This window comes from Delphinapterus leucas, chromosome 1 (genome assembly GCF_059928025.1).
Source record: "Delphinapterus leucas isolate spDelLeu-1000000601 "Yukka" chromosome 1, BTC_Dleu_Yukka2, whole genome shotgun sequence".
Classification (NCBI taxonomy): Eukaryota; Metazoa; Chordata; class Mammalia; order Artiodactyla; family Monodontidae; genus Delphinapterus; species Delphinapterus leucas.
This window is the reverse complement of record NC_143129.1, coordinates 103,620,381-103,764,559: the sequence shown is the minus strand read 5'-3', so window position 1 is coordinate 103,764,559 and position 144,179 is coordinate 103,620,381. Positions and strand designations below refer to the sequence as shown.

General features: G+C 36.3%; 1 protein-coding gene across 7 annotated transcripts; it reads left to right on the top strand.

Annotated features, from left to right (window-relative positions):
* The first annotated feature begins 40,508 nt into the window (after positions 1-40,508).
* On the top strand, positions 40,509-138,678 carry SNX7 (sorting nexin 7). 7 transcript variants are annotated; one of them, XR_002641911.3, is made up of 10 exons: positions 40,509-40,707; positions 65,286-65,468; positions 77,718-77,828; positions 78,168-78,332; positions 80,393-80,591; positions 85,142-85,341; positions 88,113-88,199; positions 118,142-118,294; positions 122,265-122,356; positions 128,822-128,922. XR_002641911.3 is itself a non-coding variant. In XM_022553307.2 (10 exons), the coding sequence occupies exons 1-9, from the start codon at positions 40,528-40,530 to the stop codon at positions 128,876-128,878; spliced, it is 1,335 nt and encodes a 444-aa protein (XP_022409015.1). In that variant the 5' UTR covers positions 40,509-40,527; the 3' UTR covers positions 128,879-128,924; positions 138,259-138,678. The 7 variants fall into 7 exon arrangements, 6 of the variants coding, with proteins under 6 accessions (XP_022409015.1, XP_022409017.1, XP_089775217.1 ...); XM_022553307.2 differs by lacking the exon at positions 122,265-122,356 and adding an exon at positions 138,259-138,678 and having other exon boundaries at positions 128,822-128,924; XM_022553309.2 differs by lacking the exons at positions 122,265-122,356; positions 128,822-128,922 and adding an exon at positions 132,554-134,057.
* The last annotated feature ends 5,501 nt before the right edge of the window (positions 138,679-144,179 follow it).

Here is a 144,179-nt window from a genome sequence, read left to right as displayed (position 1 = left end):
ATCGAAAATTGTGAAGAACTGGGAATGATGAAGAGGAGGTAAAAGAGAGTAACTGAAATTGCTGACATGACCAGTGTGCTTTATAAAACCCACTTACTGAAAGCTTATACTTGCCTATTTTACTTTTGGATGACAATATAAAAGTATGATATATAATAGATCAGGGTGAGTTCATCTGTCACTAAAATACATTAAACTGAAACTAGATTACACTATGAGAAAAAATAATCGATCTTTTGCACTTACCATAGCTTTTTGAATAAGAAAAGATGAGCTTAGATATAATTTAGGTAATTTAAAAAAATCTTATTTTAAGAAGTGCTTTATATGCAACATATCAGTGTTTTTCATTGTGTCTGCCATATATAAAAGATTAATGGAATTCTTCATGGAATATTCAAGACTTGAGGGAACATAGCTTTATAATGAAAGTATAAAGTCAATACTCTTTATGGATTATTTATTGTTTTGAGCTTCTCATAGCATTTATATAATGTAATATATTTAAGGAACTATGCAATTATTTCTAAATTTTGGCTCATCACTTGCCAATAATCTAGCTCAATATTTTCATCTCCTTTTAATAGGAAGAAAATGTGAGGTTGGAGATTAAATGAAGTACTTCTCACACAGAATTAGAAGATGTGATAAGTTTATTATTTTTAGATTTCTTAGGCTAGGCTAAGAACTTCCTTCACTGAAGTATAATTTACTGAAGTATAATGTGCTCTTTCTACTAAAGTCTGAGTGGTTATAACGCTGGTACAGCATGGTCGCAAGAAAAAAAATGTATTTTAGGAGGAAATGTTAATAAGTGAAGGCCAAATTATGCCTTTAAAGTTTTATATTTGTGCATGTGTGTGTTTGTGTATGTGTGTGTTACATCAACCATCCATTCCCAAGGACTCTTCCTCTTATTGCCCCATCAAAGCACTATTCTAATATGACTGCATGTTCCAGAACACAATGCAGAATGTAATGTACAACCTCTCATCTACTATTTTCAGCATTTGCTTCCTGGAAATCGTGCTCTTCTAATATGTGAACAAATGTAGTGGATGCTAGTGCAGTAAGGGATTAAAGGGAAGATATTAGATGTTGATGTGGCAAAGGGGTAAAGGCTAGGGAAGGACACTGACATTTATGCATGAAGTGTCATCTGATGTTCTGATCAGAATGACCTCTGCAACCAAATGTTAAATGCTGTCTCTAGAAGTCATTCAAAGTCTTTATATCTTCTTTTGGCCACTAATACTTTTCTAGTTCAGAATATAGAGCATATATACTACTAGTTTATTCTTACAAAAACAAAATCCCCAATGAAAATGCTGCTAGTAAAAAAATTTCCCAGGAAGGCCTATTTTTACTCTTACTTTTCAAGCACACAGGCAGGGTTTCTCTCTCTTTCTGTGTGTGTGTGTGTGTGTGTGTGTGTGTGTGTGTGTGTGTGTGCGCATCGTTAAGAACATTCCTATGGAAAGTCAAGGAGAGTGTTACAGATCTCCCAGTTTGCTGTTTAAATAGTCCCTGTCCTACATTTTTGGCATTGGAAATTTAGCCAAGGACTGCATATGAATATCCACCTAATTTCTGGGACTAAATCTAAGGTGAAGTGTGAGAGTGAACAAGCAGAATGTAAGGAACTATAAGAAAACTGCATCTACCTTGTCTGACAGCAAATTAAAGACCTGCATAGATCTCTTCTATTTGAAAATGAGTAATGAGGAAACAACAGAAAAACAATAACAATATGGAGTCCTTGAAAAACATTTTGATGCCAAGAGAAAGGAAGAATCACTGAAAACATCCCAACTCTGAAAGTGACTTAACATAGGAAACAGAAGAAAATTTTAGAAACATGCTTCATATCTTCTGTAAACTCAAATAGGCATCTCCACAATGCACCACAAGCAAGGGACAGTTGAAGATAATGGCAGAAATGAAAAGGAATATGACTGAATGAGAAAATAATGCAAGGAAATGAGAATGGGTTAATAGAACTAGGTCTGTACTTTAAAAAGGAAAAAAACAGACACACTATAAAAATAAATAATTGATATTGGGGGAGGTAAGAGAGACCCAGGTAATTGAGAAAATGCAAGGAAGTGCCATGTTCACCAGAAACAGGCTAGCGGAATGGGTAGGAGGAGGTGAAATCATGTGTAGCAAGATGGCTCTCACTGCCTACCCTCGTCTTCTTAAAAGAAACAAAGGTTCAGGACCAAATCGCCTTACACAAAAAATGTTACACCAGACTTACCTGTGAGCTAGAGCTCATCAAATAGGAAGGGAAAACACTTCCTTTTGTTACTGTCCAAACCCAGCTTAATACAGTAAATTTAAGGACCAACAGTACTGTTGTATATCAATGCAAAAAATTCTAAATAGCATTCAAAGTATGTATTTTCTGTGATAAAAAGTTCTTGCTAGGAGTAGATGATTTAATATAAAGCAATCTATTATTATGATCTACCTTTTGGTATGTCCAAGGGGGAGAGAAATGATTATCTTCATGAGACTAAAAGGTATTAGATAAAATTCAAAACATTTATTTGAAAGATTCCCATAAAAATAGGAACAGAGAGATACCTCCTTATTATGGTGAATAAGTGTACATAAGTATTTGTATACATAATATAAAGCATTAACATGAACGTGTGTGTGTATATGCATAAATCCAAAAGCTAACCTCAGACTGAATGTTTCAACAATAGAAACATTCACATTAAAACCAGAAAGAAGAAAAATGCTCATTATTGCTACTATCATTAATTAGTCTGGCAGATCTAGCCAAGATAAAAAGCAAGAAAAAGAAATGTAAGGTATAAACATTAAAAGGAGAATGCAATATTTTCATTAAGGCAGATAACTATTATTATGCAGCTAAAATATTCAAGGGAATAATTTGTCCAACTACTAGACACAGAGAGAGAATCCAGTAAGTATGCTGGATTAACATAGAAATTTATTATATCTATATATAAACAGCAGCCTGTTATGAAATACAATGGAAATAAAAGTCAAATTAAAAAAAAAACCTTCTATATGAGACACTAAAGGAAAAACAATGAGAAAAGCAGTACATTTATATAATGAAAAATTTTTAATGTTACTAAGAGATATCAAAAGGATTTGAATAAATGCCAAGATTTGTTATATTCTTGGATAAGAGAAGTCAATATTGTAAATATGGCATCTTTTTTAAATTTCAAAATTATGCAAGCTAATTCTAAAGTATATATGGAAAAAATAAATTAGTGAGAATAGTCAGCCAACTTTGAAATATCAATGTTTTGAAATAACATTGATTTAATAAATCATAAACCCAAAAAATTTCTAAAATTAAATATAGGAATATTTTTCCCCCATAATCTTAGAATTAGGAATGCTTTAAAGACATAAAACTCAAAAACCATGAGAGAAATTAATAAATTTGACTATTTGAAAATTAAAATATCCACATAAAAGCATAAAGTCGAAAGACAATAAGTTGGAAACAGTGCAACATATTTGACAAATGGCTAATTTCTTTCCTCTTTGTAGAGGTATTTCAAATTAATAAGAAAAACACTGGTAATTTTTAAAAAGGCAGATGACAGTTCTCAGCAAATGAAAAATATCCGGTGTTTAAATATTTTTTAAAAGTTGCTTTATCTTGATTATAAAGACATCCTAAATAAAAATGAGGATATCACTTAGCCTATTATTTTAAGAAATGAAAAAATATTTGAAAACTCACACTTTCAGAGAGGGTATGGAAGAAAAGTCATCCTCAGACACTACCAGCGGGAGCATAAATTACATAAACTTTGTAGAGATTGATTTGGCAATGTCTATCAAAATTACAAAGGCACACACTCCTTTATGAGGTAGTTCAACTGAGTGATACCTGCAGGTATACTGGCAAAATTGCCAAATGACATATGTATAAGTTTATTTATTGAAGCGTTGTTTTTAATAGCAAAACCGTTCATGATTTCTTAGTTCAGGCTTCTATAACTGGAATGCCGTAGATTGGGTGGCTTAAACAACAAACATTTATTTCTCACTGTTCTGGAGGCTAGGAAGTCTGAGATCAGGGTGCCAGCATGGTCGGGTTCTGGGGCTCTCTTCCTGGTTTCCTTGCTTGGCAAAGAGAGCTCCAGAGCTCAGGTCTCTTCATCCCCTTACAAGAGCACCAGTCCCATCATGGGGGCTCTACCTCTACCTTCATGACCTCACTCAAATTTAATTACCTCCCAAAGGCTCTACCTCCAAACACCAGCACACTGGGGATTAAGGCTTCAATCTATAAATTGGTGGAGGGGCACAAACATTCAATCCATAACAATGGTTAAATAAATTATGGTTCACCCATACGATGACATGGTTTGTAGTAATTCAAAATTTCTTTCGACATTTTTATTCAGCATTTTCCTTGACTTACAGAACTCACTTTAGTATCAGTTTTTAGTCAGTTTATGAGAAACAAATTCTCTCAGTTTTTGTTTGTTCAAAGATATCTTAGGGCTTCCCTGGTGGCGCAGTGGTTGAGAGTCCGCCTGCTGATTCAGGGGACACGGGTTCGTGCTCCGGTCCGGGAAGATCCCACATGCCGCGGAGCAGCTGGGCCCATGAGCCATGGCCACTGAGCCTGCGCGTCCAGAGCCTGTGCTCTGCAACGGGAGAGGCCACAGCAGTGAGAGGCCCGTGTACCGCAAAAAAAAAAAAAAAAAAAAATCATAAATTCACTTTCATTTTTTTCTTTTGTTATTGGTTTTTATTTATTTATTAAAAAATTTTTTTAACAACTTTATTGGAGTATAATTGCTTTACAATGGTGTGTTAGTTTCTGCTTTATAACAAAGTGAATCAGCTATATGTATACATATATCCCCATATCTCCTCCCTCTTGCGTCTCCCTCCCACCCTCCTTATCCCACCCCTCTAGGTGGTCACAGAGCACCGAGCTGATCTCCCTGTGCTATGTGGTTGCTTCCAACTAGCTATTTTACATTTTCACCTTCATTTTTGAAAAATAATTTCATTGGTTAGCGGTGGGTTTATTTCAGCACTCTAGTACTCTGCTTCTGGGTTTGGCTTATAATGTTTGTTTTTAAAAGAAGCTGAAGCTCTTATTTTTCTATTTTAAAGTAATGTGCCTGTTTCCTTTAAACAGTTTGTGATATACTCTTTGTCTTATGAGCCTTGGTGTAGTTTCCTTTGTATTTGACATACTGGGGTTTGTAGCAATTTGAATCTATCAGTGAGGACTCCAGTTTTCAATTTCTAAAGTTCTTAGCCATAATCTCTTTCAATATTGCTCCTTTCTCATTCTTTCCTCTATCCTGATATTTTAAGTACAAATATTTTAGTTTTTTTTTTAAATCTTTTCCATATGTCTTTTAGGCTCTTTTCTGAATTTACCATCTTGTTTGTCCTCTCCATGTTTCAGTCCAGATATTTTCTATTGACCTTTCTCCCAGTTCACTAATGTTATCTTCACTGGTCTTTAATCTACTGTTAAATCAATCTATTGATTTCTTAATTTAATTATTTTATTTGTGCATTCTAGGGTATCCATTTTGTTCTTTTTATGGATTTCAGTTCTACTAAAAGTATCTATTTTGTCATCTATTTAAAAATATATTAATCAAAGTTATTTTAAGTCTAAGTCAAATTACTTCAAACTATGTACCACCTGTGGTTCTTTTTATACTGCCTATTTTCTCTTGCTTTCAATTATTTAATACTGCATACTATCTTACAGGAATTTTGTTTTGTTTTGTTTTTAATGCCAATGTGTACACACACATTGAAGCTTACATGAGGTTCTGGATGCATCTTCTTTCTTCAGAGAAGATTTACATTTGTTTCTGGCTGTCAGCCTGCTATGGGATTGGATCACCTTAATCCAGTGTGGACTGAACTGTTGAGAAATTGGGTTTCAACCTTTGTGAGGGATAATCAATTTCCTTTTATCCTTATTCCTTGGATGTGACCCTTCAGGAACACCAACTATAACTTCCAGAGGCGTCACCCTTGGCAGGTCCTGAACTGAATTTTGTCTTCTTCACAACATGAGAGTGTTTGTTGAAAATTCTTCTAGGCTTCTCAGCTTTTTAGTTGCTGCTTTCTGCTTGACTTCTCAGACTCTTAGCTACAATTTACATACAATGAACACTTCAAGGGGAATAGTGACACCAAATGTTAGACCAAGCTCAATGCATTTTTCTTCTCTCAGGGATCCTGATCTCTCAGGTTCTGAACTCCTTGGTCATTCTCTAATGTTTATGAACAGTTTAAATTTTTTATCTATAAAGCTTTTTCATTCACTGTGAGAATATTAATCTGATACAAGTAGGCTCTTAATAGCCAAAAGTAGAAGTCTGAATTAGGTATTTCTGAGGTATTAAAATTTTGAGCAACTTTTTATCTCTGTTATAATCACACACACACACAAACCAATAAATTCAGCTTATTTCATGTATGTCTATTATAGAAAATGCATTTAAAGTTAGATATGGGGGAAATACACTTGCAGGTGACTAAAAAGGAATAGATGGATGGACAGAAGTAAAACCAAGAGAATGTGGAATAATGAAAGTCGAGAAGATTATTCAAAACTGTAGAAAGGACTAACTCATTGGCTGATGCTGTGAGGTTAAAATAAAGAAAAAGGGAAATGGGTAAAGATAGCAATGTTTATTTCAGGTATTGATATTAACCATTAGGTCACAAATATTACAAGTGTGGTACAGGTGTCAGATATATCAGTTGGGTAAAATAAAAAGCTCATAGACAGATACAAGAACTACATTATCTATGAATATAATTATTTTGTCATAAATGTAGTGTTTTGAGTCAGTGGAGAAAGGAAGATTGATTAAATAAATAACATTACAACCCCTAAGTACTCTTAGAAAAGAAAAGTTAGATCCTAATTCACACCGTATATCAAAAAGAATTGCAGATAGATCAAAGACAGAAACCATATAAAATATCATATGGATACAGAGATAAATAGGCTTCAATTATTTTCTTATTTAACAAAGAAAAAATTCATAAATACATATTTAGGAAAACATTAAAAATGGTTTAAACTTTAGGGAAAATAACTTAAAAAATAAATCATTTATAATATACACATTAGAACTAGAAATCAGGAAAATATTGGAATTACTAATTCTAGAAAACCAGTATATTGAAAAAGACTTAAATAGATAAATCTGATTACAAAAAGTGAGAAAAATTAAAAATAATATGAAAAATCAAGTAAGTTAACAATAATTGGTTGTTTTAATTTAAAAGAATGCTATATACAAATCTCAACTAATACATGTCAATGGAATAGATGTTTTTTGTAGAAATATTAAAAGTGCCATAATTGACACTGGAATATATCTACTAGTTAAACAGACTATTTATATAAGATAATTTTGGGAAAAATAACACATAATTATAATTATCACTGCTCGAAAGATTCTGGGCCACAAAGGTTTGTGGATGTGGGCTTTCAATACTTTAAAGAATAGCTATTTCTGATCCTGGCATAGTTTATTCCAGGCCAAGAAAAATGAAAAAGAGCTGTCCAATTAATTTGATGTGTCTAGGATAATTCTAAGCTGAAATCAATAAAGGATGCAGAAAAGAATTATGTAGACAATTTTATTTGCATAAAGATTCAGACATCTTAAATAAATTGTTTTTAAAACAAATTCAGCAATTTATTTTTAAAATAATTTTCTATAATCAATAGCTTTTGCTTAAACAGGTATTCAATACCATTCAAAAGCCATTTCTTATTTTTAAAATGGTTTTAAGAAGTACCAAACATTGGGCTTCCCTGGTGGCGCAGTGGTTAAGAATCTGCCTGCCAATGCAGGGGGACATGGGTTCGAGCCCTGGTCTGGGAAGATCCCACGTGCCATGGAGCAACTAAGTCCATGTGCCACAACTACTGAGCCTGTGCTCTAGAGCCTGTGAGCCACAACTACTGAGCCCACGTGCCACAGCTATTGAAGCCCATGCGCCTAGAGCACGTGCTCCACAATGAGAGAAGCCACCACAATGAGAAGCCTGCGCACCACAATGAAGAGTAGCCCCTGCTCGCCGCAACTAGAGAAAGCCAGCGTGCAGCAACAGACCCAACACAGCCAAAAATAAATAAATTTTAAAAAAAGGTACTAAATATAGTCTTAACATAAGGAAAATCTTGCACCAATGGTAAAATTATGTTTAAGAATAATTTTAATAGTTTCTGCCATTTATTGGGCATTTATTTAAATTAATTATTTCAACAATACTAGAAGGTAAGTTACTGTCCTGATTTTAAAGAAACTTTTATTTTATACAGATAGTAAGTGGAGAAACTAGGATAGAAAGACTCAACTATTATAGTGAAATAGTAGAGGCATTCCCATTCATTGTGGGTATAAAAGAGATTTGCTTCATAAACAATAAAAATCTCATACCAGAGAACACCAAAAACAAAAGTGAAAGGTCAGTGCATTCTGGGAAAAATACTTGCAACTCATCTGATAGAAAATGGGTTAATATCATTAATATAAAGTCAGAAAGTATTTTTTTAATTTAATATATTTTTTAAAAGAGCCATCAACTCACAATTTTACTTTAGATGTTATAACCATTTTCTCCTTGATAACAATTATAGATTTCTCTCCTTTCTTAAGCTTATTGCCTTTTCTGGAAAGGCAGAAAGAATAAGCATTAGAGAAATTCTTCATAAAAATGACTCCATACTTAACTTCTATGAAAATGCATTACCTTTGATAATTCAATCCACTTTGACTTACAACTACTTTAAAAATATTCATGGGATTATAGTAAGACACTATCACATTTGCATGTTTTTGACTCTTCAAAACAAGCAATTAAATTTTCTCACTTTCATATATTGATTTCATTCTTAGCCTGAATATATCCTAATTATGTATTTCAGGAGATTCTGACTTTAGTCACTGAAGAAATTTAATTCTCTTTGATCAGCTAACCAGGTTAAACAGTTTCATCAGGAGACAAAATTTTAATTAACAAGGAAATGCCTTGGAACTAAAAGTAAAAGTTGCTAAAACAAATTGAATTCAAAATGTTATCCATTTTTATTCATTCATGATAAAAATATCAGCTGAGGGCTTCCCTGGTGGCGCAGTGGTTGTGAGTCCGCCTGCCGATGCAGGGGACACGGGTTCGTGCCCTGGTCTGGGAAGATCCCACGTGCCGTGGAGCGGCTGGGCCCGTGAGCCATGGCCGCTGAGCCTGCGCGTCCGGAGCCTGTGCTCCACAACGGGAGAGGCCACAACAGTGAGAGGCCCGCGTACCGCAAAAAGAAAAAAAAAAAAAAAAAAAAAAAAATATCAGCTGACTACTTATGAGGTATGAGACGTTTACTACCTTCTCATTTTTTTTCACTCTTTGTCTGCTTCATTTATTTAACTATTACAAACGGTTGGCCAGAGAATTAAAATACACTTAATTTTTCAAAGACGCATTCCTAAAATTATTTTCATTCTTATTTTTATGGAAGTTACATATGAAATGGCCAATACAGGTAGGTCTCTCTATCAGGGTTTCATGAGGCAGTAGGCCAATTCAACATCTCTGTTTTCTCATCTCTTTAGGTATAATACCCTGTGGTGGGCTGTCAGTCCAAAAGCATTGTCTCCTGCCTCTACCTGCAACCTCAAAGAAACTTGGAGCCAATACCAAAAGAACATTTTCTTACATTCTCTTACAGTTTGCTCTCATGTTTATTCTTCCTATCCTGGCACTTCAATTTAATTTCAAATCACCATCCAGAAATGTTAGTTGACTGTCTGTCTAGAAATTGGTCATAGCCATCTCTCATGCAATTTCATTATGAGAAGAACACCTGTTATTTGAGATCATAAAGTTTATGTTTGGGGTTCCACTACTACATGTTTAGCTGTCTGATATCCTAGGTGTTTAATGGTAAGCTATAATCCTGTAACCTCTCACAGCTTATCACCATCTATATATTATACTATGTTCTGAATTATACCTCATTGATTCCACTGTTCACCAAATATTTATTGTGTGTCCACTGTATGCCTGACATTACACAAATGATTGGAGTTATGTGTAGACATATGGCACAATCCCTTGCCTATATCTCTAGTCTCATCTCTTCTCATTCCTTAGGTCACGCTTTATGCTCTAAAAAAACAAAAAACAAAAAACAAAAAAATACATTGCCCAGGCTGTTCACCTCTGCACCTTTCCTCATCTTTCAAGATTAAGCTCAAGTCCCATTCAAGCATCCCTTTCTCATGTCTTTATATTATTCCTTCCTGCCAGAGGCTTGACTAATTGCTCCTCTTCTGGGTCTCTTAGTAGCCAGGTTATCATTGTGTTTGCTTCATTGTATTGAAAATATCAGGTTATAAGCCAAGATTGTAAGAACAAAATTGCATCATTTTCATCTTTATATCATCGTCATCTAACTGGTTAGAAATAACAGCCACTCTATAAGTGTTCACTGAACTCGTCTCAGCTATACTTAACTGGGTCTAGTGGGTAAATGACATCTCCAAAGAGAGATATAATCTGGCAAAGCAGCAAATATAAACAAGGTAAGACAAAAGAATTGCAGAACTAGAATGGAAAGAGGAAAAAGTAACTAATTCTGTGTGCAAGTTTTTTAGCTATTATCTCTCAGCTCCAGATTCACTTTTTTTTTTTTAACATCTTTATTGGAGTATAATTGCTTTACAATGGTGTGTTAGTTGCTGCTTTATAACAAAGGGAATCAGCTATGCATATACATACATCCCCATATCTCTTCCCTCTTGCATCTCCCTCCCACCCCTCTAGGTGGTCACAAGGAACTGAGCTGATCTCCCTGTGCTTTGAGGCTGCTTCCCACTAGCTATCTATTTTACATTTGGTAGTATATATAAGTCCATGTCACTCTCTCACTTCATCCCAGCTTACCCTCCCCCTTCCCTGGGTCCTCAAGTCCATTCTCTACATCTGTGTCTTTATTCCTGTCCTGTCCCTAGGTTCTTCAGAACTTTTTTTTTTTTTTTTAGATTCTACATATATGTGTTAGCATACAGTATTTGTTTTTCTCTTTCTGACTTACTTCACTCTGTATGACAGACTCTAGGTCCATCCATGTCTCTACAAATGACCCAATTTCATTTCTTTTTATGGCTGAGTAATATTCCATTGTATATATGTACCACAATTCTTTATCCATTCATCTGTCGATGGGCATTTAGGTTGATTCCATGACCTGGCTATTGTGAATAGAGCTGCAATGAACGTTGTGGTACATGACTCTTTTTGAATTATGGTTTTCTCAGGGTATATGCCCAGTAGTGGGATTGCTGGGTCATAGTTCCATTTTTAGTTTTTTAAGGAACCTCTATACTGTTCTCCATAGTGGCTGTATCAATTTACATTCCCACCAACAGTACAAGAGGGTTCCCTTTTCTCCACACTCCAGCATTAATCGTTTGTAGATTTTTTGATTATGGCCATTCTGAAAGAATGAAATTAGAACACTCTCTAACACCATGCACAAGAATAAACTCAAAATGGGTTAAAGACCTAAATGTAAGGCCAGATACTATCAAACTCGTAGAGGAAAACATAGGCAGAACACTCTATGACATAAATCACAACAAGATCCTTTTTGGCCCACCTCTTAGGGAAATGGAAATAAAAACAAAAATAAACAAATGGGACCTAATGAAACTTAAAAGCTTTTGCACAGCAAAGGAAAACATAAACAAGATGAAAAGACAACCCTCAGAATAGGAGAAAATATTTACAAAGGAAGCAAATGACAAAGGATTAATCTCCAAAATTTACAAGCAGCTCATGCAGCTCAATCAAAAAAACAAACAACCCAATCCAAAAATGAGCAGAAGACCTAAATAGACATGTCTCCAAAGAAGATATACAGATGGCCAACAAACACATGATAGGATGCTCAACATCACTAATCATTAGAGAAATGCAGATTCACTCTTTTATACTTTCTCTGTGACTCAGCCTGGGACTGTATTTTGTCCAAAGAAGAAAATAAAAGGAGATTGAGAGGCAAGAGGAGGAGACAAGGGCCTTCCTCCTTTTGTGTTCTCCTTGCTGATCTTGACAGTGTTTCTTAGCAATGGAGTGTGTTGAGAAAGGGGCAGGAGTTGGTTTCAGCTTCAGCTACTTTCAAGACTCCCGAACCATCTTCATCTTGGTCCTTTATAAAAGCCATCAGCAGTCCAGCGTGGCTCCATCCATATTGGACTGAAACTCAGCTCCATAGGATTCTACCTCTGAGCTTTTAGGTTCTGATAACGCCAACCTTTTTTCTTTGTTTCCCCAGCCTTTGTGTGGTAGCTGCTTCCTGCAAGTATTATTTCTTGGTAACTCATGTTCTGTGTTTTCATTTGTTGGCTTTCTAACACCTATGTTCTTTCTGTTAAATTCCCTTTATGAAATATTTTGGTTGGGTGTCTTTTTGTTTTGTTTTTATCCACTGGCCTCTGAGACTAATATATTTTGCCTAGATACATTCTTCTTACAGAAAATATGGTATTGGAGCTAAATTTTAAAGGATATATAAGAAAGAGAAAACTCTGTGGACCTCAAAAAGCAAAAATGAGCTATATCAGCCCACTTTAATCAAATTACTAAAAACTTAGAGTGATCTAAGTCTAGCTGGAGTTTTACAAGATTTCATTTGAATAGGGAATTCCTCAGCTTAAAAAAAAAACAAAGTTTGAGAAATAATGCCCTAATCCAAAGATAAACCTGACTGCAAACAATTATATTCAAACCTATTGACGATTAAAATCCTATCTGGTTCATGTATATGATCCACTTTGATCTTTCCAATAATACTGTAAAGTAACCTGTTTAGCTATTTTAAATAGTTTTTCCAAAGTCATATGGTTTGTAAGAGACAGATTCCAATGTAATATAAAATCCAATGTATTGTTCCCTCTACCACGTGGCCTTTAATTACAGACAAAAGCTGTTTGGATGCAGAGAGGTTCTGTAGCCCTGTCAGATCATAGCGTGTTCCCAGCAGGGCCCTCTAAACATAGGCATGGCATTCTTTCCATTGTAATAACTAGCGCTCATTTGGTACTTACTATTTGCAAGGCATTCTGCTGAGTGTTTCCCATACTAATTCGTTCAATTCTCACAACTATAATTATCTCTACTTTAGAGATGAGAAAACTAGGGCTTGGAGGTGCTAAGGAATTATCACATAGTTGGGAAGGGACAAAGTCAGAATTTTATAGCAGGCATTCTGAATCCAGAGCCCACATGCTTAAACACTACACTCTAATATCCCCTATAAAGAAGTATTTTTAAATATTGTGGGGAAGAGTATTTTCATCCTAAATGTCCAAATGAATAAAAATGTTTTTACATTATAGGTTAAAATGAATTAATATAGTCATTTGTATGTCACTGTAAGTTTGAAACAAAACAAATTTATTATAATAGAACATTTTAAAGTTGGAAGAAACAATTGAATTTTTACACTAAACTGAAATTGCTTGCTTTTTACTGAAGTGTTACCAAAAGTTACTAATGCTGGAAAACTGAAATCACCTATATATTAATTACTGAAGAGAATGCACAAATGTTCATAATTATTCTGAATTATTATTTTTCTTTTGTGAATTTAAAATGTGATACCATGTGAAAAAGTTAATTTTGTTGAAAAGACTGCTATTATTTTTCCAAAAGACTTTGATTTTATTATATATTTATATACTAGAGTTTGTATGACCTTCATAATTCTGCTTTTTTCCATTTATAGATACTTATAAAAGGCAAATGCCACTCACTTTCTCTCACATGATCTGTCCATAATATTTCAATTCCTAAAGCAGTAACATCAATTACTTTTTAAAAATCTACTCAATTGTCAACTGAACTGACAAAATCAAGGTAAAATATGAGTCACTGCTTTTGTAGTTTAAATTGATTTTTTAAAACACTAATAAAAAAAACTTTTATAGAAAATTTCTTTTTGAAATATAAATGAATGCCTAGTAATTGCATCCAATAACAATGTAAGTCATGGAAATGTTTCTGATAAAAGTTTTTTAATAGTCACAATGGAAATTGTCATATTTGGCATATGTTGATGTGAAAAACTTTAAAAATTGGTCTTACAGAGCATGAGGATAAAATGTGTTCATTTTATGTGTCCAGCATGCTGACTTTTAGACCAAACCATATTTAGTGCTATCAACTCTCTTTTCTTCTTCTAAGCTCAGTGGCAGTGCAGCTGCTCAGCCTAGTAGCGTTAGCCCCACAAACCAGCAGGTTTTGGAAACTGTCATCACTGTTTCTGAGCTAGAGTCTAAAGCTCAAGCAGCTAAATCAGGCAGTTCCTTCCCAAATTCCTACAGGACAGCTGGGCTGCTTTGGATTCTTCTGCCCAGGGTTCTTAGATGTCTCATTTTGCCAACTTTCCCGGGACCACAGGAGAGGCCCTGCCTCAGTCTCCAGTTCTCTGGCTTCATTTTCTGCATGCTATGTCTTGCTTCTTCTTTCCTTAGTCTTCTATCAGGACAGAATTTCTAGAACGACATCCCCAGTTCTGTATCTGACACGCTTACAGTCTGTATTCAGCAAATGCAAAGCTGTGTCTTCACCAACTCCCAATCAATTCTCTGCAGATCACTCTGGCCCTTTAGTCCCCCAAATTCAGTTTTTTGTTTTTTTGTTTTTGTTTTTTGCTTTTTTTGCGGTACGCGGGCCTCTCACTGCCCTGGCCTCTCCGGCTGCGGAGCACAGGCCCCGAATGGCGCAGGCTCAGCGGCCATGGCTCACGGGCCCAGCCGCTCCGCGGCATGTGGGATCCTCCCAGACCAGGGCTCGAACCTGCAACCCTTTCATCGGCAGGCAGACTCTCAACCACTGCGGCACCAGGGAAGCCCCAGTTTTGTTTTTTTAAAAAATATTTTTATGTACCCTCTTTCATTGTTGTTGTTTTTAATTTATTTAATTTATTTTATTTTTGGCCGTGTTGGGTCTTCATTGCTGCACGCAGGCTTTCTCTAGTTGTGGTGAGCAGGGGCTACTTTTCATGGTGGTGCACGGGCTTCTCATTGCGGTGGCTTCTCTTGTTGCAGAGTATGGGCTCTGGGCACGTGGGCTTCAGTAGTTGTGGCTCATGGGCTCTAGAGTGCAGGCTCAGTAGTTGTGGCTCACGGGCTTAGTTGCTCCACTGCATGTAGGATCTTCCCGGACCAGGGCTCGAACCCGTGTCCCCTGCATTGGCAGGCGATTCTTAACCACTGCACCACCAGGGAAGCCCCCAAATTGAGTTTTAAACATGTCATGATCAGATGATTGTTTTCTAAACATTTACAATATTAAATATAAAGTATATATAAGTATAGGTTTGTATTAACATTGTTATATAAAGTAAATTATATTTTTTGTCTATAGGCATATGTTTACCTATAGACATAGAAATACTTTGGAAAACTCAGTCAAGTGAACATGTATGGCTGGAATTCATTACTTGTGTTACCTGCATAATATTCTAGAGCATGAATATTTCATAATTTATTCACCCAATCAACTATAGATAGGCATTCAAAACCTTTCCAGTTTTAGCCACTATATACTCTGCTATAATTAAAAATTGTTATAGACTGGTTCTCTTACTTTAAAGGGATAGAAGTCAGTTTATAAATTTTAATAAATATTTTAATAGATATTCTTTATATTTTAGTATATATCATGTGATTGCTTTCCCAAAGTGGGGTAATAATTTATCTGTCCATTGGTGTTTAGAAGAGTAGTTTCTACCTGCATCTGCAAGAGCAGTAGGACTGGTTAATTTCCAGTCTTCTTCTGGGTAGAGGAGAGTAGTCCCCAGGCTCCATGGCAAGGAGAGTCATCTGCACATCTAACTATTCCTCAGCCCACACCTTTGTAGCCATTGGTACTTGAGGCCTCCCATTCCTGAATGTTTATGAAGTGGAAATTAGGTAACTTTTCCCGCTTCCCCGCCGCCCCCCTCCCCCCCCCACCCCCCCCCCGACTCCTGAAGACTTGCTTTCTTTGGTATGTTAAGTCAGGTGCTGCTGGTCCATTTTTTCAGTGCCATCTGGCTTCCTGTCCAATTTTTGATTGTCTGCTCGTCCATTCTCTGTTCTTGCAGGTTTATGCCTTCGAAAAAATTCTTTTATTCTAATTTTCTTGAGGTTTCAGGAATGAGCAGAGTTAAAGAGTGTGTTTTTCCTGTGGGCTTTTTCACTGGTAGCTATTTAGTCAACTTTCAGATTGTATTGACTACTCTAGTGTTTTTAGTCTTTTTGGTTTTCTTTGGCATTCTCTTATAAACATTGATCATTTATATTTTGCCAGGAACTATCTATTTTCTGCAGTTTTTTCAAATGTCTGGCCATAAGTTTATGCAACATTCTTTTATAATTATTTTAATCTCCTTTGTATTTCTGGCTATTACTCTCACTCTTAATCTTGTAGATTTGGTTCTCTCTTCTCTTTTACCATTCAGATGAGGAGTGCATCTATTTTCCTTGGTCTTTTATTACAAAAGTAGCCTTTGTATTTACTTTGACTTTATCCTATTGTTTTGCTTTTATCTACTTCAGATTTTATTATATAATTTCATAATATTATTATCTTTTTATTGTGTACCTAATTTCTTAATATTTGTGTTCAATTATTTTGTTTTGTTCTGTAGTTCATCTCTCTTCTTTAGTGATAAAGGTAAACAAAGCCAAACATTTCCTCATGAATACAGATTTCCCTGGGTCTGTAGACTTTGGTGTGATGTCTTCTTTCATTGTTGTTTTAGTCAGTTTGGGAGGCTATGACAAATATACCATAGAATGGGAGGCTTAAACCACAAACATTTATTCTCACAGCTCTGGATGCTGGGAAGTTGAAGATCAACATATCTGGTGAGAGTCTTCTTCCTGATTTACAGAGGGCTGCCTATTCATTGTATTCTAACCTGGTGGAGAGCAGACAGAGAGCAAGCAAGCTCTTTCATGTCTCTTCTTATGAAGGCACAAATCGCATTTACGAAGGTTCCACCTCCACAACCTAATCACCTCCCAAAGGCCCCATCTCCTATTACCATCAAATTGAGGGTCAGAATTTCAACATATGAATTTTGGGAGTACACAAACATTCAATTCATAGCAATTGTTTTGTAGATAGTTTGCTGTTTTCTTTTGAATTTCTTTTATCAAAATGTTGTAGAGTGTATTTCTAATTTCTAAGCAATTATGGTTTTTGTATACTTCTTTTGTGTTTATATTTAGTTTTATTCATTGAATCAAAAATACTTATTGTGTAGCTATTATATGCCCAGAATGAATTGTGATGCCCGAAATTCATCAGTGAACAGATTCACTGTGCAATCCCACTATGGTTATATCTTATAATCATTTTGAAATCTCCCATACTTTGTTTCTACATTGATTCCAAAATTTGAAGAACAATAAATAATATTCACTTACGAGGGCCATGTAAATGTGATTCAACTCAAGGCAAGCTAGCATGCTGAAACCATCAAAATTCCAATAAAAGAAGACACTCCAGACCAAAAGGATTTTCTTTCCTTATATATTGTTAATCTTCAAACAGTTCACCATATTTTACTTTTCTTCTTATCTGTACCATAAATACCTTATACAATTTTACTTTGGAGATGAAACATATGCCTTACTACTTATAACACCTGTACCTAAAGTTTTACTTATGCTGTATGTTCCTTGTCATCTACTTCATTGTTCTTCCTGATCACACTTTTTTCTTAGAATCCAATGATTTTTTAATCTAATTAGGGTAGGTACTCTTGTAAAACTGCCATCCCTGGGATCCTTTTCACTGGATTCTTGGGTTAGTTTCATCATTTCTGTTGGTAAATATTTTCCTTTTCTTATTTTTCTTCCTCCTTTTGTTCAGAGTAATCCCCAAGTAGGTAATTGATCTTGCATTTCAGGAGACACATAATTTGTCCACCTATTTTATTAACAGTTTGGGTATAGAATTCAAGGTTAAAAATAATTTTAATTAAAAGTTTGGAAGATTTGCTTTTTTGCCTTCTAGAATTTAATTTTGCTGATGTATCAGATACCAGTCTAAATCACATTCTTGTATAGCTGACTTTTTTTCCCTATCTATGTCAGATTTTAACACTATTTCTTCATCCTTGGCATTTTGAAATTTCATGATGATATGTCTATCTCTGGATCTTTCTTCATTTGTTCTGCTCACAGTGAATATTTTAATTTGAAGATCCATGTCTCTTTTCAACCCTGGGAACTTTACTTCCATTTTCTCTGAAAATTTATTCCTCTATATTTTTCCTCTCTCTCTCTTTCTGGAACTTTCAGGATTTAGAACCACCCACATTTATTATCTATATCTGATTACTTCCTCGAACTTTCTTTGTTGTTTTTTCTATTTTAAAGGATAATGCCTTAAAAGCAATTTTAAATGATGCAATTACATGTTTAATTTCCAAGAGCTTTTTTCTTTTTCTCTGATTTGCCTATTTTGAATTTTGTTTGATAAAATATCTTCTCAACTATTTCACAAGTTAATTAGTGTAGTTGTTTTGTTTTTACTTTTATATTCTTATTTTTCTCTGCATTATCTGGATATTTTTCTTGAGTGATTTGCTTTTTTAGTATGTCTTCTACTTCTCTTTTAAGCTATTGTATCAATATTACTTCATTCACTTCAAGTGAATGTATTTTTTAAAGTGGAGGACTTGGTTTTTTTTTTTGAGGTATAATTGACATATAACATTATATTAGTTTCAGGTGTATAACATAGTAATTTAGCATTTGTATATATGGCAAAATTCAGTTGGCTTTTCTGCATAGCTGATGTGGATTATATTTGTAGCCTTGTTCTTTTCTCTTAGGTCCCTGTGTTGAGGGTCCCTAAAACTACACTCAGGTTTGGTGATTCAATAGAGTTATTCACAGAATTCAGCATATAGCCATACACACAGGTACAGTTTACTACAGTAAAAGGATACAAAGCAAAATCAGAAAAGGGAAAAGGCACCGGGGAGAAGTCTAGAGGAAACCAGGCACAAACTTCCAAGAGGAGACTCACAGGACACGTTGAATTTTTCCAAAAATGAGTTGGGACAACATTTTCAAAGTCTCCCGGGGAAGCTCAATAGAAACTTAGCACCTAAGATTTTTATTGGAGTCTGGTCACATAGCATACTCTGCCTTGCTTGTGCCACAATTCCAAACTCTCAGAAAAAAATCAGACGTTTAGCATAAACGATATTGTTCTTAAAGTCTAGGCACAATGAACCATCCTTATCAGGTAACTATTGACTGAGAAAACTCTGAGAGCCAACTTCCCAGATGCCAGCCAAGGGCCACCCCTGCAAACAGGCCTTTCTAATGATAACAGTCCCAGGCCTTCTAAGTGAACTCTTTACTACACATTCTCTCTTGTGAATAGGTTTACTTCGGAGCTCTGTGTTTGTAAGCTGGGCTGTTAACATTCACATTATGATGAGTAGGTTGGGATCTGGCCTTCAGGTCAGGGAAAGTGGATAGACATGCTAGAAAAGGGGGTGGGGTGGTGCAATACCCTAAAGCACCGGCATTCATCCTAGCCCCCCATTTCTCCCTAGCAACTCTTTATATCTTTGGAGAAGAACCCTATGTCAGACCCACAGCTCTCAGGAGGGCTCTGCACTTTCAAACCTCTCTAAGAACATGTTGTCTCTGCTCAGATGCCACAGCCCCCACTTCTCCACTTAGAAAAGTCCTTTAAGTTTAAGAACTAGCTTATACCTCCACTAGAACTTTCTCCATTGCCACCAGGCAATACTTTCTTAAAGCATTCAACAAAAATGTGCTGATCGCCAGGTAGAGTGCGGGAGATGAGAATATCAGCAAAGTTGCTGCACCCATAGAAGTTACAAGTGCTATAATTTTATTACTAATATCACATGTTTACATCATGCTGTAAATCCATATGTCTTTCTCAATAATAGTGATTTCTTTGACATTCCACAATTTATTTATTTTTATGTCTACTCTATTACAGAATGCATTCACACAATAGATAATAAATGAAACACATTTCTGTCAAAGGCAAATACAGGCTTATACAGTTCAATAAGTATCTTGGGACATTTAGAATATTCCAATCTGGTATGTACATATTTGGTTATGTGTACTAACTCTGAAACTGAAAAAAAAAAAAAGAGAATAACACATTGAAAGAACATGAATAGAGCGGATGGCAGTGTATTCACATCCGGGTATATATTACATTAACTCTAAAACTTAAGAGAAGATGAGAATTCTGCCCAGCACTCAAAAAACCTGTTTCTAGCTCTGACATCAAAACACCCCAATTCTACTTTCATTTTCTGGGATGAAATGTTTCTAATGTTTTATCTTTAAATAAAAGACATCTTCGTAAGTGACAATCCAAACCAAATTGGTTTTGTACAAGATTGCAATTATGGTTTCTTTGCTGTTTCCACTATCATTCTGATAATACTTCTAGGTAAAATCAGAATTGAAAAACCTGAGAACCTGGAACTGGTCACATATGTTTCCTCAGTGAATACACTGAGCAGGAAAGTTAGAGAAACTCAAGTTTCCCTCAAGAGACGGAAATGTGGAAGCCCCTGTTAATCTTTATTTTAATACTAGGTTATCTGACTTTTACATTTATTTTATTTTAGACTTCATTTTAGACTTTGAGACTTTTATTTTAAGGTCAGTTTGAAAGACTTATTCAAATTTACCTTAAAACTACTTAGCATATTTAATTAACTTATCCAAAACAATCAGCTTGTTTTTTGCTTTTACAGAAGCAAAGTTACAGATATAGAATAGATGTTTCCTTTTATGAAACTAAAATACTTGTTATTCTACTGATTCTAATATTGCATAATTTCAGCATAGAGATTAGTTATCCTTACAGTGCATATCTATGTTTGAAAAAATTGTAAACCTTTTAAAAACTACTATTTCTAGGGCTTCCCAGGTGGCGCAGTGGTTGAGCGTCTGCCTGTTGATGCAGGCGACGCGGGTTCGTGCGCTGGTCCAGGAAGATCCCACATGCCGCGGAGCGGCTGGGCCCGTGAGCCATGGCCACTGAGCCTGCGCGTCCGGAGCCTGTGCTCCGCAACGGGGGAGGCCACAACAGTGAGAGGCCCACGTACCGCAACAAAACAAAACAAAACAAAAACAAAAAAAACCCCCTACTATTTCTTAAGTCACTGGTTGCTCTTTCTCTATTTGCTGGTCCCCCTTCATCTTCTCAAACTCTAAACATGGGAATACCACAGACTCAATCTTCAGATTTCTTCTGTTTTACACCTTTGGTGCACTCATTAAATCTTAGAGCTTTAAATGCCATCTATATACTCATGACACATTTTTTATTTCCTGACTAGACTTTCCCTGAAACTCCAGTCATAATATCTAACTGCCTACTCAACATTCCCACTGGGATAGCTAATAGTCCTCTCAAATTTAACACATCCAAATTTGAACTCATGATCTCCACCCTTCCTCAGACCTACTCATTACACAATTTTTCTCTTCTCAGTAAATAGAAATGTCATTCCTTCCTTGTATTGCTTATGCCAAAAAGCTTGGAGTCATCCTTGGCCACTCATCTCCTGGAAACTAAATTAAAGGAGACTGGCTTTTCTTATGGCAATCCTGGTTTTTTTATAGCCACCTTTTTCTTAGGTATGAATCCCTGGCCCAATTGATTGTGGTCTGGGAAGCAGGACCACATGACCCAAGTCCTAACACCTAATTGGATGGGAAATCCAGTTGGTTCAATCTTCAGGATTTATCCAGCAGTCCACCACTTCCTTGCTGTTCTGAGCCACCATCATCTGTTTCCTGGATTGTTGTAGTAGTCTTCTTCCTGGTGTTTCAGCTTCCACCTTTGCCCTCCTAAAGTCTGCTCTTCATACAATAGTCAGAGTGATTCTTCAAAAATGTAAGAGAGATTCTTTCGCTCAAATGAGTTTCTCAATGTTTTCCCATCCTCCCCAGATTAAAAGCCAGAGGTCTAGCTGATCTGATCCCTGGCCACTTCCCTAATCTCATGTTTATCACTCTTCCCCTTACTTACCTCCATGACCTCCCCTAGAATTAAACTGCCACAGGGTCTTTGTACTTACTGTTCCTTCCACCGGGAATGCTATTCTCCAAGTGTATCATTTCCTCCCTTCTTTTGGGTCTCTGCTCAAATATTACTTTATCAGAAAGGCCTTCCATGACCATCCTATAAAACAATAACTTCCCCCACACTAATTCCCTTACCCAGCTTCATTTTTCTTCTTGTGCATTTAACCATATAATATACTTTGTATTTATTCTTTCTAATTGTCTGATTCCATCTACTGAAATGGAAGTTGCAAAAAGGTAGGGATTTTCTGTCTCTACCTTAGACATAAAATTAGTCTGTCAAGTTATAGATGCTCACCAAGTAATGATTTAAAAGTAAGTAATATTGATTTTATTTTTCATATATGTTAATGTAACGAATGTTATCAGTGATTAAAACTTCAAAACATACATATGATAATTTTAGTACTAGCAAGAAGTTATTCTTAGGCTTAGTACTAAATATTTCATGAATAAGTGTCTGCCATGCCTAGAGTTTTCTTCTGAAGGAAACAACCACAAGCCACTCCTTCCAAACAAAAGTGTCAAGCCTTGGGTCACGTGATTTTCTCTCCCAGGCCACAAGTGATTGGGCCAGGGATTCTGCTGAAGGTAAACAGTGAATAAAGGAAAAACAGAGTTGACATTAAGAAGGTCATCCTCCTATGGTTTACTTATCAAGAAACTATGTCTTGATACTAGAAACTGGCAAATCATCCCAAACAGATCTCTTTTGGAAATTCTGAAATTGAGATTCACTTTGAGTGAAAAATAGGTAACAAACATACAACTTCAAAGAGTGTTGAAGAGGTTAGTGGTCAGAGCTATTGAGCTAATAAAACTCCCGTTCTCTCCTGGATGGTTATGGACCCTTGATACAGCTTTCCCTGAGGCTGGCTCTGCTTTCTGTCCTGAAAGCACTGGGACCTGACTGCTGAGATACTTTCCTTTGCTTATTCACCTCTCCAAGTGCATTTATAACAGCAATATTTTCTAAAGTAAGTATGTTAACAAGCATTACAAATAAACTGTTTAGTGACCAAATGTGTTGAGGAAAATTCTAGGTTTAATATAATAAAATACATTTCTTTACCATCAAATGAGAAGTATAGCATGTTTGTTAAGAGCAGGGGTTTTAGATACATACTGCCCTAGAATGAATCCTGACTCTGCTGCTTACTAGCTAGGTGATCTTAGGCAGTAATTTAATCTTTATGTTCCTCAACTTCCTCATCTGTAAAATGGAGACAATAGTATTACCTACCTCTTAGGGCTGTTGCTAGAATTAAACAAGTGAATGTGCATGAAGTTCTCAGAGAAGCACCTGGTACAGAGTCTGCATTCCATAAGTACTAAATACTGTGGTATACTATCTCATGTAATACTTATATCTCCACGACATCCATTCTATTTGTGTAGGAGGAAAATGAAGCTTAGAGATGGTGAGCAATATGTCTCTGACTGAGCCAGCGTTCCAAACCAAGATTTCTGCCTCTGAAGCCCAGGTGGCTAACCACTCCATAATCCCAAGATGCATTTGACTGTGGATTTCTTTTCCTCAAGACCTTGCAAGAAACTAGTGCTCTATGGAACACAGCAGGCAGTGCTAACTTAAGGTAAATAGCCATTGTAGCTGCAGATTTTGGGGGCCTTCCTCAGAAATATTTTAATATGGTTCATATTTTAGAGTTAACAAATTGGCATATATTTGACTCACTGTATTTCATGGCCATCAAACTAATTAAGCAAGAATTGTTAACTTTCATCTACAGTAAGAACTACTACTCTTTTCAGTTAAGAGAGCTAATAAATCCCCTTTGTTGTTCATCAATATTTGTTGGGTTTTCTCTTATTTTCAACTGAAAACATACCAAGTGCTACCATGGAGATATTTTGAAATGTTCTTTTTCCTTGTTATCACCTTGAACAAAACCTAAAATAATATTTCTATGTCTTAAATTTGCCTTCTTACCAAGGGAAAAAAATCAATGCTTGAATAACTTTCCAAATTTGAATTTGATAAAATTTTGATATTAGAACATTAGAATTCTGTTCAGAATTGTTAATTATCAGTAATTAAATTAAGTAATTCTAAGACTTCTCATAAGTGCACATGAAAACAGATTAAGCACAGGTGAAAATCTAAAACACCTTGGTGATTCAACTCCAGATTTGGAATTCAGAACTTGAATAGAAATTGCTTTTGATTCAATACAATAAACAATATAATTATAGTAAGGAAATTCTTTTAAATAATTAGCTATACTCAATCATTTGTTCTTTAGCTATTTTTCCATTTTTTATTCCCTCAACACACACAAGCAAAAATTTTATTGATTCCTGAGAGACAGCCTATCCCTGAGAGATCCCTACAGCCCTTCTTTTTATTTTGTCCTGTCATCACACCAGACTGCCACTGGAGCCCACTACACACATAATCTCTTTCTCAGTCTGCACCCTTCTGCATGAGTGTTTGTAAAGAAGGAAACAAGGCCCAGAACCATGTCCTTGAGAACTAACAATAACATATTTCATGACCAGCTTGAGGAGAAGACTGAGACCGAGAATGAGAAATGAAGAGAGAGATGGATGAGACGACCAGGCAAGAATGGTGTTGATTCAGTCTGTTGATTCAGTTATGCTTTCAGTTAGAAGGGAAAACTTAGCTCAAACTAACCAACAATGAAGAATTTATTGACCCTCTTGAATTAAAAGTCCAGAAATACAGAAAGCCTCAGGTATGGTTCTATCAGGACTCTGGTTCTGTTTCTCAGAAATTCTCTCATCATTGCCTTCTTCCACGTGGTATTGTTTCCACAGGATTGTGTCACTTCTATGACAAAATGCAGTTAAGCAGAACACAGGCTACATGCTTCTCCACTTACTTCTGAGGGAAAGAGAAGACCACTTACAGGGATCACGGGGAAAAAACTCATCAGTGTGACCATGTGGATGTAATGATGGGCAAGACAAAGGGAGAAGATGACCATCTATAAAAAAAAGAGAGAGGTCTCAGGATGAAGTCAACCCTGCTCACATCCTATCTCAGACATTTAGCCTCCAGAACTGTGAGAAAATAAATTTCTATTCTTTAAGCCACCTAGTCTGTGGTATTTGTTATGGCAGCCCTTGCAAACTAATATAATGATAAATCAAAGCCAGTCAGACCATGAGAAGGCTTGGGAACAGGAGCATGTGAGAAGAACTGGCCTTTCATAAGAGGAAGGCCCCTTCTTCACGAGATGTAACATCAACGCATCTGCTAGTGGAAGATGGTTATGTTCCCATCAGATAGTTTCAATTTTTTTAATGAAATATGATACCAATTACTAGGTACATTTTTTGTTGTTGTTGAGGGAAAGGATGGGCTGTCAGCATCAGAAATTTAAGAAGAAAAGGGAAGGCATGAAATAATTGCTTCGATGAATGGGAAAGCAAGAAGGGTCATTACTTGACACCTAATTTAGCTGAATACTTATTTTTGGAAAATAAAAATGTCTCACTTTAGTTCTTACATAATATATAACTTTTTGAATTTTTAATTTAAAAAATAGGAAAAATGAAAAAACCCAAATCTGTCACAAGTAACCATAGTTTATTAGGTGTTAGTATCTAATAACATAATGTCTGGATTAAAAAGGACCTTTTTAAAATAACTTTTAAAAATGAAAAAACTATAAAATTCTAATCTCTTGGAAATGAGGAAAACAGATTTTTCTTTAAGAATTGAACTGTTCGTTTTGCAATTCATGCTCAATTGAAATCACTATAAACATTCTCCTTGCCAGCAATGCTACATGTTGGTCAGAAGAGATGGGTCAACTATATTAAAAAAAAATCTAAGCGAGAGAATCAAGTATTAGCTATGACTACCCAAGTACTTCCTAGGTAATAGAGAGTCTCAGCCACTGAACTTCAAGTAGGTTAAATTTCAACGGTGAGCTAACCTTGCTGAGATGAATGTGTGAAATTATAGTCAATGACTGCAAATCTTTCAGTTGCATGGGAAAGATCACCCTATCATTAGCTGGTTACGTGAGAGTGTCTTACTTAGCCTAATGCCATTAAACAAATTATCCCTAACTTCCTTTAATCCAACTTCAACTTCAAAACTCACTTTCTGATACCCATATTGTTCTGCCAACATAGACAGACTGCACACTGAATAGTCTTTCATTGCTGTGAGAGTGATATCTTATGGTAAGTCAAAACAGTTGCATCTTATTATAATTTGGAATCTTCTGTTGCTTCACTGCAGGGAGAGAATTGCTGACCATGCTAAAATGTGTATTTTGGGACAGACTCCAAATATATTTAAGGGTAGAATCAATCAAATCTTTTGATATATCAGATGGTGGGATGGGAGGAAAGAAAGGGCATTACATCTGGATTTCTGACTTGGGTAACTAGTTTGATGGTCATGCCGTTGGCTGTGATAAGGTAACTGGAGAAAAATAGAGCAGGGAAAAATAGTGAACTAAAATTTAAAGTTAACATAAAGCACAGGAAATTATTTTAGTAAGACACAATATTTCTGGGCAGATACTTAGAAGGTAAAGAAAAGACATTTATAACCTCTTATTAAGAGCAGAACAATCATCTAAGAAAATTTTGTCTTTTTAACAGAGAGAAAACCAAATCTAGCTTTATATCAGTTTAATAACTGATACTAAAGTTTCTTTTTAAAATCTTATAAATAAGCCCATAAATCTTAGCCAGGATTTTACCACAAGAAATAAAATTCCTTTCCCATAAACCTTCTACAACTTTCCATATTCATTCAGACTTTGTCCTATACTTTCTTATTTCTCATTCTGAAACAACCAATCATTTTACTTTAGGACAAAATTACTCTTCTTTTTCCTTAACAGAAACACAACCACAATATTTTGCATAATTAATTTAGCATAAATCTAGGGTTTTAAGTTACCAAAAGACATTAGAAACTACCTTCAAGTTGACACACTACATATAAAAAATAATTACTGTTGAAATAAAGTTTTTTCAGAATAAGTTCAGTTTCATTAATTTCTGGGAAAATCAGGAATATTCAAAGTCTAAGGTGGTAAAAAGGAGGAATGAGGAACAGGGATGATGGCTTAGATAAGCCAGTTTGAGGAGTTGCCAAGTTCCCCCCAAAGGCAATTGAAGTTCTAAATTGCCTTTTGAGAAATGTGGCTACTTCTGAAGATATTAAACTGACTCCGTGCCAGAATGGAAAGCATGGAGTCTCATGTTGTCAACAGAGAATAAGAGGAAAGAATAAGCCTTATAGAATGAGAGTTACACATGGGATTAACAGACAGTTAAGCCAGGACCAGAGTTTGAGGGAACACCTCCCCCCCCAAACACACACACACACACACACACACACACACACACACAATCTCCATGGTTCTGAGAACTGAGGGAATTCCCACATCCAATCCCAGTTTAGAGAATCCAAGGGAAAATAGAAGACACCCCCTAAAAGGGGTGAACAAAAATCTCTTTGCCAGAAAAAATACGTAAAAGTAACTCTTTGCTACCATGCTACAGCAGACAAATGTCCTGACAACTGGATTAGATTAGGAGTTGTGATTCATCACCATGAATCCTGATTTTTCCAACTAGAAAAGGACACAGAGGGTCTGAGAAGCCACTATGAATACCTCGGTGAAGACAGTGGGGCCCGAGGGGCAGTCAGCACTCCATCCGAAGCACAGCACCATTAATTGTCAAATGAGAAACAAGTCTGGATTTAGTAAAGAGAGATTTTATTCAAAAGGATTATTACAAGGTGGGGGAAATGACTATTACAATAAAGGGAAGGGGCTTTTGCAACAATGAGAATGCTTTGACCACAGATCAGCAAGTATCTCTGAATTCAACTTTAGAAATGTTAACTTTGAGGATTCTGAAACAGGAGATGTATTGGAGGAGGTCATCAAGAGGACGTGACTTCCCGCTGACACCAGAACTGGACCTGGACAATCAGAGACTCCTCTCCCCTTCTCCTGTCCTTGGAATGTACATTCTGCCCACCATTACCACAGTGGGAGCTGTTTGTAAGGATGTAGCCTTGAGAGAGCACCATGTTGTTGAGAACATCTGGATAGTACATGTGACTGAACCCAGTTAAGGCCTCTATATACACTTTTAAGATTGTGGTGGGTGGGTGCAGAGATCTACTCATCTTGCAGCCACCCAAGACAAACCTCCTATATAAGTTCCCTTGCTTATTAAACCTGCCACCTACCAAACTGGAGTGGTCTGCCTCTTTCTTGGGTCTCTCCTTACCCTCTGCATTTGGGGTCCATTTCAGATTTCACCCAGGAAGGTTTCAAGGTTTTAAACCAACAAGGTGTCCTACAGGCAATTAGATTTATTAATCTGAAGCTTAAAAGAAAGAAATCTGAAAGTATAAAGTTTAACAATTCCTGGCATATAGAAGAAGCAACTGAAGCACTTTGAATGCATAATGTGACCTAGGAAGAGTATGTAAAGAGAGAAGAGAGTAAAAGACAAAATTCTGAGGAGCACTGACACTTAAGAACGAGCTGAGGAAGAAGTGCCTTACAATCCAAGCAAAAAGGACCTTTCAAGAAAGAAACAGAGATGGGAACTTGTAGGATAAAAAAGTTGAATAAAATTGCAGTAGAGATCACAGATACTAACAAAATGAACCAAACATTATCTTTTAAAGCAAAACAAACAAAACACTGCAATGGTTAGGAGTAAAACCAAAGGGAAGAATGACCATAGAGAATAGTCCATTCCTGCCCACAGCCATGATCCTGCCTACCAGCCATGATCCCGTCATCCACTTAGTAAATATTTAGTGAATTAATGAATGATCTGTCCCCATCCTTATTCCTCGTCACACTAGTACTATTACAGGTTCCCTATGCGACCTGTAAAATGTGGCACATGATGGACCAGACATGCTCTACCAGGAATCTGAAACTTGAGTCAACTAGAAAATCCATCTTTTGGGTTGAATTGCTTTTTATGGGTGATTATTTCTTACCATCCAGTAATACAAGTGATCTTGGGGTTAGTTTGTTATGACACCTCATCCCCATAGTCTATGCCAAGGGAGCCCCCAAATACCCAACAGTAACCATGAGTAAGATCTACTCCATCCTTTCTCTGGATATCACATTTCCCATATTTTCCTAAAACTAACATTTTTACAGTGATCTCTGAAGAAATTTTCAATAATCGTTTACTCAAGAGTTCATATGGTGAGTATGGGGAACACCCCTAGTTGTTCATTCACTATTTTCCCAACCAATCCAGATTTTTCCTGATTAAAAACCTCAAATTCCTGGACTATTCTGCAGCTAGGGATGACCCTGTGACACAGATCTAGCCAATGAGATGTAAGTTGATGGCTGCTCACTGGGGCTTCCAAAACACTATGTCTTCTCCTGATTAAAATAAAAAAATATAGACTGACAATATTCACATTTTACCCTTTGTCTTTCCCACTTCTCCCTAACTGGAATGTAGACTCAATACATAGAAATAAAGTTGCCATTATGAAACCATGAAAGCAGAAGCTACATGCTAAGGACTGCCAAGCAGATAGCTAGAAGAATCATCTGACCTTGACCAGCGACCTAAAATTTGGAGTGTTTCTTTGAACTTATTGTCTAAAAATATTATTATTAATAACAGTAACTCCTTACTTGTTAAGGCTACTCTAGACACTATGCAACCACTATAGACAATATGCACCCAAACATAATTTAACAGACTCAGAATATCCAAAGACACACTCACGGAAGTGGCATCTGTTGTCATAATCCCAACTTGACTAACCTGCTTTTTTAGCTTTTTCTCTCATCATCTCTTCCCCCCCAAATTCCTGGAGAATGCTGCTCTTTATTTCCATGCCCTTACAAATTCAATCTCCTCTTCCTAGAACTCATTCCTCACCTCTACACTTCACTTACCTCACCTAGATAACCTGTCTTCTACATAAGTTTTAGCTTAGACATTACTTTCTCCAAGAAGCCTTCTCAGAACTACCATATGTGAGATGGGCGCCTCCTCTATGTGTTCCCTGAGTATCCTCTACCTATGCTCCGCAATCCTGATCACATTATATTGCCATTGTCTGCTTACTCTTCTGCAACCCTGTCTAGACTGTAAACTCCTCAAGGGCAGGCTTCCTGTCAGTTTTGTTCACCTTTGTATCCCGAAAATCAAGTATATTGTATGGCTCGTAGTATACACTGAACACATGCTTATGGAATGAATGAATGGAAATATATAAGCATACATACATACATACACACATACACACATGCAAACAACAAATGGTACCTTGGGCAGAGTTTCTATCTTTAAAGAACTTACTGTCTTTTTAATTTCAAATACGCTGGAAGGTCACGTGAAATAATAAAGGGAAGACATTGTGTAATTATAGCTGGATTCATACTTCAGTTTTACCACTTATAATACTAAGGCTTGGGGGAACCCCTCTATATTAATTGGTATACTGATTTAAAACTATCTAACTTATGGGTTATTTGTGAGTACAGAAAGGGATGATATATGCAGTGTCTACCATAGTATACTTTCAATACTGTTAGTCCTCTTCCTCTCTTTACATGCAGCTTCTCTTCCAGTTAACACCCATTTGCTTGTGCATTCATCTAAAGGACTCAACTTTATAGTCAATTCAATGTGCTCCTCTGTACACAATCCCTTTTCATTCCCTCACTTAAACAATCACAAAATTACTACAACTTTGTAAAGTACACAGAAGAGGGAAAAAAGAAGTAATATTTGTTTAAAATTATTCACAAATATAATACATTTAAAGAATATGTAAATATGAAAAATGTATTAAGGTTTTAAGTCAAATTTTGTGAATCCAGGTTTTACATATGACAAATGGCTACCAATGAACTATTTTGACTGATAGGAATACTCTATATCATAATTTTGGTTGTGGTTACACAATTGTATATATTGTCAAAACTCATCAAATTGTATATTCAAATTTGGTGAAATTTCTTGAATGTAAATTATACCTCAGAAAAGCGGATTCAAGTTTTAAAAGCTATGGTAGCATCTATATGCAGTAAGAGTATATTAGGTATTTAAGATTAACCTCTCTATCAGAAAAAAAATACCGAATTAAGTATTCAAAACATATGAAATGAGCTTTTGTCCTGAAGGCATTTAGCAATCCAGAAAAATAGAATTTTAGTCTTTCCAGTCGTATAGGAGTAGATAAGAAATCCCATGCCCTACATAATATGGGGGTCTAAGAGGAGCACCCATCCCACCTTCCACAATAAACTGGATTCCCAAAGGGCTGCATATCAGAGTGAAAGGATATACTGAGTAGAATCCCCATGTAGCCATTTTCAAGTCTTCCTGAACTAAGAATTTTTTCAAAATATAGAGGGTTTTGAAATGTAAATAACAAGAAAAGAAAAGGATGAATCAAGTAACTTAAACGATGAAGATATTTATCATTTCAATCTGCATGTACAGCCATGGAATCTCTCATAAGGACACTTTGAAATTTGCTTGTAAAATACTTAATACTGTCAATGAGGGTTTAAGTATTTTCCCATTTCTGTTTGTTGACTTCAGAGTGTTGGTTTTGTTTTCAGGATTAATCCTCCTGCAGTTCCAAAATGGGCCCAACATTTCCAGAGTTCATATTCAGAATTGACAACTTCCCTGTCTTCAGAAGTGGGATAAGTATTCCGTTACAAATGGAAGGAGAATTGCATGGAAACAGAAGTGTGGGTCTATATATCTGACACCTGGAAGCTTCCATTTGCTTTATAAAATAGGAGATTAAGTCACCTGCTGAATGTGAGGAGGGAGTTTATGCCAGCTAGGTTCAGAGTCTTCTCTGAACTTTTGAGTTACATCTGACTTTTGAAATAGCCATTGCAGTGAGTAGGGATAAAAGCTGAATAAAGAAACACAGTAAAACTGTTGGTGGGCCACTATGGAGAACAGTATGGAGGTTCCTTAAGAAACTAAAAATAGAACTACCATATGATCCAGTAATCCCACTCCTGGGCATATATCCGGATAAAAACGTCGTTCGAAAGGATACATGTACCCCAATGTTCACTGCAGCACTGCAGACTATAGCCTAGACATGAATGCAACCTAAATGTCCATTGACAGAAGAATGGATAAAAAAGATGTGGTACATATATGCAATGGAATATTACTCAGCCATTAAAAAGAATGAAATACTGCCATCTGCAGCAACATGGAGGGACCTGGAGATTATCATACTACGTGAAGTAAGTCAGACAGAGAAAGACAAACATCATATGATATAGCTTATATGTGGAATCTAAAAAACTGATACAAACAAACTTATTTACAAAACAGAAACAGACTTACAGACTTAGAGAACAAACTTATAGTTACCAGGAGGGAAGGGTGCGGGGGAGGAATAGATTGGGAGTTTGGGATTGACATGTACAAACTGCTATATCTAAAATACATAACTAACAAGGATCTACTGTATAGCACAGGGAACTCTGCTCAATACCCTATAATAAAGTAAATGGGAAAAGAATTTGAAAAAGAATAGATACCTGTATATGTATAACTGAATCACTTTGCTGTACACCTGAAACTAACACAACATTGTTAATCAACTACACTCCAATATAAAATAAAAAATTTAAAAATAAACTAAAAAAATAAAGAAACACAGTAGAATAACTGTGAGGTGAGGACCAAGTTGAGGTGAGTGATTATGAAGTTACTGAGAACAGTTTGTCATGTTCAGTAATTCTGTCTTCCAACAGCAATCAGTACTCAGGTGTGAATACTGAGAAAATAAACAGTTGTAACTGTCCACATTGAGGGCATTAGACGCACATGCAAAAGAAGAAAAAAGGGGTGAGAGGACTGATTACTAGAATGACTGAAATGAAGGACCAGGAAATCTAAGCTGAATGGTGCTGTATTAGAGAGAAGTAAAGAGAGCACTAACCTGATGGCTGAGTGAGACACGAGAATGGTCATGGGGCTTCCCTGGTGGCGCAGTGATTGAGTCCGCCTGCCGATGCGGGTTTGTGCCCCGGTCCTGGAAGATCTCACATGCCGCGGAGCGGCTGGGCCCGTGAGCCATGGCCGCTGAGCCTGCATGTCCGGAGCCTGTGCTCTGCAACGGGAGAGGCCACAACAGTGAGAGGCCCACGCACCGAAAAAAAAAAAAAAAAAAAAAAAGAATGGCCATGGAATAGTTGAAAGAATAAGCTAGAATAATAGAAGATTGTGCTCAGGAAGCACAATGTTTTAATTAGTGTTTTGGTGGCAGAGCAGCTTATTAAAAAATTAATTCTTTAAGGGGAAAGTGGTGGAGTGATAAATTAGGAGTTTGGGATTAACAGATACACGCTACTATATACAAAATAGATAACCAACAAGGACCTACTGTATAGCACAGGGAGCTACAGTCAATATCTTGTAATAACCTATAATGGAAAAGAATCTGTAAAAGGATATGTGTGTGTGTGTGTGTGTGTGTATATATATATATATATATATATACACACACATATATATATACATACACACATATATATGTATGACCAAATCACTTTGCTGTATACCTGAAACTAACACAAAATTGTAAATCAAGCATACTTCAATAAAATGTTTTGTTTTGAAAAAAATTAATTCCTTATAAAGCATGAAAACATGAATGCATTCTCCTTTAAATTTTAGAGAAAAGCCAAAATTCTTAGATGCACTTGAGTAAAAGCTAAAGTTGCTTTGGGCCACCCATATTCTCTCCCTCTCTGCAAAGGTAAACCATGATAATAGTTTGATGTCTATTTCATGTACAAACATACATACCACAGAAAACACATTATTGATTTGTGTAAGTGTATATAGATATAGGTATACATTTGTTGTTTATCCATAGTCTGCTACTTTCTTTTTTCATTTGTTACTTTATCTAACAATCATATTTGACTTTGTTGATATATGGAGACACTGTTCATTCCTTTAACTAGCACACATCATTTCATTTCATGAATATATCATACTTAATTTTGTCATTTCCTTATTCAATGTATGGATTTGGGGGGGGACACAATTCAGCCCATACTAAGTATGTAAAATTTTTATTTGCTAATTACTTAGGAATTGCTTTTTTCTAATTATTATCAAATTGAACTAAATATATCAAATTCTCTAAGAAACAAATTTTGAAAAATTTTAAAAACTTTGAGATCTTAGACAATTACATAGATAGAAATTAGAACTTGAGGATTTTATCTATATTTATTATTGCGTTTGAGTGTTTTTTATATACTTAAAATCCATATATATATATTTTTTTCTGACAGAAATGAGTGACTGAGTTGAAATGGTCAAGAAAACCTTGTGTTGAAGAAGATAAAGAACTTGGGAGTCATTATGAAGAACAGATTCAATCAGGATGATTATAGGATTTTGAATGTAAGGAAAGACTCTGGACCTAAAGCCAAAAAGGTTATGTATTTAGGGGAGTGATAGAGAAGTAAGTAGATGGCATTACCAAGAATGGGAGGAGTATGCTATTATCCCAGTGCCATATGCCTCAATGGCATTTGATATGCAAGTTCACACAGCTAACAAATACTCTCTAGATTCTTATGAAAGACTATATGCCAAGGTTTCTACCTTCAAAGAGTGCGTGGTCAGATCGTTCATCAGTATTGTCACTATTAAACCACTCTTTTGATCCAACCATTCAAAAAAGAGAGAAACATTTTTATCTGAGACATCTACATATTAACATCTTCTTATCTTTAAAAAAATATTCTACTGTATAAGATCAAACATTTACATAACATGTTTGGAGCAATATTCAGTCTCATAATAATAACTGCAATTTTTAAAAGGATAAGGTCAAGGTTAAAATTGCTGTTTAATACTTATAAATATTCAACACTGTTGCCTCTGTTCTCAAAGTATATTAATAATTCACTGCAAATTTTTTCTCTTTTTCCTAAAGATATTAAATGTGGGAGTTTTAATGCACTTATTTATTTATCCCTCTTCTATGTATTTATTTGGCATCATTGTTATTTATAGCCCGGGTATTTTAAAGAGTTAATTTTTAAAACAAGAACTGTTCAATTTCCATAAACTGTATCTAACATAGATAATTTAAAATATTTCTCCAGGTCAAAGTGTTGATACTAAGTTCCAATCCTAAGGAGATTGTGAGACAAGTTTCTTTTTGAAACAAAAATGCAATTTTAATTAAGAAAAATTAAAGAAATAAAAGTTTTCCCTGGGATCACACTGCATTACAAAAATTGTATCTTCCAAATTCTGCATCATAATGAAAAGGAGTAAAAACTACTCTAGCTCTGAGCAATTTTCTAGACGATTTGTTATTTATAGAAAGTGAGCATTAGAGACAACTTCCAGAATGGTAGTATGAGGAGCTCCATAGAACTGCTTCCTAGTAAAACTATTGAGCCCATGCATTGATTCCATCTCTGCTACCATAGTCACTTAGTTTATGGGCCCAGTAAGCAAGGAATGTGATGGCTAGGAAGAAAGGATGACTGACATCCCCAGAGTTGGTAGTTTTATTCACCTGATCATTAAGAACCTCCTCTGCAGTAATGGTCCTCTGGTAGACATTTAGCATTCACTAATATCTCCACAGTCTGTGCCCATTCTGAAAAGTCCATCCACATACTTCTTCCTTAAGCTCCCTTTTCATCAGCTTTTTTAATATGGATCCTTTCAAATCCTTCACTATTCCAACCAAACCATTTGCAACTACCCATAAGTTAATATAGACCTATATTTCTGGACATTTCTCACTCCAGAGATAGTAGATGACTAAATGTCACACTTGAAGTTCTGATCACTAGGAAGATTTTCTTTTACCACTGTCCTCAGGTTTACCCTTGAGTGAGGGGGGGCTATAGAGCTGCAGCTGCTACTTTCAAGCAATACTAACATATCATGAAGACCACTCTGTAAACCAGGCTCAGGATTTTTCTTCCTCAGTCAACTGGTTCTAAGGAGAGTTCCAGAATGCCATTTTTGCAGGGTTTTTTTCCTGGGACCATTCCTGGTACCAATTCTGTATTGTTTGGGGTCCAGTCAGGAGATAGGACCACATAGTCTTTTGAACAGGGAAAGTTTAATATAAAGCTTTATTAACAGGGGCTTGGAGTAAGGAGGAATTGGCTAGTGAGAGTTAAAAAGAATTCTAAAGAATCCAGGAATAGCAGATATAAGATGTGGTCACTACCCCTAGGGCTGAGATAAGTACCCAAGGAAAAGCCTTCCTTCTATGACTGAGATGCAGATGTCATTGGAAAGAATACCACCTTGGCCTCCTGAATGTTGGAGAAGTCAGTGAAGTAGCTCAATAGTGGGACCTGCTGGAAATCTACCCTCTGGGAGGTGTTGAGCCTCAGAACTTGTTAGGTACCAGGAGAAGCTACTGGACACTGTTGGAACCAGGAGCTGGAGAGGTCCCCCTCTCCAGGAGGTTAATGCACTTCCATGAACAGCTCAGATTGGGTCAGCCCTGGGCTGGCTGTTCAGGACAAAGTTTAGGGGATGGCTGACCTCCAGTGCCCCTGGTGTGTGTCCATGTCCTGGACCGAGGAGAGGATATGGGGTGAAGCAACCTGGGCCGGGGACAGGCCCACAATATCTGGGTCTCTAGACTATGCCTCCGTAGCTGCATGAGTTTGCTCAAACATCATAAAAAGTTGTGCCCTGCTGGAACCTTACACTAGAGAAACTATGCAGGGGCTGAACAAAGAAGAAGAAAAGAGCTTTCTGCAGGACACTAGTAAGAGAGCACATTCGAAACAGGAAAACCCTTCCTCCTCCAGTGTTCTTCCAGGCCTTCTACTGACAAGGCTTAACATCATGCTGGGTAGCAAAGGAGAAATATTTATAAGACCCAGCACAACTATTACAGAGCAGGCAACAAGATCCAATTTGAAGTGAAAAGGCAAAAAAATCAACCATCAGCACAATGATTGTGCTTTTTCATTTTTGGATTTTTGGTTCTTTTTTTGGTAGCATCTTATAGTTATGTTTATTCTTTTTATTTATTAAATAATTTATACTTTTGGCATATTGTTTAAAGTTCTTTGAGGCTATAATCCTTTTAACAGTTTTGTATAGTAATTCTGGCACGTGGTAGATCATTTCCTTCAATGTTTTTCATTTGGATTGTGATCTAATCTGCAGTATAGCTCTGTCCGTAGTGGCTCTGCTAGAAGTGGGTTGAAGAGATTTTGTATTTGCTTGTGCCAGATGTCCCAGGGATATATCGTTCAACCAGGGTCACTTGTATTTTTTTGAATTGTGACTTCCTGAACCATGGTTAGGATTTTGGGATGCTCCGCGGCATGTGGGATCTTCCCGGACCGGGGCACAAACCTGTGTCCCCTGCATCGGCAGGCGGACTCTCAACCACTGCGCCACCAGGGAAGCCCTCTCCTATTTTTTTAAGGCAACATCTATAACACTTTCTTTCAGAGAGCCTTAAATTACTTACCCCTTACTACTTACCTTGGGTAAGTTATTAAACCTCAGCTTGCCACAACTACTCCTGGTCCTTCTGCAGCCACATAATCTGGAGGATGTCATGATTTGTCCTTAATGGAAAAGATACACTGGGTTTGCTTTTCCTGCTCAACAAGTTTCTGCCAGCACATCATCCATGAACTTACTGACTGGTTTATTTCCCATCAGATTTCGCACATAACTTTTTTTTTCTAATCAATTAAATCACCTCCAGCAAAGGAAATAAAGCCATTGGGCAATGCCCATGGGGTGACTTGTCTTATCATGAGTCCCATTACCAGAAACAGCTGACTTTATGGATAGTTGACTGGCACATTAAACACTGTTATGGTCTCAGGAGATCCTACCTGGAAAGTGTGGGAGAGAGGGAGCTTTTTGACAAGATGTATATGCTCAGAACCAAAAATTAATATATGATATTAATCAGAATAAGAGTCCAAAAACCAAGGGACAGGACTGGGTAGGGCTTCTCTTAATATTATACCTGTACTTAAAGTTTTGGACTACGACGATTGAGAGAATATAGCACCCAAATAAGAACGCTTCCATTAAAGAAGCCAGTGATGATCCCATTTAATGGGAATCTGGGACTGTAAGAGAGCACTTACAGCATTAAGTGCAGCAGAACTACAGGAGGAATAGACATATTAGACTTGGAGCTGCACCAATAATGAGTATGTTTGGATTTTCTTCCTTTGGGGAGCTGAGGACTATAGGACTATATTCCCAGGTGTTTGAGGCATAGCTGAACTATATTTAGCAGGAATGGGGAAAAAAAAAGCATGTGAACAAATGTGATTTTAATGTTGGGCGGCCAAAGGAATGAATAATAGTAAGGTTTTTCTTTTTTTCCTTTTTTTTTGGCTGACCGGTATCAATATGGCCTTTCTATGCTTAGAAATCTAATTTGCCTTCAAAATCTCTGTGGGACTTAGCCAGGTGGGTCAAGCAGATCTACCCTTCAGGGTTTTGAAACTAGAATAATTAAAACAGAGAAACAGGACTGTGGGTTCTTTTGTGGTAGTAATAGCAAAGGCAGTTCTCAGAGGCAGCTGTGGTACTGATGTTGGTGTCAGCACCTGGAGTCCAGTGACATCACTGTCAATGGCAGTATGTGGAAGGGGTGTGGCATCTGGTGCTCAGTAATGGTGGCAGCAATGTCTGCGCTATTAGTTCTGTGGCGTGGGTGTGGCTATGATACAAGCTCTGTAGTCTTGGTTTGTTCTGCCCATTTTCTGAGCCTGTCTCTATGCTTTCTGGCAATTCTGTGTGTCACAGTATCCTTCGGAATTTCCTGGTTCAGATGGCAATTCGAAAAACTTGAATCTTCCTGACTAGCCAGAATGAGCTTAGAGAGAAAAAATAGCCTTTTAATAACTTGTATTTTTTGTATACCCTAGCAGAGAGCCTTTTTAAGTGAGTACATCTACTACTGTGGTTTATTAATAAATAATGTGATCCGTAAGCTTAAAATGTTATAATTTACTAAGGAATGTAAGGCATTTACATGAAATAAATACAACCTACAGCATGAAATAAAATTAAATGCTAAATTGGGAACAGACTGTGTCAATCAGAAAGTCTTCCTGAAAGACATGGGATTATAGTTAATTCCTGCAGGACAGGCAGGAGATGGCATTTTGGGTACAGGAACTATAAAGCATAGGAAGGAGCCTGGATATTCACCCCTTAGAGAGACCAGCTTGACTGAATAAGTGTGTTCATGAACTGAAACCAGTATGAACGGTTAAGAGGGAACATATTATTAAGGCCTTGTCCTCTAACTGGAAAGAGAAATTCTCTTACATACGTTTTTTTCCCCCAAAGTTAATAGTTTTAAACATCAGGCTAAACACTTTGCCAAGAGAGGTTTTGGAAATCAAGTCTAGCCTCTTCTCTATGTGCAAAGTTCTTAGATGTTCTTTCCTGGCTGATGGGAGAAAAGAGCTGGGGCTGAGGCGAGTAAGTAATAAAACCTGAAGATAGTTCCAAATATATCAATTTGCATTCAATTATCCATTATTTTTGGAAGTTAGTTGTTTTTTTTTTAATAATAAGCAGTGAACAACTAAATAATTACAGTTTTGCATTGGCATTATAAAGACTGCAGATTATTTCTTGGTGTCAATGTCCAGTCCTGCTCGCTGTCCTCGACTCTTAGTAACATTCTTGCTCATTAACTTCAGGATGACCTCCAGGAATAAAGATACATTTGAAAGGGGCTGAAAATCGTTTTTAAATCCAACTTCCCTGGCTTAACAGTGAAATGACCACACAGTCCGGTCACTGGGTCAAAAATCAATTACAAATCAGAGGAGGTTTTGCATTAGCCTTAGTAAAAGACGGACTCGAAATCCACAACCAAGAAAAAAAGGCAACCATTAAAATGCAGGAAATACAGTATTGGCTTTTTCTCTTGGCGAGATAGGTCGGCTGCTTTCCAGCCCCGCTGTGGATGCTCTGAAGTTCACGGTTCGCTCCGTCGCTTCTGCCCAGACCCCCGCCCCCGTGGAAGCTGTCGTAGGGTAGCCCCGCAGCCAGGTCCGCACGAGGACGCCCCCTTCCTACCTTCAGGGGACAGCGTCCCTGGCCCCACCCTAGCCAGAGTCCGAGAGTCCCACCCCTTCGCCTCCTGCAGGCCCCAAGCCAAGTGGGGATGAGCCTGGGCCCCGTGTTCGCCCTGGCAGTTCCGCGTCTGCGCAGCGGACGTGGGGCTGGAGCGGGGCTGGCCGGGGAGGCGCAGGATGCGCGGGAGCCAATGGGCACGCTCGGGGGAGCCGGGCTGGCGGCGGCGGCCGGCGGGGCGCGCACTCTCGGGATGGAGGGCGAGTGCCGGGCACCTCAGGCGCGCTCCTCGGGCCTCCCGGCTGGGGGCGGCGGCGGGGAGAGCCCGGGGGGCGATGCCCCCCTCCCCGGCAGCAGCGGCTCCTCCGCCCTCCTGCAGGCCGAGGTGCTGGATCTGGACGAAGACGAGGACGACCTGGAGGTGTTCAGTAAGGTGAGGGCGGCGCGGCGGCTCGTCCCGGGAAAGTTCCAAGTCAACTCACGGAGTTGGCCCCGCCGTGCGGCGGCCGCCCCAGCGCGCTCGCTCGGCCCCGCTGGAGACTCGGAGCCGGGGCAGGGTGGGTCTCCCCCAACTGCCCGACCCCGCCTGGCGGCTCGCCGGCTCCGGGGCTGCGTCCCGGCGGGTCCCGAATAGCAGCCGCTCCCTCGTCTGCACTTTGACCTTATGTTTGGCAGGGCCTTGGCTTCGTGGAGTCTGCAAAGTTGTGCTGTTTCCCCCTTTTCTCCTCTTCCCTTCTTTGACGCGGACATTTCCAGTGACAGTGCCCGAACCCGGGAGGCGGTGGCCCAAAATTGCCCCCGCCCCTGGCAGCTTCTTTTCAGGCGCAGCGAGCCCTGAACTCTGGGAGCGAAATCATCCGAGTCTAGAGAAATTATTCTTGATTTAGTGTTGTTGCTGGTTGTGGATTGGAGACTTGGGTGGCGCCGGAGGTGAGTCTCAAGTCTAGTGGGAAGAGGCGTGAGGGAATCCCTCTTCAGGAGAAAACGGTTCTTGTGTCCAACGGGGAAGCTCCTGCGCTGCGGAGCTCAGGATTTTTCAGATAGTCAGCTCCTGCTACCCAACCCACAGACGGCGCTTTCGTTTTTAAAGGTTACCCGGGGAAATCTAGGACCAAAGGGCCCTCTGAACTTGTAGGATAGTTGGAGAGAAATTGACAAGGGTTACTGGCCGACTTGTGCGTGTAGGCTGGTGGTTGTAATATTTTTTTTGGGGGGGGGGAAGAAAAATACCATTCTTGCGGGGCCGTTCAATGCCACTGCATCTTCTCTCGTTGCTGTTGGCAGAAGACTTGAGATGGGAACATTGTATTAATTACTAAGAAGCCTGTACAGTAGGTAAATGTTACCTTGAGCTGTTAAGAAAAGCCAACAAACTTCACCGCTGCTTTATTCTGGGAAAGAAGTTAGAAAGTGAACAAGCATACTCTGACCCCAAAGAGGAATATGTAAAACTCCCCTTTTTTTTCCTTCAGGATTAAATGAAATGGTAGGAACAGTTGTATTTGGGAGGTTCAGAGAGAGTATCAGTTTTGTACCCTTGATGAAGTCACTTGACCTTTCAATGTGTTTAAATTCTAAAATAATGGAATTGTTTACACTTTTATGTTCCACACATATTTTATGTTCAGATCAAGGACAATTGGCCAGTTCTTGTTTATATTGCCTTCTAAGATACCATTAGGCTATGGTATTAGTGTATGGGACTCTGCACTGTGAATCTTTGGGGGCAGGGGGTACGGGGAGAATGTAGGGAGTGGCAATTGCATATCAGAATCATCTGGGATGGTTTAAATTTGTCATGTGGTTTCTCTTTCCCCAGATTCTCAGTGTCCCAGCCTCAACTGAGAATCACTGTTTTAATGAGCCTCCGTAGTCAGAGGCGGATTTTAGGTGAAGTTAATGAAATTTAACTTTAATTTAAATTTAGCTGTGTTGTTGGCTTAGGCCTCTGTAAAATGTTGTAAGTTACTGGGAGTTGTACAGGTTCTAGGTGGAAAGGGAATGACAGGTTGTAGCCAGAAGCATTTCTAAGTTGGCGTTTCTGGTGAATTGCCTAAAGCTACCTCAGAAGAAAGGAATCTAGAACTCTATGGCTCCAACCAGTTGTTGAGATTTTTTTTCTCATTCTAAATAAAAAAATTGTTTTTCCACCTAATTTTGTGTTTGTAATTTTGTGTCCTGTTTGAAAAGGATGTAAGCTGCAGCACCACACTTAACCTCTGCTTTATTAAGCAGGGCATATAATAATGTGCAATATTGTATCTTTACCTTAATCTGTATGGCTGCTTTCTATAGAAGAGGGTCTTAACTTTTTCTAAGTGTCCAACACATGTAGTTATACAGCACTAGCAAGCAGGGTGGATCCAAGTGTATGGGCCTTGCCTGCTTCTATTTTAGCAAGTTGAATTTTTCAACCATTAACCACAGATAGACAAGCAAATTTAAGAAAGTTGTCTTCATTTGGCCTACTCTCTCTACTACTCCCTTTTTAGCCTGCGCCTCTGTAGAACCCTGCCACTGTCCAGCCTACCCTAAGATGTTATCAACCATTACTACCAAAGTGTACTAACTTTACCCTTTAGTACTTTGAGATTGACCATTTTCATATTCAGTTTATATTTACAATTGTAGTTTCTTATGTCCTTAGATTATTTATGAATATATATACCGTGCCCCTGTCCAGAAGCTCTTTCTTTTTCTCTTTTTTTAATGGAAATATAGTTGATATACTATATTATATTAGTTTCAGGTGTATGACATAGTGATTTGACATTTATATACATTATGAATTGATCACCATGATAAGTCTAGTAACCATCTGTCACCATTATAAAGTTACTGCAATATTATTGACTATATTCTCTACACTGTACATTACATACCTGTGACTTAGTTGTTTTATAACTGGAAGTTTGCACTTCTTAATCCTCCCAACCTATTTCTGCCTCCCTCCGCCAAACTACCAGTTTGTATCTATGAATTTTGCTTCTGTTTTGTTTGTTCATTTGTTCTGTTTTTTTAGATCCTAGAAATAAATGAAATCATAAAGTATTTGTCTTTTTCTGTTTGATTTATTTCACTTAGCATAATATCCTTTGGGTCCATCCATGTGGTTGCAGGTGGCAAGATTTTATTCTTTTTTACGGCTGAGTAATATTCAATTGTATACATATATACAACATCTCTTTGTCTATTCATCTATCAATGGACACTTAGGTTGCTTCCATATCTTGGCTGTTGTAAATAATGCTGCAGTGAACATAGGGTGCATACGTCTTTTCAAATTAGTGTTTTCACTTCTTCAAATAAATACTCAGAAGAGGGATTGCTGGATCATATGGCAGTTCTATACTTAATTTTTTGAGAAACTTTCATACTGTTTTCCATAGTGACTGTACCAATTTACATTCCCATCAGCAGCGCACAAGGGTTCCCTTTTCTCCACATTTTCACCAACACTTGTTTTTTGTTGTTCATTTGATAATAGCCATTTGGATAGGCTTGAGGTGATATCGTATTATGGTTTTGATTTGCATTTCCATAGTGATTAGTGATGTTGAGCATTCTTTTCATTTGTCTTCTGGCCATCTGTATGTCTTCCTTGGAAAATTATCTATTCAGTTCTTCTACCCATTTTTTAATTGGATTGTTTGTTCTTTTTTGTTTATTTTCTTTTTCGTGATTGTTATTTTATTGAGTTGTATGAGTTCTTTATATATTTTGGATATTAACACCCTTATCAGATGTATCACTTGCAAATAACTTGTCCCATTCAGTAGGTTGCCTTTTCATTTTGTTGATGGCTTTCAACTGTGCAGAAGCTTCTTAGTTTGATGTAGTCCAATTTGTTTAGTTTTGCTTTCGTTGCGCTTGCCTGAGGAGACATCCCCCAAAATATTGCTAAGACCGATATCAAAGAGCAACTGCTTTTGTTTTCTTTTAGGAGTTTATGGTTTCAGGTCTTACATTTAAGTCTTTAATCCATTTTGAGTTTACTTCTTTTTTTGGTATAAGAAAGTTGTCCAGTTTCATTCTTTTGCATGTAGCTGTCCAGTTTTCCCATCACCATCTATTGAACAGACTCTCTTTTCCCCACTATATATTCTTGGCCCCCTTTTCATAAATTAATTGACCATATAAGCATGGGTTTATTCCTGGGCTTTCTGTTCTTTTCCATTGATATATATGTCTGTTTTTGTGCCAGTACCATACTATTTTGATTACTATAGCTTTGTAGCATAGTTTGAAACCATGGAGCATGATACTTCCAGCTTTGTTCTTCTTTCTTAAGATTGAATTGCCTATTCAAGGTCTTTTGTGGTTCCATACAAATTTTAGGATTGTTTGTTCCAGTTCTGTGGAGAATGCCATTGGTATTTTGATAGGGCTTGCCCTGAACCTGTAGATTGCTTTGGATAGTATGGAAATTTTAACAATATTAATTCTTCCAACCCATGAGCATGGTATTGTCTTCAATTTCTTTGATCAGTGTCTTATACTTTTCAAAGTATAGTTCTTTCATTTCTTTGGTTAAATTTATTCCTACGTATTTTTTTTGTAGTAATTGTAAGTGAAATTATCTTCTTAATTTCTCTGATAGCTCATTATTAGTATATAGAAACACAACAGATTTCTGTATGTTGATTTTTGTATCCTGCAACTTTAATGAGTTCATTTATTAGTTCTAATAGTTTTTTTTTTTTGGCATCTTTAGGGTTCTCTATATATAGTATCCTGTCATCTACAAACAGTGATAGTTTTACTTCTTCCTTTTCAATTTGGAAGACTTTTACCTCTTTTTGTCTGATTGCTATGGCTAAGACTCTCAATACTGTGTTGAATAAGGGCAACCTTGTGTTGTTCTTGATCTTAGAGGAAAAGCTTTCAGTTTTTCACCACTGTATATGTTAGCTATGGCTTTGTTACGGCCTTTATTATGTTGAGGTATGTTCCCTCTATACCCACTTTGTTGAATTTTTATCATAAATGGATGTTAAATTTTATCACGTGCTTTTTCTGTATCTTTTGAGATGATTGTATGATTTTTATCCTTCATTTTGTTAATGTGGTTTATCAGTATACATTTGCAGGTCAGAAGCTTTTTAAAGAGTAGGCTCTTTGGCTTATAATTATTCCTTTTTTTCTCACAGTACATTACAAGTACCTGGTAAATACATGTTAAGTATTTTTGTGTAAGATTCTGTGCTAAGGATTCTTTGGAAAAAAGAAATGTAAGATTCAGTTCTTGTTATCACAGTCTTGGAGTCCGGTTGGAGGATGTGACAGAAACTCTAAATGACAGTATAAATCAAGAGAGATGGAAAGTAAAACAAAGTATTGTTCTGAGTTTTCAGATAATCCAGTTAAGAGAAAATGATGCCAACTCTCAATAGAGCACAGGGAATGCAGAGGATATTGACTTAAAAGAACAAGAACAGATGTGGAAGGTAGGAGAACATAACTGATAATTCGAAAAAAGGAAAAGAAAAAGGATAAAAAGTGTAACAATAGTGTAATAATTGTTTTAGAACTGGGCCAAAATGAGATGAGGCTTGCAAAAAATTTACCTAGAGAAAAGGAGCAAACTTGTCTACATTTAAAAGAAAAAGTTCTTTTTGGGGAAAAATAATATATTAAAATAAATTGCCTTTTTTAAAATTAAATACTGTAATGTGTAGAAGAAACAGCAGTTGAAACAGAGCGTAGGTAAACAGGTCACAGTGAAACACTGAGATGCTTATTTGTTACTCAGTAAATTATAGCTCTTATTATTGGTCTTTTAAATGGTATTCAGGACCATAAAGTGAGATCTATATCATTTAGGATAATCAGGGAATTTACAGATGTAATTATCGTCATCACCACTAGTCGACTTCGAGAAGTCATGGTATGCAGGCTTGGTACTCAAAAGCTAGAAATAGGTAAAAATTCTTTTCAAAAATAAGGGGGAAGAAAGGAAGTTCTGGAAGGTATAGACAAGTGGGTAGACAAGAAGGTATAGACAATTTCAAGCTCTGGTAAAGCTATCAAAGCAACAGAACTACTTAGTATATTTAGTATAAACACTTTGAAAAGAAGGAGGTGATCATTTTTAATAAGAATGGTGGAAAACTAAGATTGTTTTTAGGTAAATCAGAAATATAACAATGTATATGTTTATTTGAACAAGCTTTTGAAGGAATCACTCATATTTTTGTGGAAAAGGATATTTTTGAAAGAATAATGAGCTATGGTTGTGGAGACAACCAGCTCATATATATATCAATATGTGTGTATATATATATATATATATATATATATGATCTCTATCAATCTGGAAATTCAGTGTAGTGATGGAGGGACAATTATACTATTCAACAATTCTCTCAAATACTTAGAAGAAGATATTGGAAGTCTGGTTATTAATTTTTCACATTTGTTGTCTGAACCATCTTTATTCAGTTCCTATTGTTTGCATCTATTATTCATGGCCAGGATAAGAATCAGAATTCTCTTCCATGATTTAAATGAAGAGAGTTTAATGCAAGGACTATTTATTTATAGCATTTTGGGCAAGTTTCAGGAACAAAGAAAGGATACTGAGGCACTTAGAGACTTGCAGTAGCAAAAAGCCTTTAGCACCCCTAGTTCTAAAGGGAAGAGAGATGGAAATAGTGTTGCTGGAACCCAATGAGAGTTGGAGCTGTGGAGAAGTGGCCATTTCCACATGAGCTGTGTTTACACGGAGATGTAGCTAAAAATATGCCACTGCCTGAAGTGTGGCACCAAAGCAGGGAGGAAATGGGGGTATATTCCCTGAGCTCCTCTTCTCCGGTTCTTGGATCTCTGCTTCTGGCCCCCACTAAGCAAGCTGCTCAGGTGATGGCATCCATAGGGATCTGTCTCCTAAGGGACAGAGAATAGATGGATGAGAGCTGGAAGGGTGGGGGTGAAAAGAGAGAATAGCCAGCATAATACATAATACTACAAAAGTGTGGAGAATAACTGGATAAAGACAGCCACATCACCACCTCCCATCCTGTATGCTCTTCTATAATGTGACCTGCCACCTTCCTATCAAGAGGTGGGATCTATGCCCCACTTATTGAATCTGGCTAGGATTGTGACTGCTTTGACCAGTAGGGTATGGTGGAAATGATGCTGTGCAACTTCCAGGGCCAGATCACAAAAGGAAATGAAGGCTCTGATTTTTTTCAGTGGGACAGTGTGCTTTTTGCCATGTAAGACATGCAACCTAAGGCCTCCATATTGTGAGGAAGCCCAGGCTACATTGAGAGACTACATGTAAATGTTCCAATCAGCAGCCTCAGCTGAAGTCTCAGGCGCCATCCAGCATTAAATGACTAACTTGTGAGTGAAAATGTCTAACATGACGTCAGCCCCCAGCATTGAGACATCAGATCTCAGCTGAGGCCCCACATATAATGGAGGAGAAACAACCCATTTCTGCTGTATCCTGTCAGAATTCTTGACCCTGTAAACCAATGTGCATAATAAAATATAAAAACAAATTGTCTTGGGATGGTTTGTTATACAGCAGTGGAAACTGTACCAAAAGCTAATAGTCTGTATAACATAATCAGTCTTCCAGATTTTTGATAAATTGGAATACTGGGTTTAAAAGCAGACTATGAAATTTAATTGGGATAAATGTAAAGTCTTGAAGGAGGCTCTACTCATCATTGTAAATTAAAATATAGCAAGACGTAAACTTAGTATTTAGGAGCAGCGACTCTGTAGCTACACTGCCTGTGTGTGAAATCCTGTCTCCACTGCTTACTAGCTTTATTTCCTTTGGCAAGTTACTTAACCTCTCAAAGCCTCAGACTTTTCATCCGTAAAATGAGGGCAAATAATAAATATGAGAATTAAATGACTTACTAAATGTAAAGAGCTTATAAACCCTCTTGATTATTGATCAGTTATACACAGCCCCTGTAGGATCCTGCTGTCCAAAAAGAACGACAGTGATGGACATGTTCCAGCTCTGTCTGTTTTATGTGGCAGCCACTGGCCACATGTGCCGTTTGAGCACTTGAATTGTAAACTAGTACATCTGAGGAACTGAACATTTAATTGTGTTTAATTTGAATTAATTTACATTTAAATTTAAATAGCCACCTGTGGCTAGTGGCTACCAGTTTGAGGAGTACAGGTCTAACCAAATTAATATTTTATTACTAGCTTGGATTATGATTACTCAAGAAATATCCTTGAATTAATGAGTGGTTTTCTACCTTGGTAATCTGTACAGAAATATATAAAACACACACACACACACACACACAGTATTTACATATGTATGCATGTGTGTAGTGTGGGCATATATGAATGTGTATGTATATATATACACATATGTATGTGTGTGCATGTAGAGTGTGTAAGCATAGTGAATATTTCTATGTATGTATATATGTAGTGTATGTGTGTATGCATTCTCAATTGTCTCACTTAAAACCTAGAATACACGATTAAAGCAGGCAAGTCATGTGTTCCCATTTCTCTGACCTTCATACTGATCCTACCTCAGTGGGTTTTACCATTTCGATGGTTACTCAGCCATAAAAAGAAACGAAATTGAGCTATTTGTGATGAGGTGGATAGACCTAGAGTCTGTCATACAGAGTGAAGTAACTCAGAAGGAGAAAGACAAATACTGTATGCTAACACATATATATGGAATTTAAGAAAAAAAAATTGTCATGAAGAACCTAGGGGTAAGACAGGAATAAAGACACAGACCTACTAGAGAATGGACTTGAGGATATGGGGAGGGGGAAGGGTAAGCTGTGACAAAGCGAGAGAGAGGCATGGACATATATACACTACCAAACGTAAGGTAGATAGCTAGTGGGAAGCAGCCGCATAGCACAGGGAGATCAGCTCGGTGCTTTGTGACCGCCTGGAGGGGTGGGATGGGGAGGGTGGGAGGGAGGGAGACGCAAGAGGGGAGAGATATGGGAACATATGTATATGTATAACTGATTCACTTTGTTATAAAGCAGAAACTAACACATCATTGTAAAGCAATTATACTCCAATAAAAAAATAAAATTAAAAAAAAAAATAAGAGGAACCAATAAAGTAAAGGAAATTAGGGCTGATCCAGGGTTCCTTCCACTAGGAGCTCCACTGTCTACCATCACAGTCCTCTTAGATGTTAAGTACTCTTATATTCCTCCCAGAGGAGGAAGAGTAGGTGAGTGAAGTAGAAAGAAGATGTAAAATCCTCAGTTCTCCTGATGAATGAGCATATATGGTCAACAATAGAATTAAAACCAACAAGGAACTTGCAGGATAAGTTTGGAGAGACCTTGTATAAGACCATTTTATGTGCAAACATTCCTAGTGATTTTCAGTGACGGAATGATCAATATACCCAAATGACAAGGTACCTATTGAATCTGAACAAACAACATATTTTCAAGGTCATATGGAGTATTAATTGTACTATAATTTGAACTGTTCATGCAACTTAAGTTCCATTCCACCCTCTGTATTTTAAAGGGGGAGTTGATGTCAGAAAATGGCAAAGGTATATTATGTCATCTATGGATACCAGTGCCCTGATCCTTGGAATGCTGTTTTGAGATAGAACCTTAGATCTAGTCTGGGCTTAGCAGAAAGAGGGCTTGGATCCATCAGCACTGTCTTTCATTGGCACAAGGAGTGGGGAGGGTTGCAGTAGTAATAGTCTCGCCATACATTTGCTATCATGAAGGAGAATAAACTAAGGGTTTCACTGATGATATGTTCTGGCAACTGTGAAGAAAGGCTGGGAAGAACAAAATGTAGTTTAGCTTGGAAAAGACTTGGGCTGATTCTTTTAACAAACTTTATGAAGAGTTGTTATGATCTAGGTGGATTAAATGTTTATAGTTTTGAAGGGCAAAAGTAGAACCACTAGGTCAAGAGTATGTGGAGATCAGCTTTAGGTCAGTTTATGGAATAGTTTTCTAATTGAAGGTTCCAAAATGAAAGGGATTACTCAGCTAGGCCATAAATTTTGTCACTAAAAATGCTCTGGCACAAGCTGGATGACTGTCCCAGAGGAGAAGAGGGTGTGACAGTTGCATTGTCCCTTCCCGCTATTAAGAGGGAAATAAGGGCTTCCTGGTGGCGCAGTGGTTGAGAGTCTGCCTGCCGATGCGGGGGACACGGGTTAGTGCCCCGGTCCGGGAAGATCCCACATGCCGCGGAGCGGCTGGGCCCATGAGCCATGGCCGCTGAGCCTGCACATCCGGAGCATGTGCTCCACAACGGGAGACGCCGCAGCAGTGGGAGGCCTGCATACCGAAAAAAAAAAAAAAAAAAAAGGGAAATGAAATTTTAGCATGCTAAACTTAACCACAGGAGCAATGGAAAGCCTTAATTAGGTGGTCCTACTCATCCCCTCAACTCATCTCTACAGTTTCATTCCCAAACTGAACTATGTTTCTCCATTCCCTAATTCTTATATTTCTCTTCCCACACCTGTTATCTTTTCCATCTGATTCTCTGCTAATGATGTGATGATTTCTTAGTTATCTAGGATAAAATACTAGGTCTTACCTTTTGTTTATCCCTTTCACTCACTTTCCCTGTCCCCTACATATCTGAAATGTCCCAGCTGGTTTTATCTTCTTGGTATCTCTAGAATTAGTGCCTTCTTCTCGTTCCCACTGCTCCAACCCCAAGTAGTATTGTGTTTACATTTGAGAACCATTAAAATAGTTCACAAGAAGACACAAGGTCTTCTTTCTTCTCATGTTTTGCCTGTAGTCTGTCCTGTGTGCTCACAGAAAACTGATGTTTACAGAGCACCCAGCTCTGAACATAAAGAACATATTGTCACATTGTGTCATTCAAGACTCTTGGTGATTAGGCTACACCGTGGCTCCCCTCACCTCTCTCTCTCTCTCTCTCTTGCTCTCTTTTGCATGTGTGCATGCGCACGCGCCTTAGTACTCAAAGTATGTTCCATGAATCTATTGGATCACCTGGGAGCTTGTTAGAAATGCAGTTTCAGAATCCACTCCAGAAGCAATGAATCAGAATCTGTATTTTAACAGGATTCCTCAATGATTTATTTGCACCTTACAATATACTGTTGGGTCAACAAAACAAAATCCGTTCTGTTATTTACGGCCCATTGTAAAGCGACTTCCTCCTTAAGAGCTTCTTCATTCTCCAGCTAGAATTAATTTCTTCCCATAATTTCTTCTCTGTGCTCCCCATAATAGTGTTTTGAATCTTATAATACTTAATACATTTTGCCTTATAAAGAGGTATTTGTTTCTCGTCTCTAAAATCTTAATTGCTTGTCTATCTCCAATAAATTAAATTCCTTGAAGGTAGAAGAGTAGGAACTCTAAATGTTAATGGAATAAATACATTAATGAATGATATGGCCTGTGCCTTTTTTCATATATATGGACACAGTTATTGCAGTAATTTTCCAATCATCTGTTTTCAGTAAATTCAGTTTGTATTGTATTGGTCTTTCCAATCAGGTTACTAGACCAAATAGAATTTAAAACAAATTTGTCTTGACAAATGGTGAGTAAATATTATTGATGGATGACACAGAGCTATGTTAAGCGTCAGTTCTGGACAAAAGCTCCTATTTAGATTTCATTAGAAGAAATAAACACAAAGCATAAGAAAACCCAAGGGAATCATTTAGAAACCTTCTTACTTGGGAAAAATAAATCCTTTGAAGCCAATAGCATCTGTCTCAATCAGGGGGCTTGGTTGCAAGCAATGGAAATCAACTCTGGCAGGAAAGGAATGAAATAGTAGCTCACAAAGTAGATTTGAAGGCTGGAAATGCAGATGCAGAAAGGGACAGGCACTAGCAGAAACTATACCCAGCGTTATGGTTGGAAACAAGATTGGATGTTGTATAGCCAAAAGAAGAAAAAATCCATGAGAACCTATAGGAAGAAGAACTATAGAGTTCTTTTGTGCAGATAGCAGTATTTTATTTATTTATTGGTCAGTGGCAATGGGGAAAATTATTACAAGTATTTTGGGAAAATAATGTTAAAAGACTTCAGATTTGAACTTAATAAAATATATTCTATTGGGTTTTGAAGGTGGAGTTTTATTTTTGCATTTTGGGGGTTCTGATAGGATGCTCTAGTAAAACTCTGAGAGCCTGCTAGTTTTGCAAGTGACTAGTGTGATCAAAAGGAAACACAGATTCAACAGTTATGCAGTTGTAGTGTTCAAATTTATTTTATTCATGTATTTTTAATTGTATCCCACACTTTTCAAAGAGGATATTAGACTAAAAGTTAAAATAAGCATTTTTAGTCACTTTAAGAATATACTTTAAAGTTGTCTCAGTAAACAAATGGAGAGTTATGTGCTTAAAAGTTTTGTCTATTTTAAACAGAATATTTGAATAACTCTGACACTTCATATATCCAATCACGCTGGACAATGCAGTGCTACTTATAGTATTAATAAAAAAGGGTGTAGTTAGACAATCAAAATTATTAGCAAATACTGATATAAAATCAGTAAAACACATCTGTGATAAAACAGAAGGTTAAATCAGTAGTTTCTAAAATTGAAACAAATAATTTTTTTTGGCCTTGAGAAATGCTGTGGTATAACATACCCCTTTTTAATTGTGTTTAACTAACTTTATTGAGGTGTAATTATATACCACAAAATTCACCCATTTTGGGTAGATGATTTTTTGTAAGTAAATTTACTTAGTTGTACAACCATCACTGTTAACCAGTTTTAGAACATTTTCATCTTCCACCTCAAATCCATCATGCCATTTCCAGTTAATATCCATTTTTACTCCCAGCCTTAGACAACTACTAATCGATTTTCTGTCTTTATAAATTTGCCTTTTTAGGACACTTCATATAAATGGAATTGCACTTTTTGTGTGTCTAGCTTCTTTCATTTAGCATATTTTATTTTTTTAGATCATTGTTTAAAAATTTTTGATATAAGAAATAAAAATTTCATTTTAAAATGAAAAACAGAGATTACTGATTTACAATGAAACATTAGGAAAAGAAATTCTGTTTACAGTTAAAATGGAAACCTTATTATATGTGACCAAAAACTAAAGGCAAACTCTTGGTATGTGAGTTTTCAGAACTGGGGGGAAAAATTCCTATTTTGTTCTTTTGTATTAACTCTGAGAAGGTTAAGTGTGTGTATCCGTGTGCATACATACATAATACATATGTACATATATATTTATATGTATTTAACCTGGTTGAAAGTTGAATGGTATTTTTTTGTTAGGTTTCACTAGATAATGCGGTAGTACAAACAGCCTCAAGATCTTAGTGGCTTACCTGCAATAAAGACTTCTTTCTCAGGTATGTACCTGTCAACTGTGACTGAACTGAGAGTCTGGTCCAGGCTTTGAGTCTGCTTCTTGTGTTTTCTTCATTTTGGGATCAAGATTAAAGGAGTGATGTTAATTGGGACATGTCATTCCTGCGGCAGAGGGAAAAGAATATGAGCACCGGTGGAAACAGGCAATGGCCTCCAAATCTTCTGCCCAGACACATGACACCATCCAAAGCAAGTCACTGGTCAAATTAACTGGGGTGGGAAACTTATTTTCCTTCCATAAGGAGGCACTGAAAGTTACCTGGTAACTGACCAGGAGGTGTATTCCTTTCATAGAAAGACAAGGGGTTATTGGGAACAATCATAGCGGCTCCCACAGTGGTTTTGTGGCAAAATCATACGCAAATGGCATGTTGAACCTTTCTGAGTAAGGAAAACTAATTTTTTTTCTATGGAGTGTTAAATACAAAAAAGAAAAATTTCCACTAGATAAGAAATTACCCAAGCGTAATTGAGATAAATGGAAAGGCATTAGTCATGATTAATAACCTCTTACTGGTTAATGCTCGTGAATAGTCTGATTAGGATCATACAGACCCTTAAAAACCTCTAGCTGTGCAACAGATATCTTACTTTGGATTTCAGGTGCAACGTTCATTTATCGTGGAGCTCTCCCTTCCCTTTTTTCAAGACCTATAAGATAAAAATGTGAATACTTAAAATTCTGCCACAGTAAACGTCAAAATGAGTTTCATTGGTTATATCTTCATCAAAGCCTGTGTTCTTCCCATTTGCCTCCTTTCTGGTCTCCCAACGTCCTAAGTCCTTTCCTGCCTTAGGCATTTTTGGCTCCCCTGACTGGAATGCTCTTCCGTCAGTGTTTTTCATGGCTGGCTTCTTCTCACATCACCTCCTTACAGACACCTTCCCTGACAGCTCTCTCAAAAGCATCCCTCTCACTTCCTGCCTTAACCACTTACTCCAGCAATTCATTCCACTTTATCTGGAATTTGCTCCCCTGTTTATCAACACTTATTTATATCTGGACTTATCTTGTTTTTCTATATTTTTATTCGGTTATCATCTGTTACCCTCCCCCCTAACTATCGTGTAAGCTTCATGAGAGAAGACACCATGCCAGCCAGTCTTGGCCACTGTTGTATCTCAGCCTAGTGCTTGATACATAGTTGACATTCAATGAACTTTTGTTAAGTGAAATAAAGGTGCTATACAAGGTGCTTTTGGTGTGTGTGCATGGGTGGTGGTGATGGTAGTGGTGACTGAGTCTTGGCTCTTCCAATTAAGAAATAAGTGATTTGGGGAGAATCATTATTATCCCTATGGTACAAGCTTATTTATCTGTAAAATTCAGGTGACGATAATTGAGCTTTCTTTCTTCAGATTGTTGAGAGGATTAAATGAAATAATGCAAGTGTATGGTGCTAAGGTGCATCCCTGGCACTTAGAAATGTTGGTGGCTGCTAACTGATCAGGGAGTTGGTTGCTGAAGGTTGGAGCGGCTGTGGCAGTTTCTTAAAATAAGGCAACAAAGTGAGGTTTTCAGCATCAGTTGACTCTTCCTTTTACAGATGATTTCTCTGTAGCGTATAATGCTGTTTGATAGCATTTTACCAACAGTAGAACTTCTTTCAAAGTTGGAGTGAGTCCTCAAACCCTCCCTCTGGTTCATCAACTAAGTGTATCAGTTTATGTAATATTCTAAATCCTTTGTTTTCATTTCAACAATCTTCACAGCATTTTCACCAGGAGTAGATTCCATCTCAGGAAACCACTTGTTTGCTTCTCATCCATTCAAGTTTTATCATGAGATTGCAGCAGTTCACTTCATCTTCACACTTCTAATTCCAGTTTTCTTGCTATTTCCACCACATTTGCATTCACTTCCTCCACTGAAGTCTTGAACCCTTCAAAGTCATCCATGAGAGTTGGAATCAGCTTCTTCCAAATTCCTGTGAATGTTGATATTTTCACCTCTTCCCATGAATCACAAATGTTCTTAGTGACATCTAGACTGGTGAAATCCTTCCAGAAGATTTTCAATTTCCTTTGCCTGGATCCATCAGAGAAATCACTGTCCATGGCAGTCATAGCCTTGTGAAATGTATTTCTTCAATAATAAGTCTTGAAAGTCTTGAAAGTCCTTAATCCATGGGCTGCAGAATGGATGTTGTATTAGTAAGCATGAAAACATCAATCTCACTGTATATCTCCATCAGAGCTCTTGGGTGACCAGGTGCATTGTCAAAGAGCAGTAGTATTTTGAAAGGAATTTTTCTTTTTTTTTCTGAGCAGTAGGTCTCAACAGTGGGCTTAAAATATTCAGTAAACCATGTTGTAGACAGATGTGCTGTCATCCAGGCTTTGTGGTTCCATTTATAGAGCACAGGCAGAGTCAATTTAGCATAATTCTTAAGGGCCCTAAGATTTTCAGAATAGTAAATTAGCATTGACCTCAAAGTCACCAGCAGCATTAGCCACTAAGAAGAGCTTTGAAGCCAGATATTGACTTCTCCTCTCTAGCTATGAAAATGTTAGATGGCATCTTCTTCCAATATAAGGCTATTTCATCTTCATTGAAAATCTGTTGTTTAGTGTAGCAACCTTCATTAATGATCTTAGTTGGAGCTTCTGGATAGTTTGCTGCAGCTTCTACATTAGCAGTTGCTGCTTCACCTTGTACTTTTATGTTATAGAGGTGGCTTTTTTCCTTAAATCTCATAAACCAGCCTCTGCAAACTTCAGACTTTTCTTCTGCAGCTTCCTCACCTCTCTCAGACTTCATAGAATTGAAGAGAGTTAGAGCCTTGCTCTGCATTAGTTTTTGGCTTAAGGGAATGTTGTGACTGGTTTGATCTTCTATCCAGACCACTAACACTTTCTCCATATCAGCAATAAGGCTGTTTCACCTTCTTATCATTTGTGTGTTCACTGGAGTAGCACTTTAAATTTCCTTCAAGAGCTTTTTGTTTGCATTCACAGCTTGGCTAACTGTTTGGCACAAAAGACCTAGCTTTCAGCCTATCTTGACTTTTAGCATGCCTTCCTCATTAAGCTTAATCATTCCTAGCTTTTGATTTAAAGTGAGAGTCTTGAGACTCTTCCTTTCACTTGAACACTTAGTGGCCATGGTAAGGTTATTACTTGGCCTAATTTCAGTATTGTTGTATCTCAGGGAATAGCAAGGCTCAAGAAGAGGGAGAGAAATGGGGAACAACCAGTGGGTGGAGCAGTCAGAACACAAACATCAAGTTCACCATCTTATATGGGCGTGGCTCGTGATGTCCCAAAACAATCACAGTGTAACATCAAAGATCACTGATCACAGATCACCATAACTAATATAGTAATAATGAAAAAGTTTGAAGTCGTATTGCAAAAATTACCAGAATGTGACACAGAGACATGAAGTGAGCAAATGCTGTTGGAAAAATGGCACCTATAGACTTGTTCAATGCCAAGTTGCCACAAACCTTGTAAAAAACATGGTATCTGTGAAGTGCAATAAAGTGAAGCATGATAAAATGAGGTATGCCTGCATTCCCTGTGTGGCCCTCTCCAAGATTCTCTCTCTCTCTCCTGCTTAAAAGAAAATAATAATTTGAATTTTGTTTTTATCATTCATTTGGTTTTCATAAAAGTGATGGTCCTGAACTTAAAATGGTTTGACTAATGATATTTAGACTTTATGGTGCAAAAGCAATACACATTCAGTAGAAACGATACTTTGAATTGTGAATTTTGATCTGTTCTCGAGCAGTGGTAGATAAGCTTTCCTGGTGCTGGGCAGCAGCAGTGAGCCACAGCTCCATGTCAGCCACACGATCACGAGGGGAAGCAACCGATACACTTGATGCCGTTCTGTACCCATAAAACCATTTGTTTCTCACTTTCAGACAACATTCAATAAAGTACATGAGATATTCAACACTATATTGTAAAACTGGCTTTGTGTTAGATAATTTTGTCCAACTGTAGGCTAATGTAAGTGTTCTGATCACATTTAAGATAGTCTAGACTAAGCTATGATGTTTGGTAGGTTAGGTGTATTAAATAAATTTTTGATTTATGATATTTTCAATTTACAATGGGTTTATTGGGATGTAAACCCATTGTAAGTCAAGGGAGATCTGTATATGTATCTTGAAGCACTATTTGTTAAGGATTTATGTGAATTTGGACCTTGTATGTTTTAGGACTTTAAAAATGATGTTGTCCTGTGTGAATTCTTCTCTGATTTGATCTTTTTTCTTCTAATATTTAGTTTGTGATATTTATCAATGGCCTTACATGAAGTTGTAATTGATTTTCATTGCTGTGTTTTATATATATATATATATATATATATATATATATATATATATATAGCCTTGTATGCATATACCACAATTTATCTATCCATTCTTATGGGTTGCCTTGAATGTTTTTGTACTTCCTTCGGTTTTGTCCACTACATGACTATATTTTAACCATAGAGATTGATTTATTCTTGCTTTAGATTTCTGTTTAATTTTGTGGGAAACTGAAAATTGAATTCAGTGACAACTCCCAGTACGTTTGACTTACTGGCAGTTAGGTGGTGGTCAAATGCTGGTTCCTCTACTTAATAGCAGTTAAGAGTTTGAACAAGTGATTTAACCTATTTCCTCATTGGAAAACAAGAGGTAAAAGAGTACCTACTCAACAGTATTGCTAGCTGGTTTAAAAAAGGGAAAGAAATAGAACGTACTCTATGGGGTCATGGTAAGGTTTATATAATTCACATGAAGGTTTCAAGGAGACAATATATACCCCACATTTATTCATCTCTTTTTATCCTCTGTGATCCAAGGTGAGATATGACCTCTCTGATGTTACTGAATCTCAGAAAAGTAACGTGACTTGACCAGGTTCACACAGCTGTATATATATGTAAACTTGAATTAAGTTTAGTTCTGCCTAACTACAGAGACTTTTTCTTTTAATATACCAGTTTTTTTTTTTTTTGCCAGAGTGGAAAATTATGTCAAACAAAATTATGTGAAACGTTTCTGTGGTCAGTATATAACTTCATAGTGCACAAAACCTGAAAAAGTCCAAGTATATTCAAAGCAACACTGTTAGAAAATAGAAACAGAAAAATGAATAAATAGATTATGATATATGCATACAAGGGTATATATACTACATAGCACTGGAAATTATGTCAAACAAGATTATTGAGTGTTGTATGCCCCTTTATAGAACACGACATAGGCTGGCTTTTCCCCCAATCACATTTTCAACAGTGTTCCACAGAAGGCCTTTCTAATTTTTTATTATTATTATAAGCAGGCAGATTGGAAGGAGTTGTAAACCAAAACACAGCTGGTAAGTCTAAATTTAGGCCCATCAAGATGAGTGTCCCTCATAACAACATGGTTTCTCAAACTCCTTCCACTTTAAGTTGCTTTTTACCAGATGTCTCTTGGTGTACGTGTTTCTTGTACATCAGCAATTTTATTTGCATGGCCTTTTCATGCCAGTATTCTGATTTATCACACTTCTCACATTGATTTTTTTCCCTCTACTTGTAAAAAGAAAATAGCTGTTTGTGCACAGATGGTGGTTGCAATTTAGTATTATCAGAGTAATTCATGTTATATTTATGAGATGTTCCCGAGTAGCATCTTAGTGAAGGATATTAAGGAAGGACACCTCTTAGAGAGATCATATCTCACCTTTTAACCTGTTTCTTTTGGAGTTTATTTCCTGAGCACTCAAATATTGGCAAGTCATTGTTTGTTTTAAATTTCAGCTCTGTATTTTATTTATTTCAATAGTAGATCTTTGGAACCATCTAATAGCATTAAAAGTGGGAGGCAAAAAACATTTCTCAGAAATTACTGAAGTTGATTGTTAACCTGTAAAAAAAATTAATGGAGCAAGGATGAAATATTTTAATTATAATTCCTTCCTTCCTTTTTATCCTTGTTTCCTTCCTTAAATATTTATTATGTACCATTCTATATACAGAAATGCTGTTCATTTGCTAGGGCTACCATAACAAAGTACCACAGACTAGGTGTCTTAAACAGCCGGAAATTTATTTTCTCACAGTTCTGGAAGCTAGAATGTGAAATTAAGGTGTCAGCAGGATTGGTTCCTTCTGAGGGCAGCGAGGGAAGGATCTGTTCCCAGTCTCTCCACTTGGCTTGTAGATGGCTGTCTTCTCCCTATGTCTCATGTTTTCCCTCTATGAATGTCTATGTCCAAATTTCCCCTTTTTTATACAGATACCAGTCATATTGCATCAGGACCCACTCCAGTGACCTCATTTTAACTTAATTACCTCTGTAAAGACCCTGTCACCAAATAAGGTCGCATTCTGAGGTACTGGGAGACCTCAACATATGAATTTTGGGAGGACATGGTTCAACCCACAACAAATGCTTATAATAAACCAAAAATAGGAACAAAGAAAACTTACCCTTAATTTGTAAGTGACTTTTCAATAAATTTCAGTATTATGCTAGCACAGTGCTAATGTCCATTCATTTCAGGAAAGTCACTTAAATGGTTTCTCTTACAGTGAATGTGTTGGTTTGCAGTAAGGATAAAAGACAATGACTTCCTGTGACAATGTGGCTTACTTCTGTATTATACATATTCAAATCTCAGCCTGAAACCATCCCAAGATTTTTTGGTGTGCGCCTGTGTGAATGTGTGTTTTCACTATGCTAGCTATAAGAAAGGTATTCAATGTTATTTAAGAAGTAGAGATTTACCATGCAAATACTTTCTCTTCTGCTTTAATCTCTTGAAGAAAAAAAATGAAAAGATGTATTTTCATTGTGTGAAATATCATAAGATAATGGATGTATATCCAAATGCTAAGAATGAACGAATGTATAAATGAGGTTGAGGACGGGGAGAAAGACAGAACTAGCAGGAGAAAGAGGCATGAGTTATTGTGGAGGTAAGAACTTTGTTTGGAAAGAACAAATTTTAACGATCCATTTCTCCTGAAAAGCATCAACCACAAAAAGTTAAATGAAGTTCTTTTTGGTCAGTTACTTCTTTGGATCTTCTCAAACACTTATTGTCTTTGCTTATTCGTGTCCAAATGTAAATCTTTTAAGTATTGTCAGTATATTTTCTTTCCTTTTTTTGAAGCGAATATAAAACTCTTTGGATAGTCACTTTTATTGAGGTTTTAAGAATGTTTTTGAGTGATTCATAGTAATTTACATCCTTCTACTGAAATCTTGGATGTTGCTAAATTTCAGACTGTAATTTTCTTCCTTTGCTAGATATTGAAGCATATTTTTATGACACCACACTACACTCATTGGAATTGTGAGCCTTTATAAATTCAGGCAGATCTTTTCTACTCTACAAAAGGATGCATTTTAAGCAGAAGAAATAGAATGCTAAATTATGTAGTAGGTAAAAGAAGTGGGTTGTGGTGAGTTAAGAGGGTGACTACAAAGAACGCCAAAGCACATGGTTGTATGCACTGTCAGTGAAATTTAAAGCACATTTGCCCATCAACTTAAAAAACTACTGTTTATATGAAATGATAATTGAGAGAGATTTTTGTACATGCTGATTGCACATTTATTTGAAACCTCTAAATTCTGGTTTTAATGGCTGCTTAGTATTCCATTGTGTTAGCATCCCATAATTTATTTTGACAATCCCATTTTCATGTGATTCCGGACATATTTTTAAATTTCATATTTAACTATACAACTTTGAATTAAGAAAAAATAACAGATAATCAAATATGTAATCCAAGGTCTTCTGCCAAAATGGCCCTAGACAGCTCTTTTAACTTACTGGTTTTTTTTTTACAGTAGTTTTTTCAGTAGTTTTTACTGTATTTTTTTTTACAGTAGTTCTTACTGTTTCTGAACACGTTAGATACAGTGTTGACTCTAAACAATTAAAAACCTTTTTTCAAAATGATGCACGTTTATTTTAGAATATTTGGAAATACAGCAACTCAGACAGGAAAATATTAAACTCAACAGCAATCCCAACACCTGGAATAACTTCTGTTAACTTTTTGGTATAGCTTCTAAGTTCATGAGTGCACGCATATCGTGAGTGCGCTATTTTTTCTCTCCTACCCTCTCATCCCCCTCTGTCATACACACACAAATACACGTACATGCATTAGAATCTAGTTGAATACAAATTTTATAAGCTAATATTTTCTCTTAATACCATACTGGGAATCTTTTTCCAAGTTACTATATATTCTTTTAAAATATTAATCACTTTATTGTATTCTAGTATACAGATAGACTTTATTGTATCCTATTGTAGGTATATACCATAATTTGTCTCACTAAACTTCTGTTGCAAGACATTTATTGTCTCCATGTTTTTGTGTGTCTGATCAACTCAACTGTAATTTGTCCTCTATTCCTTGGTCTAAATCATGCCTAATATACATATATTTTCTAGCATTTATATCTTGTTTTCTAAATACCAGTCTCCTCTAAAAGAAACCAGAGCTCCTTGGAGAAATGTCTGATTCCATGACTGGGGCAGGGAAAATATAACATATATCTGAAACATTTTGCTATGCCAGAAAATAAAGTGCTCAAGGAATAATGAAGACATATCAAAAACACACAGATGCCAGCTTTAAGGAGCTCCTACTAGGCAAATTTTGGACACTTAGAACATCAAAATAAATTATATTAATGGATTATAACCCATTGAGTAAAATAGGACTCTGAGTCTATACTCATATAATTAATTGGCTTAAATAAATACTCTTCATCCTCCTTAGTAGGAAACCTACTGATAATATGAAAATTGAAAAATTAAAAAAAAGAAAATATATGTTATTTTGAAATAAGGAAGGTAACAAGGAGCAAAAATAGCTAATAGAGTTCTGAATTTGCTTCTGAGGAGCATGAACTGGTAATAGCAATAGTGGAGCATGTGATGCTGCTTTTTTGTTTTTAATTTGTTTCGTTTTATTTTAAGCCTTGTCAGATGATTTGACTTTTGAAAACTATAAATATACTTTTTATTTTGAAATAATTGCAAACTTGGAGAAGTGTTGCAAGAATACCACAAAGAATCTAGATTTCCCAGTTATTACCATTTCACAACATTTGTTTTCTCTGTGTGTGTGCAAGTTGAGTAAATTAGAGACATGTTTTATTACTCCTAATTAAATCTGTGTATATTTTTTGAAAACAAGGACACTCTCCTGCATAATCACAGTATAAGTATGCAAATCAGGAAATTAATATTGACATAATACTATATTCTAATCCACAGACCTTTTCAAAATTTTCAGTTGTCCCAATAATATCATTTAGAGAGAAAAAACAAAGGCTCTTCTCCTTTGGAACAGAATCCAATCCAAGATCATATGTTGCTTTGGCTCTTGTGTCTCTTTGGTCTGCTTCAGTCTGGAACAGTTCCTCATCTTCCTTTTCCTTCATGGTATTGGCATGTTTGAAACTGTTTTATAGGCAATGTCTCCTCCCTTCAAACATATACATATGTTTTTCCCCCCATTATCTTAATATAACTGTATCACCATTTTTAGTTAAATTCAGTATTAAGAACAATTTATTTTTATTCACAGTTAAGCCATGTAATGAACTATGATTACATTTTTCATTCTTGTACCTTTTGTTTTCTTTAGAGTTCATCATTCATTCATTCCTTTATTTTAGGCCCTCACTTTCTCCCTCTCTTGTTTTCTCTGCCTCTTGGCTTTTTTGCACCAATTCATCTACAAAATCTAATATAGCATGCTTCCTTTCATTATGCTTAAATGTATCAGCTATTCTGTCAGCCTCCCTCCCTCCCCACTTCCCTCCTCCCTTCCCTCCTTTCTCCCTCCCTCCCTCCTTCCCTCATTCTCTTTCCCTTTTTCTTTTCCTCTTTCTCTTTCCTTGCTCCCTCTCTTCCTTTATTCTTTCCCTCTTCATCTCCTTGCCCCCCGGAGTCTTTCTGCTCTAGCCTGTATAGGTTGTTCTCTAAGTCTGTTCTTTCACTGTCATCCAAGGAATTTCCTTTAGTTCTCTTCTGTGTTGAATCTCTTACTTTCAGATCATATTTCTTCTTTCTTGGTATATGCCCTTATTTTGGAAAAGTGAAGAGTCTTCCAAAGAATGTGTAAGAATGGGTACATGGAAAGTCAGTTTTTGAAATCTTTCCTATCTGAAATGGCTTCATTCTACCTGTATACTTGAATGACAGTTTGGCTATGTATAATTCTAGGTAGGAAATATTTTCCTCTAAAAATTTTGAAGATACTATTTTATTATCATTTAGTTACCAGTGTTACCACTGAGAAATCTGAAGCCATTCCTATTGTATTTTACCTGTTTATAGTCTCTCTGGAAGCTTTTAGGAATTGAAAATCCCTACTGTTATGAAATGGCATGGTGATAGATGCTTGTAGGGATACTACCCACCCCACTACTGTCCTCTTCATTTTGAGGAGGCCTGCTAGGCCCTGTCAACCTGGAAATACTTCAATTCAGAGGACATTTTCCTTCTTCATTTTCTGGAATTCTGTTCACTCAGGTACTATCTACCTGGATCCTTTAATTTTTAAAAATACTTCTCTCTCCTTTTCCATCCCATGTTCTTTTGGTTCAGCTTAGTTCTCAAGTTAAATCTTTTGAACTTCTGGTTGAGTTTTTATCCTTCCATCATATTTCAACTTTCATGAGCCTCCTTTTTTATTGGTTTTCCTGTTGTTCTCTGAATTTTTTTGAAAAATAACACCTGTTTTATTCATGAATTTTATATCATTCTTATCGCTAATGAGTTCATCTATTTTTAAAGTATTATATTCTCTATTCTGTCTGCTTCCTGTATTCTCTTTGTTTCTTTATTTGTGAATCTTTCACATCAGAGGCTTTCCACATGTTGAGATGTTTGGTAGTTCCCGCACCAGGTACTGACAAGCTGAGTAGACATTCAACATCTTGCTGCCCACGTTCTTGGGGCCAAATGAGGGGAAAGGGCTGGATATCGTTTCCTCTAGTATGTAGGACTTTCCCTTGATATCTGTATTTTCATAGGGCCTCTCTCTCCCTCCATCCTGCCTGGTGCCCTTGAGTTCAGAGACACTCCAGAAAGCAAATTTCCAGGTTTTTTGCAAAATTGGGGAAGAAAAGTCACCTGATTGCATGGGGGTAGGTGAGGGAATATGAGGTACTAACTCCTTTTTTGTTTTATGAGCTTTTTAACCAATCCTCTGGTTTAACTCTTCCAGCATTCTATGTCCACAGGTTCCTGGCACCTCTAATTCTTGAGTGTCGCTGTGATCCTGTGTCATAAATGTGCCTTCTTTTTCCTCGTCTACCATTCTCTCCTACATTTACTTTAGCTGTTTCTGCACTGCTTTTCAGTTACCACTCAACCATCAGATTTCCAGTTTCCAAAAAAGTAGTTAACTTTGTTTGCTTAGTCTCTTCTTTTTACCTTGAGGGTTTATGCCTTTTTATGACTTTTTGTCTTGTTCTGTCTTTGTTTCTTTACTGTCATTTTTAAAGTGGGATTTTGAGAAGAAGCAGAGATAAAAATACATGTTCCATATACCTTATTTAAGCAGGAGTCCAGTTATCCTTTTTGTTCTTGACATATTTGATTAGTATTTGTCGTGCCTAAGAAAAAGAGGATTTTAACTTTTTATTCCTTATAGATATTAATTTTTGATTGTTTTATTCCTAGGATGCCTCATTGATGGACATGAATTCCTTCAGCCCTGTGATGCCAACATCCCCTTTATCAATGATAAACCAAGTCAAGTTTGAAGATGAGCCAGATTTGAAAGATCTTTTCATTACAGTTGATGAACCTGAAAGCCATGTTACTACAATTGAAACATTCATTACTTATAGGATTATTACTAAGGTAAGTATTTAATGAACATTTTCTTGAATATAGTTGCTTTTTTGAACTCTTGGAACTGCTTCTTGTTCACTTTGACACTCAACTTAGAGAATCTTAACTGAATTGTTCACTTTGACACTCAGAGAATCTTAACTGAATTGACTTCTAGTTTTTCAGCCATTTTGAGTAAGACATTGCATCTTATCTATCCTTCACTTGTTCTATATGAATTCGAATTAACCTGAGTACCAGTCACTTGTATTTTAGCAGTTGTGCTTATTAAAATAGGAACACTTTAGGTTTTTAGTTTAAAAATTATAAATATATTTGGAAAAGAAGAGCCTCAGTTTGCTAATAAGAAAACAACTAGTTAAAAACATGATACAATATTTTGTGTTCACATTTCTTCTGAAGATTCCAAAAAAATAATTTCATTTGTTTTCCAAATAAGAGCAAATGGCCACTTTATCTTATATCAATATATGAAACACTGTTAGTTGTTTAATGATGCAAGGGCAGATCTAGAATCTGAGTCTCCTGACTCCTAGGACAAGGCTCTGCAAAAAGACAGTTTACTCTGAAAAAGTAAAAAAAAACAAATAGTATAATCTTTTTTTAAGGTCCTTTGTGTAATAGCAGCCTTCAAGAATTCTATTTATAAGTTATAATATTTTGTTTATGAAGTCTCACTCTACATCTCTTGTAGTGCATCCCTTTTGTAGCTGCAAAGCTTTTGGACCCTGTGTATATAATCACTTCTTCCAGTGCAGCCTCCACACTGCTGCTAATTATGTTTCATAAAGATGTATATATCTGATCTCTTTACTCAGATTCTTAAGATCCTTCCCTGGCTCCTCACTTCCTACAGAACAAAGTGCAGACTCCTTTGTATGATATATAGAGAACTTCTCAGTCTGGGCCCAGCGTACCGTATATGACTCACCTCTTACTCCCGACTTGTAATACCCCTGCTCTCCACTTGCATAGAACTACCTCTTTTATCTGAATATTCTAGGCTATTTCTTGCTCTCATGATTTTGCGTATGCTTTTTCTTCTGTCTGGTATGCCCTTCCCACTTTCAGACAGAAGAGTTACTGTTTGTTTTTCAAGATACAATTCAAAATGATGCCCACCACCTCTGCCCCACATGCTGAGTCCTCTTTCTTCTGTTTGCTCACAGTGTTCTAACTGAACTCTTAAAGAATATAAGATACCACAGTCAGTGTAGCAAAGAAATCAAAAGCCTATATTTAGTCCTTCTAAGCCTCAGGGTTTTTTTTGTTTTTTAATTTATAAGACTGAAATGATAATAGAACCTGGTTCTGTAAGAATTAAGTTAGGATAACTAATCAATGTAAAACACTTAGCAAAGTGCCTAACATATAATAAGTATTCAGTAATTGACACCTACCTGTGTGTAGGTCACTAACTGTGTGTTTATTTGTATTTATTCCCAATGAGTCTGTGAGCTTCTCAAGGAAGGTAATTGTATCTTAAGTTATCCATAATTCTAAACACAATCCTTGGGATATAGCAAGTTAGCAATTTAACCTTTCGGTGAGTGAGTGAGTGAAGAAATTTATAGTATCATAGTCATATCAAGATGCTGTAGAACAAGGCAGCATGGAGTTGAATCTTGATCGCCCCCCTTCCTTGCTATTTAATTAACCTCTCTATGCTTAGTTTCCTCATTTGTAAATTAGATAACAGTACTAACCTCGTATGGTCTTTGTGAATATTTAGTGTGTTAATACAGACACACTGCTAAGAATAGAGCCAGATTTCTCCTGTTACTACTGTTATAATTATAATCATCCATTTTCATTACCCTTTCTAGCAAAGATTTTGTGAAACTGAATTATTTTCCCCTCATTTGTTTCTTTCAGAAAGACACTTTATAAAACACCCTATGGATTTCATTCTAATCATAGACATACAGTTCTTATGAGTTATCCACATTACATCATATTTTAAATGCACTGCTCTTGTAGTAGTAGTAGTAATAGTGATAGTGATAATATTATAGTGTGTTAAACTAACTTTTATTGTGGGACTAATTTGTGCCAATGTTCTAACCACTTTATATGTTTTAACTCATCTGAAGCTCACAACAATCTGGATCTTATGATTTACCCTCATTTTGTGAATGAGCCCACTGAAACTCAAAACTTGCCAAAGGTTATACAACACAGTCATTGGCACACAGTACCCGTGTGCCACGAGTACTGAAGCCCGTGTGCCTAGAGGCCGTGCTCCACAAGAGAAGCCATTGCAATGAGAAGCCTGCACACCGCAGCAAAGAGTAGACCCCGCTCGCTGCAACTAGAGAAAGCCCGCGTGCAGCAACGAAGACCCAATGCAGCCAAACATAAATACATAAATAAATAAATATTAAAAAAATTTTACATTCATGGACACCAAGATTATAAGGATAAATGCAGGAGGAGCTTCAAGATGGCGGAGGAGCAAGACGTGCAGATCACCTTCCTCCCCAGAAATACATCTACATGTGGAACAACTCCTACAGAACACCTACTGAATGCTGGCAGAAGACCTCAGAACTCCCAAAAGGCAAGAAACTCCCCACTTACCTGGGTAGGGCAAAATTAAAAAGAAAAAACAGAGACAAAAGAATAGGGACGGGACCTGCACCAGTGGGAGGGAGCTATGAAGGAGGAAAAGTTTCCACTTTCCACACTAGGGAGGCCCTTTGCGGGCGGAGACTGCGGGTGGCGGAGGGGGGAAGCTTTGGAGCCATGGAGGAGAGTGCAGCCACAGGGGTGCGGAGGGCAAAACGGAGAGATTCCTGCACAGAGGATCAGGGCCGACCGGCACTCACCAGGCCGAGAGGCTTGTCTGTTCACCCGCTGGGGTGGGCAGGCACTGGGAGCTGAGGCTCGGGCTTCGAAGGTCAGATCCCAGGGAGAGGACTGGGGTTGGCTGTGTGAACACAGCCTGAAGGGGGCTAGTGCACCCCAGCTAGCCCGGAGGGAGTCCGGGAAAAGGTCTGGAGCTGTCGAAGAGGCAAGAGACTTTTTCTTGCCTCTTTGTTTCCTGGTGCATGAGGAGAGGGGATTAAGAGCACTGCCTAAACGAGCTCCAGAGATGGGCGCAAGCCACAGCTAACAACGCGGACCCCAGAGACGGGCATGAGACGCTAAGTCTGCTGCTGCAGCCACCAAGAAGCCTGTGTGCAAGCACAGGTCACTATCCACACCTCCCCTCCCGGGAGCCTGTGCAGCCTGCCACTGGCAGGGTCCCGTGACCCAGGGACAACTTCCCTGGGAGAACACACGGCACCTCAGGCTGTTGTAATGTTACACTGGCCTCTGCCGCCGCAGGCTCACCCCACACTCTGTACCCCTCCCTCCCCCTGGCCTGAGTGAGCCAGAGTCCATGAATCAGCTGCTCCTTTAACTCTGTTCTGTCTGAGCGAAGAACAGACACCCTCAGGTGACCTACACGCAGAGACGGGGCCAAATCCAAAACTGAACCCCAGGAGCTGTGAGAACAAAGAAGAGAAAGGGAAATCTCTCCCAGCAGCCTCAGGAGCAGCAGACTAAATCTCCACAATCAACTGGATGTACCGTGCATCTGTGGAATACCTGAGTAGACAACAAATTATCCCAAATTGAGGAGGTGGACTTTGGGAGCAACGATATATATATATATTTTTTTTTCCATTTTTTCTTTTTGTGAGTGTGTATGTGTATGTTTCTGTATAGCTTTGCTTTTACCATTTGTCCTAGGATTCTGGCTGTCCGTTTTTTGTTTGTTTGGTTTTTTTAGTATCGTTTTTAGCTCCTGTTATCATTGGTAGATTTGTTTTTTGCTTTGGTTGCTCTCCTCTTTCTTTTTTTTTTATTACTTTAAAAATATTTTTAAATTATTTTTTATTTTAATAACTTTCTTATTTTATTTTATTTCATTTTACCTTCTTCTTTCTTTCTTTTTTTTCTCCCTTTTATTCTGAGTCATGTGGATGACAGGCTTTTGGTGCTCCAGCCAGGCATCAGGGCTCTGCCTCTGAGGTGGAAGAGACAAGTTCAGGACACTGGTCCACAAGAGACCTCCCAGCTCCACGTAATATCAAACGGTGAAAATCTCCCAGAGATCTCCATCTCAACACCAAGACCCAGCTCCACTCAATGACCAGCAAGCTACAGTGCTGGATACCCTATGCCAAACAACTAGCAAGACAGGAACACAACCCCACCCATTAGCAGAGAGGCTGCCTAAAATATTAAGGCCACAGACAGCCCAAAACACACCACCAGACGTGGACCTGTCCACCAGAACGACAAGATCCAGCCTCATCCACCAGAACACAGGCACTAGTCCCCTCCACCAGGAAGCCTACACAACCCACTGAACCAACCTTAGCCACTAGGGGCAAAACCGGAAAACAACAGGAACTACAAACCTGCAGCCTGTGAAAAGGAGACCCCAAACATAGTAAGTTAAGCAAAATGAGAAGACAGAGAAACACACAGCAGATGAAGGAGCAAGGCAAAAACCCACCAGACCAAACAAATGAAGCGGAAATAGGCAGTCTACCTGAAAAAGAATTCAGAATAATGATCGTAAAGATGATCCAAAATCTTGGAAATAGAATGGAGAAAATACAAGAAACCTTTAACAAAGACCTAGAAGAACTAAAGAGCAAACAAACAGTATGAACAACACAATAAATGAAATTAAAAATTCTCTGGAAGGGATCAATAGCAGAATAACTGAGGCAGAGGAATGGATAAATGACCTGGAAGATAAAATAGTGGAAATAACTACTGCGGAGCAGAATAAAGAAAGAGGAATGAAAAGAATTGAGGAAAGTCTCAGAGACCTCTGGGACAACATTGAGCACACCAACATTTGAATTATAGGGGTCCCAGAAGAAAAAGAGAAAAAGAAAGGGACTGAGAAAATATTTGAAGAGATTATAGTTGAAAACTTCCCTAATATGGTAAAGGAAATAGTTAATCAAGTCCAGGAAGCACAGAGAATCCCATACAGGATAAATCCAAGGAGAAACATGCCAAGACACATATTAATCAAACTATCAAAAATTAAATAAAAAGAAAACATATTAAAAGCAGCAAGGGAAAACCAACAAATAACTCAGAAGGGAATCCCCATAAGGTTAACAGCTGATCTTTCAGCAGAAACTCTGCAAGCCAGAAGGGAGTGGAAGGACATATTTAAAGTGATGAAGGGGAAAAACCTACAACCAAGATTACTCTACCCAGCAAGTATCTCATTCAGATTTGACAGAGAAATTAAAAGTTTTACAGAGAAGCAAAACTTAAGAGGGTTCAGCACCACCAAACCAGCTTTACAACAAATGCTAAAGGAACTTCTGTAGGCAGGAAACACGAGAGAAGGAAAAGACCTACAATAACAAACCCAAAACAATTAAGAAAATGGTAATAGGAACATGCATATCGATAACCACCTTAAATGTAAATGGATTAAATGCTCCAACCAAAAGACATAGACTGGCTGAATGGATAAAAAAACAAGACACGTATATACGCTGTCCACAAGAGACCCACTTCAGACCTAGGGACACATACAGACTGAGGGTGAGGGGATGGAAAAAGATATTCCATGCAAATGGAAATCAAAAGAAAGCTGGAGTAGCAATTCTCATATCAGACAAAATAGACTTTAAAACAAAGACTATTACAATAGATAGGAAGCATACTACATAATGATCAAGGGATCAATCCAAGAAGAAGATAAAACAATTGTAAATATTTATGCACCCAACATAGGAGCACCTCAATACATAAGGAAAATACTAACAGCCATAAAAGGGGAAATTGACAGTAACACAATCATAGTAGGAGACTTTAACACCCCTGTTTAACCAATGGACAGATCATCCAAAATGAAAATAAATAAGGAAACACAAGCTTTAAATGATACATTAAACAAGATGTACTTAATTGATATTTATAGGACATTCCATCCAAAAACAACAGAATACACTTTCTTCTCAAGTGTTCATGGAACATTCTCCAGGATACATCATATCTTGGGTCACAAATCAAGCCTTGGTAAATTTAAGAAAACTGAAATCATATCAGATGCCTTTTCCAACCACAACTCTATGAGACTAGATATCAGTTACAGGAAAAAATCTGTAAAAAATACAAACACATTGAGGCTAAACAGTACACTACTTAATAACCATGAGATCACTGAAGAAATAAAAAAATACCTAGAAACAAATGACAATGAAAACACGACAACCCAAAACCTTTGGGATGCAGCAAAAGCAGTTCTAAGAGGGAAGTTTATAGCAATACAATCCTACCTTAAGAAACAAGAAACATCTCAAATAAACAACCTAACCTTACACCTAAAGCAATTAGAGAAAGAAGAAGAGAAAAAACCCAAAGTTAGCAGAAGGAAAGAAATCATAAAGATCAGATGAGAAATAAATGAAAGAGAAATGAAGGAAATGATAGCAAAGATCAATAAAACTAAAAGCTGGTTCTTTGAGAAGATAAACAAAATTGATAAATCATTAGCCAGACTCATTAAGAAAAAAAGGGAGAAGACCCAGATCAATAGAATTAGAAATGAAAATGGAGATGTAACAACTGACACTGCAGAAATACAAAGGATCATGAGAGATTACTACAAGCAACTATATGCCAATAAAATGGACAACCTGGAAGAAATGGAAATTTCTTAGAAACGCACAACCTTCTGAGACTGAACCAGGAAGAAATAGAAAATATGAACAGACCAATCACAATCACTGAAGTTGAAACTGTGATTTAAAATCTTCCAACAAACAAAAGCCCAGGACCAGATGGCTTCACAGGTGAATTCTATCAAACATTTAGAGAAGAGTTAACACCTATCCTTCTCAAACTCTTCCAAAATATAGCAGAGGGAGGAACACTCCCAAACTCATTCTACGAGGCCACAATCACTCGGATACCAAAAACAGACAAAGATGTCACAAAGAAAGAAAACTGTAGGCTAATATCACTGATGAACATAGATGCAAAAATCCTCAACAGAATACTGACAAACAGAATCCAAGAGCACATTAAAAGGATCATACACCATGATGAAGTGGGGTTTCTCCCAGCAATGCAAGGATTCTTCAGTATACATAAATCAATCAATGTGATACACCATATTAACAAATTGAAGGAGAAAAACCATATGATCATCTCAGTAAATGCAGAGAAAGCTTCCGACAAAATTCAACACCCATTTATGATAAAAACCCTCGAGAAAGTAGGCATAGAGGGAACTTACCTCAACATAATAAAGGCCATATATGACAAACCCACAGCCAGCATCATCCTCAGTGGTGAAAAACTGAAACCATTTTCACTAAGATCAGGAAGAAGACAAGGTTGCCCACTCTCACCACTATTATTCAAAATAGTTTTGGAAGTCTTAGCCATAGCAATCAGAGAAGAAAAAGAAATAAAAGGAATCCAAATCAGAAAAGAAGAAGTAAAGCTGTCTCTGTTTTCAGATGACATGATACTACACATAGAGATTCCTAAAGATGCTACCAGAAAACTACTAGACCTAATCAATGAATTTGGTAAAGTAGCAGGATACAAAATTAATGCACAGAAATCTCTTCCATTCCTATACACTAATGATGAAAAATCTGAGTGTAAAACTAAGGAAACACTCCCGGGCTTCCCTGGTGGCGCGGTGGTTGAGAGTCCGCCTGCCGGTGCAGGGGACACGGGTGTATGCCCCGGTCTGGAAGGATCCCACATGCCGCGGAGTGGCTAGGCCCGTAAGCTATGGCCGCTGAGCCTGTGGGTCTTGAGACTGTGCTCTGCAATGGGAGAGGCCACAACAGTGAGAGGCCCGCATACCGCAAAAAGAAGAAAAAAGAGAAAGAAAACACTCCCATTTACCACTGCAGCAAAAAGAATAAAATACCTAGGAATAAACGTACCTTAGGAGAGAAAAGACCTATATGTAGAAAAGTATAAGACACTGATGAAAGAAATTAAAGATGATACAAACAGATGGAGAGATATACCATGTTCTTGGATTGGAAGAATCAACATTGTGAAAATGACTCTACTATCCAAAGCAATGTACAGATTCAATGCAATCCCTATCAAACTACCACTGGCATTTTTCACAGAACTAGAACAAAAAATTTCACAATTTGTATGGAAACACAAAAGACCCCAAATAGCCAAAGCAATCTTGAGAAAGAAAAATGAAGCTGCAGGAATCAGGCTCCCTGATTTCAGACTATACTACAAAGCTACAGTAATCAAGACAGTGTGGTACTGGCACAAAAATAGAAATATAGATCAGTGGAACAGGATAGGAAGCCCAGAGATAAACCCATGCACATATGGTCACCTTATCTTTGATAAAGGAGGCAAGAATATACAGTGGAGAAAAGACAGCCTCTTCAATAAGTGTTGCTGGGAAAACTGGACAGGTACATGTAAAAGAATGAAATTAGAACACTCCCTAACACCATACACAAAAATAAACTCAAAATGGATTAAAGACCTAAATGTAAGGCTAGACACTATAAAACTCGTAGAGGAAAACATAGGCAGAACACTCTATGACATGAATCACAGCAAGATCCTTTTTGACCCACCTCCTAGAGAAATGGAAATAAAAACAAAAATAAATAATTGGGACCTAATGAAACTTAAAAGCTTTTGCACAGCAAAGGAAACCATAAATAAGATGAAAAGACAACCCTCAGCATGGGAGAAAATATTTTGAAGCAACTGACAAAGGATCAATTTCCAAAATGTACAAGCAGCTCATGCAGCTCAATGTCAAAAAAACAAACAACCCAATCCAAAAATGGGCAGAAGACCTAAATAGATATTTCTCCAACTAAGGTATCCAGATTGCCAACAAACACATGAAAGAATGCTCAACATCATTAATCAGTATAGAAATGCAAATCAAAACTACAATGAGATATCATCTCACACCGGTCAGAATGGCCATCATCAAAAAATCTACAAACAATAAATGCTGGAGAGGGTGTGGAGAAAAGGGAACCCTCTTGAACTGTTGGTGTGAATATAAATTGATACAGGCACTGTGGAGAACAGTATGGAGTTTCCTTAAATAACTAAAAATAGAACTGCCATACAACCCAGCAATCCTACTACTGGGCATATACCCTGAGAAAACCATAATTCAAAGAGAGTCGTGTACCACAATGTTCATTGCAGCTCTATTTATAATAGCCAGGACATGGAAGCAACCTAAGCATCCATTGACAGATGAATGGATAAAGAAGATGTGGCACATATATACAATGGAATATTACTCAGCCATAAAAGGAACGAATTTGAGTTATTTGTAGTGAGGTGGATGGACATAGAGTCTGTCATACAGAGTGAAATACGTCAGAAAGAGAAAAACAAATAGCATATGCTAACACATATCTATGGAATCTAAAAAACAAACAAAAAACAATGGTCATGAAGAACCTAGGGGCAAGACTGGAATAAAGATGCAGACCTACTGGAGAGTGAACTTGAGGATATGGGGAGGGGGAAGGGTAAGCTGCCACAAAGTGAGAGAGTGGCGTGGACATATATACACTACCAAATGTAGAATAGATAGCTAGTGGGAAGCAGCCACATAGCACAGGGAGATCAGCTCAGTGCTTTGTGACCACCTAGAGGGGTGGGATAGGGAGGGTGGGAGGGAGGGAGATGCAAGAGGGAAGAGGTGTGGGGATATATGTATATTTATAACTGATACACTTTGTTATAAAGTAGAAACCAACACACCATTGTAAAGCAATTATACTCCAATAAAGATGTTAAAAATAATAATAAAATAAAAAATAAAGATACACATTCATAAAAAAAAGGATAAATGCACATGCTCATATACCTACGTGTACACTGGCAATCTCCTACTTAGAAATACTTAAGGGTGACCCGATTGTAAATAATTATATCAGGAAGCCCACATTCCTGGCATCTGTTCCCCTTATGGGAAATTATCCTTTATTCTCCAGGTTAGAATATCTGAGGTGAGTGCTCTAAAGAAGTACATTCTGTTTCAGAGATTAGAGATTTGCCTTGACCTAGGACATGTAGGAGTAAGAACTCAGAGGTTTAATAAGGGTCTGTCCTCTCACATCCTCAATATGAAGACAAACTCATCAATGCCTGCCAGTATGTAGTTGCGGGTTAAAGTGTATTCTTGATTCTGAGATTCATTTTCCCTCAAAAACAATTTTCTAAATCCTCCAATTTAGTGTTTGCCCTTGACCAAAGGTCAGTATTTGTTAAATAAATGCATTTTGAGATATAGATCACATGAGTCCGTTAGTCCTAAACTTCAAGTATGCAAGCTCTTATGGTCAGACATGAAACACCATTTACAATTTACTTTCCATGGGAAACTGTATTCTAGATTAGAAGATAGAGATAAAACTTCCAAACAGTAGGAATAACAGCGTTTGATGATAAATTTCCAACTTAGAAAGAACTTGTGTTCTAAAAAGTTATTTTGGAGCAGAAATAATATATAACTTATAACCCTTTAGAAGCCCAGTGAAGTCTTAGAGTAGGAAGAAAGAATGCACTGTCCTTAAGATTTGTACTTATCCTCTGTTTTCTTCTGTTATTGTAGTATGTTAGGGAACTCCTCTTTTAAGTCAGTGGCAGGGTGATGAGGACAGAATCAACCAATTATTTGACTTGATTTTATATCTTTCTCTTCCTGGAATTTATACAAGTTTCTTTTGTGTTTACTTGAAGTTTTGGGAATTCTTGAAGACATGTAAAGCTCTATCTTACTTTAACTTCCCAGTGTTTGAGTGTTTTTATTGTTAGTTATGCCATTTTATTTTCTTGGAAATGGGTAGTGAACCTATACGTATGTGCCAGGTATGAGGAGGTATCAGTAAGTGTTGTTTAATGAGTGACTCTAAACATGTTTTGTGTGCATATGTATGTATGCATGTTTATGTATTTGCATATATATATACACATACCAACTTGTATATATATTTGTTAAACTGTGTTTCTACTAGATTTAGTTTGCCTATTTTTACCATTTCCACAACTTGTACCATTTGGCATAATAGTTAGATTTTGTAGTGTTTTTTGAACATGTAGTTCCTTAGACTTCCGCATCTCATTTACCTCCACTTTTTCCCGCTAAAAAGGGAATGTTTTGCTAAGATATATTTTATGATATTCTAAACATTCATTTTAAAAGAATAAACTTTGTCAAGTATAGCTTTTGTGAGCCTTATTTTATGACAATTAAGATTACATCTTATTTTGACTTGAACTGCTTAATTTTACAATTGTGTTCGTCTGTGTGGGTGATTGATATTTCTGGTGAATGTGAAATATGTAACGTGTTATTTATTCCATGTTTACTTCTCCAGGAAAATCTCAAACTTAATATTACTGTGTATAATTTTTAAAAAGAAATATATAAATGACTTTTTCTCTTATGATAGGTGAGGGCGCATTATCTAAGCTATTTTTGTATCTGGCTTGGGATTCAGGTAATAGAAGTGAGGTTGATATTTTACCCATGTTCTTCTTGTCATGTGTGTTGGAATAGATTTTTAGTTAAGAACAGATATTTTAATGTATTTGCTTAGTTTTTAGGAGTTTAGGCATATAGCTCAGAATTCCTTGAGAAATGATAGGAAGATTTTCTTTTCACGTTAAATTTCCATTAATGACATTTTTAAAAAGCAGTAAAATCACTCTGTATAATGTTAGAATTTTCAAATACTAAAAGCAGATTTTATCAAAGCAATTCATTTGAGCAAATTCCAGGAAAACATTTTTTTCTCAGTTATGTTCAGGTTATTTTCCAAGTTGCAAAAATAGGACTTTCCTCAAATTCTGAATTCTGATCATCTTGAAAAATGAAATATATTTGAAACCTAAATTCAGAACACACTTTCTTGTTAGCAAGAAAGTCATGCCAAAGATAATAGTAGTTAAAATCTTGTGGAAGACAGATGGTTGCTCTAAGACAGATTTTTTCAGTTTGGATTTTAAATTTGAGCATGATGTTTGCTTTCTTTCTGGGAATACTGGAAAGATTGCTTTGTTTCATCTGCTACATGAATTGATGTCTGCAAAAAAAAAAAAAAAGACAGGCTGACAAACACTGAATAATTAGAATTTGTTAGTTTTTCTTAGAGACCCATTTATTTCAGAATGTCTAAAATAACATTAGGCAAATGTCTTCTGTCTTATATTGCATGTGCTGTTATTTTCTCCTACTTTCTTCAGACATCTCGTGGGGAATTTGACTCCAGTGAATTTGAAGTTAGGAGACGTTATCAAGATTTCCTTTGGTTGAAAGAAAGACTTGAAGAAGCACACCCCACTCTGATTATTCCAGTAAGTTTACATTTTTTTTTCACAGAATAACTGCCATTTTGTCTTGTGAATCGTTAGAATGCCTAACACCCAATTTCAGACCTTTTAATTCAGTATAATTCATTTATCTTAGGAACATTTGTTTTTAAACTTTTCAATCTATGTACAGATTTGTTTTTTTAAAGTATTGTAATGTGTTAAGATTTTAGTGTTTGGCTCTAGCATTGTGAATTTTGAAAAATTATTTTTATAAGAAATGATCACACGTTCAGATAATCTTCCAAAAAGAAAAAGTGTAGAATTCCTTTTAATCCTGTGCCACATAATGTTCAGATACCTTTTTAAATTTTTTTGCCCTAGCCATTGCCAGAAAAGTTTATAGTGAAAGGAATGGTGGAACGCTTTAACGATGACTTCATTGAGACACGCAGGAAGGCATTGCATAAATTTTTGAACCGAATTGCTGATCATCCAACTCTAACATTTAATGAAGACTTTAAAGTTTTTCTTACTGCACAAGCTTGGGTAAAGGATTTTGATTTATACTCATATAATCCTTTAGTATCTATACGTGTAGTAGGTTGTATGCTTTCTCTTATTTACCTTTATAAATCAGGTAAGAGTGGCCTCGAATTAAGATGTGTTTTTAAACATTGGAGAGAGATCCTTCAGATACAACCCTGTGTCACGTCTACGTATAAACATTATGAAAATCTTGTACCTTTCTCACCTATACATCCTCATATTTCTCTTGGTAGCTGAATTTTTTTTTTAATGCCTGGGTACTCCTTGCATATATTGCCAATACTGAAAATATATAAACATTTAAAAATTGACACTGTTTTGAGTAGTAATTGGTCAGGGCTTTTCGAGTTAGAATAAAAGATTTTATTAAATAGATGGATGGATGGATGGAGAGATAGGTAAATAATATAATTTCCTTACTTTCCCTTCAATTACCTAATTGAAGGGGGTCTAATTTCTAATACAGAAACCTTATATGTTCCTTTTCTTTTATTCTATGAAGATGTAACTCACCAAGAAAGATGATAGGTAGAACAATGGTCAGTATTAAATACTTACCAGTGTTGAGTTTTCTATCTCTCGGTTGTTGCCAAAGTGATCGAAGCTAAAAAGTGATTCATCTCAATCTTGACGGTACTTGCTGTCTGGAAGCCCTATGTAACTTATGTGAGATGAATTTGTGGCCTGACTCCAGACCCTTAGAAGCTGTTAGAAACATTATCTGCAGTCAGCAGTGGCAGTAACAGCTTGCCAGTTGTGACTTGTGCCGTTTCTGATAATGTTTACTCTATCAAATGATGTGGTAGCACTCCTCGATAGACGTGTTGCCTGGTCAAGAATAGCGTCTGTTATTATTTGCACACAAAATCATATTGACATGGAAATAAACAAGTTTATATATTATTTTGTGTAAGACCTTTAGGAAAGAAGATCTGGAGAAAGACAATATGTTGTTTAATATTTGGGTAAATAATACATAATATTTTTATCTGTGGATTTGGTAGTCAGCATTGTTATAGATTTTTTTGTGTGTGTATGTTACTCTTCATCTTTTATTTGATCTCAAACCTGTGTTTCAGTAAGTGCTACAACCATCCTCAGAATCCCTTGTCCTCCTTCTTGGTGTTCTTTTTTAGTATGCCATACTTCTGAAGGAATACTGTAGTGTATCCTTTTATAGCATTTCTACTTTGCAAGTCTGTAGCTGACCCTCCTAAGTTAACTAGAATTAGAAACAGCTAGTTATATATTTTATTAAAAATCTTTCTCCAAAGACAGTCAGCCAGTGGAGATAGTGTCACAGTTTATCCAGTTAAGTTAGTTGCAGAGCTATGGTCAGGGAGTATCTGTTTACCAATTATTCTAGTGACTTTAAGTAGACAAAGTAGGTTAGTGCTTAGCAGTGAAGCCCCTAGGGTCAGACTGCCAGGGCTCCAATCCTTATCCACTAATTCATTGCTCTTGGAACTTGAGCAAACCTTCCTTTGCTTCTATTTTCTTCTGTACAATGAGGATAATAATAGAACCTACTTCATAGTGTTATTATGAGTTATGTATATAAGAATGCAGGTATAGTGCCTGCAACATTAAGCTCTTAATAAATGATAGCTATTATTATAACTAAAGAATTAATGAAGTTTTCCAATTTTTTCCCAGGGAGTAGTTATAGTTAGACCCTAAGAAATCTTTTTCTCAATCATTTTTCTATTAAATTCCTGTTACAAAATATGGATTTCATCTCATATCATCCTTCTTATCTTCTCCAGTAATCTCCTTAAGTGCGATTCCTTCTGTTAAACCTTGTTCTTTGAAAGATCCATGCTCTGAGGAAACATATTTTATATGAGCTCTTTGAAAAGGAATGTTATCAAGGAGACTGAGATTTAGAGAAAGAACTGTACCCTAAACTCATCTGCTTCAAATTAACGTGAAAAATAAAAGACGTATATGAAACATTTTTATTATCTTTATTTTATTCTTCTAATTAGATTTCTTTTTTGTTGTTGGGACTTGGAATATCATTGTCTGCTTCATCACGAATATTTTATTTTTTTGTCTAGGAACTCTCTTCTCACAAGAAGCAAGGGCCTGGATTACTCAGCAGGATGGGGCAGACGGTCAGAGCGGTTGCATTATCAATGAGAGGAGTTAAAAGCCGCCCCGAGGAGTTCATGGAAATGAATAACTTTATTGAAATATTTAGCCAGAAAATAAATTTGATAGATAAAATATCTCAGAGAATTTACAAGGAAGAAAGGGGTATGTAGAATCACTGAAATGTGATTTCGAAGTTGTTTGATTTCTGATGGATCTTTACATTTGCTGGTGTGGTAAGGCAACATCAACTTAGCATTTCTTTTTGGTCATTTTTAGTATTTCTGTCTCTGCTTACAGTGCCTGTCTGTTATTGCATGCTGTTTACTTTATCTATTAGAGCCCTTAACATATTAATGGGTTGTTTTAAAATCCTGGTCTGATAATTCCAACATCTCTACCACATCTGGTTCTGATGCTTGCTCTCTCTTCAAATTGTGTTTTTTGCCTTTTGCTATGTCTTGTAATTTTTTTATTGGTAGCCGGACATGATGTACTCATAAAAGTTAACAGACCTTTAGTAATGTGGCAGTGAGGTGTCGGGGAGAGGAAGTATTCTAGAGGCCTGTGATTAGGTCTCAGTCCTTTAGTGAGTCTGTGCCTCTGGACCGTGAGCTTCACAAAAGTTCAGTTTTTTTTCTTCCCCCTCTTAGTTGGATCAGGATGGGCAGAGTGGGCTCAAGTTGGGTATTTCCCTTCCAGGTCAGTTAGGTTCTGATAATACCCCAGCAGGTTATGCTCTGGTTAACTAGTTTCCCATGAGGGCAGGCCTTGTTGAGAAGGCTATTTCAAAATGGTTCATTTTCCCACCCCCTGCAGGAAGCAGAAGTAGTTTTTATCTGATATTTACTGTGTAAGCTTTTGCGGGTAAATCTCACAGCATTGTGGGGTCCCCTTGTGACTGGGTTCCTCTGGAGTTTTTAACTCTTTGAATTGTCCACACTGAGCCTCCAGCAATTCATCATTGACAGTTTCAGTCTCCCTACCCCCCGGCACTGGTTGCAGAAGTGATTTCCCCTCTTGAGTCTCTGCTCCAGGAAGACAAGATTCCTTGTATCCATGTGTCTGTCTTTTCAGTCTTGCAGGCAGTGGTTTGTACTGTGTCCTCCCCTCTCTCACAGATCCAAAAAAAAGTTGGCTTTTCAGTCTGCTCGGCATTTTTCTTGTTAAGACCAGTGGCAACTTCCAAGCTCCTTACAGAGGAATCACACAACATTAAGTTAGAATTTCACCTTCAAAGTGTGGTTTATTCCCAGATCCATTGTGAACATTTCTGATTCCTAAATGATTTTGAATGTAGTCATGGCCGGTTTCCATTTGCTTTAATTAATCACTAGCTGTCCTGTTCTCATTTATAGATAATAGTGATAAAGAGCTTAATATTTTGGATGTAGTTGGTCTCAAATGTTCAACATGAGCTATAGTTTTAATCAAAGAAGGGATGTGTCAGGAAACAGGGTTTTCACAGTTTCTAGTGATTTTTGTATGGGGGGACAAGTACTCATTAGGCCTGTCCAACCAATGGCAGAGATTTATATGTGGGAAAATAGGTCCTGTTTCCTATTTTCAAGTTAGAATTTATTCCATGATGGAACTTCCCTGGTGGTCTAGTGGCTAACACTCCACGCTCCCAATGCAGGGGTCCTGGGTTCAATCCCTGGTCAGGGAATCAGATCCCACATGCGGCAACTCAAGATTCTGCAACTAAAGATCCTGCATGCTGCAACTAAGACCCAATGCAACCAAACAAATAAATAAATACTAAAAAATAATAATTTATTCCATTATGATTTTTTCTAATTCTATGAGTTTTTGCTAATTTTCTGATTGTATTTACCTACATTAAAAATAGATGACTAATTCAGAAAATATATTTCCTAATATAAATCAGTTTTAGAGATGAACTACTTAAAGTCCCTACATTGATGGTTTATTTCTTTATTGTCCATGTCCCACATTAAACTGTAAGTTCCATCAGGACAAAAAGGGAAAAGGATTGATTTATTTCTGGTATCTAGATAGCGCCTAACACATTGTAGATGCTCAATTAAAATCTATTCAATGATTGAAAAAATAAATGAATAAACATAAGATTTGGTGGTATGAAAATCTGCTTTATCAAGAATTGATTGGTTATTAAAAGAGATATAGAAAAAATTGTTATATCTGAGTGTATATTGCCTTTTCTCTAACTTCCTTTCCTATGTATTGACTTGGTGAGGTCATTGTGGTGACTAAATATAGTTTAATAATTTGTTTTATGCCTCTTGGTCTGCCTTTGTATTTACCATTTGTCATTTTTTTTAAATGTCAAGAAGCCAGTTGTTTTAACTAGGTTCTGTGATTCCAATTCTATTAAGTAGATTCTTGATGCATAGTTAAGTTGTATAGCAATTCAAAGAGGTGCTTGGAAACTCTTGACACTTAAGATTTCTGTAGAATATCAATATGCTTTATATTTGCCAGCACAAGGGACTAGTTTTAAAATCTTTGATATACTCTAATATTTGTGAAATGCTCAAAACGAAAAGTGGGTTTTGTGGTAGACTTTATAAATCTGAGCTCTCATTTTCAAGGAGTGAATGCACACTGACCCAAACTTGAGGGATTTCTTGGTCTTTCGAATGTGAAGCCCACTTGTCAAGATTTCATTCAAAATGATAGATTTTTTTTTTTTGGTAGTTCTGGGAGTCTGAGCTATATAGGGTGTTTCATTCATATTTAAATCATAAAGAATTTGATGATCACAACGAGTCATTTCTCTTATGATTTACTTTTATTCAGTTTTTTTCTGTGATTTTGTTTTGTGTTCCCCAATTTATTAGACAAATTTGTATTGACCACATGTTGTGCTGCTGCTTTGTGCTAAAGATTGAAGGAGGGTTAAGATAGTACCTGTCCTTGAGCTCACAGTTTAGTTGGGGAAACAGATATATTAATGGACAAATTACAGTGCAGCTCATTAAGTGTTTGCATACAGATGCGATTTGAGTGCTGTATAAGCACAGTTTTAGAATTTCAGGGAAGCTCTCTATATAGAAATAAATACTACACGGGGTTAATGACACACTTTGATATATACACAAATTGAGAAAAGAAATAAAGTAGAATATTTTCTAGAAATATTAGTTTAGTTTGGTGATTGTTTAAAATAAAAGATAGGCCTAGATCAGGAGGATGCAATTTGGAAGGGCTCTAGTGGTCATTAAACCGAATATCTTCCTTAGGTGACAACTAATATTTCTGTTTTTTTTAATTTTTAAAGTCTTTTTTAGTTTACTTGATCATATACACTTTTGAAATTTTAATAGTTTAGTAAAAAGTTTAATTTAGAGCAATATGACATATTTCAACTAACCCCAGTGACTAGTAAGATGATTAAATATAGAGAATTTAATTGTATTTATATGGATATTAAACCAAAAACACTCACTACTCATGCATTCTCTACAATAAAAAGCCGTCTGTCATTAAAAGTTGATAGTGTGAAAGCAAACATATAAAAACATTAAGATTTTAAAATGAAATCCAAATTTTTGGATAAATTTTTGGCTTATCAAGCATTGAATAGTCTTTTGTTATTCATTCTTTCATTGATATGTAAATATATATTGAATATATTATGTATTAGGCTTTGAGATTAAAAAAATAATAAGACCCTGCCCAGTTGAGTCTTGGAGCATATGGCCTAGGCGTGTGTGAGTTATGCAAGCAGTTATAATAAAGTGGGATAATAGAAGTATTAAATTATGATAGGCTTTAATAGAAGTATAAAATTATAATAGACTCATTGAGGACAAAGCATCTAAGAAGCCTTTGGAACAGAAACAGAAGAGATTTGTCTGTGTTAGGACTTAAAGGATTAGAAGTAGTTTGTCAGATGATAGAAATGGTAGAGTGCAAGACTAAAAGATACATGCATTGTTTAAGTTAGGAAAAATCATGAGATATTCATGAATGAGCGGTTATTTTGGCTTGAATTAAAATATCTTTGGGGGAGAATCTGAGGAGTTAGACCTGGAGAGGCAAGGTAGGGACTGATCATAAAGGACTTTCTAATTCAGCTAAGAAACTTCACTGTTCACATACTGTGACAAAAATTGAAAGAGGGAGAATTGTTAGAAGTCCCTTGCAGTAGTGCAGGTTAGAGGTGCTGATGACAGTGGAAGTGAGGAGAGGTGGGTGGGTGGGTAGGTAAGTGGGTGGGTAAATGGATGGATGGTTAGATAGATAGATAGATAGATAGAGATTTAGAAATATTGGAATTGCTGACTGGCTCTGTGCAGGTGTGAGTCTAGGGTCTAGGATGACCCCACATTTTTTGGAAGCAATTACCATTAAGAGGATATATAAACAGGATAAGAGGAAAAAGAAGACATGTTTTGTTTAGGTCACGTTGCCTATGAGGTATTCAGGTATAGTTTGTTTGGTAGGCAGAAGTCTGTGATAGATACAGTGATCGTATAATTTATCTCCCAAGCCAGGACACTTTGGGGAATGAAAAAGCATGTTATCGATTACACTTGGAAAGTTTTCATTCAAGGACCAGTTGAGCAGATTGGGATGACAGGTCAATTTAATGAAAGAGGATATCCATATTCTTATGTTCATGTACAAGAACATGTGCACAATGAGAAAATAAGGTCCTTTCTTATTGTCTGTAATACAGGGATTTTGAAAACTCCTGTAAATTGAAGAACTTATTGTTTTTTTAGAATATTTTGATGAAATGAAAGAATATGGCCCAATTCATATTCTGTGGTCAGCATCAGAAGAAGATCTGGCTGATACTCTAAAAGGTGTTGCAAGCTGCATTGACAGATGCTGTAAGGCCACTGAAAAACGGATGTCTGGACTCTCAGAGGCCCTGCTTCCTGTCGTACATGAGTATGTGCTTTATAGTGAAATGTTAATGGTAAGAACACCTAATTCTACTTCTACCTTAGTTCCTGACCTGATTATATGCTTTATAAAGGCAGTTTCTATTTCTTTTTGTTCACCACTATCTTCCCATCCTAGAAGGATGCTTTGCGTGTAGATACTCATAAATATTTGTTCACTGCATGAATGAATTGATGAGTGGAAGAATATGTTAATAAAAGACAGGAATTTTCAACAGTAGCAACAACAGTTTATAAGATAGATTTGAAGCATCCTCAGTCAAGATTTACATAGGGAGTATGATTAGTTTTTCCAGCCTTTTAAAATTTTACTTTAAAATTTTTTAGCACTTGAGAAATTTCTTTTCATGAAAGAGTTGCTTTCTTGCTTCTAGGTACATTTGATTTAGCAATATATTTAGTATCATTATGTAGAAAGTACTTGAGTAGGATCTTGATGTTTGTTCTGTCTTCTGGGTGCTTCTGAAAAGAGATCCTTCAAATTAACATGTTTCTTTCACTATTTGAAAAGGCTTTTTTATTCCTCTTATATCAGAGTTTTGCATTTAACCTCCTCAGTTCAAGTTAAGGTTTCCAGGTATTTTGGATTTAGCAATGCTATCTGCAAAGCTAATGTTTTTCATCCAGTATTATTCTCTGCTCACAATACCTTGCACAGTTGAACTGATACCCTCAGCTTTCTGGTGTTGTAGGGTGACAGTGGGGGAAGGAGTCAGCTTGCATTCAGTTATAGTCCATTTTTTCTGCCATTTAGACTTGAACCCATGTCTGGTTTCTGTATTCATGTACTCTTGATTTGGGAGGCTTAAAAAATTTTTTTTACTTTGTCTTGTTAAGAAAAGTTCTCTTAGCCTTTCGGCATGATATCTGCCTCTTTCGTATTTATCATGTTTAGGTTTTCCTTTCACAGAATCATTAAATATTTTGTAGGTATTTCGGATTTCTGCTGTTACTTGACTTTGTTGTGATCCTCCCATAAACACACCCTCCCTGCTTCCCAAAGTCCTCTAATGTTTCACTGCTGAGGTGCTTCCTCCTTGCCTCCATCAATTTCCTTGGCTGCATTCCATTGGTTTACTTCATTATTGATCTCTCTTGTGTGGCTGTTCAAAGAGATCTGATTTTTATCATTAAAAATATTATATTCTTTTCCCTTAATTAGATGTTTTGCTCTTTATGTCGGGATGGAAATTATGCAATTTAAGTCCTGTATTACTAAAGGTGTGGAAAAATTATAATAGCAACCGGAATTGAATTATTTTATAGGTCCTCATTTGATTGTATTATTTTGTAGGTTCCTAGGGTATAATCAATAGCACTTATATTGAAGTTGTGCTTCTGTTTTATATTGGAATATTTTCTTCAATGTGAGCTAAAATAATGAAAAATACATGCCTTGACTAAATTTGTGCAGTTTTTACTAGTTGTCTTCTGAAGTCACCTCTTACTTAAAATATTTCTATCTATATGAAGCACAATATTTCATATTTATGGAAACATACATAAAATTAATGGGACTAAATTATAGTATGTGTCATTTGGGTTAGAGAAAGGAAGGGGTTCCTGACATTAATGGCCATTAAACATTGAAGTAAATATAAAAGAATTTGTGATAATTAGTTGAATTTTCTATTCATTTTTTTGAAAACAAGAGAAATGTTCATCTCTTTTGAACGTTTTAAGATTGATTCCACCAGGCACAAAACCAGGGTGAGTCATTTTCAGGATGATTTTTATCCTTAATGCCTCTCAATATTCTCTCAAATACTGTAGAGCCAGCTTATCTGGTTCCATTTAACTGATTTGTGGTTAAGGTTCTTCCCTTCCTCTGAAAATACCCAAAAGACCTGTACTTCACTAAGGCCCTTCTCTTATATGTCCTGCAACTCTGCTCTCCCTGGCTGAGCTGTTTGCTTACCCAGAGTTAGTTTTATTTTTGCCTTGAACTGTTTAGGCCACTTGTGTTCATTATTACGATTTCATTATTTAATTAATACTATGGAAACCAGTGAAAGATGAGTACAAATAAAAAGAATCTTGGTGTCTACAAAGACTGTCTTGGAAGAAAAGTGAGTCACCAAGGGAAAGACATTGAAAAAGACTAGAAAACATTATAAAAGATGTAGATGAATTCTGCACTCCAATTCCTTCACCAGGGTGTATTAACTGAAACGTGAAATCATGGTTATTCAAGAAAACAAGATGGAACTCCTCTCAGAGCAGATGCCATGCTTTCTCCTCAGTCTTGGCTAATCGGTTAATACTTACATATTTTAAGCTAAAATAAAATCTTAAGATGTGAATGCACACTTCAATTTTGATTCCCCACTGTAATTGACTTTGATTAACTATGCCTTTGGAGTCCAATAAGAGGGCTGATTGTAGATACTTTCAGATGTGTAGCCCATGTGCCCTCCCAACTGCAACCAGTTTACACCATAGCACATATTTTCAGTGCTCCTGTTGACTTTTTTGGTTCTTTGCTCTTTTTGAAGAACTGTACATGCCTAGAGTGCACCATCAAAACATGTCTTTTGTACATAAAGTACTTAAACCAGTAAGGTGTACATTGGGAAAACTAATAAAAGATTATGAAAAAGTTTCCTTTAAATACTTGCTATCAGTTTAGCTTTTAGAGATTAATTTTTTTTTAAGTCATTACACCCCTAGATGACTGATGGCTTGGGGAAGAGATGGTATTTATGTTCTCAAATGTATATTTTTGTTATACAAAGATTATTAAAACTAAGTACAACCTGTTTCATTCCTGTGTTTTAATATGAAGGGTGTCATGAAAAGAAGAGATCAAATACAGGCAGAACTGGATTCCAAAGTTGAAGCTTTGACCTCTAAAAAGGCAGATACTGATCTGGTAAGTTTTTAAATTTCTTGTTATAATCACGTAGAATTGATTGTCTAAAATTTGTATTAGCTCTATTACATGCTTTTTTTTTAAGCATTCAGTAAATGATACTAAAGTTTCTTCCACAAATCGATTATACATTGAGTACCAGGGGAGTCTGTAAGCTTACAATGCTTTTCTGCCTTTCTGTCTTATATTTTTTCTTACAATGAGTAAAGTATGAAGTTAATTCTTTTTAAATTAGAGTGCTTGAATTCAGAAAGTATGGAAAAAAGTACCTAACATTGTTCCAGAAGGTTAGTAAGTACTCAGTAAATAAATCTACTTTTTACTAGTTTTATAAGAAATTTGTACAAGGTAAGTTGGTGTTCCTATACATATTTTTCTAGTTATTGTAAAAATCTTTACAAAGGAAGTATCTTCATTTTCAAGTTTAATCCTTTTCTTAAAATACTTTTTTCATGGAAATTTTCAAACATAAAAAATGATCTAATAATATAATGAACTCATTTACCCACCACTGGGCTTCATTAATTCCCAGCATTGTGCCCAGTTTTTTTCACCTATTTCTCACTTTTTGTTTTTTCTGAAGTACTCTAAAGCAAATATCAGACATTATATTTTCACGCACAATAGTTTAGCATTTATATTTTCTTGTCTTTGCATGTTGTCATGATACTATCAGATCAGAATTGTTATCATTTTAAAACAGAGGAAGAGGCTTGAAACGTAGAGTAACTTGCCCAAATTTATATAGTTCTTGAAACAGAAGTAGGACTGGAGGTAAGAGTATCACTTGCCTCCCTCAGACCATGCTGCCTCTCAGAGAGCAAGTATAAAAGTTGGAGAAATCACTCATTACTTTAACTTTTATTACATTTTCTATGAAAGAGACTTTCCTAATTTTATTTTTAATTTAAGGGTTTAGAATACACTTATGTCAGGTGAATGGGGGAGTCCTTGAAACACCCCCCCAGCCCCCAACCCCCCCGCCCCCCGTTAATCCGTAGTATTATTGCTGCCCATCCCAACTTGGCTTGGGAGCTAACCTCCCTCCTCCCTTCTTTAATTTTCTCTCTAGCTTTAATAATTTTCTAACACAAAAGATGAAATTCTTACTGGTTTTCTTTGTATTATCTTTCTCTTTCTCTCCCTGTCCATAATCTAAATACCTTGAGGGTAGGAATTTTTTAATTATTTCCTGAAGTATTCTCAGCCCAGAGAACAGTGCCTGGTACATGGTGGTCACTCAATAAATATTGTGAATGAATGAAACTTGCAGTGATTGCTTGGCTTCATAAAAACATATTGAACATTTGAAACAATAAGTCTCTACAAAATCAGACTTTGTGTAAAATGTTGAGATTTCACTAAAACGTGATTATGAATTATCCTCACCTTTCTTAACTCTGCTTATTTTTCAAACTCAAATTTATTCTCCTGCATGGAGTGTGAGTGGGGAGTGGTGGGCTGCTGTGGACAGAGTAGGAGAATGGAATCTGTGAGAGAGACTAACAGAAAATGTAGAACAAATGGAACTAGTGGTCGAGGGGGAGCTCTTGCTTTTACCTCAAGATGAGGAGAAAAAAGAGGAAATCCAAGATTAACCTTCTCAATACAGTAAGGGATAAATATATATACACATTTATATATATTTATATTATATATATACACACACATATATGTACATATATATATATTTTTTAATTTAAAAAGTCAACTGGAATGAACAGAGATGGGTGAGCACATGTACAACAATAATAATTGTATCATTGTAACTGTAGAATGTTTTTATTTGTTAAATAATTTCTAAAGATATTTAAATTTGTGGGATATTGAAATTTGTGATTAGATAAAATATTGCCCTTGACTAAATACTAGGAAAAGTACAGTATTTTAAAGTTTCAGGAGAATAGTAAAATGGCTTGAAAACCAAGCATCTGTTCAGAATGGCTTATATTCGTATTTTAAATTGAAAGGAAGAGTAGTTGGGATTGTTCCAACCACAAAAACACAGGAAAAAATAGTTTAGGCCCAAATATGGCTAGGCTTTCCCAACTCAACTAAAAAACACATTTTTTCTTTTCATTTGACTTGCAAATATTTTGTCTTTTGCTCTATAAAAATTTCCTTGATATCTCATTATAACCTGATGATCCATCTGTATTTTGGATTTCATTTTGTGTGTGTGTGTGTGTGTGTGTGTGTGTGTGTGTGAGAGACATGTCCACTATAAAGTATTTTTTACCTAGTTAGCTGCTATGTTGTAAGATTGGAGAAATTTGAAACTTTAATTATCTGCATTATATTCTGTAAGATAATTTTTATTAAGGTTTGAAACAGAGAAAGTATTTTTTTGTTTCCCATCAAAAACAGATCCTAAAATGCATAGGAACTAATTTAATGATTTGTGAATAGTACCATTTACATTTTCAAGCAGTTTATTTGATTACAGACCTCACTTCCAAATACCTGTGTGTTACGATGATATCTTTGGGAGCAACCTTCCAGGGTTACTCTCAAAATGAACCTGCTCTGATTGGTTGCAGAACAACTGAAGGGAAGTTGCTTAGAAATATGCAGGATAGGGTCACCATGGAAACGTGCCCTTTTGAGGTCCTTCTAAGGAGCCCTCCTTTGCAGTCACCATGGAGACCCTGGCAGAGAACTGAATAGAGCAATCTAGCCTGGTTGTTTACCATGGCAACTCAAGCAGGGCACTTTGGAGACAACCCTGGGGCCATTTCTATGGAGACCTGCTGGGGCTACCTTCAGAAGCTCCATCAAAGTCACCTTTGGGTGGGAAGTTATATGCAAACTGGGCAAAGCAACTCATAATGCAAAGGTCAGTGAAATGAAGCTCTACCAAGAAGGGCAAACACTAGTGTAGTTATAATTATTGGGTAGAAGTAGAGCACTGATGTAACATTCCGGAGGTCATGTTAGACATATCAGGTGATTTTTATCAGGTGGGCTACGTGGCATGCAAATACAAGGCTCTTGTCTTTTACCGTGCCTGTAACTTTGTATATGCTGTAAATTGGCAATTATGACATTATTATTACTTTTTTCTTATCACACAAACATGCCCACAAAAATTATGTGTTTTCCTGCAAAGGAAAATAATGTTTTATAGCGAATTCCTTGATTTATTATCTGGGTAGCTGTAAAGTGGCTGCTTCTTAGAGTTTGTGGTTTATACTTCTTATCTCACAGCAATAAAATCAATTGTTTCGAAGTGACCTAAACTCAGTAAAGACTTGTAGAATACTCATTTGAAGGTCAGTTCAGCTGTTGATTTAGAGTTTTGTCATTTAGGCTTTGGAATTAGATAGACCTGGGATCAAATCTTAGCTTATCTGTTTATTAAGTCTTAAGGCACATTTCCTAACATTTTTTTTTTTTTTTATTGCGGTACGTGGACCCCTTACTGTTGTGGCCTCTCCCATTGCAGAGCACAGGCTCCGGACGCGCAGGCTCAGTGGCCATGGCCCATGGGCCCAGCCGCTCCACGGCATGTGGGATCCTCCCGGACCGGGGCACAAACCCGTGTCCCCTGCATCGGCAGGCGGACCCTCAACCACTGCGCTACCAGGGAAGCCCTTCCTAATATTTTTAAGCCTCATTTTATCATGTATAAAGGGGGACATTGTTAGTACCTTTCTAATAGGCTTGTTTAAGGATCAAATGATACAATGCAAGTCAATTATTTGGATTATAGAAAGCACTCAGTGGTTGTTAGCTGTTGTTATTTTGATGGCTTTACAGAAGTAATACTTGAGATGGGTCCTGTAGAATGAGTAAGTAATTGTTGCTTGAAGACTACTGAGTGGATATTATGAAAAGTAGTAAAGGCTCAAAAAAGTGTGCTAAACTGAGGAACCCTGGTTGATGTGTAGAGAGCAGGGTACAGGAGAATTGAGGGATGTGGCTCTAAAGATGGGCCGCAGTCAGATGGGAAAGGAGCCTTAATTGTCAGGATGAGGAATATGGGCTTTTTCCTTTGGACTGTGTGGATTCAGCGAGAGCCTGAACTGAAGAGGTGGTAGTGGAGTTGCAGAGCAGAGAAATTTGAGAGAGATGTAGGTGGAAGATAGAATCTGAAGCGCTTAAAGAATGAGGGTGGCCCTTGTTTCAAGTTCTTAGTGACCCTTGACATTTCTAGATTGTAAGGAAAGCAGATTGTGGCTTTACAAATTGAACTGTAGCATATAAGAGGAAGAAGAAAATTGGAGATGTGCAACTTTATGTCATGATGAGATGGCATTTAAGGTAGAAGTATTCAACGAAAACCTTTTAACAAATGTTTTTAGGTACCTAACATATAAAAGACGCTATTCTAAGCACTAGGGAGACAGTGGTCAAGAAAGGCCCTCATGAGTCTTATATTCTAGTGATAGAGACAGTAAGCAACAACTGAAACTTATAGTGTATTGTCATATAGTGATAAGTGTGGAGAAGAGGTAGTGTTGGGGAGCAATGCAATTTAAAATTAGGGGTTAGGAAAGGTCTTACCGAGAAGGTGATTATGTAAAACCCAAAAAGGTGAGGTCTTGAACTACATGAATACCCGGCAGAAGAAATTTCAGGCAGTGGGGACAGTAAGTGCAAAGTGGAAGTATGCCTGCATGTTTCACGAAAAGCAAGGAGACCAGTGTTGCTGGAATGGAATGAGGTCGGAGAGGTCGCCAGGGGTCAGATCATGTAGAGCCTTATAAGATTTGGTCTCAGCAAGATAGGAAGACGACAGTTGAACAGAGGAGTGACATGTTCAGAATTGTTCTAAATCAATTACTCTGCTTGGGAAGGACAAAATATAATGTCTATGTGGAGTGTGTATGGACTGGGAGAAGGCCAGAGCTGGAGACTAGCTCTTCCAACCCCAGTGAGACATCATAGTTTGGACCAGGGCAGAAGTGGTGTGGAGTGGTCAGATTCTGAGGATATTTTGAAGACAGAGAGCTGTTTGCTATTTGGTGGACTATGAATTGTGAGTGAACAAGGATTATACCAAGGTTTTTGAACTGAGCAACTAGAAGTTAAGTGTTGGCATTGAGATGCCAAAGACTTTGGGAAGAACAGGTTTGGGAAGAACATGGAGAAGGTGAAGAAATCAGATTTGATTGTATAATGTTGATGTGCCCATCAGATACCCAAGTGAGGTGCTGAGTAGGGAGTCACGTATGAAAATGAACATAAAAATCCAGAGGTCAGGGAAGGGATCCAGCCGGAGATATATACGTGGGAGTTGTTAGCAGATAGGTTGTATTTAAAGCCATGACATTTGTTGAGGTCACTAAAGGATGAAAAAAAGAGGTCCCAGGACTTAATAGGACTGAGCCTTGGCATATTCCAACAATAAAAATCTAAGAAGGGATGGCTAGTGAGGAGAAGGAAAGAGAATTTATATAGCTTCGGCTGGTGGTAAATAATTGGACCAATAAGATGAACTAAACTGATTTATTTAGGGTCATTCAAATTTTTTAACCACCTCTCCATTTATGAGGTATTTATAAAAACAGCTTGATACAGAATAATTAAGGTAACTGTAGATAATAAAACATTTTAAGAGAGATTGAGCATTAGATGCTCTGATAAAGAAGAGATTCAATAAAGTAGATATTCAAAGTAAGGAATTTTCTGTCTGTGGAGATGAAGGTATAACAATAACAGATTTTGAGGAAAACTCAGATACTTGGAGGAACTTGTAGTTTTTGCAGTTTAGTTATAAGTTTTCAGAGTCAGAGCTTCTGTTTGAAAATGCTTATTCACTTCACTGTTTAACTGTAAGATAAATAAAGTTCATCTGTGGTGCTAAATAATGCTGCATATCCATTTTATTTGTATTTTTATTTTTGAATGGATGATTTATAGTTTGCCACTCAAAGCAGCATTCAAATATAAATGAATATGAATACATTTGACATTTAGCAATATGTGCATGGAATCTGAGAGTTGGATCTAGATATAATGCCATAGCTGTTCCACAGTATATTTATGGGAACAAAAATAAAAAATGCATTTTCATAAGATCATTATAGTCTGGATTTGCATATAGCCACATTCAGAAGATACAAACAGATACCAAATTTATTTAATCTGGTCCTTGCTCTGTGTGAGTTGCTATTTTTGAACCAGTTTTTTACTCCCATCCTGAAATTGTGGTTATTAATCTTCAAATGTTCTTGATAGTGTACTAAATGATGTATAGAGCAAGAGTGCCTTCTCTTTAAGCTTTAAAGAAATGATAATATTGACACAGCTTTTTTTTGTGTGGTGGCAGCAGAGGTTGGCTCTACGTTTTCTCAGATATTTGTTGTCTCACCTCTCCCCTTTTTAACAAATTTATTCCTTTCTATGTGCCTCATTTTCTAGTATCTGTTTTTATTTCTCTGCTTCTTTTTTGCCTGTTTGCATCTATATGTATTTCTCACACACACAGATACACACATGTACATATACACACACTCACACAGCAGTGAAGGACATGCTGCTATCCAGTGGAAGGAGAAAGGACTTTCTTCTTGTATGTTTCCTTTTATCAGTTTATCTTAGAAGGTATCAGCAGACTTTTCTTCACATCTCATTGGCCAGAGTCCTGAAAAGTCCATGGATCAAGCCAGTTGCTTGGAGTGGGAATGTGACCATCAGAATGGACTTGGATCAGCTACAAACTGCCTTCTGATGCAAATACCTAAAAAAACTGGAGCTCTTTCATGTAGTAAGAAGGAGAGTGGGGAATGGATTTTGGGTAAACAGCTAATAAATATGTGCCTCACATACACAGTGTACCTGTGTATTGGAGCTGTAGACACAACACTGGGTGGGGATCTGGATGAATGAGTGACGCTTAATCAACAAAGCCCTCAGCAGTCTCTCGTCCCAGAACAAAGATCCAGGCGGTGCCTAGCATTCCTCTCCCTCCGTACCGTCACAGTCAGACCTCTCATTCAGGGCATCATTCATTCAGGTGGTTGGAAAAAAGATCCATGTGCTGCTATTTATATAAACTTGTAAAGGATAATATTTGATTAAATAGCAAAAAATCGTGTCTACCTTATGATAAGTCTGTTGAGCCTGGAGTGTTTATTTTTATTTATTTTTTTTGTCGGGGGAGGTCTTTATTTGGGATTTTACCAGGTTACTTTTTCCCTCTGTTATTTGTCTCATGGCATTGCAAGTAGAGCAGTATCTGAAAAGTATTTAATATAAGGTCTTAAACCCAATTGCAGAGTTGCATGTAATTTCAGCTACAGTATTGTGTGCCTTTGTAGTTTGGGACAAGTTACTTACATTCTCCTTGCTTTAGTTTCCTCAACTATAAAAGTTGTGGGTAATATCTTCCTTAGAGTGTTGTTAAATCAGCCTATGAAAACTGTTAGCGCAGTACCTAACCAGTGTTAGATTGTAAATATTTTGTATTTGAAGTATATATTGGATATCTCATTTTTCTAGATTAAGGTTTGGAAATGATAACTGTAATCCTGGTTGTTAGACTTTCACATTGTTAAAAAAAAAAAAAAAGAGGCATCAATTATCTTGAGTTGACAAGTGACCACTCCCACTTGCCCCACCTGGTCACTTTAGGCAATTGAATAGATAATTTAAAATGTATATGAATTTATACTGACTATTAAAAAGTTATGTTTTGGGGCCTCCCTGGTGGCGCAGTGGTTGAGAGTCCACCTGCTGATGCAGGGGACACGGGTTCGTGCCCCGGGCTGGGAAGATCCCACATGCCCTGGAGCGGCTGGGCCTGTGAGCCATGGCCACTGAGCCTTCGCGTCTGGAGCCTGTGCTCCGCAACGGGAGAGGCCACAACAGTGAGAGGCCCACGTACCGAAAAAAAAAAAAAAAAGTTATGTTTTGGACTCTAAACAATTATTTTAACTAAACAATGCTTGGACCATTGATTTGGACCATTGATTTGGACCATTGATTTGTAATAAGGGACATTTTAAGGAAGAGAACCATAAATCCCTTATGATAAGCATCAACAGCACAGACTACCTTCTGGTTTTCCTTTATGAGGACCCCTGAGAAAAGTTTCATTTATGTCTCAGCACCAACAATGGGATTTAATTTCTCCTGAGCCATTAGCTTGTTTCCAGCGTGTACACATCTTGGGTTTTATACCTGTTCCTATCCCACTCTTTATACCACTCTTCACATTAGTTTCTAGACTGTTGAGAACCCCAATTCTGATCCACTTCTATTTGGCAAATGTCTTTTATGTGTCAGACTCACCCCTGGCTTTACCTTGTTATCCCCCTATTCTTATTTTCCTTTGTGCTAATGTCTTTATCCACTTAATACCTTTAAACTAGTTGTAGAGTATAATTTTGGAAGCCATCTTAAATCTAATATGGAACAAGGAACAAATTAATAAATGACTAGAGGTAAAATATTCCAAATAATTTCAAAGATCAACACATTTTTATAATGTATTTTTGACACAAAAAAACGTGTTTTTTAGTTATTTCTTTCAGAATCCTCCAAGGCCAGCATATCTGATGTGAGCACAAACTTGAACACCAAATTACTCGTGTTAACTGTTACCCAGAAAATTAGTCAGGAGATGTTTGTGGGTGAGGTGAAAAAAATTGTACTACTTCCAAAATTTTTACCCATGAAATTTGCTTGGGGAAGTTACTGCATATTAAGGCTTACTGATTTGAAAAAGGAACACATAAACTTACAGTCCTGATGAATAAGGCCTGTGTACGTTTGTGGTGGGTGAGGGTGGACAGGGGCAGGGGGGAGACAATGAAATACTGAAGAAAAGAGGCAGTGTAACATCGGTGTAGGTGATTTTCTAAGGGAAGATTGTAAGCTCTGTGTCTTTCTCTAGGAACATTTTTTCCCCACTGTCTTGACTGCAACAGAAAAAGTAACAGATGGTTAAGTAAAAGGGGTAGTTTAAAATTCCAGTCATTTCTTCTCAGGATTTAAGAAATTCTACTTATAGTGTCCTTGTGGATTTGTGGTTTGGTTTGTGGAGCTCTGCCTACCATAGATATAATAGTTTAAACAGCTTTCCCATATAGAAACTCAAAATAGATTCAATTTCCTTTTAATTTAGACTTTTCGTTAATAAGAAATGTGTCCTAAGGGTCTGTCTTACATATCTCTTTCACTCCTGGCCCTGCCTGGGCACTCAATAAATATATGATTATGCTTAGAGCAGGAACACGCTGGGAGTCAGAAGCCTGGAGAGGGCTTTGATTCACTTTTACTTAACTTGTGACCTTAATCAGACATATTAAGTCTTCTTTATCCACGAACAGGCAGAAATAATGCTTACTTTGAAGAAACTTCTTTTGAAGATGAATTAATGTTTATAAATCTAGAGCTTGTGTCAGTAAAAATTTTGGTAAGTTAGAAGAAGAAAGTATAAAAGGCTAATATATTGGAAAACATGTAATGGTATCATAAAACATTATTTAAAGTATGAATCGTTTTTAAATAGTACTTCTAAAAATAAAAAATTATATTTCTACAAAGAACAGAACCAGTAGTTTTTCTTCTAGTACAGTGCCATATCACCAAATTAACTGCATTTTGATTTATTATATTTCTGGGTTTTGGAGAGTAAACTTTTTCTCTCTACTAAAGCTTAGTCAATAGCGGAGCAGACTTAAGGGGAAATGCCCCAATCAAAGCTCCGTTCAACTTTCAAAGAGGTTCTAGACCCAAACTAGTGCTTTCCTTTCTGAAGCACAGTTGGCATCTGTATAGTACCTGTTGTATGCCAGGCACTGTTTTAATAATTTACGTTTACTATCCAATGAATAATACTACACGTTAGGCATACTTTATTCCCACTTTTGTAGATAAGAAAATTGAGGCCTAGCTTGTCAGTCAGCCAAGAGTTATGAGTTCCCTCCCCATCTAAGCACTTCATGGTGGGGACACTGCAGTGACCAAGACTGACATAGCCCCTATCCCCAAGGAAATTATGGTCTAGTGTGTGTGTGTGGTGGGGGGGGGGATACTGAAAATAAAGGAAAAAAATAATAAATGACTCTGATAATTTTAGATAGTGCTTAGTGCTATGAAGAAAATAAAACAGGGTAATGTGATGGAGAACACCAGGAGGGGAAGAGAAGGCCTTTCTGAGGAGGTGACATTGAGAGGAGAGCTGAGTGCTGATAAGCAGCAGTCATTCCCAAATCTGGCACAAGTGTTCTAAGAAGAATCCGTGCAAAGCTCTGAAATGGGAGTTAGCTTCCTGTGTTCCAGGAGCTTTAGTTATATCTGGTGTAGCTAGAGTATAGGGAATGAAGTACCCCTTCGTTAGCAGCTGGGGCGTGAGGACTGAGCAAGCAGTTGAGAACATGTAGGCCATGGGTTCCATCCTAGTTGCTGTGGGGAGCTACTGAAGAGTTCAAGCAGGGAAGAATTCTGATTTGGTATATTATAGGCTTAAAAATTTTTTTTTAATCTTGAAGTGACAAATCTGTAGAAAAGTTGCAAATACAACTTAAAAATCTTTTCTTTTCCTTGAACCATTGGAAAGTAAACTGCAAACCTTATGCTCATGAACCCTTAAAGGTGTATGTTTCCTACAAACAAGGACATTCTCCCATATAACCATAATACAACTATCAGTATCAATCAGTTATGATTGAAACAATACTATTATCTAACACACAGACCCCTGAATGATTTTGCCAGTGTTCTGTAATGTTCTTGACAATGGTTAGATGTCTCCTTCAGTCTAGAATAGTTTTTCATCTTTCCTTGACTTTTATGACCATTACACTGAAGATTGCAGGCCAGGTATTGTGTAGAATACCTCCAATGTGAACTTGTTTGATACTTCCTTATGATTAGATTTAAACTGTCAATCTCTGACAGGAATATTACTCAAGTGATGCTGCAATCTACCTGTTAGGTAGCACATGATTTTTATTTGTCCCATTAACGATATACTCTTTGATCTCACTCGATTAAGGTGATGTCTGCCAAGCTTCTCCACTGTAAAATCACTCCTTTCCCTTTGTAATTAAAAAACATTTTGTGGGGAGCTACTCTGAGACTATAATTATATCATTCCTTACCTTACTTTAAACTTTATTTATTTATTTATTTTTATGCGGTACGCGGGCCTCTCACTGTTGTGGCCTCCCCTGTTGCGGAGCACAGGCTCCGGACGCGCAGGCTCCGCGGCATGTGGGATCTTCCCGGACCGGGCCACGAACCTGTGTCCCCTGCATCGGCAGGCGGACTCTCAACCACTGCGCCACCAGGGAAGCCCTAAACTTTAAATTGATTTGTGTGTGTGTGTGTGTGTGTGTGTGTGTGTGTGTGTGTGTGTGCGCGTGCGCGCGCGCATGTGCTTTTCTATTTTAGTCAGTAGGTTTTAGTCCATTACTATCACTATATATTTTGATATACAAATTGCCTCCAATTTGGCTAGTAGGACCATCTTCAAGCTGTCTTTTTTTCCCTCCTTTTAACATGTTCCCATCATTCTTTACTTCTTTCTGGTACAACATGACTTTCTAGGCTCTTCTTGTATTTTTCTTACTCCAGCCCTGGAATCAGCCATTTTCCTAACAGCCATTTTCCTAACAAGTTTTAGTGGAAAAAATTATGTTTAGAATATAGTATCTTGGCATTAGATATGTTCATTGCTATTTAGGTAACATTATTCCAAGATCTGAGTGGACATAGATAGGAAACATATCTATGGATATATAGATAGGAATATAATGTATAATCACACATTTTTATATCTATATTGATTTGTCTGTTTATAACTATTAAAAATAACAATTTCATACCAGTGCCTCCAACTTAAATCCAATATCATGAGGGTTCATTCTAGTTTTCTTTCTTTCAATATTTGTGGTTCTCTTTCTGACAGTGAGAAACAGGCTCCCATTATCCTTTACATATTTATTTATTTGATTGATTCCCTGTTTGCAAACAATCTTGCATAGCTCAAGAGCTCATAGCTCTTTCCTAAGTGGAGGTACTCCTCACCCCACTCAAGTTTCCACACCCTGCACTGGACCACACCCATGCAAGAGCATCCTCTTTACCACTCTAGGAGTCTGTTTTCCGTGCCATAGCCTCAGCTCCCCCATGCTGCCCACACGCAATACACACCCTTCTCACCCTGCTTGTGCTGTTACTTCCCATTCTGGACCACTCTTTGCAGGGAAGACCTCATCATCTTGCTAATGCCTTCATATCCTGCTCTGGGCCACCATGACGTTGCCTTCCTTCCTCCACCAGAATGGACACCAGCCTTTCTCTGCATTACCAAATAAGCTTTAGGACTGAATTGCTCAAGAAGAGAAAGGGAAAAGGAAGAACTGACAGTTGCTTTCAAGTGCTCACTCTGTTTCCTGCATGGGAAACAAAAAGACTGTTGAGTCCAGTGCAGTAGGAAGGAGATGATGGCGGCATAAACTAAGGTGGTAGTAGTGGAGATTTTGATAAGAAAGGTTAAGTGATTTGTCCACAGTTATACAGTTAGTTAAATAGTAGAACCAGAACTATAACCTGGCACTATACTCCCTGGTCTCTTACCCTTTTTTTCTTTTCCTGATAGGTGGGTTTGAAGCCTAGAAGGGTGTGAGACTTCGAAGATAGATAACAATTATATTCTACTAAGATCAAAACAAAAAAGGAATTTTAAGAATTTAGTGCTTTTTTTTTCAATCGCTTCCAAATATATATATATTTAGAATTCACAGTAAATTGGGAATTGCAACTTGGAAACACTTTAGAACATGTAGAGTTGTGATCTGGGAAAGTTGAAATTTTTGCCTTCTTTCAAGGAATTACTATATAGAATTTTATTTTAACCAGATCAGTATGTTATGCTAAAACTAATTGATGATGATGACAATAATAACAGCTAACATTCTTTAAGCACTTACCATGTGCCAGGCAGAGTTCTAAATGCTCTGCATGTATTGTCTCATTTAAGTCTCACACAATACAGTGAGGTAGGTACTATAATTTTCTTCATTTTACGAATGTGAAAACTGAGGTACAGAGAAATAAAAGTTACTGGCTCAATATTGCACATGTAGAGGTTTTCGAAGCAGGACTCCAGAAATTGTGCCAGTAACTTAAAAACTGTATTCTAGGGTGACATCTGAAAAGATACATATCAACATGCTTCATATGACTGATACCGATCAGTTAGAGTTGGCACGCCTGATAAATTCTTTTTGCCATTCCTGCCACAGAACATTATTGATGATTTGAAATGTTCTGTGACAGTGAACTGGCAGTTTTAATAGTATGAATTTTAGAGTAAATTGACCTGCCTTGCTTATCTCTCAGTAAAAAAGAAAATGTGAAATGAATTAAGGAGGCATGATGTATGTCAGTAGTTCTCAGTAGCTGTGTGGCTGGGGAAGAGGGGAAGAATATTTTGAAAATGCACCTGGTGATCCAAAACCTGGTGATCACCAGGTGCATTTTCAAAATAAACTACAAACTTGCAGAGGTTCTGTGCTTCCCAGGAGGCAGGTTCTGTTGCTGCTGGCACCCTCTGATATAGAAGCTTTTAATCTAAAATGAGTAAGAGAAAGGACAAAGAAATGCATTCAGAACAAATCTTTAATGCATTAAAAGATCTGTCACAGACCGTCACACCAGGAAAATGCTGGACACATTCTGCATATTCCACTAATGAGGATACGAAAGGCGCATGCACATATGCCAGGTGTGGTCATCACTGTCACATGTAGAAATGCAAATGTAAGGACACCCTGACACAAGTTTCCCAAAGAAGATTCCACACCAAAAAACAAGGTTTTTGTCCAGCGTCAAATTTTTAGTTATGATATTTAGATTAACTTACTCATGCACATTTAAGATCATACACATATATGAATATGTGGTTCTTTAATATACACATTAAATAATATATTAATGTAGAAATATCACCTTTTGCACTCCCACATGCATCTTCAACACTTCTTTTGAGTCATCTGACTCTCTTTTCATTGGAAGAGGTTATATACTCATACAGTTCAACAACCAGGAAAAAGGAGCTCAGGGTCTCTGTGTCTGTGCCTCATTTTTAGTCCCTATATGATATGTCCCTTCAAATGTTATCTCCAGCCACCAGTGCTCATTTATAGAACATTAGGAATGTCAACATTTCATTTGTCCCCAAAAATATATTTCTTGATCTCTAATGTAAGCAATGAGCATGTTGCTTTAAAAAAAAACCAAAATAATTTATTTAAATATGTAATATAGTCACATGATTCAAATTCATAAATTTTAAAACACACATTTAATGAAAAGTCTCCTTCCCATCCCCATATCCTATCTTCCCAATTCCCACCACCCACTTTACAAGTACGTACTGTTGTTAGTTACTTTTGTAGCCTTCCAGGTTTCTTTATGGATGTACCACAAATTCAAATATACATTCTGATTTTACTTTTTAGTGAATGTAGTAATATGCTATAAAGTTTTCTATAGTTTGCTTTATTAATATAATAACATATCTTGGTGATCCTTCCAGTTATTGGTCTTTTACAGCTGCATGGTCTTCTGATGTATGGATGTACCAGAATTTATTTAATCTGACTCCAACTGGTGAACATTTATTTCTAACCTTTTGCTACTATAAACAATGCTTCAGTGAATAACCTTGTACGTGTATTATTTTGTGAATGTACCAGTAGATCTGTAGAATAAATACCTAGAATTGAAATTGCTAAACCAGAGACTATTCAGTTTTGATAGCTCATTATTAATTGTGCAACCTTGGTCAAGTTTCACAGTTTGTAGAATAGAAGAAATAATAGTACCTAGCTCATAGGGCTAAATGTGTAACACACATAAGTGCTTAGAATAGTGCCTGGTACAAATGAAAAGCTAAAAGAATTAGCTGATGTTATTGTTGATGTTATTAGAACTACCAAATTACTTTCCGCTGGGAGAGCTATTTACAATCTCACCAACATGTTTGATTGCTTGTTTACTCCTGTACCCTCCACCCCAGCCTTGTCAGTGTTATCAAACTGTAGAATTGTTGCCATCCATTAAGTGAAGATAGTATCGCTTCATAGTTTTAATTTTTATTTTTCTTATGATGAACAAGGGTAAGCATTTTTTATGTTTAAGTAAAATTTGTCTTTTTTTGTAATTGTCTGTTTTTTGATCATTAGATTTTACCTATTCTTGATCTTTCCTGATTTTTAAGAAATTCTTGTTTGAGAAATTAGTCCTTTTTGTCATTTGTACTGTATTTTAATTTTCTTTATAGTGATCTTTCCTGTACAGAAAAGTTTAGTTTTTATAAAGTCAGATTTATCTATCTTTTTCTAAAGGATTTTACTTTCAAGTACAAGTTAGGATGACAAAAGAATTGTATCACACTTCTTTTATTAACTTTTGGGGTTTTCTTTTTTACATTTGAATCTTTGAGCCATTTGGAATTAATTCTGTTTATAAATGTGAGGTGTGGATTCAACTATATATTTTTTCAGGTAACTATCTTGCTGTGCCAAAGCTATCTATTGAGTAGTCATGTTTTCCCCAATACTTTGCAACTCTACCTTTGAAGTATACTCAGTTTTTGTTGTCACATGCAACTGTTTTAAGGCTTTCTGTATGTTCCCTTGATTGGCCTGTTAATTAAGCAGCAGAACTGTACTGTTTCAGTAATGGATGTTTTAAAATATGTTTTATATATGGTGGAACTTGTCTACCCCCACTTATCCTTCTTATTTGTCAATTTGCAGTGCTTTTAAAAGTAAATTTTAAAATACTTACTTGTAATGATAATAAACACTTGAATTATGAAGTTATTTCCTAAAAATAATTAGTGTGTTGTCTCCCTTAAAAAAATACTAAACTAAACGAATTCTATTAGTATACTACTATATATATCCAAAAGTACCAAATATTGAATTTGTTTCAAGATAATATTCTAAAATACCGTCATGTCTTTAGAATGAAGTAATTGAGAAAATATTCATTAATATTAGAGGACTTCTGGGAAACCATGTAAAAGCAGGTTTACTAAAGGATATCTTTTTGGGGGGGAAGCCCTAAAATTTATATACTTGAGTACATATGCTATTCCAGTTATATTGATCACAGCTCTCTAGAGCTTTGCTATTCAGTATTGTACCCACTAACCACATGTGGCTATTTACATTTAAATATGAATTAATTTAAATTAAATACAAGGAAAACTTCAGTTCTTCAGTTGGACCAGCACATTTCAAAGGCACATGCGGCTATTGCTACTATTTTGGGCACTCCAAAGTTGAACATTTCTCTCATTCCAGAAAGTTCTATTGGCTAGCTCTGTTTTAGAATATGCTGCAACTTTAAGAGCTGTATTTTTTATGTATGGTAGTTTGGTTGATTGAGTCAAAGAGGAAAGACCATATCTATTGAAGGTTTTAGCTTTGGTAGGGATTCAGATAGAAAAGAGATGAATGTCTGAAAAAACATCAAGCGAAATCACTTAATTAAAAGTCTGATGTACACAGTACTTCAGCAAAGGTAACATTTCAGTCACCAGACTTTTTGATAACGTACTCTATCACCTAAATATTTTTGAGCACACCTCCCAGTACGTGTACATTTTAAATTTACAAATTATCTACTTGCACTACTTTACGCATATATTTTATCTGTGTTATAAACTATGCATATAATTCAAAAACATTATATGAGAATTAAATATAAGGTGATCAAAGGGTACAAACTCTCAGTTATAAAATAAGTGACGGGATTGTAATGTATAGGGTGGTGACTGTAGTTCATAACACTGTATTGTATATTTGAGAGTTGCTAAGAGAGTAGATCTGAAAAGTTCAATAGTTCTCATCACAAGAAAAAAAAATTTGTAACTGTGTGGTGATGGATGTTAACTAGACATATTGTGGTGATCATTTCTCCATATATACTATATCAAATAACTTTGTTGTACACTTGAAACTAGTATAATGTTTTATGTCAATTAAAAAGAGTTAAATATAAATGGGAGTTCCTTCATGCAGCCTGTGAGCTGTCTTATATATGTCTTGAGGTTCATGGGCCACATTATGGAATTGTGTAATATGGTGGGGTTGGATCACAAATTAGAGAATCTGGATTCTGGAAAAAAGTTACAAAAAAGTAACTTAAACCTCAGTAAGCATTCCTTTTTCTTGTTAGTAAAACAATATTTACGTTATAGGTGTATAGTGAGAATTAAATGAGATAATACTAGAGGTATTGTTTGGTTAAATAGTGAGTAAAAATATTTAATGGCAGAAAATTGTATGGCCTGTGAAGGTCTGTAAAATAAATGTTTAGATTTGGCTTTGAAATAATTTTTATAACTTTATTAAAACCTAATGATAGTATAGCATATAGCTTTTCTAGGCTTGGATTATGTTCTTCAGAAACAAATATAGGAAGTTATATCGAAAGAGTTAAAAGACCTTGATTAAAAAATTTTTTTTCTTAGGAGCCACATCATTCCTTTTTAAAAGGTTTATATTAATCGGACTCATGGAAGCACCTGGAAAAAATGAATCCTCTTCTATCCTATATATTTTTACTGTGCCTCTGTTGTACAAAGGATGCAAAAGGGATCACTACATTTCCTAAAATGGGGCTGTTTAAATAATTGGCTTTCTGTTGATTCCAGTGTCAAAGAAAATTATGATTATTCCTTATTCGAAGGACGTTAATGGTGTTGGAGGTACTGACTTGAAAGGTGATGTATCAGCTATATTTGTGGGTGTTTTATGACCTAATTTGTCATTTTTAGAAAATACATTGTGCTTTACTGAACAAGCTACATTTGGATAACAAAATTGGCAGTGAATTTCAGAAAGAGAGGTTTCTACTTTTTAAGAAAAGTATATATTGTATATAAAAAAGGCATTCACATGTAGTAATCACATGGATGCCTGAGCAGCATTGTATAATCAAGCATCTAATTTTTCAGACACATCTTACCCCTCTCACAAATCAGAAAATAATGTAATTTTATTGTTAAGAGCCCTCTTCTCTCTCCCCTGCAATTTAATTAATACTTGTTAAGAAGAAGTAGCTGTCAGATTAGAATTGAATTTTTGAATTTTCTATTGTCTTATGATGGAGTGGCAATCTAAATCTTTTTATTTAGGTATATTATTTTCAAGAACTTTTAAAATGATAATTTCTCAGCTTTTCTGATTATGAAGAGAAAGTTTTAGCACTTGAATAAATAGATTGAATGGTTAATTATTTCCATAAAAGGCAATAATAGAGAAGCCATTTTAAAAAGAAAACAATGAAGATATTTTTAAGTAAGAATAGCTGTTATCCTCAAATTGTATTGTTTTGCTCAAAAATTTTGGTGATATATACCTTTAGGTTTAGGTACAGGCAGCTTGTAAGTTTCTGTGGTATTTCAAAGTGTGGTAAAACAATCCTTGGAAAGGCAGTAGTAAAACAAGCCTAGATTCATTACTAATATTTTACTTTTCTGAAATCATTCATTTATTCTACAAATATTTATCACATTTCTACATAGTAAGTACTGAGGATATAGTGGCCAAAAGGTAGACACATGGCCCATGTTAGAACTTATATTCTAACAGGAAAGTACATAAACATACAAAAAATAATTGTTCTAATGAATATTAAGGAGATGAACAGTGGACTGAGATGGAGAGAGTAGTGAAAAAGTACCTACTTTGAACATAAATGCTGTCTGAAAAGGACTATCTGAGGAACTGGTACTTAAACTGAAATTAAAAGAAAGAGAACTAGCTACAAGATTTAAAACGGAATAATTTTTAGAAACCTCACCATTTATTTGTCTTCTTTGATATCTCTCAATAAGTTTTAAAATGCTTTTTTCCAAAACGGTCTTCTATATCTTTCCATAAATTTATTCCTAAGTACCTTATGTTTTGTTTGTATTTATCATAAATTATATATTTAAAATGTTTTATTTTCTAACTTTTTTGAGCCAGAGTATAGAAATATAATTCACTTTAGCATATGTATCTTATATCCAGCAATCTTCTAAATTATTTTTAGTTTTAATAATTTCTTTGTACATTCTTTGGGATTTTCTATATAGAAAACCTTATGGGTATATATTGATAGTTTTGTCTCATTTATTCAATCTTTAGACCTTGTATTTATTTTTTCATTTCTTATTGAGCTGGCTAAAAAATGCATTGTAAAGTTATTAGTGATGGGACATCCTTGTATTATCCCTGATGCTAAAGTAAATGCTTTCAGGATTTTTTCCATTAGTATTGATGTTTGCTAAACGTTTTAGAGTATATATATTTTAATCAGGTTAAGGCAGTTTTTATTTACTCCTATGTGATGAGAAGTTGATTCGTAAGTGGGTGTTCAAATTTATTGTGTGGATTCCTGTACCGACTCATTGTAAGTGTATGATTTTTCTTCATCATTCACTTAATGTGGTGATTTACACTGAGAGATTTTCTCATTTTAGCCATCCTTGGATCCCTGGGATAAATTCAACTTGGCCCTTGCTGGATTTGGCTACCTCAACTTTTAGGACGTTTATGTTTATATTTCTGAATAAGAATGATTTGTCATCATGTTGTATATTTCAAACATATGCAATTTTTTTTTCTTTGTCAATTATACCTCGATAAAGCTGGGGGCAGGGGGAGAGTGATTTGTAATTACCATTGCTTGTACCAGAAATGTCAGTTTTTGTATCCAGGTCATGCTATCCTTATAAATTCTACATGCTAGACTAATTTGTGTGAGATTGCTATCATTCATTAGGAAAATAACTCTTCCAATAATGCGTTAGGAGCAGACCTTTGTAAGTTCTTCAGATGTTAGCTCAGTCATGATATTGGAGAGACTCTAAATTTTAATCATGCTGCCCACATGAACTTACTGCTGTACTTATAAATAGAGACAGTCATAGGGTGAGGAAAAGGGGTGCTTACTTGCCACTAGTTGTAGATTATAATGTCAGGGGTAAGTGATGAAGGATGGGGATGATTAAATAGTCAGAGACAGTGGTTCTTTCTTAGAGAGGTAAGTGAAATTTTCCCTAGACTGCTGTTTAGCAGTGATAGATCAAAGTCGTTGAAAAAAGTTTGACTTTCCTTCTATCATCCTGGCAGCTATTCCTGGAGAAATAGACTATGGGGAAGCTGCTTTCTCAATCTGTAATTTTTATAAATGATACTTTGATAAAACTAGGTAATCATGGCAATTAACTCACCTAGAATTATCATGCCAAAGTGTATTAATCTTTATTAAATATGTAGTTCAGCAGTCAAGCAGATTTCCTTCTAACACATTGTAATGCAGTGTGTAGTTCAAACATTTTTATGAAAAGAGTTTACTTTCTTTGGTATAGGAAAGTTGGAATGTATACCTCAGTAGTCTGAGAGACCCATTCGTGGCCAGTGCAAGATCAAAATTTCATTAAGGTGTCCTGTTTTAAAGTTTCATATGAATATCACTACTCCATAATATATTTATGTTTATGTTAATTTAAAAATATTTTTCTCTGATCTCCATAAAATATCTATGACAAGATTATGCCACATTTATTTATGACATTGGCAATCCTTTATGTTATCACTGAGTATTGATGTGGATATAGAAATCCCAATTTAAGAAACACACATTAAGTCATTCTGTACTGATCTCATCACGAAACTATCAGAATTAGGAGGACTTTCTGATTTAAGTAAAGATGTACCTCTATGACATCAGTGTGCCAAAAATTGAGTGAGAAAAGAAGGAAAATATTTCACATAGGGGCACTGTGTCTAGCGTGGTACTCTTGGCACATAGTACGTGCTCAACAAATAGTTCTTGAAGGAACTAATATGTTTTCTAAAAACTGATCTCTGGTGAATAAGAAAAACTAAAGGCATAAGAGAATGTTTGGAAGTATAGGGGGTCTTCTTAAGTTGCTGGACAGGTTATTTTGGTTACTAGGAAGTATATTTTAAGGAACTTTCAGAATCAGTGTGGGAAGATCCATCTGCATTGTTTGTCTTAGGGTTTTATCATTCCATAAATTAGCAAGATACTGGTATTTCTTGTATTAGAGTGGAATAATTTATTGACGTAATGTGGTAACCTAGTTCCTCAAAATGGAGATAATTTCTGGACTTCTTGGCCTTGCCCATCTGATTTGGAGGAGGGCCTGATTGGAATGGCCTTACATAGACTTTTTGGCATGGCCACATTGTCCATTCAGCCACCAATACTCTCAGGCATATTGGAGCATTTGGGGAGCTTTCTGAGCTATTAATGTCTCTTTGTTTCCCCTATGGCTGTTCCTTTTATATGCATGTCCTCAGTAAGTATTCCCTAACATAGTAGAAGTGAGTGAGCTGGCAGATTCAGTCAGGACATTTCCGAGACCCTAACAATTGTCCTTCCATAATCACTCTGGAGTGCCACTCTAACCCTAACATGTATTAAATGCTTAAGTCTCAGGCACTTTGCTAACATGTTGTTCAAAAACAATCCTGTGAAGTAGGTACTTTCTTTTTCCTCATTCTACAGATGAGGAAACGGCAGCCTATCACAGAACTGAATTTAGTTAGCTAAGGTCAACACAGTCAGGATTATCACCCATGGACTTCAGAGCGCAGGCTCTAGATCACTGTCCTATAAATGTGTGTGATTATGAAATTTTTAAAATTCATGGATAAAAGAGAGGAGGAGCCAAATACAATACTTATTAATACCGTAAGGCAACTGAGAAAGATGCAGTAAGGATATGTATTAGATATAAAGATACATTTCCTTTTCTGGGGAAATTTTTGAATCTAGATATTCTGGATTTCTTAAAATTTACTTTGGGAGGTACTTCCTTTTTTTTATGCAAAAAGAACAAGCTCACTGATAGACTCTAAGGTAGTTGGTAAGGTGACATGGAATGCCCAATGCAGTGTGGATCTGAAACCCCTACTATGTTGTAAGCTCCCAGCAACAGGGACCTTCCCTCTCGTATTCACCCCTGTGCTCTTGGTCATGTTCCTGGGCTAATGCCTGGGACACAGTAAGCACTTAAAGATTTGTTGAATGAATGTTTACTTTTATTCTCAATTTATTTGTTCTTTCATCTTATTGAAGGTAATAAGAAACTGTATTTTGGAGGAGAATAGAGGTTTAAGGAGCACAAATAAATAAAATTAAAGTGGGGGGGGCAGGAAATATTTTTTTAAAAAAATCAACTTAGATTGAGTTTGCCAAATAATTCAAGAGAAGAAAAGCATAATTGAGAGCTGGTGGAAGGATGTTGAAAGTGCACTGTTACACGGACCCACATTCATCATGTGCAAAGTCTACTTTGTAAGACTTGGACCAGCTAGACGGGGGGGAAGAAAGCTACCTCTAAGAGTTATGGAGAAAGTTAAATGAGACGCCACGTGTGACGTGCAGCTCAGGACCTGATCATAGTAGGGACTTAGCATTGCTGGTGAGCAGGCAGATGTTAAGAATGTGCAACATACATGCACAAACACAGCTCCTTTTCCTAACTCTATCCCTCACCATAGCTTCGAGACACCTATTGTAAATTCCTCTTTTTCTTACTATCAGACCATTCTTGATAACATTAGAGACAAAGAAAGCAAAGATAATCAGAAGGCTATCCAGCAAGAATGTAAAGGAAATCGGGCTGTTTGTCATCTCCTCCTTAGTAGTAAAGGTGATTTCACTCATCTGACTGGCTAGGTAGTTACCCATATCTTGTGCCATCCCTCCAAAAGTTAATTGCTGTCTTTCATAGTCCTTGCCAAATCTAAAGCTATTCTAAAGTAATTCCTAAATACCTGCACTTCTCTGCCAGAAAGTCCAGATAAGCTCTCAGAGTCCATTTGCAGGAGGACATAGTATAGCCAAGCAAATCCAGTGGAATAATTCTTGTCTCTATTAGTAAATATAAAAGTTCTTGCCTCTGTATTGAAAATACATTGAGAGAAATAGCATCAAAAGATCAACCTTAAATCTTAAGAGCAAAAGGCCTACCTAATCATCTTTAAGCACACTTTAATCTCTAAGAAAAGCCCAATTATTTTTTAATGTTTAGTATTAGATCAAATATACGTACTCTAGATACATTGTATTTACCTCTTAAATAGTTGATGAGTATACAGGTAATCCCATTTTTGTCTCCAAACTTTATTTATTATAAAATATTTTTGGAGATGTATATTTGTGGAGTATGTTCTTTTTAAAAATATTTTTCATATTTTATTCGCTACCCTATTTTATTTGCTACCCTAACTTTGTGATTATACAGTTCACATCTGTAATATTTTATTTATAAATAAATAGATGTTTCTGATATAATTTCCAAGACAACATTTTGTCACAAAGGAAGACACTTGTCTTTATTATGGGATTCTAAAATGTTCTATCACTTATATCTTTTTTATTGTTAATAAAATACGAATTTTCTGTGAAAGAAATTTTTATATTTTAGTTAATCATTTGCTTACAGAAAGGTAATAAATAAACTGTATTTGCATGGATTTATCTAACTTTTCTATAAAAATCCATCTATTTCTGATGGTTGTACTTATGGGAAAATATGTTCTTACAAATTTAAATGTATAAAAGTCATAGAAAATTAAAATCTATAAAAGGCCTATTTTAATAAAAACTATTAAAATGTTATAGGGTTTCTGGATTGGTTTCGCTTTCTAAAGTCAGCTTTCAGGGAATAAGGAGGAAAACCTCCAAGGTGGTTAAATGGGTTTGAGGGATTCAGTGCACCTGTGGTTGTCTTAGCAGACATGTGCTTCAAAAACTGAGTAACTGTTAAAAATAGTGTAATGGCCTATAATCGTAGAAATGGTCCACAGGGCTATTTCATTAGAATGTAGGCTTTATTTCCTAGCAGTAATGAATGATCTGTGTGGATTCATCCAAATTATTTTACCCACTTTCCCACATGACCTGTGACAAACATTCATAATATGATATAACCAGGGTTCAGAGCTATAACTGACGTGGACAGAATGAGTATGTCAGTTCTTGGCCCTTTAGCCATCAGACCATTCTCTAGATAACATTGAACTTAATCAAAGAAACAAAACAAGCTCAATCTAACAAGTAAAGGAAGGGGCACCCTTCAGCTGAATCTAGGGTACCTCCAAGTTGATGGGATATGACATGAACCTCATGCATCTTTTATTCTTTGATCTGACACCCACCTCCTAGACTGTACTTTTCATGGATGAGAAATAATGAAGCATAGTAATTAAATATTACTTTAACATTTAATATGTTGATGTTAATGGTGGACTATTTTTAGCATGATCATATTTTTCTCTTTTTTTCATTGTTATTTCCTTTATTTTTTTTCTCCATGACCCTGTTCCTTCTCAGGGATAAGTACTTTTTTTTTTTCACTTTGTAAGAATTATAGTAAGAATTTTTAGTGAAACATGTCACAGGGTTGACCTCCAAAAGTTGTTTGATGTATACCTCACCCTGCAAGACTATTACTGTTGCCTTTAGGCCTTCATTTCCTATCTCACCCTACCCCACCTGTTCTTCCAGTGAATGCTATCCAGTTAAAAATATCAGATAATCTTATCTTTTCTTCCAGTGCCCATCCATACTTAGTCAGTTGCCAGCCCCTACTGATTCTGTGTCTCAGAATCTCCTCCTCTCTGTATCCCCTGTATCAGGAATCTCATTGTTACTGCTGCTTTCCTGGTCCTGGTTTGAAAATCCAAACACCCCCCAGGGAAATCCCTTTAGTACCTGGCAGCTGCCTCTCTTTCCTCTTTTGCTATTCCCCTACTCACACTCTAGGTACCAACCTTGACAGACCACCTGCGATTTTTAGAAACTTCAAAGTAAACATGCTTCTAGGACTGTACACCCTATTTGCTTCACATGAACTGCATTTCACATTTTCTGTATCCAGTTGTTGTTTTTTTTATTTCTCCCCTTAGGCATGAGTCCTTGAGGGCAAGGACTGTTTTTTCACCCTTCATCTTAGTTCCTAACAGAGACTAGATAGATGCTGAGTGAATGCTGCAGGATGAATGAGTGGGAATGAACCAAATCTTCATCATTTTTATTGCTGTCTCCATAGTCCCAGTGCAGGCTAATTGGTTTCTTTTCTTCCCCTCCTCCTCCCCCCTTTCTCTTTTAAGCATCCTTGCATATCTCTGACTCAGGAATCTATCTGAAGTATACTTCAGTCCTGGTCAAAAACTTTCGGTAGCCTACCTTTTCCTACAGAATCCATTTCATGCTCAATAGCATTTACACCCTCTAGTGGTCAATCTTCAATCAGCCTGTCCAGCTGCATTTCCCATGTTTCTCCTTGCCCACCTCCAGCCTCCAAACTATCTCTTATCCATTGTTTTGTCACACTCTATAGCATAACATCCCTGTGGTTTTATTTATGCCATACCCTCATCCAGATGCCTTCTTCCCCACTCACTGCCTAGCAAATTAACACTTGGAATGTCCCCTACCAAAGTTGGAATTAATCCTCCATGCTGTATCTTTCTGTATACTACTTTAATTTTTTTCCTCCATTTATGATATATATCACATTCTGCTTTGTATTATAGCCTTTGGTTTTTGTTTTATTTTTGCATATCTGCATTTTAAAAGATAACAAACTCCTTAAGGTAAGAGGTGAATCAGTTTAATCTTGAAAGCCACACGCAAGCTAGCCTGGGGCTATTCACTCACTATGGAAAGAGCATGTATTTTCACTTGAATCTCCATGATGCCACAAAAAGCTGTGTGATCTCTTTTATTTCTTTCTCCCAGTTTCCCAGCTTGTAAAAGGAAGATAATATTACCAAATTTGCAATATTATTATGCAGATTAAATGAAATAATATATGTAAAGTATATAGCTTAATACAGTGGCCCATGGCAGAAATACAATAAGTGGTCATTATTATTGCTGCTTTTCCTGGTGCTATAGTAGGTACTCGCTATTGAAGAAGGATATTGTTTTGTTTGCCTGAGCTCTTAGTATTAATGGTTTTCACTTAATTGTATGGCTCATTTCTAGCTGAATATAACTGAAGCTAGCGATTACCCATTAGCCTTGCAGTTAAATCTAAATCTTTAGTTTTCACTATATTATAATCTTTTATTACTTATTCTGATATTACAACATTTTCCTGGCAAAAAGGATTGCTTCCTTCTTCAGTTTTTCCACCAACAGAGGGCCAAGTCGTTTCCAGTATTTGTGAAATGAATGATTCAAGCCTTAATCCTTTTAAACTCAGTCTTTTCTATGCTGCTTTCTGGTAGAAACTATAATTCCCTACTTTCAGAGTTATTGAAACCTGCTCTGTGGTTAGAGGGGTGCTGAAGCACTAGACGGGCTTCTTTGGCCCGCCAGGTGCCTAACACGTTACTCTCCCACTTCAGTGAAATTTTGTTCAGTGTTTATGTTGAGAGCCTGGATTGCACCATCTAAATGCACAGTTCCTTGTACCAAAGAACTTGCTAAAAGTGCAGTCAACTAAGGGAAGGGAAATCTAATAATATGCCTTTGTAAATTGGTAGGAAAGATAATAGTCCAGATCATTCCTACTTTGAATTAAGTGTTTTGTGCTTATTATCAGTTAGAGTTTCTTCAAGTCAAAATTAGGGGAAGATGATTCAGTGTGAGGAAATACCTAATGTCTCTTTTTTCCTTTTCTAACTAAAATAATGATGGAATCATCAAAGAAATAAAAAGTGGTCAGTATATATATATATATATATAGCCTCCAAAAAAATGACAGGAATTGATCATGTATATTTAGAACATATGTATCCTCTTCTACGCTGGTGAGAATAAATCAAGAAATAGCACTAGAAATTAAGACCTAGACCCTGGCAAAGAAATGGTATATTTCCAGAGACCAAAATACTGGAAGAGGAGAGGGAATCCATTTCCATTTCACCAACTGACGATGATGGTGGTAATGGTGGTAATGGTGGTAATGGTGGTGGTACTGGTGGTAATGGTGGTGGTACTGGTGGTAATGGTGGTAATGATGATAGTAATAGATACAGTTTAGTAGAAAAATTGTCAGGCACTGTGCACATCAATGAACGTGTTCATTATCTCAGGCAACTTTTAATAAAAATCCCTTCGAGATAGGTAGTGTCATTTTTATATTCATTTTACAGATGAAGAAACTAGGGCTTCAAAAAGTACTCTTACCCAGTGTCACACAGCTTGTAAAAGACAGACGTGGGGTCTGCGATCAGTCTAACCTATCATTAGTCATCTTAATCCCAGTGCCATGCTGATCAGGCTACAAAGCTTCTTTCTGTAGGTGGGAGTGAAGTCAGAGAACAGGACAGGACTTCTTTAGGAATGCAGTAGCTCTGGGCCAGGGCAGAAGCACCAACCAGCCTGACTACCACTAACAAGGGCTTTTAGAAGAGGGAGTTGCAGATTGAAAAGGGGAAGACTGTTTAAATCCCTTACGGCAGTAACACCATTTTAAGCTCCATCAGGAGGGGAAGGAAGATAGAATATATGATTTAGAATCTACTGTGTTTCCTAAAGCCACTTTCAGTAAAGAACTTTGCCAGTAATCCCACTCCACTCCAGTGCATGGCACTTTTAGACTGCAAAACCTAAGCAGAGGAGAAAAACAGTGCAGTTACAGTTGGTGTAGGTACCTCTTCATCCTAGCTATAAAAAAAGACACTTTTCTAATCATCTCCATCTGGCTGTGAAAATGGCAAGATTCCATCCAACAGCCCAGAGGAGTGAGGTTTTGTAACCGGCCCCTGAGCTTTCTCCGGATCCTGTTTGAGTTTGGCCTGTCAGTAAAATTTTACCTTAGCTTATTCTCCAGCATCCGCAGTCCACCATGAGAAATCCCATTAACATCCTTTTAGACAAATTCTCTGTGATTAAGCAAAATAATTACCCCCAAAGAGTCATACATACCCATAAAGTAATAAATGGCCTCACTGAGATAGTTTACAAACAAAATAAGAAAGTGAAAAAAACACATTTTCCCGCCACACACAAAACATGAAAACCAACCTTACTACTGAAATAGATCTCCCATAGGTAATAAAAGATTTATATAATACCAAATGTCTATTCTTAGGGAAACAAAAGCAAATATGGCTGCAATGAAATAAAGTCAGCAGTGAAATTTCACAGCAAAATATTGACAAATGAATAAAAAGAATATTTCAAACAAGCATTGGAAGTAAAATAACATTTTTTTGATTCTAAGACATACATTTTCACATTTTAGCATGTCTGTAATGGGGACCTTCTTAAATGATAGCCTCTTTCAAATACTCGGAGCCAAGGAACAGTGGTAACGTATAATATGCCCCTTTTAAAACATGGGAGAGGTGGTGTCATTTCTGCTTGAATCTCTCTGGCTTTGGGTCTCACTCAATAAAACCTAAGATCCTTACCATGGACTGCATGGCTCAGTAAGATCTGGTCACCCACTGCTTCTCTGACCTCATCTCCTAAGAGTTTCCCTCTTTTTTAACTCTGCCACCTGCTACAGCCATGCTGGTCTCCTTATTCTTCTTGGACCATCCGGGCATGCTTCCACCTCTAGGCCATTGTCCTGTTTCTTCCTCAGCCAGGAATGCTTTTCTGATTAAGAACCCCATGGTTCACTCTCACATCAACTTCAGATATTTATTCAAATGACAGTTTCTTATTTAGGCTTTCCCCAGCCATCTTATCTAAAATTGCATCATTCTTATACTCCCTATCTACCTTTCTGCTTCGTTTTTCTTTTTGACACTTATTATCAAATGATAGTTCATATTTCATTTATCTTGCTTATGGTTTGTCTCTCCCCAGTTGAATATCAGCTCCGGTAAAAACAAGGATTTTTGTCTATTGTCTTCACTGTTGAATCTCCAAGTCCTAGAATAATGCCTGGTATGGGGAAGGAACTTAACAAATAAATGTATGCTGATATATGAATAAATATATGTGTATAAAATATACATAAATATATAAAAATTTATATAAATGTGCTAAATATAAAGCAATAAATTGATGGGTTCCATGCTCAAAGGTTGGTGGGTAAGTTGGGGAGGAGGTATGACTGTCACACTCAGCCTGTCTAATGGAGCGTGGACTAGGTGTCAGGTGTCTTGTGATATAAACCTGCCTCTGTTACCAGCTGAGTGGAATGTGACAAGTTAATCCCCTGGGCCTCCAGGTTGGACTACATAATCTATACGGATGTTATAACATGTCAGTTAACTGAGCATTCTGCTAAAAACAGCTGAAAAAGGAGTAGGAAGGGGAAGCTGAACATGTGAAACCATATCTTTTTTTTTTTATAAGCAGATATTCATTTTTAATTATTATTTATTTATTTATTTTTGGCTGTGTTGGGTCTTCGTTTCTGTGCGAGGGCTTTCTCCAGTTGCGGCAAGCGGGGGCCACTCTTCATCGCAGTGCGCGGGCCGCTCATTATCGTGGCCTCTCTTGTTGCGGAGCACAGGCTCCAGACGTGCAGGCTCAGTAGTTGTGGCTCATGGGCCTAGTTGCTCCGCGGCATGTGGGATCTTCCCAGACCAGGGCTCAGACCCGTGTCCCCTGCATCGGCAGGCAGACTCTCAACCACTGCGCCACCAGGGAAGCCCCCAACCATATCTTTTAACATAAATATTTCATCACAATCAGTGGTAATTAGAGAGTTATTGCAAAAAAATTTTGGAATAACTTGTAGTCCAATTTCCTTTGCTTTATAAATAGTGTAACTGAAGCCCAAGATTAGAGAGATTTAGGTAAAGTCAAGTGCTAATTGGTGGCAGACCTTAGAACTCTACTTGACATCTCTGAATCCAGTGTTCTCTTTACTTTAACTAGTTAGTATACAGAGTAAATACTGGTGACTTTTCAAAAAAAGTATTTTTCTTAAACTGTTTTTTATAATATTCAGCTTAGACTTTAAGAATTCACTTAGTGGCAGGAATACATAGATCAGTTGATCTCTTTGTGATCTAATTCAGCTTACGGAAGAGATTGGAAAACTGGAAGATAAAGTGGAGTGCGCTAATAATGCCTTGAAAGCAGATTGGGAAAGATGGAAACAAAACATGCAAAATGATATCAAGTCAGCATTTACAGATATGGCTGAGGAGAATATCCACTCTTATGAACAGGTAATTAGTGATATGTGGTGTTGCTTCATTTTTAAAATGTTATCCTCTCTTACTTTCTATATGTCTTGTGTTGAAAAGAGTCTGTTCAGGAACCAAGTGTCACATTCAGAAGCCTCTTCGGTGGCTCAGTGCCAGTGGAGTTGCCAGTTAATATAGTAACGCTGTACCCACCCACTGACACAAATGTGTATATGTGGAGGGAGGGTGATAAGTTTTCCTTCCTACACAGCATGCCCAAGTACCTAATTTGAGCTGAGCTTGATGTTAGAAAGAATTATGCTACCATTTTATTGTGTCTGTTTTCCCCTCAGTTTCTTGTTTTGGAAGGATTTGAATTCTTCAAAAGCACTTGATCATGCTTCCTAATGATTCTCCTATCTTATTTCCTTTTCCTCTCTTTTTCTTGTATTGAAAAGGGTTTGCAAAATGAGGAAAGGACCAAAGGTTTGAAAATTAGTTCAGGGCTTATACGTTATGTCCCTGCCACCCCTACCATGCCTTCTGTAGCTATTCAAAAAAATCAAAAAAGGAGCATTAGTTCAGTTTATAGTTCAGTTGTTTTTTTTTTGTTTGTTTTTTAATTCAGGAAAGAGCCTAGTCAACATTTTTCTTTTCAAATGATTACCTTTTTTGAACAACTAACAATTCCGCAAAGTAGTTATTATTTTAAATGAATTTTATGCTATCACTTTCTTCATCTAGCATATTCTGAGAGTTTTGTAGTTTTAATTCTTACATTGAGGTATCTGACCCATTTTGAGTTAATTTTTTTTTTATTATAGTATGAGGTAGGGGTACAACTTCATTCTTTTTCTTTTCTTTTTTTTAATATTTACTTATTTATTTTGGCTGCGCTGGGTCTTGGTTGCGGCATGCGGACTCAGTTGCAGCATACACGCGGAATCTAGTTCCCCGACCAGGGGTCGATGACGGGGCCCCTGCACTGAGAGTGCGGAGTCTTACCCACTGGACCACCAGGGAAGTTCCCATTCATCTAGCGTATTCTGAACATACTTTTCCTGGAAGGTATATTTTAAACATACATCTTTAACCTTATCTCTGACTGAATTAATGACTATACAAAATTGATACATTAAGAGAATTATTTTATCCTTTGTAGTCTATAGTGCTTGCTAGTTTAAAGGTACTTTAAACTAAAATATTTTATATTTTGCAAGATTATCTGATACTGATATTTTCATTCAACAAGAATTACTTGAGCCCCTACTACCACCAGACACTGTGCTGGGCCCTGGAGAGACCACAGTATGCAGGACAAACACGGTCCCTTTCTCATGTAGTTACAGTCAATAAGAGAAACAGTCAATTAAAATAAAACGTTATGATAATAAAGTATAATAAGTTCCAGGATAGAAAGACAGTGCAGGGAAAGAGGAAGATTCCTCAGAGGATGTGTTTAAGCTGAGACCTTAATGAATGATGAATGAGAGGTAGCCAGATAAAGATGTGAGTAAGAGAGTTCCAGGCAGAGAAAAGACAAGAAGTGAGAGAGTACATGTTCAAATTACTGAGGTTCTCTTTGAAGGATGGTGGAGTGGAGGTAATGTTGAGTTGAAAAAGGAGGCTTGTAGAGGAGGAAAAATTTTCCTCGATCCTCTTAGGATTCCTGGCTGGGTCTGAAAATGAAACTGACAAAGATAAATTAACAGGAAAAATGTATATATGTTGATTTAATGTAAGTTCTTTGTGGTACAGGAGCCTTCATGAGCAAATCTAGACCAGAAGAAACAGATCTGAGTATTTCTACGCTAAGTTTGATGAAGAGTGGGCTGTCATGTAGAAATAGGGTAGGTTAAGGAGTATGAGTTAAGTGAAATAAACTGGAGGGAATTTAGCAAGTCCTTTTTGTTAGGAGTCTTCTCAGTGTCCCTTTGTCTTTGGAGGTAAAGATGCTTCTTTTTTCCTCTGGGCATAAGGAGGCCACCTCTTGTATGAGGGTTTTATGACCTGCTTCGTGAGATAAGGGTTGGAAGAAGGTCAAAGTGACCTTTCTGCTTCTGCCATATTCTCAAACTCATTCATCTTAATATGCCAACATGTCATATTTTACATTAGTATGTCCTGAACGCTATTAGGCTGAAGAGGGCCTTATAAGCTTTGTCTTTTATTTTTCATTCTAAGGGAAATGGGGAATGCCATTGAAGACTTTTCAGCAGGGAAGAGACAATATCTATTGCACTTGCCTTTTAGAAAGATCACACTGGCTATATGGGTCAGAGTGGAACAAAACTAAACATGTTGAGCCTAGTTAGAAAACGTAGCAACAAAGACAGAGATGTGAACTGACATAGAGGTCTCATGGCAGTGGGCTAGAGATTAGTGGACAGATTCAAGTGATTTTCTTTTTAGCAGGTGGGATTGGAAAGATCATTTTCTACCTCTCCTATTTTTTTATTCTACATTAACAACCTTAAGTAAATTCAAGTCTCTAAAAGGAATTCCTCGTAAATCTCAGATTTTGAAATGATTTAAAATATTTCTGTTGGATAAAACACATTTATCAACATAGGCTTTTTTTACCACTTAACTCTTTAAATCCACAGAAATAACTTTATCTCTCCTTTACAATAGAACCTGTCCACACTGACCTTATAGTAGTGTTATGACAATTAATTGAAACAATTTTTAAGATAATGCCTTGAAAATTAAGATATACAATATACTATAAGTGATTGTGATTATAAAACATAAGTATATTAAGTTATAAAAGTCATGTGACAAATGCACCTACTATGTTTTCCTTTCAATGATAAAGTCTGCAAAACTTTTCTAAGTTTGCTTTTTTATTTTTTTAAGAGAAAATGTTCATGGCAATTCCATTGAACTCCAAATGAAATGTTTGAGTTTTGACTGTACCTGTCACATAAATACATATTTTTGTCACGCTCATAGGTTGCACTCAGTTTATACAAAATACAGTTTTATTAGAAATAGTTAAATTAGCATCACTGTGCCATATTGCCATATTGCAAACTTCGTTCTTCACAGCAGTTTATATCAGTATGTTTTTCACCCTTTCCTCCAAATGAATTATATTTCTACATGTTGCTAAAATTATATCAAGTGTACTGCATCTTAGATGTATATATTTGGAGGAATCTCTGGTTTTCTTTATTATAACTTCACAAGATCCCTACAGCTCCAGTTATTTATTGTTTTTTTTCCAGAGTGAATAACTCTTAACTGATTTGACACATCAGTCCAAGCATAATCAGGAAATTGGGGCCCTTATATAATCACGGCTTCCTAACTAACACACAAACTGTGTGGCTTGAAACAGCAACAGTCTGCTGTTATCTGTTAACTTCAGAATATCTCAGATATACAAGGAAGTGAAATATTGCAGAATCTTTCCAGTCCCTTTTTAATTTAATCATATTATTATGGAAATACTTCTGTTTTCATCAACATTTGTAAAAATAAATCACCAAAGGGGTTTGTTCCTAGTGTGATAGAAGAAATGGGGTATAAACATTTGCCTTTGGACTTTTATGAAGTAAAATGGTCACAGTTTGTTTACAACTTAAAATTTAAATATTAAAATGAAAGAGGAAAATCAGTTTGTAAATATGAGATATAGGTCTGTATCAGAAACCAGTTATTGTCATATTGAAATATTATACTTAGATGTGTGAACTTACTTGGAGACAGTTGACACCGAATATAAAACAGGTATCTCCAAATAAACTCTGAGTAGGTGAAATGAAGCTATTCCCAATTTTGTTCTATATGACCAATAACTAAGAATAAATTTGAGTCTTTTTATAAAAACAAGAATAATGAAACAATAAAACAAAAATCCAGTTGAACATAGGTGAATAATTTCAAAGTATCTTGGTATCCAGATAACCAAAGAAAATTATTTCTTGCTAAAATGTGAAGGGATGCTGAAACCATAAACTATGACATGCTGGATAAAGTACATGGACATTTTCTAATTGTTCTTTAGTAGGTACAAAAGAGTGTAAGTTTCAATTGTTGATGATACTGATGCTGATGATTATGGTGATGGTGAAGAGATTTGAAAGGAAGTAATCCTTGGTAGGTATTATAAACTGAAAGAATATACCCTTTGAAAGTTTAATTTTAATATCATAATCATGGAAAGATCGCATAATGTTAATTTTTGCCAAGTAAAACTGTTTGTAGTTAAGTGAATATAATACTTGAAGTTATAACATGTGTTTCTTTGCACAGCTTATTTTAGAATTATTAGTTAATGTATGGAAGTCGTTTCAGAGCCTCATTTTCTGGTTTGAAAATTAGTACATGCACATGAAAAACAAAAAAATGACAAGAGCTAAGTACACAAATGTATAAAGAGGAAATAAAGAATGCCCATAACCTTATCTCCTAGAGAAGGCTACACTTAAATGCAATTATAGAAAAATAATTTGCTATATGCAGATAAAAATATTTTAAAATTTCTGCATGGTTCTTTTCGAATGTGTCAACATAAAAACATGTTACTTATTTGTGTCATGATGATTATAGTGGATATGTATTATTTTGAGTTCTGTATTTTTTATTTGTTTAAACACTTCTCTATATAACGACATAATCTTCTAGTACATTATGTTAACATACCTTTATTAGTGAAGAGAACTACTAATAATTAAGCAGTTATGTAAATTTTTTGCTCTCATAAATAATACTATTAAAAATAATTATGAACACTAGACTTAAAATCTTTTTTGATAAGAATTTCAAGAAATAACCAGGTTAGAGGTCGCTTCATTTCAAATGCTATCAGTCTTATTTAAGAATGTCAATTGCCTCATGTAAAATCATTCATTTAAGATTCAATTAACGTCAAAACCCTATGCTAAGCAACATTCAAATTCAAAATTAAATCTTGCCCTTAGGGAAGAATAATAAGTATATGTATTTTTCACTTGATTTATACAGCTTTACAATGTATTACTTTTTTTAATGGAAGAATATTTAAATTAGTTTTTTTTTACTTGAATGGTAATGAGCTGGCTTAATAGAAGGGTTCTATCATTACTGAATAATAAAAATATATGTATCTACATGGACATCTAGGAAGCAGAAAAGCAATTATAGTATAGGACGTTTTCTCTAAGATAAATGAAGAAAAAAAATCATTACAAGCGTTCACCATCAAGCCAAATCAATAGTACAACTAATGCTTTCCTAAATTCCAAGTCCAGCTATATATGGACCATTTAAAAAGTAGAGAAAATTTAAAAAATAGGTATCATAGCAGTTCTTCTACAAAGTAAGTAATAGATAAGCATTGAATGTTCTAGAAGTTCTTCAAGTTTAGTTGTTCTTATTTAGAAATGTATTCCTTATTACATTGGGGAATGGTAAAATAAACTCTAGCAAAAGAGTTGCTTGTTTTAAATTAAGTGGTGCACTACATGCTTTGGAACATTTTTAAAATTTTTGTGAATATTTAAAACACCCTGGTCCAAGTAAAGATAGCTCCCAAGCATTGTGACTTTAAGAGGTTAATCTATATTGGTAATGATTATAAAACTGCCAGCTAAGCAAGATTTTGATGAGTGGCATTTAGATTTCTGTCTGAAATTTCATTCTTTTTTAAAAAATTGGGACTCAGATAAATTATGGACTTTCTGTTCATCTACATGAATTAAAAGGAACAGTTAGAGGGAAGAGCTTCTCTAGATCTAATTCCATCCAACAAAGAGGAACGGTTATGTAACATGACAGAAACTTGGGGAGAAAGTACCATTTTCAAAATCTGGGAGGTCAAAGGAAAGCAAAGGAAGGAAACCCTGGCCATTTTCAGTCATATTGCGTAGAATTTAGTAAAGTGATTTGAAAAAATTACAGAAAAGTATAATTTCAACATCACAGACTCAAAAAGAGAATATGACATAAGAGGAATGAACAATTCTAAAAAGTAATAAAAGGAGTGAAGCAGTTAAAGAATCAGATACGATTACATCTGTGGACCATGAAATATGAAAGACAAAGATGTAAAGAGAGAGATACAGTCAGAGATGAATACAGAGAAACAGTATCAGGAAGGGCACATTTCAGGAAGAAGTGAGGTTTTGGAAAAAAATGGAATGACTTCCAAATAGTACCAAAGTCAAATGGAAGTAGGTGTGAGGAGCCTCTTTTGGAAGCAAGAAAATTAGGAATTAATAAACTCTAATAAAATTAATAAAGTGAATCTCTAATGGAAACCATGTTACGGAAACTGAGAAAACAGAACTACTTCATTTCTATTTCACTCCTGTTCTCTCCATCAAGGAGAATGAAAATGTAAGTTGCAAGATTTAGGCAAATACAAATAAAAGGTAACTAAAATTCAGTATATTTGAAGAGATAATAAAACATTAGCTATCCATTGCCACAAAAAGAGAAGGCTAGCGTGTTCTTTTTACAATGACCCTTGCAAAGCCTTTCCTTTATCCGCCCAAAAGCGGTGCTTACAAAGCCCTAGATGAAGCCTTTAATTTTAAACTGATTTACGCAAAGAAAAATCGACAGACTTCTGCTCACCCAGGAGAAATGCAGGCTACTTTTCTTTCCTAGGTGAATACTCAGATTAGCTCCAGAGAAGGTTTTGGGAGATACTGAAACAATGACACCTGTTTCCAAAATAGTTAACCTCTGTAATTTCTACGCACCATACACAATCACCTTATACTGCTCAACTCTTAGTAACAGCCTTTCTTGTAAAGAGAAGGATGGAAGTGAGTAAGGATTTAACCAGCTGTAGTTGTTTAGTATCATTTTGGTCCTAAGGAATGACCTGTAGTTTTTGAGTTTTCCTTTTAAATATTGGGAGAGAGGCATAAAAGTTGGCCTATGTTGAACCATTTCAATTATATTTTTATATTGACAGTCTCTTAGGATGAAACAGAGTAAACAGATACTTTCTTTAAGGTTAATGTGTCTCAACTCCCTTTCCAAATCATAAGAATAAAGAATTTAGCTAGAGCTGGAATAATTCAAAGTTATCTAGGACAGGGATTTTTGAATCCATATCAGGGTACTTTTCTTTTTACAGTCATGCCTCGTAACATTTACTAAAGCTGGTACCTGACCTAATCCCTAGGACCGAGGAAGACAGATCTGATGGTGCTAAAACAGCTCTTCAGAAAATAGCAGTCTATCTTTGGAACTATTTGAAGAATGTTTCAGGACTACATTACATACCCTAGGGGATTCAGTAGATTTCCATTAATGGGTAGGATAGATTTCCTGGAAAGTAAACACACCACCAGCTTGAGAGGCTAAGATGCTTAGATATTTACTCAACCTGACCATTTTTATGCCAGCTAAATTTTCCAATTCATTACGTTCTTGTGTCCACATTATTTACTTTTTTACTCAATGGGAGGCACTCATTAGAAGCCTGAATGTCTGGATTAGCAAATTCAGGCAGCATTACACTACTCTTCTATGCACCATCCAATTCATTTAGGGATGGTCATCTTCATCAAAAGAAAAACACCAAGTTTTCATCTTCTTAATGCTGTTAAATGACAATCCATTGAATACCTAGGAGTTTTTCCCTTTGTATTTTGAGTAAAGAGACCAACACTATTGATTGTTTAATGATTAATCTTGTCCTCTTTACCATTTATCCTATGGAGATCATTTTTGGGGGGAGCAATCAATTCCTATTTCAAATAGAATCTAAAGGTACACGGTAATAATGCCTAGAACAATGGAGACAGATGGAATAACCTTGTGTCATCCTAAGGCTAAAACCTTTTATTCTCACTGTCTGATAAGAAGCTTCACCATCGATCATGGAAACAAACTCATCAATAAAACACTTGCTTGGATTGCTCATGGGAGGCTATTATGGTCCTCTGTTATGGTTGATTGGTTGTGGGGGAGGCATCTATGGAGAATAGCTATCACAGAGGCTGCAGAGCTGCCTTCTCAGTTTGATAGATTGTACCAGGAATCCTGGATGAGTGAAGAGGTGAGAATTATAAATTGAGCTGAGGGAACTCTACATTAAAGACATTTTATAAATTTTTTAAATCAGCTATTACAAATGGCAGAGGAAGTCCCAGGGCATAGTTCTTTGGGTCTCTAATTGTTGTATATTTAAGGACATACTTGATCACACAATCATTTGCTTCTATTGATTTTACTTTGGCTGTCATTGGATATGACATCTTCATAGCCAAGTGTCTTCCTTTTAGGTTATACTGTTTCACTTTACGGAGAAGTTTGGCAATGCATCTTAGCACATTAAAGTTTCTAAGAAACTCCCTAGGAAAAACATCTGTTCACCTTTGTTTAAGATCTCAGATTTATTTGTTCACCGAAGTCATTTATGAAATTAATGTCTGAAATAGTCTCTAGAAAATACTTAGGAAACTGGTAAAAATGTTCATTAGAACTTTTATTGTAAAGCCATCTGAAGAAGTTTAGGTAAATATGAGCTCTTGACAGTAAATTTCAGTTCCACTTGGCTTAAAACACTGTTCTGTTGTAGCCAACTGACCTTTTAAACTTACACCTCAATAATTTGATACAGCTTTTCAGTGATACAAATGAATGCTCCTCTGTCATAGCAGATAAGGTTAATTGTTATCCTCTACATTGATGACAAGGTCGTATTCCAAGTAGTAAATCTACTTCTAACTACTTCTACCACCACCCACCACAAGGAATCCTTATACTCAAGCCAAAATTACTTTGCAATAAGATTATCTTCAGCATGTGGAATGACAGTATACTTTTCAGACGTTAAGTCATTTAATTTACTGGGTCTTTATCTTGGTGACCACACTGAAATTTTCTTTTTTCAAAACTTGACTTTCATAAGAGGCATATTGAGGTCTTTTTATATTAGAAGACACTTTTGACTTAAAAAAAATTAGAACAAAATAATGATCTCCATTATTTAGTAGCTATTCAAAATACTGAATTCAGACTTGATGATGCATTTTGATAGTAATATTAGCAAACTAAGATGTAGTCAGAATAAGGTTATCATGGTGATAGTGGTCTAAGAAATGCATCTTCATTCAAGGAATTGGAAAAGAAGAAAGGTATTTGGAGGGCAGTCATGGAAGGAGTACATGTTTTATTGTTGCTTCAGAAAACATATCTAGCACCAACTTTTGGAAATTGTATAATTTGAATTCACAGAAGGAATTATTTCCTATGTATTAAAATTCTCTAAATTACATTAAATTGCAATGCAAAGAAATAAGTTCTCTGCCACTGGGAGTTTTTAAGCAATTGTTGAATAATGTACATCAGAAATTCTGTCTGTACTAGAATTTCTCAATGCATTTTATAGGAAATTAGTTTTTGTAATGTTAATGGGTGTTAATCGTGAAAGAAAAGATAGGTTCTGTAGTCAAATAAGTTTGAGTTAAACAGGCGTTTTTACTAAAGTTCTCAGAGTCTTTTATGTGCTTATATGGTTTATGAATCTGAAGACATAATTTCTTTGACTAGGTCAGCATTTCTTCTTATAGGATTAGCCTGTCATGGAACACAGTTTAGGAAACTTCAGGTAATTATGTTGATCTCTAAAGTGATGCAACTTAAACTGTGGACTAATGTCCAATTCATAAATTGTTAATTACAGATTTATAACATGATAGATTCAGAAACTAAACGTAATCAGTTGAAATCTTCTATAGCAATTAGACATTGTCATGACATCCAAGTGGGTGATTATTAGACTTTTGTTGAATAAGGTATAGGCCAATTCGAGTATTATCCAGCTTTTGTGGTGATTTCTTGTGGCATGAAGTGCAAACTAGTCAGCTCAGTAGGTTCACTTAATGGTCCTCAGCAGATTGAAAGAAAAAGACTTATTCATCATCGCACATAGTTTGAGAAGCGCTGCTCTAAAGTTCCTTCTGTTTTCTAAAAGTCTGTTCATCTCTTACACTTAACATAGGTAGTGTCTTTTCTCATTTAAACATTTATAATCTGATTAATATTCAAGTATTATAATGTATATAAAGCACAGTTAATTATAGAATTCAGTTTAAATGCACCAGGTTCTGACTTTTATGTACTTCTAAGGAAATCTTAAAAATCGAGTGTTTATCGTTTTTAGAATTCTAAAGTATTATGTAATTAACTATTTTGCTGTTTTATTAAGTGATGATTTCTGTTCTGAATTGCATATTCCAAAGCCATAGCTATAGCTCATGTTTCCACATAACTGTGTACATCTTTTATTATAGTTCATGTAATTTTAAAGCTTTTGTTGTTTTGCAGGTTTCTGCTTTCTTAAAAACTTGTATTAAAAACATTTTCACCAGTCTTATTCTGTGAGATAGTTATTTCTCAATTATCTGTACAAGCGAATTTGAGCTTAGATGTAAAAGGGACAGTTATGCCATAGCATAGACAGTCTGTGCCTCTTCCCACCCTTTGGATTGGATAACTTTTTCTGTAGTTAAGTTTATCAAATACTTGAATAGGCGATTATATATGATAATGAAATAATTTCTAAAATTATCTAGATTCTGAATCAAGAATTTTCTTCTTATTGTTCTTCATAAATGGCAGACTATATACTATGGACCAATATATAGTTCCTGCAAAGAAAAGGAAGAAATGATTTAAAACACACATGCACACACTGCATGATGTAACATCTTGAAAAAAGAAGGTGGGTTTACTAATGAAAAAAATTAAAATTGTATATCAGAGTGCCTGCCACTAATTGTAAAATCTTTATCATATCTTCTCTATACCCAGTTTTCTAATCTGTCAAAAAGTGGTACCGGGCTTCCCTGGTGGCGCAGTGGTTGAGAGTCCGCCTGCCGATGCAGGGGACACGGGTTCGTGCCCCGGTCCGGGAAAATCCCACATGTCGCAGAGCAACTGGGCCCATGAGCCTGCACGTCTGGAGCCTGTGCTCCGCAGCGGGAGAGGCCACAACAGTGAGAGGTCCGCGTACAGCAAAAAAAAAAAAAAAAGTGGTACTGATGGTCCTCCTCTTCCTCCACGCCCTATCCACACACATCCCTCACAGGTCTTTAGGAGAATAAAATTAGAAGACATGTGTGAAATGCTTTAAAATCATGTAGTTAAACATCATAGCTGTGCCTTGATAGTTTTCCAGTAATCCGAAAGTAAATGTGCTCTTTTTTTTAGTTTGTTGTATTTCCATGTTTGATAAGCAAACACAGAAAAGCTTGGTGTTTGAAGTGTCTGGGGTACTAAACTGGACAAACTTCATGTAATTGGTTTGTTATTGCTAAAAAACAATGATGATATGGTATAGAAAAGTATGAGTTGAAAAGATACGAAAATTTGGCTCTCATATTCTTTCTATAAAGATTTTCAATGTATTAGATCTTTTGGAGCCCCAATTTTTCCACATGTAACAATGACAGAAGTGGAGTTATTCGTATCTAAGGCTTTTTCTATCTTTAGCAGATCTTGAGTTAGAGATCTACAGACTAATACTACAAAATTAGTTTTTAAATGGACCACAAGATGGCGTTTGTAGCTAATGAGTTTTTTGTGTTAACTCTGTTGCAGTCATTGAAGTATTTGCAGTATTTACAAATCCAAACTTATTACTTATGTTCTTGAGAGATATGTAAAAGTAATTTTAGAAAAAAATATGCAAGTCTTATTATTTTGAAGTTATTGACATTTCTCAAATTATAAGTTGGCAGGTTATTCTGAATTTAGACGTTTTCAAAAATGAAATTTAATGAATAATTTTGAGCCATTGCAAAATAATAGAAGTTGCTTTCCATTTGTAACATAATCTCTAATTTCTTTCTGGATTGATTACATTTCAGAAAAATGTTTAAATATGCAGCTCCTGAAAGTTTTCATTACTGTTTGGATCTTAGGTTTAGATGATAAAAAAAAACAATTACTAAAATGTTACACACTCCATTGCCCTCATTTTAGGCATAGCCTACAATTTTTATAATGTAATTTATTTTGCAGTGATATTGGCCTAGTATGGAGATGTTTACATATTTGAGCTTCAGTGTTTCCTCAAATGTAGGTTATGTCATCTGTGCCCAAGATCATTTGAGACAGCATTAAAGTACGTAAAGGACACTCAGTCATATTTCTCAGTTTTAGTTTATTAAGAGAGATGCAATTATTATGGCACTGTATAAAAGATACTTTTAGATTAGTAGGAAAACTAGAAGCACAACAACTTTGACTTAATATGGAAATTTCTGGTTTAAAAAGGGGTACATGGTAAGGTTTGGCTTTTATTACATTTTACAATAATAGATATCATTGTTATTGTTTTAGGCAAATATATGGTTATTTTACTTTATTAGCAGAGATATATAGATAATATTTTATTAATTTGACTTATGTGATAATTTGGATGAGACTAAGCTGTTCCATGAACAGTGTGGTAGCATTACCTATGGAGATATCAGACTTTATGTTGGCATTATCATCTAGTGGCTAAGACCATGGGCTTTGGACAGGCATAACTTGTGACTTTTAAGCTCAGAGACCTTGAAGACTTTTCGTTATTTCAGTGGACCTCAGCATCCTTATCTATAAAGTGCTAAAAATAATAGTATATACATCAGCTTTATTTGGTATTAAAATATATATGTACACATATGTATGTATGTATATAATGGAATAAAGAAAGATGAAAGGAAAGTCTTAGAAGCAAAATTTAATATTCCCAGTAAGTCACTAAAAGTAAATCATTTTGAAGCTTTTATACTCATAAATACCTTTCCAGGAGTCTCAACTAGTTTATCCCTTAAATCACTATTTATTTTACTTGAGCCCGAAATAGCCAATATAGAAAATATGTTTGAAAGCTGCTGGATAGATAAGTAAATAAATAAGTAAAATATATGTTAAGTTCTTAATGCAGTGCCTAGCACATAGTAAGGTTTTGATAAATGTAAACTATTAGTAGTAATAGTAGCAGTAGTAGTAATTGAAAATATTTCTCATGTATTTCTGAATCTTACCTTTGGAAATTATTTATAGTGACAATTACCTTATAAATATCAAATACAGAGGGGAGAGGTAAAATGTTATGTTTGATGCCTTTTCACACTGTGTCAAGCCAAATAGAACAAGGCATATTTACAAATTGTATGTGATCTCATTTGCCAACTTTTTTTTTCATTTTTTAAATTTTTATTTAAGTATAGTTGATTTACAATGTTGTGTTAGTGTCAGGTGTACAGCAAAGTGATTCAGTTATACATACATATATATATTTTTTTCAGATTCTTTTCCCTTATAGGCCGTTACAAAATTCTGAGTCTAGTTCCCTGTACTATGCAGTAGGTCCTTGCTGGTTATCTATTTTATATATGGTATTGTGTGTATGTTATTCCCAAACTCCTAACTTATCCAACCCCCCAACCGCTTTCCCCTTTGGTAACCATAAGTTGGTCTTCTATGTCTGTGGGTCTATTTCTGTTTTGTATATAAGTTTATTTGTATCTTTTTTTTTAAGATTGCATATATAAGGGATATCATATGATATTTGTCTTTGTCTGGCTTATTTCACTTAGTATGATAGTCTCTAGGTCCATCCATGTTGCTGCATATGGCATTATTTCATTCTTTTTTATGGCTAATATTCCATTGTGTATATATACCACATCTTCTTTATCTGTTCGTCTGTCAGTGGACATTTAGGTTGCTTCCATGTCTTAGCTCTTGTAAATAGTGCTGCAGTGAACATTAGGGTGCATGTATCTTTTTGAATTATGGCTTCCTTCAAATATATGCCCAGGAGTGGGATTGCAGGATCATATGGTAGCTCTATTTTTAGTTTTTTAAGGAACCTCCATACTCTTCTCCATAGTGGCTACACCAATTTACATTCCCACCAACAGTGTAAGAGGGTTCCCTTTTCTCCACACCCTCTCCAGCATTTATTATTTGTAGACTTTTTTGATGACGGCCATTCTGACCAGTGTGAGGTGATACCTCACTGTAGTTTCGATTTGCGTTTCTCTAATTATAATTAGTGATAATGAGCATCTTTTCATGTGCCTTTTGGCCATCTGTATGTCTTCTTTAGAGAAATGTCTATTTAGATCTTCAGTCGGCCCCTTTTTTGATTGGTTGTTTGTTTTGTTGATATCGAGCTGTATGAGCTGTTTGTATATTTTGGAGATTATTCCCTTGTCGGTTGCATCATTTGCAAATATTTTCTCCCATTCTGTAGGTTGTCTTTTCGTTTTGTTTATGGTTTCCTTTGCTGTGCAAAAGCTTTTAAGTTAATAATTAGGTTGCATTTGTTTATTTTTGTGTTGGCCACTTTAGGTTCTAGGATGAAAGTTAACGGACACACATGGTCCAACCCCCCTATTCTATGAATGGGCGAATAGGCCCAGAGAAATGAAAAGATTTGCCTGAAGTCAGACTGTGGAACAGAACCTCTTCATATCCCACCATCTTGAGAAAATATTGATTCTTAAATGTGGAAGTTTTCATTGGAAGCTATATCTACAGAAACACCATTTTTGTTATCATTCATTCTTTAGAACACTTGATCACATCTGCTTGTGTGATCACTACCTACTTATGAGAACTAAAGAGACATTTACCTTTTCTAATGGCAAAATGTCATCACTACTTTACTGGGGTAGCAAGAGATTTACTTTCAAGAAGAGTTTTGGAATTAAAACTTATTTTCTAAATATTCTGTCTGTGTATTTGAGAAGTATTTAAGAATGTGTTTTGGGACAAAAGGGCTTTTGTTTACCTGTCAGGCCTGTTTGCCCTAGTTCTGGCTCACTTTTCTAACGGTACAGCCTCTTTCCCAGTCCTGCCCTTTATAGAGAAGCTACAGTTTTTGGTCTTTGTCTAAAAACTGGAGCCACCTGGAAAAAAGTGTGCACTGCATTCTCAGTTAACGAGGATTTGTGATCAACTTGCTTTCTGGTCACCCAACATCCTGCCAATAAATATGTTCAACATATTTATGGACTTACTTTTACTGCAGTGGAAGCGTGGGGCACTAGAAAAAAGTGCTGGACTCAGTGGATCACAGTTCCCTTAACTATAAGATGCGGTTACTTGAGTTTGTCAAAGTATTGTTGTATCAAATAAAATAATGTGTATGGAAAATCATGACACATTATTCAACTAGAAGTGGAATAGTTGTTGATTCTCTTATGACAATATGAGAATCTAAAACTAGAATGAGCTGATGGGTATGATTGAAGGTCAGGCCACCCGTGACACTGGGTATTTTTGATTGTTACTCTAATTTTGATATTAGTTTGCTTTACTAATTTTAATGATTTAAAAGTGGGAAAAAAATCAATTTCTTGATAGAAAACAGTGAGAAGCCAAATAACAGAAATACATTTTTTTCAAATAATTGTTTTAACATCTTTTTCTTCTTTTTTTTAAATAAATTTATTTATTTTATTTATTTATTTTTGGCTGCGTTGGGTCTTCATTGCTGCACACGGGCTTTCTCTAGTTGCAGTGAGCCGGGGCTACTCTTTGTTGTGGTGTGTGGGCTTCTCATTGCGGTGGCTTCTCTTGTTGCAGAGCACGGGCTCTAGGCACACGGGCTTCAGTAGTTGTGGCAAGTGGGCTCAGTAGTTATGGCTCACGCGCTCTAGAGCGCAGGCTCAGTAGTTGTGGCATACAGACTTAGTTGCTCCATGGCACGAGGGATCTTCCCAGACCAGGGATTGAACCCATGTCCCCTTCATTGGCAGGCAGATTCTTAACCACTGCACCACCAGGGAAGTCTGCAGAAATACATTTTTAAAAAATATAATTTACGGGCTTCCCTGGTGGCGCAGTGGTTGAGAGTCCGCCTGCCGATGCAGGGGACACGGGTTCGTGCCCTGGTCCGGGAAGATCCCACATACCGTGGAGCGGCTGGGCCCGTGAGCCATGGCCGCTGAGCCTGCACGTCTAGAGCCTGTGCTCCGCAACGGGAGAGGCCACAGCAGTGAGAGGCCCGCGTACTGCAAAAAAAAAAAAAAAAAAATATATATATATATATATATATATATATATATATATATATATAATTTACAATTATAAGGAGTTTCACACTAGATTTTGAGATTTTTTTTGTTGTCATTTTGATGATTCTTTATATCCTCCAATTATCACAGTCCTGGATGCAGTGAATACTGAACTGAACTATTTATGTGGTATAAACAATCCATTTCTTGAGTTTTTACTTAGTTTTTCATACTCAGAAATCAAAGAAAAGCAAGAAAGACTAAAAAGATTTAAGGAGTTGTAGAGATTATCATTCATTATTTTAAAATAGATTTATGTACATTAACTGGGTAAATGAGCAACATATCAGGTAATAGGTTAATATTAAACATTGGCAGGAGGAGGCAGTTAACACATTTAGTTAGTAAAAAAATCTTCTATCAAAATTCCAAAAGAAGATTGGTAGCTTCAGGAGCTACACAGTTCAGAGCATGTCCTCAGTTTTGTAGATCCAGAAATCTGATGGTCAGCAGCCTGAGTAGGGATCAGGCTTTTATAGCAAAACTTAACATTAACAAATTTAGGGATCAGTAGAAGCCAGGATGTCAGTTGATGAATATTCAGATTGAAAAATGCAGTGTTTATGATGAGCAGCATATTTGCATCAGTAGTAAAGTACATTTCTTCTCTATGGCCTCTGCATTTACTGAGCACTTACTATATGCCTGGCATGTATTAACTCAGTCATCTTCAAAGGGTATACATGCTCCTGGAAATACATAAAAATTTCCAAGAGGTATGTAAGGAATCAATTTCTACATACTCAACCTGCATATATACTCTCTCCTAAAACTTGATCCCCCTGGGACTTCCCTAGTGGCGCAGTGGTTAAGAATCTGCCTGCCAGTGCAGGGGACACGGGTTCGATCCCTGATCCGGGAAGATCCCACATGCAGCGGAGCATCTAAGCCCGTGCGCTACAACCACTGAGCCCGCACGCCACAACTACTGAAGCCCATGCACCTAGAGCCCGTGCTTTGCAACAAGAGAAGCCACCGCAATGAGAAGCCCGCGCACCTCAACGAAGAGTAGCCCCTGCCCGCCACAATTAGAGAAAGCCTGCGCGCAGCACCAAAGACCCAATGCAACCAAAATAAACAAATAAATTTTTAAAAACAAAGTTGATCCCCCTGCAATTATGCATTTTTTTTTATTCACCTGCCCTCCAAAACGGTCCTTCTTTCACTATGTAAAAGAAAGGTGTCTCAAAAAAAAAAAAAAAAAGGTGTCTCATCTTGATGGGCCAGTGACTTATTAAATGTATCCTGGTGGTCATTCAAGAGATTGGTTATTTTCCATTTGCTAATGAATGGCTATACCTCTTATCAGGTTTGTAATATCACAGACATACTTAACCGTTTGATCCTCAGCTTTCTCATCTATAAAATAAGATTCATAGTAGTCACTGTGAGGTTTAAAGAAGGTAATATGTGATAAAACAACCATTACAATGCCTGACCAAGTATTCATATAGATATTCAGCCGTTGTCATGATACTTCTCTTGATTTTCTGTGCTAGTGTTCTATAATCTGTATTTCAAAATACGTAAATTGTTTTTCTGCCTTTTGTATGGTGGATGGTAGGGAGATAGTTCTTTTACCATGTCTCACTGTCATTTTTAGGATTTGCTTTAGAAATGAAAATGTTAATTCACAACACTAATCCGCATGGAGGGCTGATCTTCCTTAGACACTAAACTAGGAGAGTTGAAAAATATGACAGTGATAGAAGTTTCATTACATTAGGATTAATACCATCTTTGGTGCAATTTGGATCCCTTATTTGACAGGAATTCTAAATAGAGTAGACTGCTCAGATTTTTATTTTGAATTTTACCTTGAATATGTTCAAAGATTTTTTAAATGATAGTTTGGCAGAGTTATCAAAAAGATATGATATCTCCTGAAAGCAGTAATTGCTTTGGCCTGCCCTGCAGGGTTACCAGATAGTAGATAACGTATGGATTTGCAGAAGAGGCCAGAAATCAGGTTCTCAAGGGAAAACAGGGCTCTTTCCAAAGGTGAACCATGGTTCTCTATCGGCCCTTCAATCCCAGTTCATAGTTTTCATTGTTTTGTAAATGTTGTGGATAGATTTTTAAACATTATCTGTATTTAGGTATTTTTGTATTTCCTTCTTTTTTATAGTCAAAATTTGGTGAAGGAGATTTTTGAGTATCTGTAAAGCTGAATTAAAAATTGTTTTCTTGGCATTGAAAAGAAATAAAATACTAATAACTGCTAATATTTAATGCATTTCTCCATATGATGTTAATTGTAGGTATTTCGTAGATGTTCTTCCTCAAGTTGTAGAAATTCTCATCTGTTCCTAATTTGTTGAGAATTTTTTTTTAAGTAAGAAATGGTTATTGTAATTTGACAAATGTCTTTCCATGTCGAGATGATAATAAATTACATTTAATACAGTCAGTTACATTGATTGATAGTTGAACATTAATCCAATCTTACACTCCTGGGATAAACTCCATTTGGTCATGAAATATAATTATTTCTATAGATTGCTGGATTTGATTTGCTAAAATTTTGTTTATAATTTTGGCATCTGTGTTTATGAGGGATAGTGGTCTGTAGTTTGTTCTTTGGTAATGCCCTTGGTAAGTTGGAAAGCATTCCTTTCTCTTCAGTTCTCTGGAAGAGTTTATGTAGAATTAATATGATTCTTCCTTAAGTTTTTGGTAGAATTCACTGGTGAAGCCATTTGGGCCTGAAGTGTTCTTTGTGGAAAGATATTTAACAACAAATTCAAATTCATTTGAATTATCTATTTTTTCTAGAGTGAGTTTTGGTAGTTTGTATCTTTTCATTGGTTTCATTTAAGTTCTCAAATGTATAGGTATAAAGTTTTCAATAATATTTTCTTTTTTTCCTTCAGTAGAATTTAAAGGGATGTCACCTCTCTCATTCCTAACAGTTTGTAATTTGTGTCATCTTTCTTCTTTTATGAACAGTCTGGCTAAAAGTTTATCAATTTTATTAATCTTCTCAAAGATTCAATGTTTGGTTTCATTGTTTTTCTCTTTCATTGAGTCACACTTCTGTCTTTTCTGGTTTTTTTCTTCTGCTGCTTACTTCGGTTATAATTTGTTCTTTTTTAGTTTTTAAGGTGGAAACTGAAGTCATTTAAGACCCTTTTTTCTTTTCTAATGAAGGTGTTTAGTGGTATAAATTTCTCTTTATATACTACTTCAGTGGCATTCCAAAATTTTTTATACATTGTATTTTCATTTTCATTCAGTTTAAAATAAAATACTTTCTAGATTACCTTTTGATTTCTTCTTTGACACAGGGCTAATATTTATAAGTGTCCTGTTTAGATCTCAAATATTTGGGGATTTTTCAGATATCTTTCAATTGCTGATTTCTAAGTTAATAATGACTATCTCACCACCAGCAGACCATAATATAATCATTGCTAATTTTTTGAATACTTACTTTGAGCCAGGCATTCTGCATAGAGATTTATACAGGTTATGTAAATTTAATTTTCATGATTGCTTTACTGGTAAGTATTGTCATTAACCTAATTTATAGCTGAAGAAACTATAATAGAGATTAATCAATTTGCACAAACTCACACTTGATATAGTAGGATTCAGATCTGATTAAGCCATGCTTGTATCACTACTCTTCTGTCTAGATGCTTAATGCTTGCCCCCTCAGATCCAAATGGTCCATCTTTCCCTCTACAGTTTATTATAGATCTGTTTTCTATCCTGACAATGGGGGAATAGTGGATTATTTCAGCAAACTAATCCATGCTAATTTTTTCACCTTTTAAGTTTTCCTCTTATTTAGCAACAGTTTCCCTCATTAAGAATTAAAATATGTAGAAAATGACAGGGATCCTGGGAAGCCTGTGGGAGAGAGGAGTAGGGCAGATTGCTATAGGAACAGATACGTAAGGATTTATTAATCCTTCTAACAGTAAAAGTGAACTACTGTTGACCTCCTCATGGTGTGTTTCCATTATTTAGTGCCTTGCTACATGGGAATCCTTCCTTACATCACAGACAGATCTCCACTTGGAAGAAGCCTCTGAAGATAAATCGTAATCGCATTGAAGACTTCTCTGTGATCTTTGGGAGATAACCAAGGTTAACCAAAGTTATTCTTTCTGGATGGGCTGCGTCCTTTCTAAAGTGGACGAAAAGTGTTTCACACTATCTGGAAAACCAACAACTTAAAACTCAGGTGTTCCAGAGCATTCATATGAATTTGGATATATATATACATATATATACATATAAATATTTAGCTTAGTTTTAACTATGTTCTTAAATTTGTATACCAATAATTATACATTAAAAAGTTTTTTTCTTAAATATTTGTCTGTGGAACATGTCATTTTAAATATACTGTAAAGACTCAGTTTTAATAAAAAGTTTAATATGAAATGACTTGTGTGTGTTCTTTTTCTACTAGTAGCTCAAGCCTCTGAAGCAGATTCTAATATGAATCCAGTGTATGTTAACAAGTATCCTATGTATTCATCATTATTTCATCATAATTTTCTCTGAAATGCTATTTACTTTGATATTAGGAATTCAAAGTGAATATGCAAAAATGATTAAATATTATTAAACATTAATGATAACTTCAAAAGTTGGTTTATTAAAATTAAGTAACTGGTTAAAGATTACCAAGATAAATTTAAATTATTTTTTGAGTTACTATTTAGAATTCCTTATACAGTCATTTTCCCACTAGTAAATTTATTCTTTTTTTTGGTTTTTTTTTTTTACATACCCTTCACAATTCGTATCTAGCTTTATTTTTTAATGTACACAGTGTTTATCAAATTTGCCCTCCCATTTATTTGTTAAGGGTCTACTCTTTGTAAGGCACAATTGCAGGTGCTTATGATGATAATGCTAAAGACACATTACACTCACTTCATTCTCCAGGCTTACATTCTAGTAATATTTATCATATAGAGTAATTTTATATTCATTTTATGGCTGTATTTAAAAATTGAATGTATTGGTTATCCTAATATTTGGCAGTTTTTGGAAATATATATTTCTCAAGACTTTGAGTAAAGTTTGAGGTATTTAGTCATGCCTGTTACCTTACATGTATGACGTTTAAGTACCGTTTGGTTATTAGCACTTAAATAAGTATCTCACACACACAAACTAGACATTTAGATGATCTTAACTAAAACAAGAGGTACACAAACGCCTATATAAATATAAAACTAAACATTTTTCTTAAATACTGGCATGTACAAATTTTAAACCATTTGTGATAAAGAATCGCTTTTTTGCGGTACACGGGCCTCTTACTGTTGTGGCCTCTCCCGTTGCGGAGCACAGGCTCCAGACACGCAGGCTCCGTGGCCATGGCTCACGGGCCTAGCCGCTCCGCAGCAGGTGGGATCTTCTCGGACTGGGGCACGAACCCGTGTCCCCTGCATCGGCAGGCAGACTCGCAACCACTACGCCACCAGGGAAGCCCTGGCTTCATTTTCTGGTGTTTGACTGCTGACAGCTTTTAAGCCTCACCTCCCTTTTCCTCTCCTGCCCTGTGTCTGGACAAGCTGCTAAGGCCAAAAGAGTGCTCCCTCTTTCGGCACTCACAGGAAGTTCAGACCATACAGCCTCCTCCCAGCATGCAGGGGCTCACCCTCTAACCATCATAAAAACCCCAAGCCAGTCTCCTTTCCCAGGTCTCAAGACATTTTCAAACAGCCTGAGAGGCCAGCCCTGCTCTCCCCAGGAAGCCTCATTATATGAATGATAAACCTTTTCATACCCTGTTGGTGTGTTCATGGCATCACCGGTCTTAACATACAAAACAAATTTTGGGTGAGAGTCCTTCCTATCAGGATGGCCCCAACCGTATTGTTTTGCAAGCCATTTAACCACTCCAAACTTCATTTCCGCATCCGGAGATAATCTTGAACTCAAATGGAGATAATAAGTAGAGATAATAATCTCCAACTCACAGGTTGTTAAATGATACAGAAACTTAGAACACCTGCCAGAGGGAAGTGGTGGTGGGAGTAGAGGAATTAGGTGAAGGTGGTCAAAAGGTACAAACTTCCAGTTATAAATAAGGCCTGGGGGTGTAATGTGCAACATGATGAAGATAGTTAATACTGCTGCGTGTTTGAAGTTGACAAGAGAATAGATCTTAAAAGTTCTTGTCAAGGTTTTGGTTGTATCTGTGAGGTGATGGATGTTAACTAATCTTATTATGGTAATCATTTTGCGATATGTAAACCAGATCGTTATGTTGTACACCTTAAACATTTAAATGTTATGTATCAATTATATCTCAACAAAACTTTAGCTTTGTGTGCCTTTCCTCCCTTCTCTCCCCCTTTCTATCCACGACTGCTATCCCACGTATACACCACATGCACACACAGGCTACACATGTTAACTAATACGTATCCTTTCTTACATTGCTCTATGCTCATAGTATCCTATACAGACTTACACACACACATACACACTCCCTCACACACAGTTTTTAGCTTTGTTTTATAAAAATGAGGTCATATTATACATACTATTTTGCCTTTTGTTTCCTCACTTCACAATATCTTGTGGAAATCCTTCAAAGCCAAGAATAGCTCTTATACATTTTTTAAATGGCTGCACAGTACTTCATAGTCTGAATCTGTAGTGATTTGTGCAGCCATTTTCTTGTTTATAGTTACTTACTTTGCTTCTGGTTTTTCATCATCTCACCTCATAAAGAAACCCCATACCTTTTGGTTAACACTCCATATCCATAACCCCTTCCCCCATGTCCCCGGGCCTGAGGAACCACTAATCAGCTTTCTGTCTCTATAGATTTGCCTATTCTAGATAGTAGTTCATGTTAATGGAATCATATGATATGTGATTTTTTGTGACTGTCTTCTATCACTTAACATAATGTTTTCAAGGTTCATTCCTGTTGTAGCATTTGTCAGTACTTTATTCTTTTTTATGGCCAAAAATATTCTGGTGTGTGTGTGTGTGTGTGTGTGTGTGTGTGTATGTGTCCATTTATCTGTTTATTCTTTCACTGATAGACATTTGGGTTGTTTTCAGCTTTGGCTATTATAAATAATGCTGCTATAAAAATTGGTATGTAAATTTTTGTGTGAACATATGTTTTAATTTCTCTTGGGCCTATACCTAGGAGTGGAATTGTTGAGTCATATCACAACTGTATTTGACCATTTAAGGAGCTGCCAGACTGTTTTCCAAAGTGGCTGCACTGTTTTACATTCCTACCAGCAGTGTATGAGAGTTCTAATTTCTTCACATCCTCACCAGCACTTATTATTTTTTAAATTAAATTTTATTTTATTTTATTTTATTGTAGTCATCCTAATGGGTGAAGAGGTGTCTTGTTTTGATTTGCATTTCCTGTTGCATCTTTTGTTGTGGGTGTGTTGGCCATTTATATATATCCTTTGGAGAAATGTCTGTTCAGATCCTTTGTCCATTTTTAATAACTGAGTTGTAAAAGTTTTTTATATGTTCTACATACAAATCCCTTATCAGATTATGATTTGCAAATATTTCTTTTTACTTTCTTGATAATGCACTTTGAAGCATAGAAGTTTTAAATTTTGGTGAATTTTAGTGTATTTTTTCTTTTGTTGCTTATCCTTTTGGTATCATGTCTAAGAAGCCATTGCCAAATCAGAGGTTATGCAGATCTATGTTTTCTTCTAAAGAGAGTTTTAACTTTTAGATGTAGGCCTTTGATGCCAATTTCAGTCAATTACTGCATATGATGTGTGGAAAGGGCCAAATTTCATTCTTTTACATGAGGATATTTGCTGAAGAGACTGTGTTTTATAATTTTCACTGCTGGGGAATGGGTCCTCAGAGCTCCTTGTATTGTCATCCTGGAAGTGGAACTCCTGGTGTAGCTTTCTTGAACTGGTTGTTGTGATGTGTGCTGAGGTGGTGGTTGGGTTGTTAGTGATATGAAAATATGATTACTGGATACCTTAGCATAAAAAAAGATTTAACAACAAAATAACACATTTGACTTTTACTTAAAGGAAAGATCTACCCTAAAGTTTATAGGTACTTTTCATTCCACACGTGCCTTCTTTCAATAACTGCTTCCCAAAAAACCAGATTTCCTGCTGTTCAGTTACCTTTCCCCCTGGTACATAGCCTTTACAAAAAGACAAGGATTTCAAGTGAGACAGGCCAGTAGCTGCTATATGGAATTGGTGATAGAGTTGGCACATTTTGAAAATGGTTCAAGTCCATCTTGTACAATTGCTTCTAACCAGGTAATACCGTTTCTTTCTTTCTAAGGATTCCACTCCCTCCTTTCATTCCAGTTACCTGGAGGGGAATTTGAAATCTTTTTGCCTCAACTGGCTATTCAAAGGGGAAACATTAATGATGAACTTCTCTGTTGTTTTGACCTAAAGTCCTAGGAAGAAAGAAACTTATTTCCTGTGTTGTACTTGGGTGAAAGTCATCATCATAGAGGTTGACTCATGTGAATTTTAGAGTCAGTGGGTTCAGGTTTAAGATATTTTGAGGGATGTTACTTAACGTGTCTGGTTCACAGTTTGTACTTTCCCTTCTCTCTTTTTATTATTGGCAGTTGATTGACTAGAAAACAGTATGTGCTCCTTTTTTAGAGAACCACACACAGACACACACTTTAAATAGGAAATTATCACTGGACATGTGTATAATCTCAAGAAGATGCAAATAAAAGTGTTTTCCCCGTTTCTTATGCCTCATCCCAAGACTACTACCTTGAAGATAATTTTATATTACTCTGGAACTCTTAGGATTCTACTTGTGCTGTTGACCATCTGTTTCATAATCAATTTCTTTGCTTTAAACAGGTTTATAAGTTCTTTTTTTTTTTTAAACTCACAGTTAAATCTATGCCTTGATCAAACCCTATTATTGATTGATTATTTTTATTGCCTTTGGCCCAGTTTTCCCATCTCTTTTTCTGATATTGTTTCAGAATTCTTATTCCACCTGACAAAAGAAAGAAACTACTTTAGAAAAATGGGAAATGATGGACTTATATAACCAAAAAGGAAAAGGGTACACTTGGGCATACCTGGTTCTGAACAGGTTTATTTCTGCTTCTGTCTTTATCTCCTACTTTGCTTGAATAGGTTGACCTCACTTCCACCTAGTCCTGCTCGTACATGAGACTCATTCTGTGGTTCTCAGATGGGGGCCATTTAATAGAGTCTGGAGATATTTTTTGAAACCACATTATGGGTAAAGGTACCACTGGCATCTAGTTGATAAAGATCAGGGATGCTGCTAAATATCTTAAAATAAACAGGACAGCCCCCCACGACAAAGGACTGTCTGACCCAAAATGCAAGGTCGCTGAAGTTGGGGAATCATGGGCTAGATTAATGTCTCCTAGCAACTCCTGGCTCACGAGTCCCCAGCTCTGCTGCTAGGAAGGAAAAAGCTCTTCCCTTCCAGCTTCAATTCATTTGAAAAACCCCAGGAAAGTGGTTTGGGATACAGCCAACTCCCTCTTCCCCACATCCCTGCCCCAAGCCAATCTTCGTAGCTGGGAGCCAGAGTGCTATTATCAGTATATGGAGCCAGGGTGCTATTATCAGTATATTCTAGGTCAGGTTCTCACTTTTATACAAATTACAGCAGGCAGGGAGGTTACTGCCAAAGGAAGATGGCAGCTTTCATTCAGACCCCATGTTAGATGTTCATCCTCCAAACAAAGAGGGCTGCTTTATGCAAAAGAAAGAAGAGGTTGGGGGAAGACAGAGTAATTATGTCCACACTATAATTTTAAAATGAGCTTACATTTTTATTCATTTAGATGGTATAAGTTCTATACACATATAATTAACAATATTCTGTTCTTATGCCTAGAATTCTTCAACAAGAAAGGACCAACGTAAAAATAGCTCTTGAAG

Excerpts from the sequence above, each read along its gene's own strand:
- SNX7 (XM_022553306.2), top strand. The coding sequence starts at position 40,528 with ATGGAGGGCGAGTGCCGGGCACCTCAGGCGCGCTCCTCGGGCCTCCCG. Across the intron at positions 65,469-77,717 it reads CTTATAGGATTATTACTAAG|ACATCTCGTGGGGAATTTGA; the intron begins GTAAGTATTTAA and ends TACTTTCTTCAG. Across the intron at positions 77,829-78,167 it reads ACCCCACTCTGATTATTCCA|CCATTGCCAGAAAAGTTTAT; the intron begins GTAAGTTTACAT and ends TTTTTGCCCTAG.